The sequence below is a fragment of the Hylobates moloch genome, unplaced genomic scaffold (assembly GCF_009828535.3).
Source record: "Hylobates moloch isolate HMO894 unplaced genomic scaffold, HMol_V3 SCAFFOLD_16, whole genome shotgun sequence".
Lineage (NCBI taxonomy): Eukaryota > Metazoa > Chordata > Mammalia > Primates > Hylobatidae > Hylobates > Hylobates moloch.
Window position 1 is genome coordinate 13,617,730 of NW_026652291.1, and position 144,179 is coordinate 13,761,908.

The 144,179-nt window shown below is 38.7% G+C and overlaps 2 protein-coding genes across 7 annotated transcripts in view; both read left to right on the forward strand.

Annotated features, from left to right (window-relative positions):
* FBLN5 (fibulin 5) overlaps positions 1 to 8,026 on the forward strand; it is an 83,115-nt gene extending 75,089 nt beyond the window's left edge. For 3 of the 5 annotated variants that reach the window (XM_032179859.2, XM_058429569.1, XM_058429568.1), the window contains one exon: positions 7,052 to 8,014. In XM_032179859.2, coding sequence (XP_032035750.1) covers positions 7,052 to 7,213 — 162 coding nt within the window. In that variant the 3' untranslated portion in view covers positions 7,214 to 8,014. Of the gene's footprint in view, positions 1 to 7,051 lie in introns of all 5 variants that reach the window. The other 2 variants (XM_032179858.2, XM_032179857.2) reach the window with 1 other exon arrangement.
* Positions 8,027 to 9,896: 1,870 nt separating this feature from the next.
* TC2N (tandem C2 domains, nuclear) lies at positions 9,897 to 95,898 on the forward strand. 2 transcript variants are annotated; one of them, XM_032179855.2, is made up of 12 exons: positions 9,897 to 10,167; positions 61,795 to 61,917; positions 63,207 to 63,440; positions 73,318 to 73,485; positions 75,293 to 75,384; positions 76,608 to 76,683; positions 77,269 to 77,369; positions 77,766 to 77,882; positions 83,056 to 83,247; positions 87,987 to 88,101; positions 90,259 to 90,458; positions 92,429 to 95,898. In XM_032179855.2, the coding sequence occupies exons 2-12, from the start codon at positions 61,851 to 61,853 to the stop codon at positions 92,537 to 92,539; spliced, it is 1,473 nt and encodes a 490-aa protein (XP_032035746.1). In that variant the 5' UTR covers positions 9,897 to 10,167; positions 61,795 to 61,850; the 3' UTR covers positions 92,540 to 95,898. The 2 variants fall into 2 exon arrangements, with proteins under 2 accessions (XP_032035746.1, XP_032035745.1); XM_032179854.2 differs by lacking the exon at positions 9,897 to 10,167 and adding an exon at positions 38,868 to 38,966.
* The last annotated feature ends 48,281 nt before the right edge of the window (positions 95,899 to 144,179 follow it).

Here is a 144,179-nt window from a genome sequence, read left to right on the forward strand (position 1 = left end):
TGGGGACGCCATCTGTCACAGTGGCCTTGTGCTGTCTCTCCTAGGAACATGCTGTATGCAAGCAGGTAAGAGTGGAGCTAGGGGGACAGGTATGCAGAGAGAAGAGTGGAGGGTGTGGTTCAAGGTCCTGGTTTCCACCACTTTCTGTGTAGTCTTGCAGAAGATGCTTCTCCTCCTGGGCCTCAGGATCCTCATCTGTGAAATGGGAAGTGAGGCCAAGATGCAATCTTAGGTCTCTTTTCTCCTAATATTCTGTTGGAGAGGCATTCACGTCTCCATTTTTCCACCAACCCATGTGACAAGTATTTCTTAAGTACCTACTATGCAGGCCAGGCACGGTGGCTGATGCCTGTAATCCCAGCATTTTGGGAGGCCAAGGTGGACAGATTGTCTGAGCTCAGGAGCTCAAGACCAGCCTGGGCAACATGGCAAAACTCTGTCTCTACAAAAAAAAAGTTAGCCGGTCATGGTGGCAGGCACCTGTAGTCTCAGCTACCTGGGGCGGTGTGGCAGGGAGGTGGTGTGAGATGGGAGGATTGCTTGAGCCCAGGAGGTCGAAGCTGCAGTGAGCTGAGATCACGCCACTGTACTCCAATCTGGGCAACAGAGGGAGACCCCGTCTCTGAAAAACAATAAAAATAAAAACTTGGTGGCTTAAGGCAAGGGAAGTTTATTCTCTCATGGTTCTGGAAGCCAGGAGTCTGAAATCAGTTTCACTGAGCTGAAATCCAGGTGTCAGCAGGGCTGTGCTCCTTCTGGAAGCTCTAGAGGAGAATCCGTTCCATGTCTCTTCCGGCTTCCGGGGGCCACCAGCCCTTCTTGACTGTGGCTACATCACTCCAATATCTGCCTCTGTGGTCACGCTGCCTCCTCTTCCTCCTCTGTGTGTATCAAATCTCCCTTTGTCTCCTTCTTATATTGACACCTGTGAGTAGATTTAGGGCCCATTCAAACAATCCGGATAATCTCTCTGTCCAGATTCTTAATCGCATCTGCAAAAACCCTTTTCCTTATAATGGAACAGGTTCCAAGGATTAGGACTTGCATCTTTTGGAGGGCTATTATTCAGCATACCACACCCAGGAATCTGCATTTCTAACAGAGGCTGCTGTGATCTTCCAGGGTCACTGCGGGGAGCCATATTGAAAAGGACAGGTTCATGGGAGTTTATATGCTTTCATTAGAGACTGGGCCCTATGAAGTCATGGGCCACAAGGCAGGAAGACAGAAGTCTTCTGGATAAGGCTGGCTTTCTGAGGGTCCATGCTGTCTGAAGCTGCGGGACCATCCCCGGGAAACAACTCAGTCATTCTAATGTGAGCTCTGGAGCCATGTCTTCTACAGTTTAACAATTTAACAATTGTATGATGTGACCTAACCTCTCTGGACCTCTAGATGAGTGTTTACTTTAGGATTAGATGAGATCATCCACTTAGTGCCCTGTCTGGAATACTGTTTTTATCAAAGAAGCGGAGTTTGGTGGTGGGGGTGAAACAGTCAATGACTTTCTTTTTCTCATGCTGTTGGATCAAACCTGTGAGCACCTGGGTTACATCTCATGTCAATTCCCTAGGATTCACAGGCATGTTCCATTTCTATTGGATTGTCTCATTCTCTCACGTCAAAAGTCTGTGCTAGTTTAAATGGAAACTTCAACCTCTCTGTCTCTTACCCACTGTGAAGTTTCTCCCTGTCTCCTAGTTCAGAGCAGGCAAGGGGTGTGGTTGGCCTCTGCCCTGCCCTCTTCTCACCCTCCCAGTAACAGTAGTGCTGGCCCTGGCTCCTCCAGGGCTGGTGGGAGAGGAGCAGGTGGTAGAAAAGGTAAGGCTGGAAGAGTGAGGCTCCTCCCCGATTGTAGCCATTGTAACCAGGCATTGGTGCTCCCTCAGGAGCAGAGACCCCAAAGCTGTTGCTCTCACAGGATGCTTTTGTGTGTCTTTTGGAGATTTGCCTGAGGACTTCACACTGACCAGTCCCTGATATGGGCAGTAGGGCCTGTGGTTGGTCACCTGCTACTCCAAACCTCTCAGCCCCTAATTCTGGGGCTATGTCTCATACAGATTTTCCATGGTGGTAGTGAGGTGGAGGGTGTCACTGCATCCTGGCAGCAGACCTTACACAAGGGCCTTTCAGGATGTCAACATCAGCTCCTTGCATTCCCCGTTCCTCACTATGGTGTGGGGCAGCTCAGGGCTCACATCTCCAGACTTCTCCTGGAGAGAGTCTGGTACCACTTTCTGCATCCTTGAACTTCAGGGTCCTGCATCTCTGAACAGTTTTTTTTTTTTTTTTTTTGAAACCCCTCTTGATTGAGATGGAGGCTGGTAAGTGTGTTTAATAAAATATATGTAGAGTTGGGCACGGGGGCTCATGCCTGTAATCCCAGCTACTCTGGAGGCTGAAGTGGGAGGATCGCTGCAGCCCGGGAGTTCAAGTCCAGCCTGGGCAACATAGTGAGACCCTGTCTCTACAAAAAAAGATTAAAAAATTAGCCAGGTATGGTGTCATGACCTGTAACCACAGCTACTCTGGAGGCTGAGATGAGAAGATAACTTGAGTCCAGGAGTTCAAGGCTGCAGTGAGCTATGATTGCACCACTGTACTCCATCCTGGGTGGCAGAGCGAGACCATGTCTCTAAAAACAAAAACAAACAAACAGAAAAGTATGTATGTAGGCTGGAGAGGGTGACGGAATGAGGGAAACATCTGGCTTTGGATCACAGCTTTGTAAGTCCTGTATAACCCCAATAACTCCACACATAACATCAGCAGCAAGACATGTATAGTGCCTGTATGTGCCAGACACTATTCTAAGTGCTTTCTATACAGTAACCCTTTAATCTTCACAAGAATCCTATGATATAGGATGGTTTTATCATCTAGATTTTACAGATGAGAGCACTGAGGCACAGAGCTAAGCACCAGGGCAGGATTTGAACCTAAGCAGCCTGGCACCAAAAATCTGTGCTGTTATACTTTTCTTTAGAATGGGGAGGTATGCTTTACCTACTCTTCCAGCTTTGGGGTCTCAGATGAAATGGAGATCACAAGAAAAGCATAACATCCAGTTACAATAGAAAGTATTCAATAAATAGCAGTTATGATTGTATAGATACTATTGTGGCCACTGCTACTGTTGCTGCTACTGTTGCAAGGAGGCTGTGAGCTGCTGAGCCCTGGAGAGCTTGGGAATGCTACCCAGGGGACTGGAGCATTGTGTGGGAGGTGGGGCTGGATGGCCATCCAGGCTCTCACACCCTTAGATTCATTGATTTGATTATAACCACATGGGAGGAGCTTCATCTCACCCCGAAGGCAAACCACACACACTCGTATGCACACACACACACACTTATGCCCACATGCGTACATGTACACACACACACAAGCCCATTCATAAGCCTTATTGGCTGTCTGTCTCTCACTGAGCCCTAGAAAGAGGACTGATAATTGGCTTTGGCCAGGTGGCTTGGGCGTCATAATTAGGGCCAGAAGAAGGAGCAAGGTCATGGGGTTCAGACTGTGCCAAAATGCACTTACTCCACGACACACGTGGATCAAGTGGCAGGGCCCATGGAAGCTGGCCTGCTACAGCGTGGCTGCTTGCCACAGGTCAGACCATGCCATCCCACAAGTTGATTAGAATACACCTGAGTGTGTGTGGGATCAGGGCCAAGAAGACATATGGCTGGTGGGCTGTTGGCAGCCGACTCCCAGTGTGGCCAAGTCCACTGGCATTCAGTCATTCGTGTGCATTCTTCCGTCACCAGTGTGCATTCAGCACCACTGCATATGAGGCTTCAGGTCAGGCACTGAGCGTGGAGAAACAAACAGGATGTGGTCTCTGCCCTGGAGGAACCCACACACACCTTAGCAGAGAGGGGGAAACAACCTAGCAAACACGACACAAAGTAGCGATTCTCAAGTCAAGTCAAGACCCATGGGATGGTGAGTAAACGGAGAGGTACAGAGACCTTATCAGAGAGTGTAGTGGTTAGAAGCATGATTTTTGGAGCCATAAAGTCTAGTAGCATGCAGTAGTTTTGTGGCCTTATGTAGTATCCCTAACCTACTTACAGCATAGGATTATGAAGATTAATTAAGAGGGGTAGGAAAGGTTGTAGCCAGATGCTTGGCATCATAACCACCACCATCATCACTGTCATCACCATCCTTTTCGCACCACCAAGGCTACTAATGCCCACAGGCTCTCAGGGGTTTATTTCGTTAATGTCCTGGCTCTGCCCTAAAAGCCGAATGTGGAGGTGGCTGGCCTCAGCTCTTGTGGCAGGTACTTGAGCTCTTCCAGGTGCTTGTGAGTAGGGTGGACCCAGGTGGAGGCTGGACTCACCAGCTTCTACAGTTACTTCCAAATGGGAGAGTCTAGGATTTCAAATGGGATAGTTGAGGATTCTTTCATACTCAGGAGACATTTACCAGGAGAGCCCAAAGGAACAACTTGGAAGTTTGCACTTGCCCGCTTCTCCCTTCCAGACCTTGGCCTCTGCAGATGTCCCTCCGGAGGGCTGCCTCCAGCTTGGGGTTCTCAACCCTTGGTCTTTGTTCACACAGTGAAAGCTGGTGAGATATTTGTATATGTAAAGGCTGCAGGCATTTCCTTGTGTGGCTTTACCCTCTGAAGTCCTGGCCCAGGGCTCAGGTTTCGTAAGGGCTGACGAGGAAGTCCAAGAGGTCTTCTGCATGAGGAGGTGCCAATAACGTGGATGCTGACGGGAACAGGAGAAACCAGTGCCAAGAGGAAATTGTGTGGCTGTCAGGCTGCCGATAGCCTCATGGATAGGGGAGGTCCCGGCGCCTGGCCTGCACCTGTCTGCCATCCCCACCCTTGTCTTACCTGTGGTGGCTCTTGGGGATGTTCAGAGCTTTATGGGGCGCCCTCACTTTATGGAGACAGATAAAACATCTAGTGTAGCTTTAAACCAGCTAGATTCCTTTATTTCACAGAGACTGTTGCTTTCAGCTTCTAGGCACAGGGCTGGGCTCTGCAGTGTATGGGAAGTGATTGTCCAGCCCATCCCTTTTCTTCCTCACGCTCTTTCCTCTACCAGTGCCAATCTCTGTCCCTTGCACTGACCGCGAGCATCTCTCATTAGGTCGGTGCTAGGAAGAAGTGAAACACACATCAGCCTTTTCTGATATCTGCTGTGCAGTGAAAAAAGCCTGGGGCTTGGGGTCAGAAATACCCGAATGGAAGCCCTTGGCCCTGCCCAAGACTAGCTGGGTAACCCTAAGCAATTATTTAACCTCATGGGACCTCAGTTTGCTTACTTATAAAATGGGGGAGTAATGAGTCATACCTTTCATACAGCACTTAGACAAGGACAGCCAGGCCCCCCCCCCCCCGCCGCCAACCTGTGTCCTGTGCTTTTAGATCAATATTTCTCAATAATTAATGTGCACACAAAGCCCTGGGGATTGTGTTAAAGCTACAGATTCTGGCTCAGTAGATCCTAGCCTTGAGATTCTGCATTTATAAGAAGCTCCCTGGTGATGCCCGTGCTGCTGGTCCAGGGACCACACTTTGAGTGGCAAGGCCTTTCAGGGTTTTACGAGAATTTTTTTTTTTTAGTCGGAGTCTCGCTGTCGTCCAGGGTAGAGTATAGTGGTGCGATCTCTACTCACTGCAACCTCTGCCCCCCAGGTTCAAGCAATTCTTGTGCCTCAGCCTCCCAAGTAGCTGGGATTACAGGCACCTGCAAACACACCTCGTTAATTTTTCTAGTTTTAGTAGAGACGGGGTTTCACCATATTGGCCAGGCTGGTCTCAAACTCCTGGCTTCAAGTGATCCGCCCACCTCGGCCTCCCAACTGCTGGGATTACAATTGTGAGCCATGTGCCTGGCCATTTTTTGAGGATTAAATAAGCAGATGTACATAAACATGGTTAGAAGAGTGCCTCACACATGATGGGTGCTCAGTAGATGTCATTCCTCTCTGCCTTCCTCCTTGAAAGTTTTAGAAAAAGACTCAGTGGAGGAGAGAGGTCACGTGAAATTATTAGGACCACAGTGATCAGGTTACAGAATGGTGAAGCTGGTGATGACTCTAGGGTGTCTAGAGGGGGGCTCTTAAATTCCACCTTGCCCAGGCACCACCTAAAAATATACTGACATAGAAAATCTTGGAATGGGCCCCTAGAATTGTTAGTTTTAAAAAAAAGTTCCAGTAGCTTTTGATGCCATTTTTTTTTTTTTAATTACTGATCTGGTCCAAACCCTCATTTTATTTTTCCTCAGAAACATTTTTTAAAACTTTTATTCCACTTTCAAGGGTACATGTGCATGTTGGTTGTATAGATAAATTACTGTGTCATAGGAGTTTGGTGTACATATTATGTCATCACCCAGGTAATAAGCATAGTACCCAGTAGGTAGTTTTTCTAGCCCCTCCCTCCTCCTGCCTCCCACCGTGAAGCAGGCCCTGGTGCCTGTTGTTCCCTTCTTTGTGTCCATGTGTACTCAATGCCAAACCCTCATTTTAGAGATGAGCCCCAGAGAGGTGAAGTGACAGCCCTAAGCCATGTAGAAGTTTCAATCAATGATTCGTTCATCATTCAATATATATTTTCTGAACACCTTCTGTGTTCAAGGCACCACGCTGGCTTCTAGGGGGACTCAGTGGTGAAAAGCCTGACCCCAGTACCGTACCTGTTCTTACAGAACTCATAGCCTAGTGGGGGCCTAGATATCAGGCACGGATCAGGTAGACAGTGCGGACAATCATGCATGCTCATAAATGCTATCCATCCTGTATAAAGTAGAGGCTGCAGCGGCAGAGGTCGCAGGGGGACCTGACTTAGATTGGGGAATCAGAGAAGGCTCCTCTTAGGAAGTGACCTTTCAGATAAGACCTGAAGGGTTTGCAGAAAAGAGCCAGGTGGAGAGTGGGCAAAGCCAGGGAAAGAGCATGGCACAGTTGAGGCACTGAGGGGGTGCCAGTTTGACTGACGGAGGCAAGAGAGCGCCCAGGTGGGGCTGCAGGGCCACCATGGAGGCCTTTTCTCACTGGTGTCCCCTGGTTCTGTCCATAGCAAACGGGCCCCATCAGTGCCACCCTGGTGATGACACGCCCCATCAAAGGGCCCCGGGAAATCCAGCTGGACTTGGAAATGATCACTGTCAACACTGTCATCAACTTCAGAGGCAGCTCCGTGATCCGACTGCGGATATATGTGTCGCAGTACCCATTCTGAGCCTCGGGCTGGAGCCTCCGACGCTGCCTCTCACTGGCACCAAGGGACAGGAGAAGAGAGGAAATAACAGAGAGAATGAGAGCGACACAGACGTTAGGCATTTCCTGCTGAACGTTTCCCCGAAGAGTCGGCCCCGACTTCCTGACTCTCACCTGTACTATTGCAGACCTGTCACCCTGCAGGACATGCCACCCCCAGTTCCTATGACGCAGTTATCAAAAAGTATTATCATTGCTCCCCTGATATAAGATTGTTGGTGAATTTTCAAGGCCTTCAGTTTATTTCCACTATTTTCAAAGAAAATAGATTAGGTTTGCGGGGGTCTGAGTCTATGTTCAAAGACTGTGAACAGCTTGCTGTCACCTCTTCACCTCTTCCACTCCTTCTCTCACTGTGTTACTGCTTTGCAAAGACCCGGGAGCTGGCGGGGAACGCTGGGAGTAGCTAGTTTGCTTTTTGCGTACACAGAGAAGGCTATGTAAACAAACCACAGCAGGATCGAAGGGTTTTTAGAGACTGTGTTTCAAAACCACGCCTGGTATTTTCAACCATAAAAGAAGTTTCAGTTGTCCTTAAATTTGTATAACGGTTTAATCCTGTCTTGTTCATTTTGAGTATTTTTAAAAAATATGTCGTAGAATTCCTTCAAAAGGCCTTCAGACACATGCTATGTTCTGTCTTCCCAAACCCAGTCTCCTCTCCATTTTAGCCCAATGTTTTCTTTGAGGACCCCTTAATCTTGCTTTCTTTAGAATTTTTACCCAATTGGATTGGAAGGCAGAGGTCTCCAAACTGATTAAATATTTGAAGAGAGCTTGTGTTTGGTTCATTTTGACATCATAGATGAGTCAGCCTTTGGGGTTCTAGTTCTGTTTAAACCTGTTTATTGTGCGCTGGCTTAGAAAGCTCTCCAGAGAGCTAGGGCATTATCTGTGACTCTGGCAAATTGATGGGAGGGGGGCGGTGGGGCAGAGAAATAGGGGTGGTGGGGAAGTTAGGGGGAGGCATCATCCCTGAGTCCTGTTTCATCTGATTAGAAAACAACCAATAAGCCTTCTCTTATGTAGATTATTTCCGGTGCTCCTGCAGAACAGGAATGTATTCAAGTTACTTTAAACCAGTGGCCCTCAACCCTGGCTGCATAGAAGGATAACCAGTAGAACTTTGGAGGAAAGACTGATTCCCCGGGACATGCCCCCAGACACTCTGATGTCATTGGGCTTAGGTAGGGCCCGGCCATCAGGATTTTTGAAAACTTGACTACGTAGCCAGTGTTGAGAATGTATTGTTATAAACCCTAGAAAGAGAGGTGGACAGATGGGGCTGGAGCCCTAGCTGCCTTGCCCTCAATGTCTTTTCTGCTCATTGTAGGATTCATTATTCTTTTCCTGATCAGGGCCTCTGGATATCCTTCAAGTCTTAGAACCCTGCGCAGGGGCCAAGACAGTCAACATTGCAAGTCACAGGAGAACAGTTTGGGATGGCTGCCTTTATGTCCCATCCCAGGAATCAACCCAAGGCTTCAGGAAAAAAGTGCACTCCCTGATAGCCGAGGTGGAGTCTAAAGATCCATCTGAGAGTGCTCCCGTCCTACCTGTTGGTGAGGTATTCATTAAGGACCCACACAGTGCCTATCAGAAGTTGTGCCCTGGACCCCTAGTCCTAGTAGGCATTCCACAGATCCTTATGATATGGACAGGAGACAGGGAAATGCTGGGTAGAAGAGGGTGGTTCCCTGGCAAAGGCCCCACCCTCTAGCCTGGATACCCATGGCCCTAAATGAGGACGGGCATTCCTGTTTTCATCCCTAAAAAGTTGCCTTTTGGCCTGCCATGTCCCCTATCCTGTACCCATATAAACCCTGAACCCCAGGCTCCAGGCTCCAGAAGCAGACAGGGAGACAAGAAGATGAGCAGACACGAATGGCAGAACAGCATGGTAAAGAAGGAGAGAAGAGAAGGAACATTGGGAGGAATTCGACTGGAGACGATCTGAAAACTGGCCCCTGAATGGCCAAACTCCAGGGGAAGATCATCTTCCCACTCCATCCCCTGTCCAGCTCCCCAGCCATCCTACTTAGAGCCACCTCCACCACTCAATAAAACCCCTGCATTCATCCTGCAAATCCATGTGTGACCTGATTCTTCCGGGATGCTGGACAAGAGCTCAGGATACAGGAAACTGTCACACTGGCCCTCTGCCCTGGCAAAAAGGGAGAGGGTCCACTAAGCTGGTTAACGCTTAAGCTGTCCACAGATGGCAAGGCTGAAAGACTGCACTGTTTCAGTGCCTACTTGGGCTTTGGAAGTCACAGACACCGACTCCTATATGCCGTCATGGGGCTGGGGCCCAAAAGTGCTCACCCTGGTTCCTGCACCTGCCTGTCTGTGTGCTCTCCTTCCCATAAGGGGTTTCAGCTTGGGGCAGCTGAACAGAGAGCCACACCCCGTTGTACATCCTGTAAGGGGGCTAGGGAATTCTGTTCCACTTAGTAGTATCTTAGGCCTTCAGTGGAAGGAAACAGCATGTTCCACTCCCTGTAGCATCCAAGAAGCTGCAAGTCCTCCCTCCTCACCCCAAGAGCATTTCTCACACCCACAGCACACACCTCACTTTGCTGTTGGCTGTGGTTATTTTTTGCTCTAACTAAGCACATCTAAACCATGCCTAGTTGTGGTTCTTCAGTCTGGGTCAAGCGGTGTTAGCAATCACATCAGCAACAAATGGCTCAGGATGCTCTGGTTTCAAAGCTCAGAAAACAGAGGGTGATTCTCTTCAGACTCAGATCAGCTCTGAGGAGCAAAGGCCAGAAGGCAGCAGTGAGCCTGGGTCCCTGCTGTGTGGGGAGACTCAGGTGCTGGGAAGAAGTGTGGAATCAGAAACGCTGAAGGTTTATGTGAGCTTTGCACCGAGCACCTCCGAACCACTGCCTCTGGGCTCAACAGAACACAGGGGTAAGTTTCCATGAACTTCTCAAAAAGAAGGCTGGGAAGCTTTCTGTCTTGATGATTTGAGGACCCACTGGTTTCAGAGGTGCCACATTTGGAACCAGATCCGAGTCTCTAAGGTTTGTGTTTTATTCGTTCATGTCAAAATGTGGCTTCCTGCTTCTAAGAAAAGAAACACAGAGAGGCTCATAAAAGCAGCCTCCAAGGGCTTCTTGGACCTCAGATTGCTCTTTCAAAACATGGTCTGATGAGTTCAGTGTAAATGCATCAGAGGCATGTGGGATCCATTTACCTTAAAATACACTTGGGCCTAAAAATTAAGAGAAAAACAGTCCAGGGCAAAGTGTATACTGCAAAGTCAAGCTCCAAACATTTGGGAAACAGTTCTAGAGGCTGCTGGAACCCCAAATGCTACTTGCTTTACCTACCCCTTGGGAATCATCAAATGTTATTTTTTGTACAAGATTGGGGGTGAGCCTGCTCTCTGATCCCAGTGCTGTGCTCTGCTGTGCAGTTCCAATGGGGCAGGCTGTTTCCTGGACCCTGAGATCTCCAGGCTCCCCGTGCCTATTCCTTGTCAGCTTTGCCCCATCCAGGAGCTGGGCTGAGAGCTTGTCAAGTGACCCCTGCTTTGTACCACTCCATCAGGTCCTGAAGAATGAAGGGTACCAAGGTGGAAGGGGCGCAGGATTAAGAACAGGGACGCCTGCAAAAGCTCTCGTGTTACCACCTCATCTTCCAACTTTCATATGGGTGAAAACGTTCATTCAATTGCTTCTAATTCTGAAGTTTTGTGATTCCTTGAAATGTACTTTGGGGATGACAGCCAGCATTTCCATTTCGCTGCAATTTCAGAGTTTGGCAGTGGTTTGCCAATCATAACACTTTCTAATTGGCACAAAATCCACCTACCTGTTGCCTCTCAGGCTTGGGTAACATACTTCAAACACTATCTTAGGTAAGTCTTGGCCCTTGGGGTGTTATTTGCCCAGATGGTAAAAACATTTAAGTAGGTCTGATTATTTCATTTTCAGTGGTTTCAACGCATTTTTGTGGCCTGGGTGTTTACCGTAATATGCCCAAGTTGTTCATTCTGAGCCAACGGGGTCACCCACAGAGAGAAGACTTGACAAAGGAGCTCTTCTCTACTCTCCTCTTGCCAGATGAAATATTGTTTGTAAAAGGTCTTTGTCTTGAGAGGATCACATACTTTGGTTAAGAATCCACTTCGGTTAAGCCGGTTGCTGGATTCAGAGGCATGAACAGGACAGACAGTCCACCGATAACTTTATAATAACACCTTTTTAATAACACCTTTAATAACTTTTTAATAACTTTAAAAAGTTGTTAAAACTTTATAAAAAGTTAATTTAAAACTTTAATAACTTTTTAATAACACCTTTATCCAAGGGTTTATGCAGCATACACGACAAAACTGGAATATAATGTGGTAGGTGCAGTAGCAGGGTCAACAAAATTATTTTAGTTAGATTTTAAAAATTATTAAGACATCTATTTTATACAAGAAAAATTCTTATGAAAATTTATAGACATGTGTTTGAAATTTAGAATAAGTTGCCTCTGCTTAGAATTATTAAATATTTTGAAAGGAAACACTACTAAATGCTAGATAAACTTTTTCTTTCTTTTTGGTACAATTTGTGTTTACTTTAGATGCAATATTTTCTTATCTGAAAAAAAAAAAGTGAGCACTTAGCAAATCTCTTCATTATTTTGGAATTGGCCAATGCTCATAAACTACAAACAAATATACAGATTGTTCCTTGTGGTGATATTTTTGTTTTCAAATTTCTTAGTCCTGTTACTTAACAAATGGCTGATATCTTTGTTGGAATCCCTGAACATAGCTAAAAGATGTTTGTTTTTTTTAAAAATAATCAAGAGGCCTCAAGACAAAGGAGTGCACAGAGGCAAAATTTATCACTTTGGTAGCTTTTGCTGGGATGAAAGCCTCCAGTTAGAATGTTTGACTTACTAATGGTTCTTAATAATGAATCTTAGCCAGCAGCCATCAGAGAAATAAATCATTAAAGTGAGAAAATGAGTGTCAACACAGGAATGATCTACTGAATTGCCATTATTGGTGTTCTTTTGGAGGGGAACTGCATGTTGAAAGGCAGTGACTTTTTCAGGAATTTGGAATATTCTGGAGCAATAATGTAAAGATGAAGGCAGGGAGGCTGGGCACAGGGGCTCATGCCTGTAATTTGGGAGGCCGAAGTGGGCAGATCACTTGAGGCCAGGAGTTCAAGGCCAGCCTGGTCAACATGGTGAAACTCGTCTCTACTAAAAATACAAAAATTAGGTGGGAGTGGTGGCACACACCTATAATCCCAGCTACTCAGAGACTGAGGCAGGAGAATTGCTTGAACCCAGGAGGCAGAGGTTGCAGTGAGCTGAGATTGCACCACTGCGTTTCAGCCCAGGCGACAGAGCGAGAGTCTGTCTCGAAAAAAAAAAAAAAGATGAAGGCAGGGTAAATTGTACACACATACAAATACAGTGTCATTATGATACCTATTTATTAGGATTTGAGAAATTAATTAATATTGATTTAAGGCCACAGAGTCATTGGATCACTTGATTCTGTTTAAAAGAAGTTTTCATTTGGATAGGATTGTTTTGGTTTCAACCTGTTCCTGTTTTCTAAGTCTTCCTTTCCAGCCTTCTACTCAGAATGAATTTGACATTTCAAAACTGGCTTGTATGACGATAGTTACTATGCTTTAAAATAGGGTAGGTGCTTTGGGATCTTTGGAGTTTTAATGTACGAACCATTCCTAATTTATCCCTAAAGCGAGTATGGATTGTTTTATTTGTGAATGTTCTACATCCCCTGATCTGAAAACTTACCAAAAAAGCCAACATTGAGATGAAGCAGGGACCCCTTTTAGGGGCCTCCTTTCCCCCACTCCCCAACAAGCATGGAAATAAAGCGAAATCTTGAGTTCCTGCAAGGGAAATTCCAGGCACCCAGCTAGCTCGGAGAAGTAAGGAGCAACTTGGTAAGCAAGAAGGTAATAGTAGCTTAAAACAATAGCCAGGGAAGTTAGAGTTGCGAGATGTTTGGTTCCCTACAGAAACTAAAGGTAACATCTTAACATATATCCCTGAGTTGTTTTTCAGAAACCCAGACCCCCACCAAATGGATCCCCTGGCATGCAGACCTCAGATAAAGGAGAACTGAGGACTGAATTCTGACCTCTGTTCTTTATTCTGTTTTTTTTTTCTTTCTGTCAGGATCTGGCTGTGTTGCCCAGGTTGGAGTGTAGTGGTGTAATCATAGCTTACTGCAGCCTCGACCCCCTGTTCTGCGATCCTCCCATCTCAGCCTTTCGAGTAGCTGGGACTACAGCCATGTGCCACCATGTCAGGCTTTTTTTTTTTTTAGAGATGGAGTCTGGGGTCTCGCTTTTTTGCCCAGGCTGACCTTGAGCTCCTGACGTCAAGTGATCCTTTCACCTTGGCCTCCTAAAGTGCTAGGATTACAGCTGTGATCCACCATGCCCGGCCTCCATTCTTTGTTCTAAACTTTTTCCTGAAGGGCCTGGAGGAAGTCATACCCACGGGCCAGACCCCACATTCTTTTCTGCTGAACCCAAGTCTTTTGACAAAGATTCCCTTCTTTAACCAATTCCAAATCAAAAAATATTTGAATCTACCTATGCCCTCGTAAGCCCCCCACTTCAAGCTATCTCACCTTTTCAGGCCAAACCAGTATATAACCTCCATGTATCGATTTACAATTTTGCTTGTAACTTCCACTTTCCTGAAGTTTACCCCTGCCTTTAGAAACCCTTGCTTGTAAGCCATAGGGGAGGTCAGGTCTTAGGCGTGAGCTGCCCAATTCTCCTTGCTTGGTGTCTTGCAAATCAATCCCCTTCCTTCTCCCACTATAAAACTTTGGTGTGAAGGTTTGGCCTTACTGCGCTGGGCAAGCCAACTCCAGTTTGGTGTGGTAATATCATTGAAACCAAGCTATGATATTTGTAGATACCTTAGATCTTTATGGTGATGCTGTAACCTCGTAGTTTTGTTTTGTCTTATTTTGTTTTGTTCTAGTTCCACATTTAAAAAGATCTCATGGAGTTTCCTGCCCCAAGGCTGGCATTTCCACACAGCCAGTCTTTCCACACCAGTCTTTCTAAGAAGCAGCCCTATGGACCAGTAACAGCTACATTTTTGTTGAGCAAAGGCACTATTAAAATCATCATCTACATCTTTCAGTAAAACCATAGTTAGTCAGGGAGATCCTTTCAACTCAGAAGTCATACAGAGAGGTAGAGTCCTTTGGAAGGACTCTGGCTTTTTTTGTTGTTGTTGTTCTGTTGGAACTTTGGAATGTGTTATCTTGTTAGGGCCTTCAATGCGATTAAAGAAAAGAATCTAGGACATCATTTTTCACCATAAAAGCTGGGACTTTTCATCAGTAGGTGGTGAAGAGTTCCCAGGTGTACTCCAAGAAGTTTTGGAACAATAAGGCACACCAAAAAGAAGCAGGCTGCCTCATTTGGAGTGACTGCAGGGATGGGGCAGGCCGCAGGGAGGAGAGGAAGTGGCTCCTTCCAGCAAATGCTGAGCCAAGGTGCCCTGTGCTCCTCACACTTGATCTGCAGCAGCAGGAGGCTTCCATCCTAGGAAAATGCCTCAAGGCTGCTCTTGATCTTAATTTTCACCAGATTTCCCTCAGCCCCACTCCGCTCCTTTGCTGGTTCAACAAAGACCAACAAACCTGTTGACGGCTGAGGTGAAAACCAAGAGGAAGGCAGATATGGGGCTGGTTCTCTTTCTCTTCCTCTTCCTCCCCGGCTCAAACTCTGAATCCATGCTTCACTTCTTTTTCTTTTTTTTCTTTTTTCTTTTTTTTTTTGAGACAGAGTCTTACTCTGTCACCCAGGCTGGAGTGCAGTGGTGTGATCTCAGCTCACTGCAGCCTCTATCTCCTGGGCTTAAGCAATCCTACCATCTCAGCATCCCAAGTAGCTGGGACCGCAGGTGCCTGCCACCATGCCTGGCTGATTTTTTTGTATTTTTGTTAGAGATGGGGTTTTGCCATGTTGCCCAGGCTGGTCTCAATCTCCTGAGCTCAAGTGATCTGCCTGCCTCAGCATCCCAAATTGCTGGGATTACAGGCGTGAGCCACCATGCCCAGCCTATAATTTAAATTAAGACCAATTGATTAAATTAGTTAAAATTACAAAATTGAGTTGCTGAGTCAGATGCAAGGCATATGTATACACACACACACATATATATACATATATGCATATATGCATATATACATATACATGTATACATATGCATATATACACACATATATATATATACATATATATATATATATTTTCCAATGACATGGTTTCACTCTGTCACCCAGGCTGCAGTGCAATGGCAGGATATTGGCTCACTGCAACTTCCACCTTCCAGGCTCAAGCGATCCTTCTGCCTCCGCTTCCCAAGTAGCTGGGATTACAGATACCCGCCATTAGGCCTGGCTAGTAAAAATAGGATTTCACCATGTTGGTCAGTCTGGTCTCGAACTCCTGACCTCAAGTGATCCACCCACCTTGGCCTCCCAAAGTGCTGGGATTACAGGCATCAACCATCATGTCCAGCTCCTGTTTACTTCTGCATAAGAGCTGGTGACCCCTTTACTTCCCTCCACTTCCTCCTTTTGTTTCTTCCCCTGCCTCTCTTCTCTCTCTTCTTTCTCTGCACTGGCCCACCTTCCCCTCCGTCTGTTCTCCATCCCAAAGTTGGAAGGCAGTAGTCAGGGTTAGGTCCTGTCCAATGAAAGCAAAGCTGGGTCCAAGGGACAAAGCACAAAGCTTTTTATGCATTATTACTTCTTCTCCCTTAAATTCCTCTTTTCTTCTCTCCTTAGCACACAGAAGCAGTCTCTAGAACAACTCTTCCTGAGCAAAGCCATAGCTTTTTGTTGTTGTTGTTACTTGCCCTCTTCCTGTTCCTGCTTTAAAAAAGAAACTATCTGTATCAACTTATGTGAACATGGTACAATTTTTTACTGTGGTCCCTGGCCAAACAGCTGTTACTCCCAGTTCAATGCATGGCTGTGTTCTTTGGGTGAAGGTATTGTGAAGATGGCCAGCAGTGTGTATCAAAGCACAGAGTCTGGTGCTAGAGACCAAGCTCTGGGGTCCTTGTGTGAAGTGACACTGGGTGCAGATAAGGTGACCCCCTGCAGTGAGAAGCTCCAAATATCCCAGTATCCCGAGATGGCTCCAGATACTGGGATATCTGGATCTCTTTCACTAATCACTAGGATGTTTTCATCTTCCTTTGGCTGTTTTCTGCTTTTGTTTTGGCTGGGCTGGGCTTCCCTCTTGTTGTTTGGGCTATTAAAGGATTAGAAACTACGCTGGAGAGTAGAAGGGATGTGGAATGGGATGGCCACAGTTAATTGGGAACATGTGTAGAGGACCCACTCTTTGATCTGCATAACCACGCTTATGAAAGCAGTTTCTTCATCCACTCAGAGGGGGTCAGTCCATCACTTCCTGAGTGAGTGACAAAGCTCCTATCCCTGGTGACTAGGGCAACCACACACAACAGATGAGGAAAGAAATTCTAAGATAAACAAAAATGACTCATAGCATAATATGAAAACTGAAACGTGCATTAACCAAGCTATCTCTGCATCCTGAAGCAGCAGAGTCATTTGCTAATTAACTCATTAGGCAAATAAATGTTCTCAGTTGGAGGTTAGCATTCATTTACCCCAAAGTATACTGCATTTAATTAAATGTACAAGAAACATTCTCCTGGCCAGAGGAGTTATGGTGATGTGACAGGAAGATCCTTGACTGAAAGTCTAGACATCTTTGGTTCTTTGTCCGATTCTCTCTGCTGTGTGACCTAGGGCAAGTCATCTGGGTTCTCTGAGCCTCAGATCCTTCTTTTGTAACCTGCAGAAGATGTTGATGTCAACCCTGAATCCTGTATTTACTCAACTTCTCAACAAATATTCTTGGCTGGCAGTGATGGCTCGTGCCTGTAATCTCAGCACTTTGGGAGGCTGAGGCAGGTAATTGCTTGAGGCCAGGGGTTTGAGAGCAGCCTAGGAAATATAGTGAAACCCCATCTTTACCAAAAAAAAAGAAGAAGAAGAAGAAGAAAGAAAGAATCAGCCAAGCATAGTAGTTCATGCCTGTGGTCCCAGCTACTCAAGAGGTTGAAGTGGGAGGATTGCTTAAGCCCAGGAAGTTGAGGCTGCAGTGAGCCATGATGGCACCGATGCGTTCCAGCCTGGGCAACAGAGCAATACCCTATCTCAAAAAACAAACAAACAACAACAACAACAACAAAAACCCAAATATTCTTCAAGCTTCTACTCTGTTCTCGGCACTGAGCTGGTTAAAATATCCCTGCATGAACAATTTTTTGCTGTGGTCCCTGGCCAAACAGCTGTTACTCCCAATTCAATGCATAGCTCTGTTCTTTATGCCAAACTTGGAAAAGTGGGCTGGGTACCACTCTGGTTCTTTATAGGAATTTTGTTGTGGTTCAGGCGACTATACATCATAGTGCTAATCTGTTGCCAATAGTGGAAGGAATACTGAGATTGGAGTTGAATAGACCTGGATTTGGGTCTCAACCCTGCCACTTACTAGTTTGTGACCTGGACTAATTTACTGAGGTTCTTTGAGCTTCACTTTTCTCATCTGTTAAATGGGGATAATAATACCTCCTCCAGTTGTTTGGAGAAATAAGATGGTGTGTGTGGAGGTGCTTGGCGTTTTCCTTCCCTATTGTCTGAGCAAGCAGCAGGTGCCCCTACATCTTTCTTCACGTTCCAAATACCCAAGCCATTCACCCAAGCCACGACTCAGTTTATAGACAGTTCCTGGGACTTGGGAGACTAAAGTTGCCCCACTTCGGCATTCCCTCACTGCTTTCCTCTCATTGCATTTCAGAGAGATTTGAAATCAGACCCATTTCCTGGCCACTTTCTACAAACTGGGAATGGAGTTTCTAGCAACATTTTCCCTCTGGAAATACACTATGGATGTACCAGGGAGGTAATTTTAATTATATTTTGTTGAGAATGCTTCCAGAAAAGTATAGAATATAGTCCACGACAACTGAAAGGATCAAGAAATTCTGTCATGAGGGCCAACTGCCTTTACAACGAGGACTCTGAGGTCGGAGTGGGGGATTGACTAGCTCCACGGAACGCTAGGAGTGAGTGGCAGATTGGCAGATGGGTCTCTTCCTTGATCTACCTCTTGGTCTAGCGCTCTTTCTCATAAACCACAGGATCTTTCCAATCCTAAGCTGTTGTAACTACTTGTATCTCAAGTGATCTGAAAACAGCTGGCTTAATCCACACGGCTCTCCTTGCCTTTTAGTGTTGAAGGATATTTCCTAATTTAGACCACTTCTGTGACCTTTCAAGGTAAGGTCAACTCTGGTGGCACCAGGGACAGCAAAAACCACCAAGAAGCCAGGGTATATGGCCACTCAAATGAGAGTTTAGATAGAATAAGCATCACTGGAAAAGGATGGAGAGGATCCAGAGGCCTTGGTGGAAGATGGACTGCTGCCTCTTCAGTCTAAAGGCCTGTGGTGCAGAGAGGGCTCCCATATGGCACTCTGAGTTTTGACATTAATTAGGGTCATGAACAAACAGCCACAGTATAGACAGCTCTGGGGACAGGGGAGGAAATTATTAGTGATACCACATGAGGCCTCCCAGGCACAGCTCTCCCTCCTCTCTATCTTCCTTTTTTCTTCCCTAAACTTATCTTTTTTTTTTTTTTTTTTTTTTTTGAGACAAGATCTCACTTTGTCACCCAGGCTGGAGTGCAATGGCATGATCTCAGCTCACAGCAACTACTTCTGCTTCCCGGGTTCAAGCGATTCTTGTGCCTTGGCCTCCTGAGTAGCTGGGACTACAGGTGTGCACCACCACGCCCAGCTAATTTCTGTGTTTTTTAGTAAAGACAGGGTTTCACCATGTTGGCCAGGCTGGTCTCAAACTCCTGACCTCAAGTGATCCGCCCGCCTTGGCCTCCCGAAATGCTGGGATTATAGGTGTGAGCCAGCATGCCCTGCCCCTAAACGTATCTTGAATACCTTTTATATGGCAGATTCTGTGTTAGAGCCTTAACCCTGACCCCAAAGAGCTGGTGCTTCTTTCTTTCCTTGTCTCTCTTCAAAAACTCATCTGTCTTTCATGCTCATCTCTCCACCTTTTGTCCTTCCTTCTGCTTCATCTTTTTTTTCTCCTTTCTCATATGTCTTTGTTTTGTTTGTAACCTAGAAGTCAGCTGTGGTTTCCTGGCCTTTGAGATCTAGATGATATTGCTTTGAACTTACTCCGTGCCCTGTGGAATTCCAAAGTCTTCCCACACTTCTAAAAACTCCCATAGGAAGTGGAGGGAGCTTTTATTTTCATGGTCACTTCTGACTCCAACCTCGGCACTTCCCTTGGATTCGTTTGGTTCACAGGCCATTTTTACCACTGCCACAACTCCCCTCGCCCCACACCATCCAATCGTCCCTTGCCAGTTGGCCCTGACATGAGATTCTACCTGTTACTTGATTTCCATAAAAACAAAAATAAACAACACTGTAGTGAGTCGAATAGTGTCCTCCTGAAAATATACGTCCACGTGGAACATCAGAACGTCACCTCATTTGGAAACAGGATCTTTGCACATGTAATTAGTCAAGTTAAGATGAGGTCATGCTGGAATAGGGTGAGCTCTAAATCCAATGACTGATGTCCTTACAAGAGAACACATAAAGATACACAGAGAAGAGGGCGGCCACGCAAAGACGGAAGCAGAGTTGGAGTTTTGAGGCTATAAGCCGAGGAACTTCAAGGATTTACATGACCAACAGAAGCTAGGAAGAGGCAGGGCAGGATTCTCCCCTAGAGCCTCCAGAGGGAGCATGGCCCTGCTGACTCCTTCATTTTGCACTTCTGGCCTCCAGAACTGTAAGAGAATAAACGTCTGTTGTTTTAAGCCACTTAGTTTGTGGTACATTGTACAGCAGCCCTAGAAATTAATACATTCCATTTGCATTTGGGTGTGTAGGATTTGGGAGTGGAGGGTGGGACAGAAGTGAACCTGCTTTTCAGCTCTCCATCCGTGCCGTTCCACTGGTTCCCACTTCAACCACCCATCCTTCCTTTCCCCTGCTCAACTTGTTTCTTCATCTCCTCTTTCTACATAGTCCCCAAACTCCAAATTCATCCTACTCTATTATGCAGAACTTGAGCTCCCAAACTCAGCTCCCAGCCCACTGTTCAGGTCAGAACCCCTCCAGATCCTCAGCTGCACAAAAATACATTGCAAAGAATAGCAGCCTCCTCTCAGAAGGGAGAGGTGAGTTTAAAAAGCTATCCCTGTCCCTCTTTGGGGAGGACTGGCTCCTCCTCTATTTCCTGTCCTTCAGTCTAGCAGAGGCAATGGGGTGGGCTGAGCCACGCTTTGCTCTCCCCTACTCCTCAGAATGTTCAGGGTATGGATTGTGGAAGTCGAGAGGGACCTGTCCGTCTGTCAGTTAGTCTAGACTGGTAAGACTGTCCCCTGTGTCTGGATGCTCCCCTGGGTGCTTCAAGGAGATACTAAAGGAATACAAGAGGTTGTCCCTCCCTAGAGGAACACTCCAAAGACAACCCTTAGTCTTTCTTCTTTAAAAAGCTTTGTTCAGTTTGTTTGGTCTTTTGCATCTTCAAATAGGAATCTCTTATGTTTGACCTCCTCCTCCTCCTCCTCCTCCTCCACCTCCTTCTCCTCCTCCTCCACCTCCTCTATCTCCTCCTCCTCCTTCCCCTCCCCCTCCTCCTCCTCCTCATCTTATGTGTAGAGCTTTTAAAAGTCCTGTCACTTATTATTTTATTTTATTTCTTATCCTCATACATTTCTAAGACACATGGGTAAGTATTTTTCCTTCCAGTTTCTATAGGAAATAAGAAAAATCAAGCCCAGGGTAAAGTAAGTTGCCCAAGATTATCTGTTTAAGCCACAGAACTTGCCCTAAACTCTAGGCCAGTGCCGTTCCTGCAAACCCTATGGCTTTCTTAGAGAGGTCAGAAGCCGTGCCTTTAGCCTGGAAAAACCTGTTTAACTTAGATCAGCCATCTCCTGTTAGAGCTAGAGCTGAAGTTTGTTCCACTTCAAAACCATGCTTTATTTTAAGAGCAGACTTCTAACCTAATTTTAAATTTAAGTTTCTAAATCAGTTTTTAAAACTCTGTATTTTGACTCTGGATTCAGGAAATATTCTTACTAGGTTACACGAATATTTTGAAACTCAGTACTTACTTATTTTTTTTAATTCAATAAAAGTTTGCACAAACAATGCATCCCACAGGAGAAGCTTATGCCAGATCCCAGATGTTTAACACGTTTGCTTCAGATATTAAGAGTTCATGGCCTCTTGTGCTTGTTAAACCAAAAAATGTAAGCCCATAGAAATGATTTTTAATAACTAGGAGTGCTGCAAGGTCAGGCTGAATTCTGGGCAACCGCAGCACTTCAATAACTTTTTTGATTACCGATTTTGTGTGTGTGTGTGTGTGTGTGTGTGTGTGTAGTTTTTGTTTTTTGTTTTTTTTTAAAAAAAAAAAAACAATCCAAGCAGAAAATTCAGTGAAGGGCAGCATGAACTCTTACTTTTGACTCAATTTCACTTCAATTGAGACATGCAGAAATGTTCAAAAAGTTCCTTTTCTAATTCTGACATCAACTATCTAGTTTGTAATCACTTACCTGGGTCTGCCATGCAATGGACCAACCATCTACTATTGAGTCTTGGGGTTCAGAATGCCATTATCACAGTGAACATCTACTGGGGACTGACTGTGCCAATTATTATGCTGTGCATATGTTATATCATTTAACCCTCATACCTGGCACCTTCACTCCTACACCCTGAGTCCCAGTCACCTTCCTCTCTCACCTTGATTATAGGCAGAATCAGTTACCTGGTCCCTCTGCCTTCGCCTCTGCCCCTGTCCCACTCTATTCTCAACCCAGCAGTCGGAGTGATCTGTACTAAGGTGAAATCAGTTCATGTCATTTCTCAACTCCAAACTCTCCAATGGCTTCTCAGCCTATTTAGAGTAGCAGCAAATGTTTAATAACAGCCATGCCATCTCCTTTACTCTACCCCATGTTCTGTTTTTGTTGTTGTTGTTGTTTGTTTGTTTTTTAGATGGAGTCTCTCTCTGTTGCCCAGGCTGGAGTGCAGTGGTGGGATCTCAGCTCACTGCAAGCTCCGCCTCCTGGGTTCATGCCATTCTCCTGCCTCAGCCTCCTGAGTAGTTGGGATTACAGGCGCCCGCCACCACGCCTGGCTAATTTTTTGTATTTTTAGTAGAGACGGGATTTCACCGTGTTAGTCAGGATTATCTCGATCTCCTGACCTCATGATCTGCCCCCTCTGCCTCCCAAAGTGCTGGGATTACAGGCGTGAGCCACTACGCCCAGCCAACTCTACCCCATGTTCTTCTGCCCTCTCTTCCCACCCTCCTCTCTCTCTTTCTCTTGCTCCAGTGGCTCTGGCCCTCTCACTGTTCCTCAAACATGTCATGCAAATTTCTTGACATGGTATGGTTCACTGGTCAAGCTAAGATTAAAGCACACACATTATATTACATCTATTAAAGTAGGAAAGTGGGAGATCATTTGTTTTAAACAACCAGTTAGTGATCTATTGGTGGGGGTAACAAAATTCAAAAATTCTTGATAATCTATTCTTTCACAACAATCTTTGCTTTAGGAAATGTGATCAAAGACAGGTTTCCCAATTGAAAAAGTTAAGGCTAGTGAGGCAGAGCATTTTTTTTTTTTTAGACAGAGTTTCACTGTTGTTGCCCAGGCTAGAGTGAAATGGCATGATCTCTGCTCACCAGAACCTCCATCTCCTGGGTTCAAGCAATTCTCCTACCTCAGCCTCCGAAGTAGCTGGGACTACGGGCATGCACCACCACGCCCGGCTAAGTTTTTTTGTAATTTTAGTAGAGACGGGGTTTCTTCATGTTGTTCAGGCTGGTCTCGAACTCCCGACCTCAGGTGATCTGCCCGCCTCAGCCTCCCAAAGTGCTGGGATTACAGGCGTGAGCCACTATTGCTGGGAGACTGTCTGTTTTCACTTACTGTACAATGTTAAGGATTGTGAAATTTACATTATGGGAATCTAGTACCTGTGATTAACTTATTGAACCATTGAATGAGCAATGGTACATGAAAACTAAGGCTATCTTGAAGAGTTAGAAAATGAATCATTTTGGGAAATGTACTTCAGATAATTCAGAAAATACTTTTTGAAGCACTAAACCTTTAAATAACTTTAGTCATTTTGATGGATGCTAAAAATAAAGTGTGGACCACTTTTTATCTTGGTAGCTAGACTCTACCACATACAGAGTTTTACTTCATGATGATCCAGGATAAACATTGTGGAGGTCTGTTTGCCCATATGCTGAATGGCACCAGGCTAGTGTGCTTCTTGGATCTGCATGTCTTCTTTGAATAATTTTACATAAGCATTTGGGAAAAGAAAAAGAAGTTATAAATAAGCAATTTTCAGCCTGAGAATTTTGTGGGATCCTCAGCCATTGTGATGCTTCAAAGGTAAGGTTATGTGCTAATTATAAGTGAAAGAGCCTTAGGCGATTTTTAAAACTTCCTTCTTCATTCTGATGCTACGGCAACAGCATCAAACAGCTCTAGAGCACTGGCCACTTACAGAACTTGGGACCAGACACACCTTAACACACTATTTAGACCAAATAGAGGGAGAACAACCAAAGAAAGGTTGGAGAGGTACTGTCCACAAATTCCACTCACCTTACAGCTTGTTTATAGGAAGCTCTGTTCATGACACTGAAATTGTCATTCAGCCCAAGACCAATGTAAGTTGCCAATGTTAATATTTATACACACCCTGTATTATTGTAAAGTGGTCTTCATTATATAATTCGCATTTAAATAGTCCTCTAGAACGGTGGTCCCCAATCTTTTTGCAGCAGGACCAGTTTCGTGGAAGACAATTTTTCCATGGACTAGGGGTGAGGGGATGGTTTTGGGATGATTCAAGCACATTACATTTATTGTGCACTTTATTTCTGTTATTGTTACATTATAATATATAATGAAATAATTATACATCTCACCATAATGTAGAATCAGTGGGAGCCCTGAGCTTGTTTTCCTGCAACTAGATGGTCCCACCTGAGAGTAATGAGATACGGTGATAGATCATCAGGCATTAGATACTTTTTTCTTCCAAGATGGAGTCTCGCTCTGTCACCCAGGCTGGAGTGCAGTGGTGCAATATCGGCTCACTGCAGCCTCTGCCTCCCGAATTCAAGCAATTCTCCTGCCTCAGACTCCTCCTGAGTAGCTGGAATTACAGGCACCCACCACCATGCCTGGCTAATTTTTGTATTTTTAGTAGAGAAGGGGTTTCACAGTGTTGGCCAGGCTGGTCTCGAACTCCTGACCTCATGATCTGCCCGCCTTGGCCTCCCAAAGTGGTGGGATTACAGGCGTGAGCCACTGTGCCTGGGCAGGCATTAGATTCTCATAAGGAGCATGAAACCTAGATCCCTCACATGCACAGTTCACAGTAAGTTTGTGCTCCTATGAGAATCTAATGCTGCCACTGATCTCACAGGAGGCGGAGCTCAGGTGGTAATATGAGTGATGGGGAGAGGCTGTAAATACAGATGAAGCTTCACTCGCTCACCTGCTGTTCAATTCCTGTTGTGTGGCCTGGTTCCTAATAGGCCACAGGCTGGTACCGGTCCGTGGCCTGGGGTTTGGGGAACCCTGCTTTATAGTGTATAAAATGCTTTTGTGTTTTTTCTTTCATTCACCAAATATTTGTTCAATATGTACTATACTGTCCTAGGCTTTAAGGTAGACATTAGAAATGCAAAAATGAATATGGCCCCATCCCTCCCCATTTTCTTATTTTAATTATCATCATGACTCTGAGAGGTTGCTAGGGCAACAATTATAATTATCCCTTTTGTCTTTAGAAAAGAGATTGAGGCTCAGGGAGGCTCTTGCAATGTCACCATGTTTTAAAAGTATTAATGCCAGAACTTCAACTCGGGTTTTCTGCCTCTAAATCCCATTTTTTAAACCCAATCTTTTTTTTTTTTTTTTTTTTTGAGACGGAGTTTCACTCTTGTTGCCCAGGCTGGCATGCAATGGCGCGATCTGGGCTCACTGCAACCTCCACCTCCCAGGTTCAAGTGATTCTCCTGCCTCAGCCTCCCGAGTAGCTGGGATTACAGTCGCGTGCCACCACGCCCAGTTAATTTTTTGTACTTTTAGTAGAGACAGGGTTTCACCATGTTGGCCAGGCTGGTCTCAAACTCCTGACCTCAGGTGATCCACCCACCTTGGCCTCCCAAAGTGCTGGGATTACAGGCATGAGCCACTGTGCCTGGCCTCTAAACCCCATCTTTAATGCCATAAACAAATACTCAGAGGCAAGCAATTAAAGAAAATAAAAATTTATGCAAATCACAGTCGAATAAAAATGCTAAAGACTCAGTTCCAAAGAATCTTAGAGGGACACAGTTTTCTCAGTACTCATATTAAATCTCTTGTGTTTAAGTGACAAGAACTAAGCATGTATTAACTTAGGCAAAATATATTATTTATGGGCTTATACCTGGTGTGGTTTGTGTACTAGTACTAGGGGAAAAGTAGAGGTGAATTCAACCAAGAATGCAACCAAGAAATCTAATGCCTTTGGAATCCTTCACCATCTCTTATCTTTACTTCTCTCAGCACATCAACTTCATTGTCTTTTATTATGGATTGACCTGTTCTACCTGGGAAACATGGCCACCAAAGTGTCTTGTGTCACTACAAAGAAGACTGACTGTTTTTCTAGTTATAGTTTTAAAACAAATTCTAGGGAAGGATTTTGATTGACTGCCTTGGGTTAGATACCATCTCATGAACCAATCAACTCTTACTGGGGAAGTGAAATAGTGGGAAATCACAGTGGCCATGCAACTTTGGAAGGGAGGAAGAGTGGTCCTCATGATGAGACTAAAAACAGATGTCGACTCTGCGTCTCCTACATTTAATTCACACAAATGTTTTTTTCATGAAATATCCTATTAAATTTCTGGAAATGAAATGTTTGCTGAACTCCATTACACTGTTGTGCTGTGTTTAAAGGGGGCAGCACAAGGTCAAAGGTAGAAACAGGAAAAAGCCATATAGTAAAACTAAGGAATCCTCATTACTTTTAGTGACAGCCTGTCCAGAAAGTGAAAAAGGAAAGCAGGATTTGCAGATGGCCCAAAGCAGTGAAAGCAAAATAGTGAATGTTGGGGAGATGATGACTATGAAGAGCTAGGCATATAGCATTGCAGCAACAAATGACACGAATTTTCAGGCATGGCTGTAGTCATCTTGGAAAAGATAGGAGGAAGAGTACAGAAACTCCTGGAGCTCAAGAGGTTATTAATCTTCTGGCCTACTCCCTTCATTTTTCATGTGAGTGGACAGATCCAGGGAGAAGTAATCTTCCCAAGGCTATCATAAAGCCTTAGCTATCTCATTGGCAAAAATGGGAAAAATAATGACACCAACCCTTACATATGTCAGAAGATTTTTCTTCAGAGAGAAATTGAAATAAAGTTACCAGAAGTCGAATAGTGCATTTTCCTCCCACTAGGCTGACACTTGCAAGGGAGCTGGAATAAATATGCAGATGGCTGATGAAGGTAAGACAGGTAACAAAAATGGGAGATGCCAGAAAAGGGGATAAAGGGAAGGTCTGCAGTCACGTGGATCTTGAAAGTAGACAATCTGTATCATGCTAGACCCTCGACTGGCTTATCCAGGATACTCCTAATCCCATGGGTTTTCTCTTAGTTATGTGCCCGGGCTGGCCACCACCTGAGGGTTTTCTCATTTACCTGTCCCTTCTTTCAGATATCTTAACTTGGTGAAGCTACTTTCCCAACAGCCATTCTATCCCATAAGCAGCAGCCATGTGGTTTGAGAAATTGGTCTCAATTTAAGGGATAGGCCTGATTAGTCAAAATGGTATCTTATCCTCTTTGCCAGTATTGGTTCAAAAATAAGCATGTGACCTAACTCTGGCCAAAGGAATAAGAGGTTTGCTGGCTTCTTGGAAAGTTACTTTCTCTTAAGAGCATTCCGGGGGAATTCATTCTATTCTCTTCACCTGAATTGAAGGAGGAGGGTCTTCCCCTGGTAGCCATTCTACAACCACAAATAGAATTTGATTTAGGATGAAACTTACACAATGCAGAACAGAGAAAAGGGAAGGAAAACACTCAATGCTAAATGGTTGAATGGCAAATAAATGACTCTGAAGGCTGATCTATCTTTGGATTTCCTCGTAGGTTAACCATATTAGTTATCTATTGTTGTGCAACAAACCTTTCCCAAACAGTGGCTCAAAACAACAGCATTTTATCGTTATTTAGTTTATGAATCTGCAATGTGGGCAGGGCTGAGTGGGAAAGGCTTATATCTGCTCCACAAGGGGTCAGGTGGGGCAGCTTAGCCAGGACCAGGGGGATCCACTTCCAAGACGGCTCCCTCACAAACTGGAAAGTCAATGCTGGCTCAGTCAGATGTGAAGGTCATGGGCCTTATTCCTTTCTACGTGGCCCTCTTCATTTGGGTCTCCACAAACTGCGTGGGCTTCCTTAGAGCATGGTAGCTGGATTCCAAGAGTAAGCACACAAAGATAACTATGTAGAAACTGCATCACGTTTTATGACCTAGCATTGGCCATCATAAAGCATCACTTCCACTGTACTTTGCTGGTTGACCAGTCACTATGGTTAGCCTAGATGCAGTTCAGAGGACACAGGTTCCAGCTTTTGTTGAAAGGAGTTTCAAAGAATTGCGGACGATTTAAACCATTGCAGAAACGAAAACATTTCCTTTTCTTTTTTTTTTTTGAGATGGAGTCTTGCTCTGTCGCCTAGGCTGGAGTGCAGTGGCGTGATCTCGGCTCACTGCAACCTCCGCCTCCCGGGTTCAAGCAATTCTCCTGCCTCAGCCTCCCGAGTAGCTGGGATTACAGGCGCCCACCACCACACCTGGCTAATTTTTGTATTTTTTAGTAGAGTGGTGTTTCACCATGTTGGCCAGGCTGGTCTTGAACCCCTGACCTCAGGTGATCTGCCTGCCTCGGCCTCCCAAAGAGTTGGGATTATAGGTGTGAGCCACCGCACCTGGCCTCCTTGTTTTATGACCATTTGAATTGGGTTTTCTGTTATTTATTTGGGGCTGAAAGCATCCTTTTTAGTGGGTTTTCTGTTTATTTGGGGCTGAAAACATCCTTGTTGATACAGTTAGTGTCACCTCAGCCATGGGCAGCAGAATGTCCTTAACTAACAGCCCTCAGTCACAATGCCAATTGTAACAAAGTTACCGGTAATTTGTTACCAGTAATTTAATACAAAGGTTTTGCAATTATTTATTTTTTGTTCTTTTCAAATCACAGCAGAATCAAGCTTACCACAATAATAGTAGAAGAGTCATTTATTTAAATTCAAATAGAATTCTCTGAATGGGAGTAAAGGGATGGAATCAAAGCAAGGACGCTCCACAGGTCATGTGACAGCTTTACTCCAGGTTGAGAGTTGTTGGGCTGGATGCCTCTTTTGGTAAGAGAGTTGGAAACAACTTTGGTGTTTCATTGCTCTGGCTCAAATTCTTTTTCTTCTCCACATAAGCTCCTGTGAAGCCAGTGCAGCTGAAGACTTGTCACCAGGCATTTGATAGTCTCTCTCTAGTTTTGATGATCTTTCGGTGGACAAGGGAAGAGATTAAAAAAAAAAAATTCTTCTTGATCTTCTGTCTTGGTCCTCTCCATGATGAACTCTACCTAAATACAACAAATCATTTTTTAGTGTCCACTGTGTTTTTAGCACTCTGATAAGGCCATTGCAGATAGAACCCCAATAAGATGTTACTGTAAGAATCTAGAAAATAAATAGAGGGCAGTTGGAGAGCAATGGGAGGCTACTTAAAATTCAATCCTAATGCAGGTGTGACAGTCTTATGAAAGAAAGGACAGAAAAAGCTGAGCATCTATCTGCTGGATTTCAGGGTACTTCCCTGCCCAGAGGTGCAGCAGCAGATCCCTTGACCCTCTCCTCCCCAGCTACCTCTGAAGTGGACCAGGGCAAACATCTGATCAATGGGTGCCCAACCATAGACTAGCCAGCAATTTGTACCTTGTGTGTGGCCCGACTGGAAAATATGAGCTGAGCCAATCAGATTCCTCTCCCAGAAAACTGGGAAGGGAGAAGCCCTTACTTCTCAGGTGGTGGGTCCTGAGCCCAAAGGCTGGATAGATATACCATTGAGGAAGTAATTAGAGACTCAGGTGTAGACTGCAGCTTTGAGAGACTGGTGACTCAAATAAGCTGATTGGGATGTGCAGGTGTGCAAAAAGGAGCAGTCTTCAGGAAATGCGAGGCTGAGGGGTGTCTGGGCTACCTTAGGTCCTGCACTTTCTGATGCCTGCTTGTTCAGTTCTCTGAATATGTTCCCATATATGTTCCCTTACCCAAAGTAAGGGTAGGAATAGAATACCATTCCCTGCCTTTTACTTGAGCTAATTGGAGAGGTTTTCTGTTACTTGTAACCATCAGAATTCTGTCCAGAACAAGTCAAGGACCCACAGAAGAGATGACAATTCCAATGGGCTTTGAGTAAGGAAACAACCCTAAGTCTAGGCTTTACAATTTACCAACTAAATCTGTGACTTAACAAAAGGAGCTTGAGCTTTAGAGTCACACATAGCTTTGGGTTCAAATCCAATCTGTACCATTACTTCTTTGTGATCTTGGAAAAGTTACTTATCTGTAATGCCTAGATAATGCCTACTAATTCTTAAATGGTTGTTGCAAGAATTAAACTAGACGTATAAACATATTTATTTATTTATTTATTTATTTATTTAGAGATGGAGTTTCACTCACTCTGCTGCCCAAGCTGGAGTGCACTGGCACCATCTCTGCTTACTGCAACCTCCACCTCCTGGGTTCAAGTGATTCTCCTGCTTCAGCCTCCCGAGTACCTGGGATTACAGGTGTGTGCCACGTCACCCAGCTAATTTTTGTGGAGACGGGGTTTCACCATGTTGGCCAGGCTGGTCTCAAACTCCTGACTTCAAGTGATCCACCCCCTTCTCAGCCTCCCGAAGTGCTGGGATTACAGGCGTGAGCCACCGCACCCAGCCAATGTATAAACACTTACTTATATGGACCATTAACACAGTGTTTGGTACGTAATAGGTCCATGAAGAATGACAGCTATTATCATCCCCAAGTATGTTGATGTACTATTTGGATGGGAGAAAGGAAGTAATCTTCGACCCTGGTCCCTCCCAGTAACATAAGATGGCTTTTTTTTTCTTTTCTTTTTTTTTTTTTTTTGAGACAGAGTCTCGCTCTGTCACCCAGGCTGGAGTGCAGTGGTGCAATATCGGCTCACTGCAACCTCTGCCTCCTGGGTTCAAGCGATTCTCCTGCCTCACCCTCCTGAGTAGCTGAGACTAAGGCATGTGCCACCACGCCCGGCTAATTTTTATATTTTTAGTAGAGATGGGGTTTCACCATGTCCGCCAGGATGGTCTTGATCTCTTGACCTCATGATCTGCCCGCCTCGGCCTCCCACAGTGCTGAGATGACAGGCGTGAGCCACCACATTGGGCCCATAAGATGGTTTTGATGGACACATTTTTATATTTCCCAACATTTTAAGAGTGGCTTTATATATTGGGGTGTGTGAGTCTGTGGGCATGTGAACATGCGTGTTTGTTTGGCAAGGGTGTTTGGCTCTTCCTCCCCCGTTTCCTATTGAAGTTGTACTCACTATGTTATTGTTATTAATCAGGCATGTAATATGAGATGAACAGGGGTGATGAGTTGGTCAGGCTGCCAAACAAGTTCATGTTTTGTAGGAAACGCCAAATTGTTTCCTGAGGGGATGTTTCTTAGGAATGGAAGGGTATGCCTCTCTGGCCCTCACAGACCCTGTCCCCTCCCTGAGGTGCTGTCAACTCGCAGGGCAATGGGATAGCTCTTTAAAAGCCACTTTATGGAGCTGCCGCCCAACTGTGCTGGAAATATATTTGCATTGTTTTTTTTTTTTTTTCTTTCTTCTGGTAAAAATGTAACCCACGTCAAGTAGGAAATGGATTACAGACCTCCCACATTTCCTCAAAAACTATCCCAACATCATTAGTCCCTTCGTAAGTTAGAAGGGTGGAGGAAGATAGTGAAAGGCTGGGAGTGGTGGAGAAAGAAGGAATGTCTGAAAAAAATAGGATTATAAAGCATTTTGAGCCCCTCCCTCCACTTCTAATTCACAGAGAGACTAACGTGTAAACTAACAAACCAGAGGTCTTAACTAAAGGCTTAAAAACCCTTGAATATTGGGTTCATCTGCCAACCACATTTATTCATGAATTATCTTTATGGATGTGGAGTGGGTTTAAAAACAGATGAAGAAAGCTTTGGCATCCTAAAACTGCCTGGGGATTTTGCTGGGCGTAGGTGTTTTCCTAAAACACTGATGAAAGCAGAAGTTACAAATGATAGGCTTCGAATGTTATTTCACACAGTGATTTTGAGTGGCATGTACAATCACTAATATTCAGAAGTAACTTTCTGAAAAGTTGTTAAATCTTTCTCATCTCTGCTATTAACAAATATTTAGATTTTATATCTAACCCAAAGGACAGAAAATTTCAAGTGAATTGTAATGAGGGTGAGAAACTGAATCCTCTAACTTACTATTGGCTAAACTGGTGCTGCCTAGTGACTTGAGAGGGGACTCCTGGGCACACTGGTCTGGAACTCTGGGGCCACGATGGGGTTAGGCATTCTCCATTCCAGAAAATCATGGTGGGAGGACATGTCAGGTAACTATTTCTGTGTAACAAATATTCACAAAATGCCAGGGTACAAAAAAAAATCATCTTTTATTTCTCATGCTTCCTGGGCAGCTGGGGATTAGCTGTTCTAAGCTGGGTTTACCTGGCATGACTCTGCTTTAGAGTGTCTTACCCACCTTGGAGCAGCTGGCTGGCCCAGGGAAGTCTTCTAGCATTGGCAGAAGTACAAGAAGGCAAGCAGAAACACATCAAGTCTCTTAAGGCCTAAGCGCAGAACTGAGCACGATTACTTCCATTTCATTGTGTTGACCAAAGCAAGTCACGTGGCTGAACCCAAAATCAACGGGTAGGGAAATATACTCCACTCCTTCAGTGGAAGGAACTTCAAAGTCGTAGCAAAGGGCATGGATACAGTGCACAGTGAAGTCCTGGGGCCAATACTGTAACATACTAAAAAGAAGGAATATGACTAGGACTGTGGCTCCAGTAAGTGGAACCACATAGCTTATCTGCAACCGTGACAGGTTAGTCCCTTCTGTGGTATTGATGGTAGCTATCATAACTCAATGCTAATGCTCAATATTCCTCCCAGCTCTCCTAATTTTCATTCCATTTCCCTGGTCAGGCAACCGTTTGGTTATCATTTAGCTTCCTGGATAGCTATTTCTTCAGGGCAGTGTTTTGGCAGTAAGATATACATTTGGGCCTTGCAACAATCCTATTTCTCATTCTGTATTAATAGACAGACATACTATTGTCTACTTCTGGTGAGCCTGACCAAACTTCCTTCTTCAAGAGAGATTTACTCAGTATGCTAAAAGAGAAAAGGAGCAAGTTTCTAAGCTCAAAAAGCTGAAAGTCAGTTCTTCTATTATGTAAATTCAGTGTGAAGGCAGTGGGCAACCAGTCACCCTCTCATGGGGAGACCACTACCAGGGCATAATTTTTACCCAAATTTCTGTAGTTCCTAAATATAAATAACTTCAGCACTTGGCCTTTAATAGTGTAGGGGAAGGAGGTCGGGCGTGGAGGCTCATGCCTGTAATCTCAGCATTTTGAGAGGCCGAGGTGGGCAGATGGCTTGAACCCAGGAGTTTGAGACCAGCCTGGGCAACATGGTGAAACCTTGTCTTTGGGCAACATGGTAAAACCCTGTCTCTACAAAAAAATACAAAAAATTAGCTGGGTGTATTGGCATGCCTATATTCCCAGCTACTCAGGAGGCTGGGATGGGAGGACCAGCTGAGCCTGGGAGGTGGAGGCTGGAGTGAGCCATGATCGTGCCACTGCACTCCAGACCCTGTCTCAAAAAAAAAAAAAAAAAAAAGGTGGAAGGGAAGGGTGGTACAATCCACATATTCTTATTGCTAGGTAGCCAAGAAGATGAATGATGGGGTTTAATCAGGGAAGCAGAACCACTAGAGTCTTACCGATAATGGGACTAATCTCTTGCAGAATTATGTGAGAAACTGGTGAAGTAAAGGTCTGAAAGTGGAATTTAAGGTTTAGAGAAAAGTCACTAGCCAGCCATCCTGAAGCCCTGTACAGGTGGACTTGTAAGGCCAGAACTTGCAATGATTCTAGGAAGCCGCACATGTCTAACTGCTGGAGTGGTACCCAGGAGGGGGGCTGTGGAAAAGTCCATACATAGCTGCCACTTCTGGAGGTCTCCCACCAAGCTCTGGAGTCATCTTGGGTCCTCTGGCCAGCAGGGACTAGAGTTGGGAAGAAGAGCTAGACATGAGGAGGAGGATGAGCCAGAACCTGCCAGAATCTCTGTGTGTGTCTGCCACCACGTGTAGTCATGAGGATCTTCAGAGGGAGTGGCTCTGCTCCACTTTCACCTTCCAAATCTTGCTTCAATTCTTCTTTTTGGCCAACCAAACTTGGAACCATATAGGGAAATAAATTTGGGGAAATGGAGTTCCAACTTAAGCAAGCTGATGTGGTTCCAGAAGAATGCAGGGTCATTTGCTTCAGGTTTGAGTCATTTCTTCCAGTCCATACAGAGGTCACAGAAGTAGGGGTTTAGATGTTTCTCTGTGAGTCTGGGAGCCTTTGTTCTTGAATCCTGAGCAGTTTCATGTGCTCTCATCCTCTTTGGACCAGCTACTCAGCCTGGGTGAGTTGATCATGTGGTCGGTGGAAAACCTTCTTTTGTTTTTGGATTCTCTCTGTTTCCTCCTTCACAGATTTCCTTTGACCCCACTGGTGCTATTGCCTCCTGCTCTAGGTGCTGAATATTTTTCATTTATGCCTCTAATACAACTGTGTCAGCCTTTTAGTGCTATGAAGTGTCATTGATTAGTGGGGTTTGGAGGAGGCAGATGGGTGTTTTGAGGAAGGGCTTTGTGGGAGGGCACTGAGAAATTAGACTCTCATGATTAGTTATCTTGGTGGAGCATCTGTGACCAGCCATTATCCCATTGTTACCTTAGTTTTGTGGATAGCAGTTATCCAGGTAAGAAGATGATGAGGGAGGGAAATAAAAAAGAAAAAAGCAACTCATCTCACTACAAATAGTTCCTAGCTTATTCAACTATGTATCCTGTGGATTAATGGGCAAATTCCTTAGTAAGATATTCAAGACCCTTTGGAGCCTAGCCTTTTTATTTCTCTCTTCTCCTGAATATATACTAGACTTTGAGTAACACTGGATCTCCTGAAGCCCACTCAGGGAAACCCTTCAAAGTGCATGAAAGAGACAGAGAAGTGCAGATAAAGATGATGAAGAAGGCATGATGGTGACTCTGTGCTTGTTTTCAGGTCAAGATGTCAGCATTCTGATAAGGTAGCCATCTGAGAGACAGAAAGCTATGTATCCATAAAGATTTTTCTTTATCTACTTGGGATAAACTTAAATTTTCTATGACCTTAATATGCTCTTTGATAAATTTTCATGTTCTATGTCTCCCATAGAATGCCTACAGCATGAGAAACATTTTTTTGGTATGTTTAATGTAATCTATATGTCATCATTCATGATGGTGCCTATCAGAGTAAGTAAACCTAGGTGTTAGAAAAAAAACCCAAATATTAGTGGTTTAACACAATAAAGTATATTTTTCACTCACATCACCATCCAATCAAAGTTAGTGGGCAGTGGGGAGAGCTTTGTTCCATGAAGCCAATCAAGGACACAGACATTTCTCCCATCTTGTCATATGGTGAGCTTTAGCAATGGTTAGCATGGTTTAGTCCAAGGTTGTCATGGAATGGAAAGAGGGAGAGAGTGGGGTGAAGGCTCACCTGTTCTTAGTTGCCTAGATGCAGAAGTGAAACTCTATTTCTGCTCAAATTCCATTGGTCAGAACTGGCCACATGACCTTACCTAGATACAAGGGGAGTGGCTAGGCAAAGCAGTTTAGCTTCATGCCCAGGGAGAGGAATTGAGGTTTGGTGAGCATCCATGACACTTTTGAAATGTCACTTTCTCTCTGAAGCAAGTGCCTAGGACTGCACCTGTTATATGGTAGGCACTCAGAAATGTTTTTTGAACAAATACATGAAATGAATGAATATGTATAGGCTTCTGCAGTTACGTTCTAAGGCAGAAAATGGGAAGGAAATAATTTTGAGAGAAGCAAAAATCTGTCTGGTACCCCCAAAGTATTCATGACCGTTTTGTAAAATTATTTCACAAGCACTCTAGGAATTTATACTCTTTGAAAGCTACGTTTTCATTTTTTAACAAACTGTTGAGTGCCTTCTATGTCAAGTGCAATGCTGTGTGCTCAGGAAATAGAGGTGGAAGTCATCATTCCTGCCCATTGGTAACTCACTTGGAATGCATCTAGAGGGAAGTGGGAAAAGAAGCCAGTAATCACAGCTATGATGTAGGCACCATGATAGAGATATAGATGGATTGTGGTGGTTATGCTGGGAAATGGCACCTAATTGAGTCAGGAATGGGTGTTGTGGGGTTTCATTGCCTAGAAGAGGTAGTATTTGGGTTGGATGAACATGAGTTTGCTAGTTGATACCTGTAAGAAAGGTAGAGGGAATGGTGTGTGCAAATTCGACAGTTTATGGAACTGCAATTCCTTCAGTAGGTCAAAAAGTTGTGATGGAAACACTGGGAGATAAGGCTGGAGAGGTAGGCTTGGGCTGAGACACAAAGCACTTCTAAACTGCATTAAATAAACAATGAATAGGGGTTTAGAGTAGGAATTATGTGGTTTGTCTCTATCAAATGAAAGAATTGATACCCACAGTAATATCTAAGCAGCCACGTTATCCATATCGACCAGTCTATTTTTCTCCTCAGATCGGCCTCAAATAATATAAAATTGCTAAATTAAAAAACAAACAAAAACCCGTTCATAGTATTTTGAGGACGATCCTTTTGTGGGAAGAGATTAGAAATAAGAGTACGAAGAAAGGTGTACAATATCCTCCATTCATGTAGCCTTGCCTCAGATAGAACAGGAAGGAGGCCCATTTCAAGGAAAACAAAGGAATTGGCTTCATGATTTTACAAGACTGTATCTGTCAATAGAGAGGATTCTTCTAGGAAAATGTTTTAAGATGGACTAGGGAAGAAAACTAGGAACAATTAGGGGAGCTCCTGCTCTTGGTACTTCTGCATCAGCGAAGAGTTTGTTAAAGTTGTTCATTTAAGGAACCAAGCATCAGCTCACTTCAATTAGTAGTTATTGAGCATTCATTCCTCCTTCATTTATTCAGCACATTTCAATGACACTTTTGTGCCCTGCACTAAGTCAGGTGCTGCAAGGAAATAAAATATAGGTAAAGTTATGGTCTTGCCCTTGAGAAGATTCAACTAACACATGAATCTAGTGATTTCTAACCAAGGATGTGCTCTCCTTAGGTATCAAGCGAAGCTGGGCACCATGGCTCATGCCTGTAATTCCAGCACTTTGGGAGGCTAAGGCGTGAGGATTGCTTGAAGCCAGGAGTTTCAGACCAGCCTGGACAGCAAAGCATGACCCTATCTCTATAAAAAAATTTAAAAATTTAGCCAGGCATGGTGGCATGTGCCTGTAGTCCCAGCACACTCGGGAAGCTGAGGTGGGAGGATGGCTGGAGCCCAGGAGTTTGAGACAGCAGTGAGCTATCATTGTGCCACTGCAATCCACCCTGGGCAACAATGAGAGCCTGTCCAAAAAAAAAAAAAAAAAAGGAACAAATGAGGGAGAGACAGAATGAATATTAGTCTAAAACGCCTTGGAGTTCAAAGTTCAGATTCAAATCTTGACTGTATGTTTGGGCAACCACTAACTGGTTGTCTGACCTTTAAATATTTTCAACTGCAAAATGAAGATAATAACAGCTACATTGCAATTTCCAGGATTAAATGAGATGACTCATGAAAGTTTTGTGTGAACAGTGCAGAACTTTGCAAACATTGGTGATACATTATTAAATGTGAATGTACTAGGACTTGAAAGCAGTGGGTTCCAAAGTGTTTGTTGAAACACTAATGCCCAAGATTGGAAATAGGCATTTCTCAAGAAAAGAGTTCTATGGTCAAACACATTTGGGAGATGCAGGATCAAAGAAAGTAAAACATGGTTCTTACGCCTGTAAAATGCTAGTATGCATTGTGAATCTCAAGGAAAACAAGTATTTTGTGTCTCTCTCCCCCAGATTAATGTGATCTGGTATCTACCCCTACTCCCACTCCAGCATCTCTAGGACCTTGAGATGGACAGAACTCACTCTGGGAAAGACTGCTCTCCAGGAAGGAAACTATGAACCTTTCTTTCAATTTTACAGTCCCACCACCCAGGCCGGCACCGTGGCTCAATGCTTGTAATCCCAGCACTTTGGGAGGTGGAGCACTTTGGGAGGCAGAGGTGGGAGGATCACGTGAGTCCAGGAGTTCAAGACTAGCCTAGGCCACATAATAAGACCTCATCTCTACAAAAAATTAAAAAATTAGCCTGGCATGCTGGCTTGCGCCTGTATTCCCAGCTACTTGGGGGAGGGGCTGAGGTGGGAGGATCACTTCAGCCCTGAAGGTCGAGGCTGCACTGAGCCATGAGCGCGCCACTGCACTCCAGCCTGGGCGACAGACCCTCTGTCAAAACAAAACAAACAAAAAATGCTAAGCCATTCTTCATCAGACAGTCTAGGAAACTCATTTCCAAGCAGTGTTGAGTTTTCCACCAAGGAAGCCCAGAGAAAAGGGCCAGGCCCCCGCTTTGCCAGGGTTTAGAGGGGATCCCTCATAGAATCGGGGGTGTGAGGTGCTGTGGTGGATACATTTAATATTCTTTCCGAGACACCCATTGATGGCAAGGCAGTAGCAGATAGAAAGCAACAAAAGCGAAGAGAGCAGGGCTGATCCCCCAAAACTTTATAAATTAGACTTTTTATAAAAACTCTAAAAGTCCAGTAACATGACTACTCCGCTTCTAAGTAAAGTGTGCATAAACATCTCCCGCCAGCAAGTGCTCCTGCCTCCCCAAGTCAGAGAAGTTTCCTCAGGCCAATAGCTTCCCCTCTATCCCCCTCCTACCGCTTGTCTCCCTTCTTCTCCCACAACACACCCCACACCTGGCGGCATTTTACACCTTTCCAGGAAGGGGCTGCCAAGCGCGGAGTCGCGGAGGACGCAGGCGCAGCGCGGCTCAGGTACGCGGGAGGCCCCGCCCCTCGGCGCCCAGCCCCTCTGCGCCACTCCACTCCCCGCTCTGCCCCGCCCTGCCTCGCCCCTTAGCGCTCGTCCTGAGGGGCGGGGCGGCCCTGGTGGGTGGTGTGGGAGTGGGTATGGGGAGGGAAGTGGAGGGGAGGGGGTAAGTGACAGGGTAGGGGAGGCCCTGGGAAGGGCGGGACCTCGAGGCGCGGTCGCGCGAGGTGACAGGAGTCACAGTTCCCGCGGGCGGCGACAGCAGAGCGCCCACTGCCTCCAGCAGGTAACCGGCCGCGGCCGCGCGGCGCCGCCTCAGCGCGGGCGTGGGACGTGGAGACCCCGAGGAGGGCGGCGGGACCCGGGCGGGGAAAGGCGCGGCGTGGCTCAGGTGCGCTTCTCCCAGCTGGCAGCTCGCTCAGGGCTGTGGGGGGCGCCTGTCGGGGCGGCCCCGCCTTGCGGGCTGGCGGTGAGCGTCCGTTCTGTCTCTTTTGTCTTTAACTTTCTCTAAAATGGGGCCGTGGTGGGGCCCAGGGGCTGTTCCCACGTCTCCTCAGCGACGCCTGTGTCGCGGAGGCCTGAGGGAGCTTTAGGCCCCGCGACAGCTGCAAGCGCGGTGGTCTGGAGGGCACCCGTGTGGGCGACGGGGCGAGGCTGGGTCCTCGCTGTCCAAGTGGGCGGCTCTGCCTAGGGGGACCCGTGACCGGGGACGGTGGAGACCCCAGCCCAGGCGGGGATGGCCGCGCGCCCGGCTCCCTGCTCCGTGCTCGGGCTTTCGACGGCGCGTCCACGTGGGCTCTGGGCTTTGGGGAAAGAGAAGCGAATTAACTTTCCCTGGCGGGGTCTGATGAGAAGAGCTTCGCAGAGGGTTTTTACCTGTGATGTTTCTGAAACTTTGTGAAGTGGCGAAAGGGTGTTAAAAGTGTCACTTTACTGTGGTGTTTGCAAACCACAATCTACCCAGCTAGGTTTTAGATTTGACTTCTATTTCTTCCAGGTTTTCCTTCGCTATGGTTTTCTTTAGAGGAAGATAGTGTGGATGAACTGTGGGCTATAGTGCACACCGATAGACGCCTGGGTATAGACAAGATAGATGCCAAGCCAAAAGCATTGATTTCTTTAGAACACTTAAAATACAGCATATAAAAGGATTGCCTTTGTAATTAAAATATTATTCTAGTTCTCCCTTTAGGTAGGCAGTTAATAGAAATTTGTTTTCCCTGATTAATATTGTAAAACATAGCCTGGAAAATATTGAGAATTAGCAACAACAACAAAATCCTATTTACCAGTTTCATATTTTGACGTGTAACTTCAGCATGGTTAAAAATTGCTTTTTCTGGAAGGAGGGGATAATGTTGCTTGCCTTTGAGAGCTGGGATATTTGCTTTTTATCATCTCTTTTGTATTTTGTAGTTTTTGCTAATGAATATGAGTTACCTTCATAACTGAGGAAGAGACCATAATACAAATTTATTCTTTAACCCTTCATGAAAAATTTAAGTATATCTTGTATTTTATTGACTTCATTTGAATTATAATTGTGCATTCACGAATAAAACTAATATTGAGAAATTAATTCAGGTGGAGAGAAAATGAGTTTGAGATTCTGGCGGGACATCTGGCATAGCTATCTAGTGGATATATACCAATAGATATATTGGTATCAGGTTTTCTGAAGTCAAGATCAGACTTACAAATGTTGGAAGCACAGTGGATTTGTGGTAGTTAATCCTGTAAGGGTGTAAGAAATCATTCAAGTAAGTATAGTGTAAGAAGAGGGCAAGACCAAGGATGGGGAACACCAGCATTAAGCGATGGGTAGAGACAGCCAAGGAGTCTGAGGAAGAGCATCAGGAAAGGAGGAAATCTAGGAGGCAGTGGTCTCATAGAAGCCAGGAGAGGAGAGTTTTAAGAAGGAGAGAAGTCTATCTGGGGGTCAAGAACTGATTACGTGCCTATTGGCTTTGGAAGTTAGGAGGGGTGCTTTAACCTCAGCAGACACAATTTAAGTACAGTATAAGGGTAGAAGCCAACTTTGAATGAATCTGAGGAGAGAATAGTGATTCTGCACTCACAAGTAAATGTGAGTTTAGAATCCGTATTTTGAGAAACAAAGGTTAGAAGGAGAGGCGATCCATTGATTAGGGAGATGATTAAAAAAAGAAAAGAAAAGAAAAAAGAGACAAATAAGGATGATAGACTACCTTTGTGTTATCCATAATAATTACAAATTTTAAAAATGAAGTGCATCATTTCATAACATTGTTCCTCTCTCATGGTTAAGTAGCAGAAGCTGAGAGCAAGAAGCTGAGCATATTGAAAAGAACTATGCGTGGTAAAGTAGTTATGCCCCGCCCCATCCAAATTATGAACACAATTTTAGTGGTATTTTGTTTGGTGTATTGGGTTCAGGTGTTATAGGTGTTTAAGTCACGCATATAAACTGTGTGGACTCTATTTTACCTTAGTTCCAGTATGTTGATGTTCCCAACTTGCTTTTAAGTTATGCGGTTCTTTTATGTATGTCCCAATGGTTCTTCTAAAAAATCTTATGTAGAAATCAAGTGTTGGGACTAAATCAGAATCTGGAGGCATACATCATTTAGGGCCTTTGCTTCAATTATTATTATACATTCAGGGGAAAAAGCTCTTAGATTAAACTTTCTGTATAATGAGTTTCACTTCAGTCTTCATTGAAAGTTTGATTTTTTTTGTTGCTCAAGAGTTCAGACAAATCATGAGTATTTTCCTTAGGAATATGAAAAGAATAGTTAAAATGGAAAAGGCTGGCAACCAAGTGTTGATTAGGATGTGGAGCAACTGGAAGTCTCATAATCTGCTGGTGGAAGTGTAAATTGGTGTAGTCATTTTGGAAAACTTTTTGGCATTGTCTGCGAAAGTAAAACATATGCATAAGCTATGCCCAAACATATATCCAATAAAATTCTAGAAAATGCAAACTAATGTGATGGAAAAACACATCAGTGGTTACTTGGGGGTAGGGGAAAGAGAAAGTAAGGAGGGATGGATCCAGAAGGGGTATGAGGAAACTTTAGGGGATGATGGATATATTCATTTTCTTCATGAGATGATGCTTCCACCAATGTGTGTGTATGTATTTATATGTATATATGTCACTCATTTAATTATACATTTTAAATATGTGAAATTTATTGTGGGTAAATTATACCTCAATAAAGCTTTAAAACAGATTAAATAAAAATAAAGAGTAGAAGAAAGGCACATCATTTAAGTATATTTACCTCCTTCAAATACTATAGTTATTTCAGGGTAATATAATTATGGATAATTTTTATTTTATTCATATAGTTTTCTGAATTTTTAATGTTTTGTACCACAACCATGTATTTATTTACTTCTTAAATAAGACATTATTTCATATGTGCAAAATAGTACTTTTGACACATCTGCAGATTCAGAGAACACAAATAAAATAAATACCCCCATGCCTATGTATTGCTTAAGAAATGATACATAACCAACATTTTTTGAAGCCAACCTGTGTATTCTCCCTGATTATATCTTTTTCTTTCCACTCTCCTTGATTCTCTATATGGTTTTACCACATGTCTATGCATTCCAAACACTGTGTTGTTTAGTCTACTTTGGAACTCTGTATAAATGATATTCTACTATGTGATTCCTATGGCTTTGCTTTTGCACATTCTGTGAGATTCCTTCATGCTGATGTGTTATAGTTTGTTCACTTTTTAATGCCGCGCATAATTTCATTGTGTGACTTTACCATTCTTTATCCGTTATCCTGTGGGTGGATATTTAGGATGTTTTCAGTCTTTTTTTTATTTTTTTGCTTTTACATTTAATTTTTACTTTTTTCTATTAAAATCTGTTTTTAAGTGACCCTTCAAACTCATGTCTCTTTGTGTTCATGATTTTAAAAACCTTCAGTTTTGCTGGAAAACACCGGATTGTTTTATAAAGTGGCTGTACCAGTTGATAGCCTCACAAGCGGGATGTAAGTGTTCACTTTGTTCCCTTTTTCAGCAACATGTAAGACATTTCTACATTCGTAATTACCTGAATTTTTTTTCTTTTTGACAATCGGGTGAGTGAGAAATGGTATCGCATTGGGGGTTTAATTTAAATTTCCTTAATTACTGATGATGTTGAACCTTTCATTGTTTATGTTCTGTGGGTGTTTATGACTTTTGCCATTTTTTTTTTTTTTTTTTTTTTTTGAGACGGAGTCTCGCTCTGTCGCCCAGGCTGGAGTGCAGTGGCGCAATCTCGGCTCACTGCAAGCTCCGCCTCCCGGGTTCACGCCATTCTCCTGCCTCAGCCTCTCCGAGTAGCTGGGACTACAGGCGCCCGCCACCACGCCCGGCTAATTTTTTTGTATTTTTAGTAGAGACGGGGTTTCACCGTGGTCTCGATCTCCTGACCTCGTGATCCGCCCGCCTCGGCCTCCCAAAGTGCTGGGATTACAAGCGTGAGCCACCACGCCCGGCCGACTTTTGCCATTTTTTTTGTTGTAGTTGTTGTTTTACTTTAAAACATGGATTTCTTTTTTTTTCTTTTTTTTTTTTGAGACGGAGTTTTGCTCTTATTGCCCAGGCTGGAGTGCAATGGCATGATCTTGGCTCACTGCAACTTCTGCCTCCCGGGTTCAAGCGATTCTCCTGTCTCAGCCTCCTGAGTAGCTGGGATTATAGGCACGTGCTGCCATGCCTGGCTAATTTTTTGTATTTTTAGTAGAGACAGGTTTTTACCATGTTGGCCAGACTGGTCTCGAACTCCTGACCTCAGGTGATCCACCTGCCTCAGTCTCCCAAAGTGCTGGGATTACAGGCATGAGCCATTCATTCAGTCTAAAAAATGGATTTCAGTAATAGAAGCTCTTTATGTATTCTGGATGTGAACCCCTTGTCAGTTATGCACGTGACACATTTCTTTTTCTCCAAGTGAGCAGCCTGTATTTTACTTTCTTTATAGTGTCTTTTGATTAACACATTTTATAGTTGACTCTGTCAACTTTTTCTTTTATGGTTTGTGCTTTTGGCATCTTGTTTAACAAATCTTTACCTTCCCTGAGATTATAAAAATACAGTCTGTTATTTTCTACTAAAAGCAGGGGGGGTATATGGGAAATCTCTGTACCTTCTCAATTTTACTGTGATTCTAAAACTACTCTAAAAAAGAAAATCTATTAAGAAAGTTGCCTTTCATATTTGTGTCCTTAATCCGTGTATAACTGATTTTTGTGTGGTGTGAAGTGGGGGTCCAGTTTCTTTTTTTCCCGTATGGCTAATCAGTTTTTCCCAGCATTATAGAACTGAATATTATGTTTTTCATTTCAGTGAGCTACAAGTATCATACATCAAGTTTCCATATATGTGTGGTCGTTTCCAAGCTACTCTTTCTAAAACAGATCTGTTTGTGTATCCTTACCACAGTCTTATTTACTTTAGCTGTTTAAAGAACCTTGATACTTGAGAGAACAAGTTATCCACCCATGCTTCTTTTAAATTAGGCTGCTCCTCAAATTGTTTAATTTTTCCTTTTTAAAAAGTAATAAAATGTGTTATTTAATTCTTAAATATCTACTGTAATCACCTGAAGTCATAAATAATACTGAAGCTACTCTAATGTAGACTATATCAGGCTGCAAATCCTTTCCTAACTCACTAGAATTAATTTTAACTTGAAAAGTAAATATAGGATTTGCATTTTGGGAACAGTGTCAGTTGAGGTATTGGACAACCTTAGCTGAAAACAGCTAAGAATGCTGTATTTAAAAAAACAATTCAAAAGATAGGAATTAACATGCCAAAATCTAAGAGAAAGCTGAACGTATGAGAGACTAAAGGAGCCTTTAAGTCTTATTTGCCCTGAGGGCATTTGTTAAACCGGGGAAACTTGATGCATTTGAATAGGAACTTGGTAGATTTGCATGTCACCAAGGATAGTTGGAAGTCAGCCCAGGGGCTCATTCAACGTAGGCTAAGAGACTAATTCTGGGACCACAAAGGGCTGTGATGTCACGAAAAGGGCGAAAACCTCACTCTACCTCCTTGAAGGGAGTGCAAGGAAAGTTGTCTTGATGCCAGCTAAAACAAGAAAGGAAAAAAAGCCTGTCCTTGGGAAGTTGTGACCACCAAACAGACCATGGGGGGAAGTTTTATATTACCTTGGTGGTCTAAAAATATTTCAAGATGTAAATTTTAAAAATCATTTCTTTTTTGAGATACTAACATACCATAAAATTCACCCCTTTAAAGTGTACAATTCAGTGTGTTTTTTTTGTACATTCATGAAGCTGTGCAACTATCACTATATAATTCTAGAACACTCTTGTCACCCTCCCAAAAAAACCTTGTACCCATTAGCAGCCATTCCTCATTTGCCTTTTCCTTCTCAGTCACTGGCAACCACTAATCTGTTTTCCATTTCTATGGATTTGCCTATTCTGGACATTTCATGTGAATGGAATCACACAATATGTGGTCTTTTATGTCTCACTTCTTTCTTAGCATAATGTTTTCAAGCTTTATCTGTGTTGTAGTGTGAATCAGTACTTCATTTGTTTTTATGGTTGAATAGTATTCCATCATATGGCTGTATACCACATTTTGTTTTCTCATTCATCAATTGATGGACATTTGGATTGTTTCTACTTTTTGGCTGTCATGAATACTGCTGCTGTGAACATCTGTGTAAAACTTTTTTGTGTGGAAATATGTTTTCTATGCTCATAGGTATATTTACCTGGGATTGGAATTCCTGGGTCGTATGGTAACTCTGTGTGGAGTGTTTGAGGAATTGCCAAAGTGTTTTCCAAAACAGCTGCACCATTTTATATTCTCATAAGCAATTTATGAGGGTTCCAGTTTCTCTACAGCCACACCAACACTTATTTTTTGTCTGTCTTTTTGATTAGTGTGTGTGAAGTGGTATCTCATTATGGTTTTGATTTGCATTTTCCTAATGATCAGTGGCATTGAGCGCTTCCTAATGTGTTTATTGGCGATTTGTCTGTCTTCTTTGCAGGAATGTCTTAATTTCTTTGTCCATTTTAGAATTGGGTTATTTGTCAACGCATGAATTGAAAATGGTCTGGTAAACAAATGCAGATATTCTCTGGAGTATGCTTTCATTTTTAGCTTAAAAAGTTCTACCAGTAAAGTTTCGTGGTCAATGAATAATTCATTGTCAAAGATAACCAACTGTACAAAGAAGTAGGACATCCTGAGCAAGAATTGGCAGAATGATAGGAACTCGAAATAAACCTACAAAAGCTTGAAAAAACAGTCATAGATCATTAAGATAACTATACTGGGCTGAGTTTAAGTAAATAAAAGACAGATTTAAAGATATGTTCAGGAATCAGGAGTCTAAAAAGTGACAGAGCTACACAGCAGGTTGAAAAAAGAACTAAATGTAATTTCTACTAAGGAAAAATGCAGTAATAAAAACTCAAAACTCGTCTTTCAGCTTAACTACTAATTAGGAAATTAGATGTACTCCACAAAGAGATTGAATGAACTGGAAGATAGAATAAATCATTCAGAATATAGCTCAAAGAGACAGAAATGGAAAATATAAAAGAGGTGAAGAGACATGGAAATTAGAGTGATCAGAGTGAGGAATTACAGTGAGAAAGTCTAATAAATTAGAATTTCTGCAAGAAAAGAAAAAGAAATGGGCAAAAAGTTAATGAATGAGAATTTTTCAGTACTGAGGAAAGACACCAATCCATATATTCAAGAATCTCAATGAATTTCAAGCAAGAAAAAGTACATACTTAGAAACATCACAGTGAAATGAAGAAAACCAAAGGCAAAGAGAAAAATCTTAACATTACTTTAGGGCCTAGACAAAAGTTTTGGGTTTTTTTGTTTTTGTTTTTGTTTTTTTTCAAAAGAACAGTGGTTATGCTGGCAGCTGACTTCTTTATACCAATGGTGGGACAGAAGACAATGGAATAAGATATTTTTGTCCTGAAGAAAATAGCTTATAATTTAGAATTCATAACCAGAGGAAATATCTTTAAGAATGAGAGTAATACAGGGTGATGATCAATGGTTGCTAACACTGTTAAAAAATAAAAGCTGAACATTATGTACCTATAACCTATGGAGTAGTCTTGCTAAAAATAAAAAGTCAAACCTAAAAATCTGTATTAAGTTATAGATTGAACTGTAATTTTACAGAAAAATAGGCAGAGATTTGCTGAATGACACCATGGGAATGCAATCAGCAAAATCCTATCATGATAAGTTCTGTTGGGTAAGAGACCTGGTTTCAGCATCAGAATACTTACAAGGAAACTTGTAGATTAAAGGAGATTTAAGAAACATTTAAACCTATTTCACTCAAATAAGCTATAAAAAATTATAGGAAAATTGGGGAAATGTGAGTACTAATATGAGGAAATTATAGATTTTTCTGAAAGTGTGATGGTACTGTAGTTGCATTAAAAAAGAGATACAATATAAATATAAACATAAATTTAAAGTTACATTTGGTATTAGATGTTCTTCAATATTGTCTTTTAGAGATACATACTGAAATATTAGAGATACATACTGAAATATTTACAGATAAAATTATATCTTGATTTTTTTTTCAAAATTTCTGGAAGTAGGATATTGTGGAAAAAAGTTTGACTATGAGTTGATAATAATTAAAGCTAGATAATATGTCCATGTGGATTTATTTTATAGTTGCTATATTTTTGTATATTATTGATATTTTTCACAAAAAAATATAAAAATCAGGGACATTTTCAGATCAGCAACAACAGAGGGTTTTCTACCAACATACCTTCACTAAAGTAAATCATAAAGGATATTAGCAAAAAGAATGTGATTGTACATGAAAAGTTGGCGATGCAAGAAAGAATGAAATGGAAGGAATGTAAGAAGGAATGAAGTGGAAAGTAATTGGTGAAATATGTAAATACAAATGAACACTAACTTTACAAAAGAATAATAATGTTTTGTGGGGTTTTAACAAGATAGAATCAAAATATGTGCAATGATGACATCATGCCTAAGTCACACATGGGTTGGCATGTAAAGGAGCTAAAAGTCTTTAATAGTCCTTTTACTATGCAACAGGAGAATATAAAAGGACTAACTTTAGACTTTGACATGTTAAGTGTGCGTATTAAAACAACCAGAGTGACTAAAGAAAAGGAAATTGAGTGTATAAAATTTATAGTATACAGAATAATGGCCTCACAAAGATTACCATGTCCTAATTCCCAGAACCTGTGAATGTTACCTCGCGTGGAAAAAGTGACTTTGCAGATGTGATTTAGGATTTTGAGATGGAGAGATTATCTTGGATTCTGGAGTATCCAGGTTGGCCTAATGTAATTACAAGAGTCTTTATAAATGAAAGAGAGATTGTAGGAGATTCAGAGTTAGAGAAGATGTGACAATGGTAGCAGGGGTCAGAGAGACTGGAAGTTGCTGTCCTGTTGGCTTTGAAGTGGAGGAAGGGGCCATGAGCCAAGGAATGCAGGTTTCTTCTAGAAACTGGAAAAGGCAAAGGAATGGAATTTCCCATAGAGCCTCCAGAAGTAATGCAGCCCTGCCAACACCTTGATTTTAGCTCAGTGAAACCCATTTCAGACTTCAGACTTCCAGAACTGTAAGATTGTAAGTTTATTTAAAGCCATTAAGTTTGTGGTAATTTGTTACAACAGCAATAGGAAAGTAATACAATATCCAAGCTATTGGAGGGAAAAAAATGAAGATCGTAAACACTCAGTCAATGAAAGGAAAAAAAAAAGAAACAGAGAACAAGTAGGACAAATAGAAAGCCCAGGATAAAATATAGGTTTAAATTCAAATATATATCAGCCAGTTATCTTAAATATAAATGGAATAAATATTACAGTCAAAAGACAAAGATTGTTTATCTGGACTAAAACACTTCAACTAAATGCTATTTATAAGAGGCATATCTAAAACATGAGGAGACAGGTTGGTAAACAAATGGAAACAGTAAACAGAAAAAGATATTCCATACAAATGCTTTCTAAAAGAAAGCTGCATAGCTACATTACTATCAGACAAAATTGTTTTCAGGGTAAAAGCATTTCTAGAAATTAATAAGTTACCATAATGATAAGAGATTTAAATCACCAATATGTTAAAACAGTTTTAAATCTTTATGACTGGACTAAATACAGTTAAATACAAATAAATACAAAGATTGTCAGAGTGGATAATAGAACACAATCTAACTACATACGACTTATAAAAGACACCTTGAGCATAACACAGAAAGGTTGAAAAGAAAATGATGGAAAGAAGATATAACATGCAAATATTAACTGAAAGAAATTCTAGTTATATCAGACAAAGCCAACATTAAGGCTTCTAGAAGTATTACTAAAGATCGAAAGGGAGATTAATAAACTTAAGTTTATGTGCATCTCATAAATTAGAATCAAAATATGTGAAACAAATCTGATAGAACTAAAAGGAGAAATAGACATATCCACAGTCATGGTTGGAGTTTTCCTTTTAGATTCATCTCTTTTAGTACCATATAAAACAAGCAGAAAAAAAATCAATAGAAATACATATTTTTTCTGTGGTTTTTTTTTGTTTGTTTGTTTGTTTTTTCAGACAGGGTCTCACCCTGTCACCCAGGCTGTAGTGCAGTGATGTGATCACAGCTTCCCGCAGCCTCCACTTCTTGAGCTTAAGTGATCCTCCCAACTCAGCTTCCCGCAGCCTCCACTTCTTGAGCTTAAGTGATCCTCCCACCTCAGCTTCCCGTGTAACTGGGACTACAGGTACGCACTACTACGCCTGGCTAATATTTTAATTTTTTATAGCGATGGGGGTCTCCCTATATTGTCCAGGCTGGTCTTGAACTCCTGGACTCAAATGATCCTCCTGCCTCGGTCCCCACAAAATACTGGGATTTATAGGCATGAGGCACTATGCCCTGCCAAGATACAGAAGGTTTTAACATGACCAACAAATTTGATTTAGTGATGTACATGGAACATTGCACCTCAAAGTTACAAATGTACATGGAACATTTATTAAAATTGATGATATACTATGCATATCATTGATCGTATACAATTTCTCTGATCACAGTGGAATTCAGCTACAAATCAATATCAATAAGATAGCCAGGAAATCTAAATTAAAGAAAAAAGAATAAGGCAGATGGAGAACTGAAATAGGGCTTTGTTATTAATAAAGCTAATATAGAAGAATATGGCATGTATCTGCAGGCAAGTAGGTTTTCTAATACAGACAAATCTTTCTCAAAGAAACTAGAGACAGCAGGAAGAAGCATTCCTACCCTAACGTAGTTCAAAGGTGCAGAAGTAAAAAAGAGAATGGTGTGTTTCTAGCACATCAGGTAGTTATATTTTGAAGCTTGGTATTTGCAGAAGGAAGTAGTGGAAGATGAGCAAGAGAAGGGTCACATATTGTATTTAGCAGAATAAATTTTATCCTGAAAGTGATAGAGAGATACAGCATTACTTAAAGCAGATGAAGGACCTTAGCAGCACAGTGGGGGGATAAAAAGAATTTGAAAGGCAAACCTATTAGCTGGCTCTCTGTAATTTGGGGTATCATAACATCTGAATCAAAATAGTCAAATTGAGAATGGAAAGGAAGGTGTGAAAATTACAAGGATGGCCAGGCACGGTGGCTCACACCTGTAATCCCAGCACTTTGGGAGGCCGAGGTGGGTGGATCACGAGGTTAGGAGTTCAAGACCAACCTGGCCAAGATGGTGAAACCCCGTCTCTACTAAAAATACAAAAATTAGCCGGGCATGGTGGTGGGTGCCTGTAATCCCAGCTACTCGGAGAGGCTGAGGCAGGGAATTGCTTGAATCCGGGAGGTGGAGACTGCAGTGAACCAAGATCGCACCAGTGCACTCCAGCCTGGGTGACAGAGCAAGACTCCGTCTCAAAAAAAAAAAAAAAAAAGAAAAGAAAAAAGAAAAAGAAAATTACAAGGATTAAGGGGCTCTACTCAACAGAATTCTAGCCCTTGCCTATTTCACAGTTCACCTGCTAACTACTCTTTCTGTTGCTTAGTACCTTGCAAAATAATGCAAAGTGGGTACAACTCAAGATTTTTGCAATTTCTGCTCCACCATCAAGAACTTTGCTAGCTGATCCTTTCTTGTGTTTATGTTCCAGCTGGATTGTTACCTCCCCAGGGAAGTCTTTTCTGATTATACAAAGTTAACATTAGTTCCTCTTGAATCCTGGTTAATTTTCCTCATTGTGTTTGTTTATTTTTCTGTTTATCCCCCTCCTCTGTTGTAAGCTCTCCAAAAGCTTGTCTGTCTTGTTCACTATTTTGTTTTCAGTGCCTAGCAAATTGCCTAGTACATAGTAGATGCTCAATAAATGCTTGTAAGTGAATGGATGAATTGGATGTGTGGATTTTGGGAGCAGAAGGACTCAAGAATGGCACTCTTATTTCTGGCCTAGTTAATTAGCCAGATAGTGACACTGTAGTAGGAAATACCAGAGGAAAAGCAGGTTTGCAGGGGAAAGTCGTGATGATGTACTGTCCTTTATTTGTGAGAATACCATAGGCGGGCTGTTCCTAGACTATGTCAGGCCAGCAGAGGCAAATAAGCCCTTTGGGAACCTCAAACAGGGAGTGATATTAAAAGTATTTTAACAATTTGTCGTGCATGAGCACTGACCATAGTATTGGAGCAGAGTCATGGAGGCCCCTGCCTTCTCAGACATTTACCTCAGGGGTGCCTAGAGAGGAGTTAAAGTGACTAGGGTGTTTATAGCTTTTATCCATTGATATGGAAGTATTTAAGTCTTTTTACAATCTGTCCTCATACTAGAATGTTCTAGCTAAATGTCCCCATATCATTCCTGGCATTGGATAAAGTGACTAGCATGAATCAGATCGGTTGTAAGTGAGATCTGATGATAATAAATATAATAATGATGCGCTGATGACAGCATTTATTCTTAAAACAGCCCTACCACTAGTTTTATACTTAATGTGCATTACTTTGGTTGATCATCACAATAGCCCTAAGAAGTGTTTTTTGTTGTTGTTGTTGTTTTTGTTTTTGTTTTTTAATTGATGAAGAAGTTGAAGTTTAAAGAGGTTAAGTAACAGATTTAAGGTAATATAGCTAATAAGTGAAAGTTACAGGATTGGAACCTAGGCAGTATACTTTTAACCATTTCTATTTGCTTCTCCTTGCTGCTAAAAAAGCAAACATGTGGCTATATAGACAGCCAGCACATAGTCTGTTAACCTGACTGGTCCTGCCCTTTACCCATACCCTACCTAAAGCAATGTGGTGTGTTAGAAAAAGTTGCAAAGCTTAGGGTTTGGTTCTAAACCTAACGTTATCTAGTTGCTTGACTCATTATTTTCTTTGGGTAAAATTAGAAGGACTTTGATAAAATGATTTCTTTTTTTTTGAGATGGAATTTTGCTCTTGTTGCCCAGTCTGGAGTGCAATGGCGTGATCTCGGCTCACTGCAAGCTCCGCCTCCCGGGTTCAAATGGTTTTCCTGCCTCAGCCTCCCGAGTAGCTGGGATTACAGGCATGCGCCACCATGCCCAACTAATTTTTTGTTTTTAGTAGAGATGGGGTTTCTCCATGTTGGTCAGGCTGGTCTCGAACTCCTGACCTTAGGTGATCCACCTGCCTTGGCCTCCCAAAGTGCTGGGACTACAGGCATGAGCCACCATCCTGGCCCCTGATAAAATGATTTCTAAGCCTTCTGCTCTGCTAATATTTTTGAGGCCTCTTTTTCTGTTAATGTTCCATAATTCTATTTATGAATTATTTTTTCAGGTTTATTGAGGTATAATTGATATGTAGTAAGTTACATATACTTGAAATCTTAGTTTGATGTTTTCATGTATGTATGTACCTATGAAACCATCACCACAATCAAGATAATGAGTATAGGCTTGGCGCAGTGGCTCACGCCTGTAATCCCAGCACTTTGGGAGGCCGAAGCAGGTGGATCATGAGGTCAGGAGATCGAGACCATCCTGGTTAACATGGTGAAACCCCATCTCTACTAAAAAATACAAAAAATTAGCCATGCGTGGTGGTGGGCACCTGTAGTCCCAGCTACTTGGGAGGCTGAGGCAGGAGAATGGCATGAACCCAGAAGGCGGAGCTTGCAGTGAGCAGAGATCGCGCCACTGCACTACAGCCTGGGTGACAGAGCGAGACACTGTCTCAAAAAAAAAAAAAAAAAGATAATGAATATATCAACCCCCACCAAAGTTTCCTCCTGCCCAATCAAGTCCTTCCTTTCTGTCCCTCTCTGCCCTTCATCTCCCTGCTCCTCACTGTTGCGAGGCAGCCTCTGATCTACTTTTTGTTACTATTGATTAATTTCCATTTTCTTCAATTTTATATGAATTGAATCACGCAGTGGAGTTCAGCTACAAATCAGTATTAATAAGATAGCTAGAAAAGCCGAATTAAAGAAAAAATAATAAGAACTGAAATATGGCTTTGTTATTAATAAAGCAAATGCAAGAGAATATGGCACATATCTGTATGGCACATACTCTTTTTGTTGGCATTCTTTTGCCCAGCATAATTATTTTGAGATTCATCCATGTTGTTGCATGTTTAACCAGTTTACTTCTTTATTTCTGAGTAGTGTTCCATTGAGCCACAGTTTGTTTTCTAAATGGATTAATCTGTTGATAGATATTTGATAGTTTTCCGTTTTTGGCTATTTTGAATAGAGCTGCTATGAACACCAGTATACAAGTCTTTGTGTAAACATGTGATTGCTTTTTTCTTAAGTAAATATGTAGTAATGGCATGTCTGGATCATGTAGCAGGTATATGTTCAACTTTAGAAACTGTCAAACTGTTTTCTAAAGTGGTTATGCCATTTTACAGTCCCACCAGTAGAATGGGAGAGTACTACTTGTCACATACTCATGAACATTTGGAATGGTCAATCTTTGTAATTTTATCCTTTTTAATCAATGTGTATTGTTGTCTTTTTATAGTTTTAATTTGCATTTTCCTAATCACTAACAGTGTTGAGCATGTTTTCATGTGCTTTTTGGCCACTTGTAGATTTTTTTGGAGAAGTGTCTGTTCAAATATTTTGCCTATTTTTTAATTGGGTTATTTTTCTTTTATTATTAAGTTGTAATAGTTTTTTATATATGCTGGATATAATCCATATTTTATTGGATGTGTGATATGCAAATATCTTCTCTCAGTCTCCGAGTGGTCTTTTCACTTTGGTAATGGTGTCTTTTAAAGCACGAAGTTTTTAATTTCAATTAAATCTAGTACATCAAATTTTTCTTTGATCATGTGTGCTTTTGGTGTTGTGTCTAAGAAATTACTGCCTAACCCAAGTTTACAAAGATTTACTCCTATGTTTTCTTCTAAGAGTTTTGAAGTTTTAACTCTTACATATAGGTGCGTGATCAGTTTTGAGTTAGTTTTTGTATATGGTGGGAGGCAGGGATCCAATTTTTTTTTTTGGTGGGAAGGGCATGTGGATATAATGTGGATATAAATATGGATATTCAGTGTCCTAGCACCATTTGTTGAAAACACTATTTCTTTCCCTTTAAAATTTCTTGGCACCTTTGTTAAACATCAATTGACTATAAACGTAAGGGTGTATTTCTGGGCTCTGAATTTAATTCTATTGATTTATTTGTCTGTCCTTATACTAATATTACATTGTCCTGATGACTAGTTTTGTAGTGAATTTTGAAGTTAGTCTTTCCACTTTGTTCTTTTTTTTTTCCAAGATTGTTTTGGCTATTCTGCACCCTTTACATTCCCATATGAGTTTTAGGATCAGCTTGTCAATTTCTGTAAAGAAGCTGGAAGGGATTTTGGTAGAGATTGTGTTGAATCTGTAGACCAATTTGGGGAGTATTGCCACCTTAGCAATATTAATAATATTAACATTTTACTGATATTACATCTTCCAATCCATGAACATGGGATATCGTCACAAGTATTAAGCTCTTCTTTGATATCTTTTGGTAATGTCTTGTGGTTTGCAGTGTATAAGTCTTGTACTTCATTTCTTAAAGTATTTGTATTTTAAGTTTTTAAAAATGTTAGTATGAATGGAATTGTTTTCTTAATTTCATTTTTGGAGTGTTCATGGTTAGTATATAGAAATGCAAGTAATTTTTGTATATTTCTCTTATATCTTGCAACCTTAGTGAACTTCTGGTAAGTTTGTTAGTGAATTTCTTAGAATTTTTTTTTTTAATTTACAAGATCTTGTTGTCAGTGAATGAAGAGTGTTTTACTTCTTGATTTCCAAGATGAATGCCGTTTACAAAATATTTTTAGCCTAATTGCCCTAGCTAGAATCTCAAATATAGTGTTGAATAAAGGTAGAGAGAGTAGAAATCATTTTTTTTTTTCCTGGCTTTAGAGGGAGACTTTCAATCTTTCAGCAGTTCCTGTAATGTTAACTATAGATTTTTTCATAGATGCTGTTTATTATGTTGAAAGATTCTCTTCTATTCTCAGTATTTTTATCATGAATATTGGATTTTGTCAAATTTTTGTATCTATTGAGATTATCCTATAGTTTTTGTCCTTTATTCTGTTAATATGATGTATTATATGAATTGATTATCAGATGTTAAACTAATCTTGCAATCCTGGGATAAATCTTGCTTGGTTATGATACATAAATCTTTTTATATGTTTCTGGATTTGGGTTGCCAGTATTTCATTGAGGATTTTGTGTGTATATTTTTAAGGGGTATCCATCCTTTTATTTTTAATTTATTTGTATTTAAAGCGTTTCTTGTAGGCAGCATATACTTGGATCATACTTTTTTATCCAGTCTGGCAATCTCTGCCTTTTAATTGGCATATTTTAGAGTATTCACACTTGTGATTCTTGATATAATTAAGTTCAAATCTATCATCTTGCTATTTGTTTTCTACTCATCCTATCTGTTCTTTTTTCCCCCTTCTTTTTCTGCTTTCTTTTATTGAGTATTTTAAAATTATTCCATTTTATCTCCTTTGTTGGCTTCTAAGCTGTAACTCTGTTTTCTTATTTTAGTGGTTGCATTAGGGTTTATAGTATGTGTCCTTAACTTTCTACAGTCAGTCCTCAAATGATATGACACCACATCACATACACTGTAATTATTTACTTTTTTACTTTTATTTCTCCTCCTGGCCTTTGTGCTATTGATGTAATACATTTTAGTTTTACATATGTTACAAACCCTTTGTCTCGGTATTATTTTTTGTCTAAGCTTTAATAAACTTGTAAAGAAATCCAAATAATAATAAATCATATATTTATACTTGTGGTGCACTTTATTCCTTTGTGTAGATTCATATTTCTGTCAGATATTATCCTTTGGCCTGAGGACATCATTTAACACTTCTTGTGGTGTAGATCTGTTGGTAATATGTTCTTTCGACTTTTGTATGTCTGAAGAAGTCTTCATGTCACCTCCATTTTTGAAAGATTTTCTCTGAGTGTCAAATTCTAGGTTGATGGGTTTTTTTCTTTCAGTACATTAAAGAGCTAGCTCTACTGTTTTTGTTTTGTTTCCATTGGGAACTGTGCTACTATCCTTTTTAATTAATTAATTAATTAATTAATTTTTTGAGACAGAGTCTTTGTCACCCAGCCTGGAGTGCAGTGGCGTGATCTCAGCTTATTGCAACCTCTGCCTTCCAGATTCAAGTGATTCTTATGCCTCAGCCTCCTGAGTAGCTGGGATTACAAACACACACCACCATGCTCAGCTATATGCTGCTATTCTTAATCTTTGCTTTGATGTACATAACATGTCTTTTTTCTCTGGGTGCTTTTAAGATTTTCTCATCACTGTTTTTGAATGATGTTATTATGGTGTGGTGTGCGTTGGTGTAGTTTTCTTCATGTTTCCTGACCTTAGTGTTCGTGGAGGTTCTTAGATCTGTGGTTTGTAGTTACCAAGTTTGGAAAATTTTGGCTATTATTTCTTCAAATATGCCCTCCCCCCTATCCCCAGTCTCCTTCGTGGACTCCAAATACATGTATTTTGGGTCACTTGAAATTGTCCCATGAGTCACAGATGCTTTTTATCATTTTGATGTTAGTCTTTTCTCTGTGTCTCAGTTAGTTTATCTTACTATGCCTTCAAGTTCATTAATATTTTCTTTTGCAATATCCAATCTGGTATTAATCCCATTCAGTATATTTTCCATCAAAGACATTATAGTTTTCATCTCTAGAAATTGGATTTGGGTCTTTTTAATAACATCCATATCTCTACTTAACCTTTTGAACATATTGAGTCCAGCTATAACTATTTTAGTGTCCTCAACTGCCTTGTCTCAATTTTAGGTTGTTTCTAATTGATTTTTTTTTCCTCTTCATTATGGGTTCTATATATTTTTTGCTTCCTTGTATACCTGGTACTTTTTTTTACTGGATACTAGACATTGCGAGTTTCACCTTGTATGCTGGATATTTTTGGATTTCTGTAAATTTGCTTTGGGACACAGTTAAGTTTTGTGTAAACAATTTGATCCCTTTTCCAGTCTGATTTGTGGGGACAAGCATCACTCCTGACCTTGGTGAATACCGGTTATGTATAGTTTTTGTAAATTTTTCTGGTATTTTTTTCCCACAGTCTTGTGTAGCTTCTTTTTTTTTGTGCGCTGATCAGTACTCTGTTGAATACTTGAGTGGGACCCTCTGCTGATCTCCATTGTTCTCTGTATGTACCTCTTTATTCTACAGTAGTCTGTTATGCAAACTCTCGCTTCCTTATTCTTCACATACTTTCAGCTTTGTCTCTTCATTTCAGAAAGTCTACTCGGCTTTGCCTGGGTAAGTTCCCATGGCCTGGAAACTACCTCAAGGGAGTAAGGTAGAAAGCTTACCTCATTTAGTTCCTATTTCTCAGTTCTTTGCTGTCTGATAGCCAATATCTTGAAAATTGCTGTTCCATATATTTTATTTGCTTTTCAGGTGGTAGGGTAAATCTGTCTCTGTTACTCTATTTTGTACAAAAGTAAAATATCCATGTGTTTTTTAACTGTCTTTTCTGTAGTGTATTACTGGGTGTTCATTTTAATCAGATTTCACATTTCATTCATATAAACTTTTCTCTCTTTCTACTACCTTCCTCCAACTCATTTTGGATGACTCAAGGCCATCAACGTTGAGGACTTTTCCCCTTGAAGTAGCAGTCATTTTTAACCAATTCTTCCACATTCCTCTCATGATTAACGTTAAGTATTTGCAAGCTGATTTTGCAAGCTGATTGCAAGAGATGTGGTTTGATGAATATATTGTGAGTTTTTGTGGGAGATAGTTGTTGTACTTTGTTTCCTTATCTATCAGCTAGCTATTTGCTGAGTTCCAACAATATTCCCAGCATCATATAGTGTGCTGAGTGCTAAGCAGAAAGTGAGTACAATATTGTTTTTGAACAGTTTCTGTTCTAACAGGGGAGATAGAACAAGATCTCATAAAATGTTAAGACAAATGTTAAACTTTTTTTTTTTTTTAAAGACACTAGACATTTAGAGATGAGAGACTATTCATTTGATTTGGGTGGTTACGGAGTATTTAATATGCTGGAGCTGAACAGGGCCTTTGAAAACGCATACATTTAAAAAATTGAAAAAGTCACAAGATGTAATGGAAGAGAAGATAACATTTATGATAGCCAAGCAAATTATGCAGGCATACACTTAATGAGAAATCTTCAGAATTTTTATGAGAACTTTAAAAACTCCCAAAGGCATAAGCATAAACTTGAACAAATATAAAGATATACTATGTTCTGTGTAGGAAGACTCAATATTCTTAGAGATGTCAGTTTTAAAAAAATAATTTAGAAGTTTAATATGATCCTGATGAAAGTACCATCAGATTTTTCCTCCTAGGGCTAGACAGATTATAAAGCTCATTTTCGAGAACAGACAAGCAAGAATAGCTAAGAAAATGCAGAAAGTGAAGAGGGGTAAAGATGACTTGTCTTGCTACATGTTATAACATAATATAAGAATTTAAGATTAAAATGATATACTGTTGGTACAGGAATAGACAGAACAATTGAAGAGAATAGAAAATACACAATAAACCCAATTGCATATGGAAATTTAATGTGTACTAAAGGGAGCATCCTGTAAGTGGAGAAAATATGGAATTTTTAATATGTGGTGTTTGTGCTAATGAGATAGTGAATTGGGAAGAGGTGAGTTTGAATCCATTTCTCATACTGTATAACAGGATGTCAGTATAGAAAATAATACTGTACTAAGTACTGGAAGAAAACATGGGTAAATTATTTTATGATTTTATAATACACACACTTTTGCATAGCAGAAACACCATAATCAAAGTAAAAAGACAAATGACAAACCAGAAGGATGTTTGCCACTTGTATAATGGACAAAGTGTTAATCTCTCAAATATCTGAAGAGCTTCAAAAACTGGAGAAGAAAAAGACCAACAGCTTTATGAAAATATCGGCAGGAGACAATTAATAGAATTCATATAAACAATTACAGATCAATCTTATATCACAAGAAGCTCAACATCACTTATAATAAGAGAGATGTAAATTAAAACAACACGGTATATCATTTCTTTCCTATCACACTGGCAAAAGTCCATGGTATTAAGCATCAGTTTGACAATGTATTTTGTTGGTAACAGAAAAAAGTTACTCTTATATATTGCTATTGGGAATGCAAAATGGTGTGCTTCAGAGAGAATTTTGGCAATACAAGCAAAATTACATATATACACCTTTTGGCCCCATAGTCTTATCTCTAGGAATCTATCTTGCAGATATATACTGAGAAATATCTGAGAAATAATGTGCACAAAGCTACTATGGCACTACTTTTAATAACAAAAGATGAAATAATTTAAAATTTGATCTTAATTTCAACAAAACAACTATACAAATTGAGACCATAGGGGAAATTTGAACAGTGAACAAGTAGTTGATGACATTAATTATTTTACACATGATAATGCTATTATGGTTATGTTTAAAAAGAGCAATGTTTTAGAAATATTTGATATGTTACCATTCATTACAGATACTGTTTGTATCAATACTTGAAATGATTCACCTTTAGCCAGTGAGAGCCCCTTGAAGTTAACTCCTAAGTCCTTTGCCACATCTTTTGGAGATCATTATTTATGTATTTATGGATGAAATTATATGATTAGAATTTATTTCAAAATAATCCAAAGGACAGGGCAAATGGGGAGGCAGAGATGAAATAAGATTTGCCATGAGCTGATAATTATTTTAATCTGAGTGATTAGGGTTTTGCTATACTTCTTCACATATGTTTAAAACCTCCTGTGAAAAACGTATGGAGTTTAAGTAGGCATAAATGAAGACAGTGCATTTAGAACAAAGGCACTGAGACCAAGGACAATAGGAAATTGGACATGAAGTTCTTATACAATTTAATTTCCTGGTAAATGTAAAATAGACTTCCTTTATTTGCTCTATATCTTATTTGTGGTGTCTTTTTGTGTGTATGTGATGTAGTGCTTAAGGTGTACTTTTCTGTTAGTATAACTCTAAAGATTAAAATAATTCATGAAGTATGCAGTTTATTTGTTTATTGGTGCCCGTTATAGGGCCTTTGAATTACCAGAATAATTGATCTGGAGGAAGTGAATGTTTTCTCACACTTTTTATGGAGTGCCATGTTTTCTTTTAACTTTTGCTTGGACATAGATTTAGATCGATCAGGTGAAAGAGAAAAATTGTTTTAGTTATACTATATGTGTATTTATTAGAATATAATAATGAATAAACTTTCCTTTAAGATACTTAGTTTCTTTCTCTGTCAGCTTTTTAATTTCATCTCCATTTCTCCTAGTCTGTTTTTATTTATCCCCGTGTTCTCCTACCTCTCTAACCCTATCTCCTTTACCACTCTTTACTTTTTTTATATGCTTTTTCTTTACTTTTCAAATTGACCAAATTGTATGTATTTATTGTATACAATGTGATGTTTTGAAGTGCCTATACATTGTGAAATGATTAAATCTAGCTAACATCTGCATTACCTGACGTAGTTATTTTTGTGGAGAGAACAGTAAACATCCAGCCTTAGCATCTCTCAAGAGTACCGCAGATCTTCATTAGCTGTATTCACGTGGAGTACAATAGAGCTATGCAACCTATTTCTCCTATCAAAACTAATTTTGTATTCTTTGACCAATGTTCCTAAATTCACTGCTTCTTTATCTCAATCTTTTACCCCTTTTCTCATCTTTCATCCTTTTTTCAGTTTCTAACTTTCACTGTTTCTTTGAATGTTTTTTCTTTTCATCTCTTTTCTTTTACATTTTGTGTTTTCCCCTCTCCTTTTCTTACCTCTTTCTCCATCCTTCTTTTTCTTCTTTGATTTGTCTGCCCTTTTATACCTCTCATCTTGCTCTCATCTTCATTTCTCCTTCCCTCTCTCTCCGCTTCATTCTACTCTTCCCCTCTTTATTTCTTATCTCTCTCTGTGCCTCAGCTCACTCTGTCTCTCCTGCTGTGTAGTCTCCACTCTCTATTTCTAGGTTTGCCCTCGACTTTTTTTTTTTTTTTTGACCTTTCCCTTTTCATCTCCCTTCCCAAACATTTCTTCCTAATTTTATGTGCTCTTGTCTTAGGTTTCTTGCTGTTTTATCAGCACATGTCCTAGTTTACCTCTTTCTTTTTTCTTCTTTCTTTGTTTTTCTGTATTTCTTCTATGTTGCTCTTCTTTTTCCACACTGTCCCTTCTCTCTCTCTCTCTCTCATAAACACACCCCTCTTGTTACTCTATATCTCTTCATTCAATCTTCCATCTTATTTTTCGTGAAAGAAAATTAAGAACGGAATTTTTCTTTTTTTTTCAGATTTTAACATTGAGATTGTTCATTTAGTAATTTTTAAATGTAATTTTAATAACTTATAAATAAGTTAAACAGAATTTCATATGGTTACAAAAATCTATCTTCCTCTTAAGTATTTTTGCTTCAGAATCCTCATTATTTCTTAGAAAGACAGATAATGTGGTTTATTTAGTAATATCTAATGGCATTAAGCATGACAAGCAGGTTAACTTGTTTTCAATTCTACCAACAGATTAATATTAAGATTGGAAGTTTGTGTCTTTTGCTGGATATTCGAAATTGAATGTAATGGCAACAGAATTTATAAAGAGTTGCTGTAGAGGATGTTTCTATGGTGAAACAGAAAAGCACAACTGTGAGTTTTGTTTTGACTTCAGTAACATTTATGTAGCACCTTCTTCTTTGTGGCATTTTGTAATATAAAGAATTAGGCATGTTTTCCAACTTCTTGGGGGAGGCAGAAACATAAGGCACACGAAGTAAATATTCCATAACTTCAAGTAGTCTGGAGCATAGGAGAAAGAGAGATTAATTCAACCCAGGGGATATATAAGATATTACCATAAAGAAAATTGCTTTTGCCATAGACATCTGAATAGGATTTTAGCAAGCTGGGTGGGAAGAAGGAAGAGAAGCTGAAAATTGGACGTCGGCATTACAGGTGGATGAAATAGTACAGGCAAAGACAGGGAGGGAAAAGAAGTATGTTTGGGAGACAACATATTCTGACCAATGTTTTGATTTAAATAAAGACAATTTACAATATGTGTATAACATTAAAAATGCCTTGAATGAATGAATGGCCAATGGGGAAGAGACCCATAACTATGAAGACTCACATTTATTAAGGACCCCTGGAGAGTTCTTTTTCTATTGCATGGCTTCCTTATCCCTTCTCTGGCACTTTTATTTCCTAATCTGCAGCAGAGCTTCGTAGTATATTTGAGTATGAAGGCTTCCTCTTTACATTAAAACATTTCATAAATTTCTACAGAATAGTACTTGTACTTTCAGCCTACAGATAGCATTATATATATATAAAGAATAACTTACCTCCCATCTTAAGTCATGTAGCTTAGGAATCACATATGATTCTAAAGAATGAATAAAATGGGTCTTAGAAGCTACAACTGGGGTAGCTGCCATTATGAAGTACATCTAGGGTCAGAGTGCATTTTATTTTGTTATTTGGTTGTGATTTTTATAGACTTGGAGACCTTTAGCTTCCTTGTAGTGTTGCTCTATGTAATTAAGACTAATGTTAACCATTAGTACTGATAAGAATTGCTTTTGTTGACAGTTTTAAATGACTGGATTTTTACTTGAAAGCACTGTATAACTGACTACAAAATAAAATTGTTTTCCATCTATGAATTCTTGTGGGAATAAGACTCTTTAAAGCTGCTTTTACCATTATGATAAGTTAATGCACTTTAACAATAGTGTATTAATTGCTCAAACATTGTCTGGACAAAATTACTGTAGATTCCAGAAGTGTTTGGTAAGACCCAAGAGTAGTTTATGTGTTAGGAATTTCTTCTAAAATGGTTAAATAAGTATCAAAATATGCTAGGTTTAGATTATTATATGTAACCTATATTCATATTTGTGACTTTTTTCTTTTCTTTTTTCTTTTATGTGCAGTTTCTGTGGAAAGAGATTTTAAAGCAACAGTCCCAGATAGTCAAAATGCTACTATCTCTGTACCTCCATTGACTTCTGTTTCTATAAAGCCTCAGGTTGGCTGTACTGAGGATTATTTGCTTTCCAAATTACCATCTGATGGCAAAGAAGTACCATTTGTGGTGCCCAAGTTTAAATTATCTTATATTCAACCCAGGACACAAGAAACTCCTTCACATCTGGAAGAACTTGAAGGTAAACAATAAAATAGCAGGATTTAAAAATCAATATGTAGCATTTAAGCGCTGTTATTTTACTTTTATATTTTTAAAACAAAATTCATATAAAAATTTTTTATTTTACTTTTTATATTTTGCTCTTTCTGTAGAAAAACTTAATGTACAGTAGTTTTGAAAGGTCCCATTTTGAAATCTGATCATAATACAATAATTTGTATGTAGAATTGGCCTTTTTTCAAGAAGTAATATATAATTGGCCCTCCATATCTGTGGGTTCCACATCTATGGATTTAACCAACTGCAGATCAAAAATATTCATAAAAAAAGAATGATTGCATCTGTACTGAACATGTGCAGACTTTTTTCTTGTCATTTTTTCCCTGAACAATATAGTATGACAACTATCTCAATAGCATTTGCATTGCGTTAGGTATTATAAGTAATCAAGAGATGATTTAAAGCATATGGGAGGATATACATAGGTTATGTGCAAATACTGCACCATTTATATAAGGGACTTGAGCATCCATGGATTTTGGTATCCGTGGAGGGCTGAAACCAATTCCTCACATATACTGAGGGATAACTGTAATTAGAATACCTCAGTTATCTGTCACATGTCTAGAATGAAAAAGTAAAGGAGTTAGTAGACATAGAAAACATGTTTCTTATTTATTATTTTCTAATATTTGGTTAATAGTCACTTTTCCTCTCTTCTTTCTTCTACCAGTCTATACTTCCCAATCTAAATAGTTACTTGAATGAGGTAGATCCATTGGCGGAATTTGGCTGATGTAGAAGCCATATAATTAGAGAGAAGATGAAACAACATGTAGCTCTTGTCTTGTTTTTTTAAAAAACAATTTGTGTTAGTCCATTGAAACACTATAAGTCACAATAGCTTTTTTACCCTCAAAATTTTATTAGAAAAATTTCAAACATACAGGAAAATAAAAAAAAAAACTTAATAGTGAATACCTGTATGTCCACCACATAAATTCTGCCATTAACATTACTTACTATACTTGCTTTATCAAATATCTGTCTACCTATCCATTCTTCTATCCATTATTAATCCACTTTTTGGAGAGGAATGAATTTCAGAGTAAACTGAAGACACCAATATATTTCCTTGCAAACACTTAAACATATATATCATTTACTGGGTTCAATGATCTCTTTACAGTTTTCTTCTTTTGGCATAAATTTTATACACAATGAGCTGCCCAAGTGAATATTTGTAGAATTTTGTGTGTATTTGTTGAATTTTAAGTGTATATTTGTTGAATATTGACAAAAGTATATGTCAGTGTAATCCAAATCTCTATCAAGATCTACAATATTTGTCCAAATATTTTTTGTCTTATCCCCTCTCTTTTCTTCTTCTGGGATTCCAATTATACCTATGCTGAACCTTTTGATATTGTTCTATGGGTCTCTGAGACTTTTTTTTTCGAGTATCTTTTTTTCTCTGTTCTTTAGATTCAATAATATTGATCTTTTTTTTCAAGTTCACTGTCTCTTCTGTTATCTTTAGCCTGCTTTTAAGCCTATTCATGAACTTTTTATTTTAGACATTGCATTTTTTAGTTCTAGAGTTTACATTTGATTCTTTGTTATAGTTTTCCTCTACTGCAATTTCTTGTTTTTATAGTATTGCAAACCTATTTTCTTTTATGTTTTTAAGCTTTAAAATCTTTATCTGCTGATTTCAGCATCTTGATCATCTAGGTTTGGATTCTGTGGATTGTCTTTTTTCTTGAAAATAGATCACATTTTCCTGTTTCTTTGTATATGGAGTAATTTGGGGTTGTATTCTTGATAGCAATATCAAAAATATTGAATGTTGTGTTGTGGAGACTCTAGATTCAGTTACATTCCTCTGAAAAGCTTCCTTCTTTCCTCCCTTTCTCCCATCCTCCCTTCCTACTTCTCTTCTTTCATCCTTCCCTTCCTCCTTCCCTTTCTCTTTCTCTCCTGATATGGTTTGGATGTTTGGCCCTGCTAAATTCATGTGATTCCTAGTGTTGGAGGTGGGGCCTGGTAGGAGGTGTTTGGATCATGGGGGCAGATCCCTCATGTATGGCTTAGCACCATCCTTTTGGTGATAAGTGAGTTCTAGCTCTGAGTTCCTGTGAGATCTGGTTGTTTAAAAGAGCCTGGCACCTCCACTGCCCATCTCGTGCTCCTGCTGTTGCCGTGTGATGTGCCTGTTCTCTTTTTGCCTTCTGCCATGATTGTAAGCTTCCTGAGGCCCTGATTAGAAGCAGATGCTGGCACCATGCTTCCTGTACACACTGCAAAACAGCAAGCAAATGAAACTGCTTTTCTTTATAAATTACCCAGCCTCAGATATTCCTTTATAGTGGCACAAACAGACTAACACACCTTCCTTCCCTTCCTTCCTTTTTTCTTCCTCCCTTCTACTAGACAAGTAAACTGGTTGGACTTAAACTACAAATTTTGTCTTGGGTGGCAGCTCTTCAGTGGTAGTTCAGAGATGAGACAGATATTTGAAAAGGCTTTATTTACAGAATTTGGGAATCTCTCCTTTCCAGGATTCCCACCTTGCTTTCCTGCAGCTCTTATTTCCTTGAACTGTACCCTGTGGTTCTTCAGGCTAGAAAGACTGAGTTTTCTATTGGAGTTTTATATACCCTGCATGGTGCCAACTTTGATGTGTGCTCAGGCTAAAAGTCATTAAAAACAGATAACTCACTTTGTGCCATTACCTTTTTCCCCAGAGTCAACTCCTGTCCAGATCTGTATTACTTTTCTTTACTCTTCATTGCCTTCAGGGTTTTTATTTTCTTGCTTTGTTTTAGTTTTGGTCTAGAGTTTATTGTTACCTACAAGAGAGTTGGGTCTGGTAGGAGTGATTTTTTAAATTTTAAATTAAAATTTGTTTTTTTGAGACAGAGTCTCACTCTGTTGCCCAGGCTGGAGTGCAGTGGCATGGTTTTGGCTTACTGCAACCTCCACCTCCTGTGTTCAAACAATTCTCATGCCTCAGCCTCCTGAGTAACTAGGACTACAGGTGCACGCCACCACACCCACCTAATTTTTGTATTTATAGAGATGGGGTTTTGTCATGTTGGCCAAGCTGGTCTCGAACTCCTATTCTCAAGCATTCCACCCACCTTGGGCTCCCAAATTGCTGGGATTACAGACGTGAGCCACCATGCCTGGCCCAATTTTAATTTTTTAGAGAAAAGAAAAGATGAACCTAGTGCCTGGCCTATCATCTTACTTTGCGCATATCAATAGTGTTTCTCAAAAATAGTTTTAAAAAGTTCTGGCTTACAGAATACCCAATCAATTGATCTTTCTCTCTTTTTTTCATACTTGTTAACAACATTGGGATAAAACCACGCAGTCTTGTAAGTTGTTTCATCCACATGATATATTGTGAACATTTCATATTTGTTGCTTTTTGATGAATACATAGTATTTCTTCATATAGACATACTGTAATTTGTTTAATGAATTTTCTATTCTTAAATAATTTTGAGTTTTTACTCTTATTATTTTCATAATCAGAAAAAAGGTAAGAAATATCCACCTGGCAATATGTGATAGTTTTTCTTATGTTCTTGACATTGTGCTCACTAGAAAACATTGCTTTTTGAGTTGAATGAGGAAGAAATTGGTTAACTTCTAAATTATAGGTTCACTGAAGAAGTGGTAAAACCATCTGATTTTTATATATTAAAGAGAAAATTACTTTTACTAGAGTCAAGAAAGTGAGGTGGTACCTAATTATAGAAGTTAAATATGTGTATGTATGTATGCATATGTGAATGATGGGTTGAGAAAAGAGAAGATTTTGAGTGAATAGGGCAGACTGCTATCAATAATGACTAAAATTGTGTTGCAAGCACAGTCATGAATCATTTAACAATGGGGATATGTTCTGAGAAATGTTGTTGTTAAACTATCTTAACAACAACATTTGTTGTTAAGCTATCTTATAATTGCATGGACAATGTAGAGGCACTTACACAAACCTAGATGGTGTAGCCTACTAAACACTTAGACTATATAGATACCTTATTTCTCCTAGGCTACAAACCTATACAATATGTTACTATGCTGTATACTATACTGAATACAGTATTCAGTACAGTAAAAATATAGTATAAAAGTTAAAAGATGATGCACCTTGTATTAGTCTGTTTTCATGCTGCTGATGAATACATACCTGAGACTGGGTAATTTATGATGAAAAAGAGGTTTAATGGACTCACAGTTCCACGTGGCTGGGAAGGCCTGACAATCATGGCAGAAGGTGAAAGGCATGTCTTACATGGCAGCAGGTAAGAGAGAATGAGAGCCAAGCGAAAGGGGAAACCCCTTATAAAACCATCAGATCTGAGACTTATTCACTACCAGGAGAACAGTATGGGAGAAACCGGCCCTATGATTCAATTATCTCCACCAGGCATCTCCCACAACATGTGGGAATTAGGGGAGCTACAATTCCAGATGAGATTTGGGTGGGGACACAGCCAAACCATACCATTCTGCCCCAGCCCCTCCCAAGTCTCACATCCTCACATTTCAAAACCAATTATGCCTTCCCAACAGTCCCCCAAAGTCTTAACTCATTTCAGCATGAACTCAAAAGTCCACAGTTCAAAGTCTCATCTGAGACAAAGCAAGTCCCTTCTGCCTATCAGCCTGAAAAATCAAAAGTTAGTTACTTCCTAGATACAATAGGAGTATAGACATTGGATAAATACACCCATTCCAAATGGGAGAAATTGGCTGAAATGAAGGGGCTAAGGGCCCTATGCAAGTCCGCAATCCAGTGAGGCAGTCAAATCTTAAAGCTCCAGAATGATCACCTTTGTCTCCGTGTCTCGCATCCAGGTCATGCTAATGCAAGAGGTGGGTTACCATGGTCTTGGGCAGCTCCACCCCTGTGGCTTTGCAAGGTACAGCCTCCCTTCCAGCTGCTTTCACAGGCTGTCATTGAGTGTCTGTGGCTTTTCCAGTTGCACAATGCAAGCTGTTGGTGGATCTACCATTCTGGGGTCTGGAGGATGGTGACCCTCTTCTCACAGCTGTACTAGGCAGTGCCCCATTGGGGACTCTGTGTGGGGGCTTCAACTGCACATTTCCCTTCCATACTGCCCTAGCAGATGTTCTCCATGAGGGCCCCACCCCTGCAGCAAACATCTGCCTGGACATCCAGGCATTTCCTTACATCCTCTGAAATCTAGGCGGAGGTTCCCAAACCTCAATTCTTGACTTCTGTGCACCTGCAGGCTCAACCATGTGGAAGCTGTCAAGACTTGGGGCTTCCACCCTCTGAAGCCATGGGCTGAGCTGTACCTTGGCCCCTTTAGCCATTGCTAGAGGGGCCTGTGATGGGAGGGGTGTGCAGACACAGGCTGCACACAGCAGGGGGGCCCTGGGCCTGGCCCATGAAACCACTTTTTCCTCCTGGGCCTCTGGGCCTGTGATGGGAGGGGCTGCTGCAAAGGTCTGACATAGCCTGAAGACATTTTCCCCATTGTCTTGATGATTAACATTTGGCTTGTTGTCACCTATGCAAATTTCTGCAGGTGGCTTGAATTTCTCCTCAGAAAAATGTGTTTTTTTCTATTGCATTGACAGTCTGCAAATATTTTGAACTTTTATGCTGTCTTTTAAAACTGAATGCTTTTAACAGCAGCCAGGTCACCTCTTGAATGCTTTGCTGCTTAGAAATTTCTTCTACCAGATACCCTAAATCATCTCCCTCAAGTTCAAAGTTTTGCAAATCTCTACAGCAGGGGCAAAATGACACCAGTGTCTTTGCTAAAACATAGCAAGAGCCACTTTTTCTGCAGGTCCCAACAAGTTCCTCATCTCCATCTGAGACCACCTTGGCCTGGATTTCATTGTCTATATCATTATCAGCATTTTGGTCAAAGCCATTCAACAAGTCTCTAGGCAGTTCCTAACTTTCCCACATCTTCCTGTCTTCTTCTGAGCCCTCTAGACAGTTCCAACCTCTGCCTGTTACTCAGTTCCAAAGTTGCTTCCACATTTTTGGGTATCTTTACAGCAGCACCCCACTCCTGGTACCAGTTTACTATGTTAGTCCATCTTCGTGCTGCTGATAAAGACATACCCGAGATTAGGTAATTTATAAAGAAAAAGAGGTTTAATGGACTCACAGTTCCATGTGGCTGGGGAGGCCTCACAATCATGGTGGAAGGAGAAAGACACATCTTACATGGTAGCAGGCAAGAGAGAATGAGAGCCAAGCAAAAGGGGAAACCCCTTTAAAAAAAAATCAGATCTCTTGAGACTTATTCACTACCACAAGTACAGTCTGGGGGAACTGTCCCCATGATTCAGTTATCTCCCACCAGGTCTCTCTCACAACACATGAGAATTATAGGAGCTACAAGTAAAGATGAGAGTTGAATGGGGACACAACCAAGCCATAACACACCTGTATAGGGCATTTACCATGAATGGAGCTTGCAGGGCTATAAGTTGTTTTGGGTGAGTCAGTGAGTGAGTAGTGAGTGAATGTGAAGACTAGGACATTACTGTATACTTCTGTGGATTTTATAAATGCTGTACACTTAAGATATACTAAATTTATTAAATATATTTTTGTTTCTTCAATATAAATCACCCTTAGCTTACTGTAACTTTTTTACTGTATAAACTTTTTTTTTTTTTTAAACAGAGTCTCAGTCTGTCACCAGGTTGGAGTGCAGTGGCACGATCCTGGCTCACTGCAACCTCTGCCTCCCAGGTTCAAGTGATTCTTCTGCCTTAGCCTCCCGAGTAGCTGGGACTACAGGTGCGGGCCACCATGCACAGCTAATCTGTATTTTTAGTAAAGACTGGATTTCACTATGTTGGCCAGAATGGTCTCAATCTCTTAACCTTGTGATCTGCCCACCTTGCCGTCCCAAAGTGCTGGGATTACAGGTGTAAGCCGCCGTGCCTGGACTAAACTTTTAAATATTTTAAAACTTTTGACTTTTTTGTAATAACACTTGGCTTAAATACAAACACAGTGTGCAGCTATACAAAAATATTTATATCCTTACTCTATAAGCTTTTTTCTATTAAAAACTTTTTTTTTTACTTCTTAAACTTTTTTGTTAAAAACTTAGACACAAGTATCCACATTAGCCTAGGCCTGCACATCTTGATGACAATCATTGCCATGTCACTAGACCATAGGAACTTTTCGGCTTCATTATAATCTTATGGAACCACTGTCGTATATGTGGTCCATAGTTGACCACAATGTTGTTATATGGAGAATTACTATAATTTAAACCTTTGAAGAATTTAGCTTTATGTCTACATATTATTCCCAACATGGTTATTAACCTTGAAAGGAATTTGACCTATATTTTATCTTTTTTAAATTATGAAATATTATTCACATAGAAAAATGCACAAAACAGAAACATACAGCTCAGTGATTTATTACAAAGCAGAATACCCATGTAGGTACCACCTAGGTGAAGAAATAGAGTAGTACTAGTAACCCCAAAGCTTCTCTCCATTTTTTTGCCTTTCAGTCACCCTAGAGTGTTCAGTATCACCATTGTTACAATCATGACTCTCTTTCCTTTCTTCTTACCACCTAAGCTCATATCCCTGAATATTGTAGTTTAATTTTTTCTGTTTTCTGAACTTAATATAAAATAAACAATTTATTCAGTCTGTATTCTTTTGTTTATGGTTTTCTCATTCAACATTATGTTTTTTAGATTAATTCAAGTAATTGTCAGTAGTTTTAGTTTGTTTTTATATCTGTACAGTAAGTGTACATTGTAATTCGTTGTGTATTCTAAATGGCATAGTGTACAGTAGTGTTTCTGTGTAGCGTACTGTAAGGAATTTTTATGTAGTAAGTGTATACTATATCTATTTTACTGTTGATGGGATTTTGAGTTTTCCAATTTTTTGGCTATTATGGGTAGTAATACTTATGAACATTCTTATACCTATCTCTTGGTGCACATGTACAAGCATTTCAGTTGTGTATATGTTCAGAATGGCTTGTTGGGTCATAGAATATAAATATCTTCAGCTTTAGTAGAAATTGCCAAACTCTTTTTCCATAGTAATTATATCAATTTACATTTTCACTAGCAGAGTATGATTGTTTACATTCCTCTACTTTCTTGCCAACACGTGCTATTGTCAGTCTTTTCACTTTTAACCATTCTGGTGAGTGTGTAGTGGTATTTCCTTGAGTTTTCAACTTATTTTTTCCTCATGACTAATGAGATTGATTGTCTTCTGAAGTGCCTATTAACATCTTAAGCCAATTTATATATGGTCTCGTCTGTCTTTTTCTTATTGATTTGTAGGCATTCCCCATGTATTCTGGATATGAGCCCTTTATGGCCATACCACCCTGAATGCTCCTGATCTCATCTGATCTCAGAAGCTAAGCAGGGTCGGGCCTGGTTAGTACTTGGATGCATATGAGCCCTTTGTCAGTTATACTTGTTGCACGTGTCTTCTTTCACTCTGTGGGTTACCTTAAATAGTCTTTGACAAACGGGAATTTTAAATTTTAATGTAGTTTAGTTTATTAAAATATGTCTATGATTAGGTTGGGCACGGTGGTTCATGCCTGTAATCCCAGCACTTTGGGAGGCTGAGGCAGTGGATCACTTGAACCCAGGAGTTCAAGACCAGCTTGGCCAACATGGTGAAACCCCATCTCTACTAAAAATACAAAAAATTAGCTGGCGTGGTGGCATGTGCCTGTAATCCCACCTACTTGGGAGGCTGAGGCAGGAGAATAGCTTGAACCCAGAAGGTGGAGGTTTCAGTGAGCCGAGATCATGCCACTGCATTCCAGCCTGGGCAGCAGAGTAAGAATCAACTTCAAAAATAATAAATAAATAAATAAAATTATATATATATATATATGTATGTATGTGTGTATATATATATATATGTATGTATATGATTAATGCTCTTTATGTTCCATTTAAGAAGTGCTTCCCTGTCCTAAGGTCATGAAAACTTTCTTATCAGTTAACCTGAATATAGAAGCTTTATTGGTTTGCCTGTAATATTTAATTTAGATCTATAATCCCCATGGAACTAATTTTTTGTGAATATGTTTAGTTGAATGCAGGCTTATTTCTTCCCTGTTGATATCCAGTTGTCTTATCACCTTTTAGTGGAAAGATCATTCTTTCTTGTGCATTGCCACCTTAATTATAAAGTAAGTGTTCATGAAATGGGTATCTATTTCTAGGCTTTCTTTTCTTTGCTATTGTTCTCTTTTTCTATCACTTACCAATATTATATTCCTAATTCCCAGTAGAGCGAATCTTTCAGTCTTGTTTTTCTTCTTAAAGATTAAGTTTTTGGTTATTCTTAGTATTTAGTGTTTCCATATAAATATTTTTTATTTTTATTTTTGCTATTTGATTTCCAACTTAATTGCATTGCAGTAAGAAAACATGCTTTGTATGGTTTCAATCCTTCCAAATTTGAGAGTTTCTCGGTGTATCTCAGCATGTGGTCAATTTTAATAAATGTTCTACGTCTTCTTGAAAAGGATATATCTCTCCCCCAAATCTTGTAATTTAAAAGATGTTCTATATATAAGTAGAAAAATAAGAGGAAACTCAGATCACACAATACAGAATTGTCTATGGGGCAAAGAAAAATGCCGGAAATATACCAGACTGTCTTAAGTGCAGGCTTAATGGCTGATCCTTGGCATAACACTTCACACAGAACTCCCTAAATATGTGCTGATAATTTTAGCTATCAAAGACATGTGATTTAGTATTACTTGAGACAAAATATTTTTTCTTTTACTCTGGGTGTACCAGCTGTTGGCTAATAACTCCAAGAAAAGGATGTTACAAACTTTTAGAAACATTTGCTTTCAGGATCTGCCAGAGCATCTTTTGGAGATCGAAAGGTAGAACTTTCCAGTTCATCCCAGCATGGACCTAGCTATGATGTGTATAACCCATTCTATATGTATCAGCACATTTCGCCTGATTTGAGTAGACGCTTTCCTCCCTGTTCAGAAGTGACGAGACTGTATGGATCGGGTATGAAAATTTTTTGTGCTTTTCCTCTTTGTGTTTCTCTTTAAGAAATTTAGAAATCAAATCTAAGATATGGGAATAAATGATTCTTACTATTAAAAGCAATTTAAAAATAAGAAAACAACCTTCATAAATGTGATAAACATTATGACATCTCTGTAGTATTATATCTAATATAAAAATTGAAAGATTAATGAGTTATATCTGTTGGTAGTTCTAAATTCCATTTAATTTCCCTTTTTTGAAAGAAGCTTTTGTTCAAGAGATCTTTTATACAACATGGAGACTATAGTTAATTATGATATATTCTTGAAAAGTGCTAAGAGAGTGGATATTAGGTGTTCTCAAAACACTTTTTGTTATCATTCAAAAGTGATAACTGTGGGGTAATACATTTGTAAATTAGCTAGATTTAATCATTCTGCAACGTATATATACTTTAAAACATTATGTTGTTCATGATAAATACATACAACAAAAGAGAAAGAAGTTAGCTGCATACCAGGTAAAAGGGAAAAAACATAAAGAAGAAAGAAGTTTTGTTTTCAGATTATTTTGTCTTTTTGTTGTTGTTGTTTTGAGACAGAGTCTTACTTTGTTGCCCAGGCCGGAGTGCAGTGGTGCAATCTCAGCTCACTGCAGCATCAACCTCCCAGGCTCAAGTGATTCTCACACCACAGCTCCCCATCACCCCTGCTCCACCACAGAAGCTGGGACTACAGACACGTGCCACCACACCTGACTAATTTTTTTTGTATTTTTTGTAGAGATGGGGTTTTGCCATCTTGCTCAGGTTGGGCTCGAACTCCTGGGCTGAAGCAATCCTCCTGCCTTGGCCTCCCAAATTGCTGTTATTACAAGCGTGAGCCACTACACCAGCCCAGATTATTTTGTATGCATTTCACTTGTCACCTGTAAATTCATAAACTCTCCAATAGCTATTTGTACATAGATATGTTGTACTAAATACAGTAATATTTTTTCATTTTTTTCTGTATTCAGTGAAAATGATGAATTTAGAAACTCATGGTGTGATGGGAAATATAAACAAACTGCTTAAGTGATTATAGAGCTTTTGTAGTTTCATATTTGAGACTGTGTGAATTATTGTCTACCGTGTTCATCTGTGATTCACAAAATTCTCAGTTTTTCAGGATATATATATATATATACACACATATATGTATGTGTATATATATGTATACATATGTGTGTGTGTGTATATATATATATATGTGTGTATGTATATATCTCAACCAGTGAATTTAGGGTGAGGTACTGAAAATAAAGAAGAAATACTTTTAAGGGCCTGCCTTGCATTCACTACTGCGCTAGAATATACAATTGGCATACAAAGTTCCTTTCTTCACAGATCTTACAGTGTAGGGGGGAAACTAAAAATACAGACTAGAAATATAGAAACACATGGGATTGGGTATTGATTTTTAAAAGTAATACATGCTTATTAATAATAAATAGTTGCATTACACTTAATACAGAGTATTTACTCTTAGATTATATTTATTGGATCAAGGAATGGGGAATGTAAAGAAAAAAGTAATTTTCCCTGTTTGATAATTGATGTAGATATGAAAATGTGTTGTTTGATTTATGTTGATTTCTGTTTCAAACAAAAAATAATTGAAAAAAAATTTTTTAAGTTAAAAAAATTTTTATTAGAAGGCTTTATCTCTTCTGTAGATTTACACAAAATATTCATGATGTATTGCTACAGAGATTTAGTTCATGGTAATTAAGTAGAATTCCAGTGTTTCTTAAAAATATATACTTTTCTCATATCCCTTTGTAGTTTGTGATTTAAGGACCAACAAACTTCCCGGTTCCCCTGGGCTAAGCAAATCTATGTTTGATCTTACAAGCTCATCTCAACGATTCATCCAGGTGAATTATCTACATAAATTTAATTATATGTGATAATTTCCTTTCAAATTAAAAATTCAGAAATGTATGAATTACATTAGGAATATGTTGTATATTTTTTGTAGATGTATCCGTTCTGATATCTGAAGAATAAATAATTGATATTTCCCATGTATATTATTTTAGAAAGCTGTTATTTGATTGCTAAAAGGCAGTAGTTTTTCTTTTTTCAATAAATTTTATATCTCAGTTGGTATGCTCTCAGGGAACCTTGAAACAGTTGGTATTTAAAATGATGTAATTAAAAATGCTTATTAATTTAGCTTTTCTTACTGAATATAACCAGCTAGTTTTAAAAATTATATTTCTTTTGAGATGTAGGACTTTATTCACTAATATTAACACTGCATCCTCCTGGTTTTGAAAAGGAATTGAGAATTATTTTGATGTTTTAAAAAATGTTTCTTTTTTATTACAAGTAAACTGTAATTATTTAAAATTAGGAAATAGAAGTAAGCAAAATAGAAAGACAAATTCCTGTATTTCCTATAACTCAGAGTAAGTGCAATGTGAAAATGTTTTTATATGTACTCATGGTCTTGTTTTCATGTGAATATATATACATATATTTTATAAAGTGGAAATACATTCTAGATAATCCTTAATCCTCAACTGAGTTAACTTTTTATAGATTTAATTTTTTATAGCAGCAGTTGTTTAACACGTATCAGAATTGTTTGGAGAGCTTGTTAAAACACAGGATGACAGGCTTCATCCTCAGAGTTCTTAATTCAGTAGCTCTGCAGTAGGGCCTGAGTTTGTATTCCTACCAAGTTCCAAATGATACTGTTGCTGCAAGTCCAGATTGACTATGCTTTGATAATTGCTGCTTTACAAGTTTTTCCATAGCAGGCTATTTCTAAATAAATTCTCATTTTCATTAATACTCTCAGGTATGAAACTTAAGCAGTAATATCTTTCTCCTTATTACAAAATCAAACCAAAAACAGCAAAGGCTTTCCAGTATATTATCTTGTAAGATATTTAAGATATTCCTAACAAATGCCAAAAGCTTTTTTTTTTTTTTTTTTTTTTTTACTACCTGTAAGTGGGAAATTCTGACCTGTAACACTGTCAAAATAGTTAGCATACAGTTTGTTACTTGGATGGATATTGAGGCATATGTATTAGAATCCTTAAGGTTTCATATGCAATTTCTGATTAAAGAATAATTTTATTTATAGAGACATGATTCATTGTCCAGTGTACCCAGTAGTTCTTCTTCAAGGAAAAATTCTCAGGGGAGTAACAGAAGCCTGGGTAAGGAATAAAGTATCCTACTTTTATACTCTTAAGATAATTATTTCTACTCAATAGTAACTTGAAAGTGTATATAAGGTGAAAAACCCTAGATGATTATATCTACTATGTTGATATAATAAATTAAGTCTAAATAAAACTATGTTGGTAGTGTTATCAGCATATGGATACTCAGATCACATGGTCCATTTCTCAGTGTTCAGGTAGAAGTGTGGCTTTTTAAAAAGTGAAGCAGTTGAATATCTTTTGCTTGTATTAAAGTGTACTAGTGAAGGAGCCTCCAGAAGAATACAGTATTAAGGCCATATAAATGTTATTTGGAAAGATTTCTCTTAGTTTTAATTTAAATCCCTCACTCCAATTGGGTTAAGTTTTTAAAACCATGAGACCTTTTTATAGTATATATCTTCCCTCTAGTGCTTCAATAAATACATTAAAGTGTGATTTTTGTCTTCTTAGATTGTGAACTTTAAAAAATAATTGTAGCATTTTAAAATTGTGCTCTTAAATTGGATTGTATCAAAGCTTAATTGGGTTAGAAGGATTGCATGGCATTTGAAACATCTTTGTCCTTTTATAATCCAGATACAATTACTCTATCAGGAGATGAAAGGGACTTTGGGAGACTGAATGTGAAATTGTTTTATAATTCTTCAGTAGAACAGATCTGGATCACAGTTTTACAGGTAAATTAGTATAGTTAATACCAGCTTTTATTACAAAATTGAATATTTAGACATTGTAAACATTTACTGTTGCCCTTTTCTGGGGAATGGGCCAATGCCACCTTTGAAATTTGGAATTCTTTAATATTTTTACAGAAAATAGTATTTAATAAAGCATCTAAGAAAAAAATCTATAGTATGATGGTAGTATGTGTGTTTTTAAGCTCAAGAGGGAAATTGACATGACATCTAGAATATTATATGTCAAAATTTGCTTAATGTGGATGCAACATGAGGTCTCAGTAGACAAGTTTATTTTTATAGTTTTTATCTAAAGTCAGTACCTCAAGAAATACATCAAATGTTTGTATTGTTGGATCCTTTGTAAAATTCAAACTGTATTTTTAATTTTTTTAGTGCAGAGATTTAAGTTGGCCCTCTAGTTATGGAGATACTCCTACTGTTTCTATAAAAGGAACACTTACATTGCCCAAACCAGTGCATTTCAAATCTTCAGCCAAGGAAGGTTCCAACGTAAGTGGCTGTTTGTGTTTGAATTTCTTTTCTGTTTTTTTTTTTCATATTTGTCACTTTTACCCATGTAAACAAATCAGAATAAGAAAGTCTTTTATCTTAGGGAAACTACAACTATGTGTTGTTGCTTTTTCAAGGCAACTTTGAGTCTGAAAAATATTTGATATTTCATTGTCTAGTATTAAGATGCATTTAAAAAGAATATCTTATTCACTAGAATATATAGAAGATGAACAATATCTAAGAAACCTGTTTACTTTTCTTGTGTGAAAGGAAATAAATCTTGGCTTCTCTTTCCCCCAACCCACTTTGGCTTTGAAAAATAAATTCATGATTGCAATGAATTTCTTTTAAATATTTCCAATTAGTATAACAGAAGGACTTATGATCCTGAGTTTGGTTTTGTAGATCCTAGATTTTACATTAATTTAAATACATATTCATTTCTGTCATTTGTTATAGGTTAAAAGATTATTGTTTTTCTATGCAAATGAAAAGATATCTTCTAAAAGACATCATTTTAAAATAATATCATTCAAATGACTAATAAACATATAAAAAGTTTCTTCTCACTATTAATCATAGAAATACAGATTTAAATTGCATATTGCTTTCTGTTTCTTCTTCTTTCTTTCTTTCCTTTCTTCTTAGAATTAGGAAAAATTTTACAGGTATTCTAGAACATACAACTTCTTAGAAATTATCTTGACACTACATGTCAAAACCTTAAAATATCTATACTTTTAAACAGTAATTCTACTTTGAAACTGGAAATTATTTCTGTGGAAATAAAATACAAACAAAAATATATAAAATATTCTTGGAAGTTTTGTTTGAAGAAAAATTGAAAAAACTCCAAATGTGTCATACAGAGGAATGGTTGAAAAACCTAATGGTGTACCTATGTGTATTAGTTTCCTAGGGCTACCATAACACAGTACTGTACCACAAAGTTGGTGATTTACAGCAACAGAATTTTCTCTCTTGCAGCTTTGGAGAAAGTCCAAAATTAAAATGTCAGCAGTGTTGATTCCTTCTCTGAGGGTGAATCTGTTCCATGCCTCTCTTCCAGCTATTGTGTTGCCAGCAATCCTTGACATTCCCTGGCTTGTAGATCACTCCAGTCTCTGCTTCTGTCTTCACATGGCATTATACCTGTGTTCTGTGTATTCACATGGCCATCTTCTTAAAAGGATACTAGTCATTAGGGGTCCACCTTACATCAGAATTACCTCTTCCTAACTTCACTGATCACATCTACAGTGACCCTGTTTCCAAATGAGTTCACATTATTAGATGCTGGGGCTCAGGACTTCAACATATCTTTTTTAGGGGGGTGTAATTCATCCCATAACACCATGTGATAGAAAACTAGGTAACTATGAAAACTAATGTTTAGGAAGAGTTTTTAAGGAACTGGAAAAATATTTTTAATAAATGAAAAAGGCAATGATCAAAATTGGGGTGTGTGTGTATGTGTATATATGTATGAATGTGTATATATGTATGTATGTGTATATGTATATATATATATTAGGATCTCACTTTATGAAAATATGTATCATTGAAAGTCTAGCTAGAAATAAACCGTAACTCATTATAACCTTGACACTCATAGATGAATACTTCCTGAATTAAACAATTTTACTTTTTGATTTTCAAATAAAGCCAATTTAACTTAGGAAAAGTTAGGAAAAATGTTCCCATATTAAAACTTGTATGGAATCTTTCATTTTACAATTTTATTGTTATATATAAAGTTGTTTGGGAGACTCCTATTTGGCAAAATATGGAAAGCGTGAAATGAAGCATCACACTTGCTTAATTTGTAAGCTCATTAAACATTTTGCATGTAATATATAATTGGTGTGATTCTATGACTTGAGACTGTAAAAGAAAAAGATAGCTCAGTAGTTGTGAGACCCTCAGAAAGACAATTCTGACTGTACAGACAGACATAAGCTATTACAACAAGAGTAACATTTTGGGCACAGTATAGGCATGCTTCAGAGATACTGTAGGTTCAGTTCCAGACCGCCACACTAAAACGAACATTGCAATAAAGCAGGTCACATGAGTTTTTTGGTTTCCCAGTGCATACAAAAGTTATCTTTATACTGTAGTCCATTAAGTGTGTGATAGCATTATGTCTAAAAAAGTAATTTACATACTTTAATTTAAAATACTTTATTTCTAAAAAATGTTAGAATTAGTCTTCAGCAAGTTGTAATTTTTTTGCTGGTGGAAGGTTTTGCCTTGATGTTGATGGTTGCTGAACGATCAGGGTGGTGTTTAGTGAAGGTTGAAGTGGCTGTGGCAGTTTCTTAAAATAAGACAACAGTGAAGTTGGCCACATCTATTGACTCTTCCTTTCATAAAAAAGTTCCCCGTAGTATATGATGCTGTTTGATAGCATTTTATCCACAGTAGAACTTCTTTCAAAATTGGATTCCATCCTCTCAAACCCTGCTATTGCTTTTCAGCTAAGTTTATGTAATATTCTGAATCCTCTGAATTCATTTCAGCAATGTTCACAGCATCTTCACCAGGAGTAGATTCCATCTCCAGAAACTACTTTCTTTGCCCATGTGTAAGAAGCAACTCCTTATCTGTTCATATTTTATCGTGAGATGGCAGCCATTCAATTGCATCTTCAGGATCCACTTCTAATTCTAGTTCTCTTGCTGTTTACACCACATCTGCAATTACTTCCTCTGCCGAAATCTTGAATCCCTCAAAGTCACCATGAGGGTTAGAATAAACTTCTTCCAGATTCCTGCTAATGTCCTTTTTTTGACCTCTTTCATGCATCATGAATTTTAATTGCATCTAAAATCCTCAATCCTTTCTAAAAAGTTTTCAATTGCTTTTGCCCAGGTCCATCAGAGGAATCACTACCTATGGCAGCGATAGCCTTACAAAATTTATTTTTTAAGTAATAACACTTGAAAGTTGAAATTACTCCCTGATCCATGGGATGCAGAATGGATGTGTTTGCAGACATGAAAATAACATTCATCTCTGTATACATCTCTGTCAGGGCTCTTGGGTGACGAAGTGCATTGTCAATGAGAAATAATGTTTTGAAAGGAATCTTTTTTTTTTTTTTTTGAGCAGTAGATCTCAATGGTAGACTTAAAATATTTAGTAAACCATTCTGTAAACAGATATGCTGTTATCCAGGCTTTGTGGTTCCATTTATAGAGCACAGGCATAGTTAATTTAGTATAATACTTAAGGGCCCTAGGATTTTCAAAACGGTAAGTGAGTGTTGGCTTCAACTCAAAGTGACTGATTGCATTAGCCCCTAACAGGAGAGTCAGCTTAGTCCTTTGAGGCCTTGAAGTCAGGCATTGATTTCTCTGTAACTGTGAAAGTCCTAGATGGCATCGTCTTCCAACAGAAGACTCTTTTGTCTACATTGAAAATCGGTTGTTGAATGTAGCCACCTTCTTAGCTAGATCTTCTGGGTAACTTGCTGCAACTACTGCATTAGCACTTGCTACTTCACCTTGCACTTTTATGTTTTGGAGACTGTTTCTTTCCTTAAACCTCGTGAACCAACCTCTACTAGCTTTTAGTTTTTCTTCTTCAGCTTCTTCACCTCTCTCAGCCTTCATAGAATTGAAGAAAGTTAGGACCTTGCTCTGGATTAGGTTTTGGCTTAAGGGAATGTTGTGGCTGATTTGATTTTCTCTCCAGACAAATAAAACTCTCTCCACATCAGCAATAAGGCTGTTTCACTTTCTTATTTGTATGTTCACTGGAGTAGCACGTTTAATTTCCTTCAATAATTTTTCCTTTGCATTCACAACTTGACTAAGTGGTATAAAAGGCCCAGCTTTTCGTCTTTCTCGGCTTTCAACATAGCTTCCTCACTAAGCTTAGTCATTTCTAGCTTTTGATTTAAAGTCAGAGATGTATGTTTGTTCCTTTCCCTTGAACACTTAGAGGGCATTTTAAGGTTATTAATTGGCCTAATTTCAATATTGTTGTGTCTTAGGAAACAGGGAGGCCTGAGGACAGGGAGAGAGATGGAACAGCTGGTTGCCGGAGCCATCAGAACACACACATTTATCGATTAAGTTGCCCATCTTATATAGGTGTGGTTCGTGGCACTCCAAAACAATTACAATAGTAATATCAAAGATTACTGATCACAGGTCACCATAACAGATATAATAATAATGAAAAAGTTTGAACTATTATGAGAATTACCAAAATGTGACAGAGACATGAAGTGAGCACATGCTGTTGGAAAAATGACACTGATAGACTTACTCAACACTGTTGCCATGAACCTTCAATTTGTAAAAAATGTAATGTCTATGAAGCACATTAAAGCAAAGTACAGTAAAATAAGGTATGCCTGTATTCAAAATGTTTATGCTAGTTGCCCAGATATCTTGCCTTTTCAAAAGGAATAAAAGCTCCTTTCTCAGTGGATGCATTAAAGATGGAAAGAAGGAAGGGTATGGCAAAGAACAGTCTAGTGTCAAGAACATGTTAGCCCATAGTAAGCCAAGGATTTAAAAATACTAAAAGTAACAAGAGCATTTAAAAATGTTCTGAGGCTAGAAAACACTGACTTGCTGACTGAGATGGGTGCTTAGGAGAGAAGGTATAATTTTAAACTCATAGTTAGATTTTCAGATCGGAAAGGGTGGAATAAATGTCACCAAAAGAGAAATTGAAGCCTGAGATAGATGGGAAGATTCCTTAGACAAAAAATAACTCCTTTAAGGAAACAATTCAAATCTCTTTATGTGAACAAGTTAGATACTGTGAACAAGAGAGTGCTTGCATATGAGATTCTTGCACCACTCTCCTGAACTGTTGAAGAATGGTATCGATGACAGGAAAGATGCCAGAACCAAAGATGGAAAAACAATTAATTTTCAAAAAGGGAAAAAGCTGTATTGTGGTGAGCATGGTGTTGATATGACCTGAATTCCTAAATAATTTAAAGGATGATTTGTGAAATTAAGAAAGGTAGTATCCAGGATAAACTCTAGAAAAACAAATCATTGCCATTCTTATTTTCATTCACATTAAAAAGATGTTTTGTTGTAAAAAGAATTAAATATACCTTTCCTAAATATAAAATATTATTTTGTATTGGCATATAAGCCTTTTATTTATATATTTTATGTTTTCTTGTTTTTTTTTTAAGGCTATTGAATTTATGGAAACGTTTGTATTTGCTATTAAACTTCAAAGTCTACAAACTGTAAGGCTTGTATTTAAGATTCAAACTCAGACTCCCAAGAAGAAAACCATTGGAGAATGCTCACTGTCACTCAGAACCCTTAGCACACAGGAAATGGATTACTCTTTGGATATATCAGCACCTTCAAAAATTTCTGTAAGTGATAATAGTATGTTAAGAGTATTTCATACTTTTAGAATTATTTGGTGGATGGGTTTTTGTTTGTTAGAGGATAACCTGAATAGAATATTAGAGGATCTGGAAGGCTCTCAAGTAGCAATAATATTATTTTCAAATAATATTTTAGAAATTATTGATAAAATATTAACAGAACTGTTTTCTTTCTCCATTGGAAAATAACCTCAGGGTTACCTTCTTCTAGCACATTTCTTTCTTTTTTTGAGATGCACTCTCGCTCTGTTGCCCAGGCTGGAGTGCAGTGGTGCGATCTTGGCTCACTGCAAGCTCCGCCTCCTGGGTTCACACCATTCTCCTGCCTCAGCCTTCCGAGTAGCTGGGACTACAGGCGCCCGTCACCATGCCTGGCTAATTTTTTTGTATTTTTAGTAGAGACGGGGTTTCACTGTGTTAGCCAGGATGGTCTCGATCTCCTGACCTCGTGATCTGCCTACCTCGGCCTCCCAAAGTGCTGGGATTACAGGTGTGAGCCACCGCACCCGGCCTCTCCTAGCACATTTCTTATTAATGTTTTATACTTCAGGGGAAGTAACTCTGAAGTATGAATAACCTTTTTTTTTTTTAAGTTTTTTTAGGTAGCTGATAACTTAGGAAAAACAAGAAAGAATCATAAATTCCAAACTTAATCAGAGATTGCCCTGAAATAGATTAGGAAAGTTGTTTTAACCATGAGTAAGCTATACAGCAGCTCATAAATTGGTTAGAAGTTTTTATAGCTGATTTTGTTTTTTTTCTGTAAAAAGCTTTATTACCTAATGGTGCTGATTGGGACCTGCTATTTGCTTCTCTCAGCTAACTGAACACTGTTTTTAAATTGTTTAGGAATTTCTAATTAAATTGCATAGATTGAATGTTAGGATAATATTTATAAAAATCAGTCTTAAGCTTTTATAAGGTCAAACCTATATGCGGTTTTAAATTTGTATGGGATTTATATTTTACCTGTTTCCAAAAATATTTAAGGTGACTGGAAGTGCTTCTTACCTCTGGGTATACGTTAGAATCATCTGGGAGCTTTAAAAAAATGCTCATACATAAACTAAAAAAAATGAGAATTTTTGGGGATATGGGGCAGAAACATGTATCTATCCTTCCTTTTGTTTCCTTTCCTTCCTTCCTTCCTTTTCCTTCTCTTTCCTTTCCTTTTCTTCCCTTTCCTTTTTTTCGAGGAAGAAAGAAAGCTCTGTAGCCCAGCATGGAGTGTGGTGCGCAATCACAGCTCACTGCCTCCTCCATCTCCCAGCCCAAGCAATCCTCCCACCTCAGCCTCCTGAGTAGCTAAGACTACAGGCACACCACCATGCCCAGCTAATTTTTTTAACTTTTAGTAGAGATGAGGGGTCTTACTATATTGCCCTTTCTGGTATCAAACTCATGAGTTCAAACAATCATCCTGCCTCGGCCTCCCGAATTTGCTGGGATTGCAGGCATGTGCCACTGCGCCCAGCCTTGCCTATTATTCTTTATTCCAACCCCCAGTGTGCTGTTCTGTAACCATGACAGGAGTTTGTCACTGGCATTTTTGACACTAGCTTAGTAGGTAGTAATCTGCAGCCATAGTTTACAGAAGGCACAAATACACTATTCAAATAGATAATTCGTATATTAAAACTTTAAAAACAGAGTATATAAGAAGAGAACTCAGGGATTTTCTGGGAAATTGAGATATTATTATCTGCATTGGAAAATATGAATGAATAATTATGGCTAAATTTCTACTAAACCATATTTCATGTATCAGAGATTTTATAAATATTTGTGTATTTTCTGAATGCCAGGTGCTAGGGTTATAGATTGATATCCTGAAAGAACTGTGTTTGGGCTATGCTGGACCAGTGAGTTTATGTTAATAAGTGTGAATGTTTCACATTATTGGCTAAAGCAATAATAGTATGCTTTGTTTTAATGTGTTGAAGAGGAAAATAAATATTCTAACTGTGACGTTTAAAGAGCCGTAATTTCCCATCCACACTGACAACTGTTTCACCATGAACAGCACAACTTTCGGATTTTTACTCAATAAAGAGTTCTTGACCTTGACAAATAGTAATGTAAATAATTACTTCAGATCTCAAATTTTGATATTGAATAATGTGGAAGAAATACATTTTCCTGAAGAAATAGCTAGCATTTACAGAGATTTATCTTATGGCTGCCTCAATGCTACGTGATCTAATGATCACATCAAAATTATAACCTTGGTGCTCTTTATCCCTTTTGTGGAGATCGGGGAACACTTGCCTGAGGTCATACAGCCAGTAGTTGGGGAGTCAGGATTTGAATGGAGGCAGTCTGATTCCAAAGCCAGCTCTTTTAACTCTGCCATGTATTACCCGCCTAAGAAGATATGCTCGAACATCACCAGATCGTGATGTTCTCTAATGATGCTCAGCATTTCATTTCACCCCTTCCAGGAAGGCTAACGATGTTTTCTTTTCTGAATAAAAGGATACATTACTCAGGAGCAGTTTTGTGCTTATTAAATGCAGTCAGTACATACCTGCTAATTGATTGGAATTTTAATTTTTTGGTTATTATGAGATTTAAATAGTTTAAATCTTTGAATAGTTTTTCATGATCTGAATTAATGTCCTGGAACATGAATTGAATTTGTGAAATAACCTTGGCAAGTGGGAAATGGTAGGCATATTGCCAAATGCTGCCCTGTTTTTTTTGTTTGTTTTTTGTTTTTTGTTTTTTTTGAGATGGAGTCTCTCTCTGTCGCCTAGGCTGGAGTACAGTGGTGCGATCTCGGCTCACTGCAAGCTCCGCCTCCTGGCTTCACTACATTCTGCTGCCTCAGCCTCCTAAGTAGCTGGGACTACAGGCACCCGCCACCACGCCTGGCTAATTTTTTCTATTTTTTTGTTTTTTTTAGTAGAAACGGGGTTTCACCGTGTTAGCCAGGGTGGTCTCGATCTCCTGACCTCGTGATCCGCCCGCCTCGGCCTCCCAAAGTGCTGGGATTACATGCGTGAGCCACTGCACCTGGCCGATAGTTTAAATCTTTGAATAGTTTTTCATGATCTGAATTAATGTCCTGGAACATGAATTGAATTTGTGAAATAACCTTGGCAAGTGTTTGGAAATGGTAAGCCTATTGCCAAATGCCGCTCTGTTTTATGAGAGTGAACTCTACAATTGTGTAACAATAAGAGAAGTTTTGCCACCTTCACGTGTTTTCGTAAGTGTTATTACACTGTGGGTACAAAACCGTAATAAAAAATAATAAAAAAATTTAACCATGATTTCCCTTGTGTTTTATAAACAGTGTGACTCTATCTTTTAAAATATATTTTTTAAATGCCAAGGACAGCAATTTTTTTTCAATCAGCAAAGGTTTTTTTTTTTTTTTTTTATGGCTACCAAGTTAGTTCATGTGAAAAGTTTAGTTCATTCTCATTCTGATTACAATCAAAAGCAATAAATTAACTTATTTATTAGAAGTCAGCATTTGTTGCCAAATAACAAGTTTTATCATCAATTTAGACCTTTTCAAGGGGAAATTAAATTCCAGCAGTTGAGTTTGTACTTGTTAAGCAATTCATTTTTCATTTTCTATCTCTTCATTTCTTATGGCATGACTGGTTTGAAATACAGAATCATATTTTAAGAAAACACCAAGCTTCTGTCAATGTTATGTATATGGAAAGGTTGGGTTTTGTTTGTTTGTTTGTTTGTTGTTGTTGTTTTTCCCCCAATAAGCCATGAGCCAGTTATTGGGGAATACTGAGCAATATCAAATATAAATGTCTTCATCAAGTGTCATTCAGTTGTTCTGTAACTTTATTGGAATCAGTACTAACGAAGACTTTTGTGTCTGTCTGTGCTGAGCCCTAGTATGATCTGTGAACATTATGTTCCTACTTTATTCCTATTCTCACTCTTTTCAACATGTAAACAATAGTGTTTTTGTGTTTGGACAACCGTTCTCCCTTTTATTTTTCAGTCCAAGGACCTTGGAATCCGCCTAAGTAGTCTGGCTTGTGTTGTATTTCACAGACAAATTACCAACTTTCTTCTGCTGTTGGTCAGCAGTACCGAAGAACACATTTTAATTTTTCCTCTTCTCTAAGTCTCCTTCATTTTGCTGTTTGCCTCAGGTTTTCTTTGACCTTTTCCTTATTATTTACTGCCTCATCACTTTGACTAGCTTCCTTCTTGCCAGCTTTCTTTAGCTTGCTTCCATTCAGCATAGTAATTCAACTCTGAATCCACAGATCTGTTTATTGCTGTCTTCTGATTTTGGTAGCACCTACTCTGATCTCCATAGTTAGAAAAAAATGATGATTTTCATATGTAACTTTTTAATCATATTTCATGTGTTCTCTAAAAATAATTTGACTACATTTAGTTGTTTTGAAAGTGTATTCCTTTTGTGTTAATTTCACTGGCATTTTCTCCAGTGATACTGCTTATTAATTTAATTTGCTTTTAATTTGAATTGGCTCTAGGTGTCACTGATTTTGAAGTTTCAGTACGTAGATATAACCTGTATTTTCAGAATCCATGCAAATGAGTACTTTAAAGAATTCATGATATTTATCTTCTTAACTTTCTCTTGTAACTTATAGTTTTGAATATTATTAGAAAGGAATACTTTCAAAATTTCTAACCTTAGCTTTTTAGCTTTTAATTTTTGAATTATCCCAAAAACTTTATTCTTAACTACCAAATGACACTTTTTTGATATGCAGGTTTGCCATGCAGAACTTGAATTGGGGACTTGTTTTCAAGCAGTAAATAGCAGAATTCAGTTACAAATTCTTGAGGCACAATACCTTCCAATCTCATCAACACCTCTGACTTTGAGTAAGTATATCAGTGGTTCAAAGTAGAATCTTCAGAAAGTATTAGTAATAGAAAGTATTTTTTCTATGTTTCTTACAATGGAGATTAAAATCTTAGTAACTTTTATTATTTAACTTATTTACTTTAAATTTAAAATTATAAGATTTCAAATTTTAGCCATTGTGTCTACCTTAATACAGTGGTCTCTTGAGTGTTATCCAGTGATGACCTGTCTGCCTTTGATACTGTTTTTTATTTAGCTCATCAGTTCATACAGGTTGAATGTCTAGAGGATTTTCAGTTATATTTTACCACCTGAAATGATTTATCCTCTCTCTAGGTCTGTGCCCTTTGTGGAATGCCCTGCTAACTAGAAACTTAATTGTAAAAATATATATATATCAAAAACAAACCTAGAAACACTTTTCTCTTCCTGTGTTTTGTGTACAACCAGGGGTTGTGATACTTTGGTTGTCTAGTCCTAGAGATTTGAGTGGGCAGAAGTGCCCCTTTTCCCTACTAAAAGAAAGGAACTGTCTAGGGGCAGGCAAAAGCAATGCATGTTCACCGTAACTAGAAAGACTAAAAATAAATGAAACTGAGCATTCAATTCAAGAAGCTAGAAAAACAACAAACCCAAAGAAATTAGAGTAAGGTATTAAAGCTAAAGTTGAAGGTGACAGATATGGAGACAACCACAAAAGGCATAATCAATAAAACTAAAAGCTGTTTCTTTGAAAGAATCATTAAAATAGACAAATCTATAGAAGGTGACATCAAGTGAAAAAAATAGAGAAAACATGAATGATATTCTGAGCAATGAAGAGGATATAATTTCAAATTCGGAAGAGATTCTATCATATATAAAGCAATACCATATGTAGCTATACCAATTTATTTGAGTATCTATGTAAAATAAATGACTTTCTGAGAAATTCAGCGGTTGAAAGTAGAATCTTAAGAAGAGGAAGAAAATCTGAATAAAAGAATAAGCATGAAAAGGTAGTTAAAAGAACTGCCTCTAATAAAAGCACTAGGCCAAGGTAATTGTACTGGAACGTTCTACCAAATTTTCAAGGAACATGTAATTTCTGTTGTATATAAGCTGTTCCAAAGCATGAAAAGAAGATGGAAAAAGTAATTTTGTGAGGTCAGCATATTCTTGATACTAAAACAGAATGGATAGCACACACAAACAGTAATTATAGACTAATGTCACCTATGTAGATAGATGGAAAATCCTAAAATAAAAATAAGCAAATAAAACCTAACTTGGAATAAATCATCAAGACTATATATAATTAATTCTAGGAAACAAGGACAACAGATGCTGTTTATAACGGGCTTCCCTTAAAACAGCTCATCAGGATGACCACAACTCTTCATTCTATCAATCCAATGGTCGGATCTCAGCTCTCACTTTGTGGCTCCCACCTTTCTGGGAGTTCTCAGTTTCTTGCTTCCCTGGCAGCCCAGCTCTGTCGCCTCCAATTGGTCAGACTGTACTTTATGCTTGACCTGTAGGCACTGTGTGTCAGTCGGATAGGGGAGTATGCTTAGGTAAAAACTATATCAACCTGAATTTTACCCAGTGAAGTTCCCATCTTTTACCAGTTGACTTCCCTCCATTTTCTTTCTGCTTTTAGTGTTTTAAAATTTTTTCCCGAAGTTTATCATAGTTGTTTATGGGAAGGTTAGTTTATACAAGCTATTCTGCCATTACTGGAAGCTCTATATGTCTCAAATTTATTTAAAGTACAGATTTTATCTAGTGGGCATATACTTAACTCCTGGAGTCTTTTATATTTTACCTATATAATTGTGAAATAAATACCTCCAGCTGTCCAAAAATTGGCACCTCTCTTTAGTGTGATCCTTTTCAGTGTGCACTCTTTTACTGTGATTGTTGTTTATGCCTCCATTTCCAGTCTTTAATGGCATTCAGCCACAGAAAGATTAAGTTCATTTAAAGTTACAGTAGTAAAGTATGGCCAAAGTTATAAAGTTGACTAGAGCTGTTTTCTGTTATGGTTGTAGCTCATCAGACATTTAAAAGTGACTTATCTATATTTTTACAATAAATGTTATATATATGAATTCCAACTTGGATGTGTATATACACATCTTTATATGGTATTTTGAATAACATTTTATAAACCAATATTTCTAATTTTTTAGGTTTTTTTGTGAAGGTGGGAATGTTTAGCTCGGGAGAGTTGATTTATAAGAAAAAGACACGCTTACTGAAGGCCTCCAATGGAAGAGTCAAGTGGGGAGAGACTATGATTTTTCCACTTATACAGAGTGAAAAAGAAATTGTTTTTCTCATTAAGCTTTACAGTCGAAGCTCTGTAAGAAGAAAACACTTTGTGGGCCAGGTTAGTAGGAGTTTTTATCCTTCCTTGTATTTTTCTATGCATTTAAACAGTCAGTTAACAAAGGGAATGCAGGATAATATTAAAGTTGAATAGAGTACAGTTCTTCAGCATCATAAAATTCAATGTTGCTACAAAAATAAAAACTTGTCAGACTTTTTGCTTTAATACAAATAGTTGGAATTTCTGAGCAATCAGGTTTATCTTTAAATATTTTTTTTCTGAGCTTTTTTACTTTAAAAACAATAAGAATTATCAATTTTTCAGTACTACTGACTTGTTCCTTGTGGAAAGAGGGAACATTAAGGATTTAAATCAATTTCTTAAGGCTTTGAGTATCAAATTTGCTTTATTTTGTTTAATCTTTGATTTAATGTTTAACATGGGCACTTTTTATATGCTCTTACCTGAGTTATGTTAGTTTTGAATTCCTAGAACATGTCTGTTTTAACAGTGGTTGTGATATTATTTAGTTAATACTGCTGTCTGAATTATTTTAAAATCTTGGTACAATTTGTATAAGACAACATAACACTTGCTAACTTGCCAGTCCTCTAGGAACTTGTTTCCTTTCCTTACTCTGAATAGACTAGTGGTAGCTGTCCATTATCTTTTACCTTAATTGCAATTGTTTGAACCACATTTAAATTCCAAAATCTGTATTATTGGTTTAAAAGCTTCAACTTGACAAGATATTATTAAGTCTACATGAAATCCTCAAATTATATATGAATTTTCAAAGATTGATATCAGCTCCTTGATTTACTTTTTAATACATGTTTTTACATAAAATATTAATTAAAATGTTTTGTTTATCATTTATTATTTGGAAAAGAGCTTGAATTCAAGAATTCATATATCCAGCATACTTTTGAAAGCCCTTAAGCCTTTATGAAGCCAATTCAGTTAAAGTTTTCGTTTATCATCAAGCCTCAACTTAATGGTATGAATGGAATAGGAAATTTACTTGAGATGATTTTCATGATAACATTTGTGGTGATTCCATTCTCTTGGTTAAGATTCTAGTTAGAACAATAATTCTGGAAAGGTTCTTGCTGGTCATCTGCTCCCTATGACTTATCTGGTATAGCCTTAGGAGGAACTATGATGGGGTCGCCAAAAGTGAACTCAAGATCTTCCACCCCTGTATCAACCAAAGTACTCTAATGTCTGTTTTACATACTGGGATTATTTGTAAGATTTCATTTGAAAGGAAGGTTCTTTAGACCAAGAAAGAAAAGGAAAAAGGTTTAAACCAATGACCTGCTCCAATCTCTTAGAAACTGAATCTCAGAGAAGTTAACTCCAAGGTAAAAGCATTTGTTAGTGCTAGAGGTAAGGTGAAAATTCAAGTTTTTTTATTCCTTGTCTTCCTTATCTTCATAGTAATATAATTATTGTGGTGTCTTTTTTACAATTTGCATAATACTATGTATACATTCACATGTAGTATTTAAGTTACATAAGCAGTGCGTACTATGAAATTACTATTGATCAAGAATGACTATTTATTAGATTTTAATTAAGATTACACTTTATTTCATGTAAAACGTGATTTAAAATGCACATTCCTTACTAATCTAATTTGAATCATGATTAGCCTCAGTTTAATTATCTTTACAAAAATGTTTTTGAGTGGTTGGGATCAGTTTTAAGTTGAGCTTCTAGATTTGTTGAATAGGAAAGGATACTAATAACTGTTCTGGGGAAATGATTTTATAATATTTCACCTTGAATTTTTGAATTGAATTGAACCTTATAAACTAGTCTTCAGAATGACTGAACAGGTTAAATGTTTTAGCATTTAAATGTCAAATAGAGAAATCAATCTGACTTTTGGAAAAAAGAAAGATGTTTAATTTAAAATATGTAAAGCAAACTTCCAAATTTCTTCCATCGATAAGAGTAACTAACTGTCTGAACTTGGTTATTATTGTGTCAAGTTAAATGATTGTACGTACTTTCCTTTACAGATTTGGATAAGTGAAGACAGTAATAACATTGAAGCAGTGAACCAGTGGAAAGAGACAGTAATAAATCCAGAAAAGGTTGTTATCAGGTGGCACAAATTAAAGCCATCTTGAAGACTTCACACATTAATTTGGTGAAGAACTTGACATTCTTTTAGAAGACTTACGATTTCAATTTGCTACCAATGCGAAGAGGCAAATCAATAAATTTGTCAATTTATGGGGGCTATAATTACAGTATATAATGTATCTGATAGAAAATTTGATAAGAAAATGTAATGAATTTTATCAGATATCTAAAGTAAAGGAAATATTTTAAAACTGTGCAACAAGAGACACAGACAGTAAAATCAAAGTATTATTAGGATGATTACATAAATTATAAAGTCTGTGAGAATATCAACTGTAGATAGTTCTTTCTATATTATGTTTGTGCTTTTGTATTTTAAGCTTTACTTAGATATTCAAAACCTAGTATATCAAGTCTCTGTTAGTACTATTGACATTTAGAAGACTTTACTATTATTTCAGTGCTAGGCATTATTGATTAGGTCTTGGCTCCACTGTTTACCTCTTGCTGTGTATTTTATCTTGGTAAAAATGAATTGAACCATTTCAACTATTTTCTATATTTGGGGAAAGTTTGTGCCCTGTGTTTTGTAATGTTTTTACCCATAAGACATCACATTATCACTTTGTAAGCTACTTATCTCCAAAAAACTTCAGAAATAGAAAACTACATTTTGGCAGGAATAATTGAAAACACCAGAAGGTTGAAGTTTAATTGGAAACCCAGAATATACATACTTTGCTGTTTTCTTCCCTCAAATATTTTACTATTTGTTTTATTTGGAGTTAAAATAAGAGTATCATCCATATGGTCCATCTTAATTCACAGAATTAAATGAGCTTAAATAGCAAATTCAGTATTTTATGATAATCACTTCATTTTTAGTTTTTAAAATTTAGATTATAATTTACAGTGTTTGAGTATTTTCCCATTTTTTTATAACCATACCTGATTATACTGTGTAACAAATAAATATTTTCTATTGCAGTTTTCTTTCCAGTACTTATTAGAACTCAGTATATGGAAATAATTTCAGCTTAATTGACCATAAGAACTGTGGCCAAAAAGAACAGCTTTGTGGAGAGGCAGATGACATTATACCTGATTTTAGAAAATCTCACTTTATTTTTGCTAATAAGTAGACTAAGTGCTCCGTGTTCTCAGTCTTCCCTTTTTTTCTGCCCCCATTCTTACTTTGTCCCATGCATGCAGAGAAAGATGGTGATATTTTAGGCCAGGAGTATACCTTGCTTTAACCTAAGCATGCCTTCTTTATTCCAGCTTCTATGTTCTATGTATATCATTAACATTTTCCCAAATAAACACTTAATTCTCTTTTCCGTAGGTGCCATCTCCTCAAGCTACAAAATGTCCACATCTTATATCCCCTTTGCTTCTACTGCCCTGATTTTGTGGTACCAGTACTCTCTGCCACTGAACATTTTGAAATATTTTTGTTTTAGATTTGCAAAAAATGACAGATAGGTCAATACTCACATGGACTTTTAAGATAAATCACCTGTGTGATAATATTTTGAATCTGAGTCAAATACGACTTTTAAAAATTGTTTTTAAAAATAGACTTTTTTTTTTTTTTTTTAGAGCAGTTGTAGGTAAACAGAAAAATTGAGAGGAAGATAGAGATTTCCTTTCTCCCCCAGTAAAGCCCTCAACAGCCTCCCAGGCTATCAGTATCCTGCACCACAATGGTACATTTGTTACAATCAATGAACCTACTCTGAAACATCATTATCATCCAAAGTTCATGGTTTACATTAGGGTTCCCTCTTGGTGTTATACATTCTATAGGTTTTGACAAATGTATGATGATATGTATGCATCATTATAATATAGTATAGTTTCGCTGCCCTAAACATCCTCTGCAAATGCAACATTTTAATGGGTACCAAAGAAGTAAATGTATGTACTGGCTTTTAGATAATAAATAACAGGCTTTATTGTTTATTTTAAAAGCTACAATTTGTTTTAGCTGGTTTCTCTGTTCTATTAATGCTTTGAATTTCCAAATTTAATATATGTAGTCATGCATTTAACTCAATATTTAATTATTTGATTTATTTAATTTTCTATGTTCTTACAATAGGTGTATGATGTATAATTTAAGGGAAAGCTATGACTTCTCAGTTTCTTAGAATCCTAGGTACATAAAACAATAAAAAGAAAATCTTTTCATTTAAAAGATCTTTCAGGTACAGAAGTATTGATACAACTAAGATCCTAAATGTTTTAATTAGTGTTTACTTAAGCCTTTTTCAGGTGAGGAGGTGCTGGTTATTTCCTTGAAGCTTTATGTGGAGCTATAAATAGAAATCCAATCTCCTGCTAATAGGTGCGCATATTGTGAGAAGAACGTTAGGAGCTGGTAGTAAAAAATGAGATTCTATGCCAAAATAACTTCTCTTCGTATTTGCCTAGGCATTTCTTGACCTTTACCCACTTACGCAAGGAGAAGGAAATCATAATGATGCCACGTGACCAAAGGAAACCATGGAAGGGTTCACGCTGATAGCTGATAGCTTGCACAGTGCTCATTCCTAACAGTGGATTTACTTGTAAGCTTTCAGATCAACACAAATAGCTGCAGCCTGGGTTAAAATATAACATCACTATTTGGCTTTTGTTTTGCATGATTTCTAAAAGCAGTACTCCTAGGGAAATGGCCTCTGAAGTATATCAGTTTCATCTCTTACCAAGACTGTTGAGAAGAAACTAGTGGGATTTTGAACAAGTTATGTAATTGTGGTCTGAAAAGAACCTAAACTGAAGTTCTGTTTAAATATAGTTACATGAATTTCTCTGATACTAATGTACTCAACAGTCAGGTGGAAACTATATCTCCTACTAACATTTTCCATTTTTGTTTAATCAAATATTTGCTTATGAAGGATTTCAGAAATTTGAAATAAATGTCAGCTTTTGATAGCATGGCAGTAATTGACATTTCAAAAATATATATTTCTTTCTGTGTTTGGTTGGGTGTAATGAGGAAAGTACCTGACAAAATGTCTGAAGACATTTTCTAATGTTGTCTTAGTGCATAAGCTATAATTTTTATTCAAAATTAAATTTCAAATGTTTGCAGTTTTGGCTAAAACATTGAGTTGAAAGAATTATGAAAAGTAGGCCCATATGAAGTACCATGTTCATTTTGAAATATAGATTTAAGATTTAGAAATATATTAAAAGAGTTAATGGAGCCTCCTAAATTGGATTTTATTTTGTGGGTGAAGAATTGTAGGAAGATGAATGTGGCCTACATTTTTAGTAATCTCCTAGTGGAGTTTTTTTTAACTTAGTACTTTTTTATTTTTAAGTTTTTTAATCTATAAAAAATGTGATTTCTATTAACAATGATTATAATAAATAATTATATTAAACTGTAGGACTCTGATAATGGCAGTAGATGTCTAGAAAGAAAGTTCTGGGCTGGGTGCGGTGCTCATGCCTGTAATCCCAGCACTTTGGGAGGCCAAGGCAGGCGGATCACAAGGTCAGGAGATGGAGACCATCCTGGCTAACACGGTGTGAAACCCCGTTCTCCACTAAAAATACAAAAAATTAGCCAGGCGTGGTGGTGGGCACCTGTAGTCCCAGCTACTCGGGAGGCTGATGCAGGAGAATGGTATAAACCCAGGAGGAGGAGCTTGCAGTGAGCCGAGATCGCGCCACTGCACTCCAGCCTGGGTGACAAAGCGAGACTCTTGTCTCAAAAAAAAAAAAAAAAAAAGGTTTTGTCTGTCTTCTGAAAGAATAGAAAGCTATCTGATTCTATGCTAAGCTAAATCACCAAATGAGAATGTGACTTTTAAATGGTGATGATGTTTATTCGGTATTGATCTTCATATTCTATGCCGTGGGATTTGTTTCTGGGTCTTTTTTTTTTTTTTTTTTTTGAGATGGAGTCTCACTCTGTCGCCCAGGCTGGAGTGCAGTGGCACGATCTTGTCTCACTGCAACCTCCGCCTCCCAGGTTAAAGCGATTCTCATGCCTCAGCCTCCTGAGTAGCTGGGATTACAGGCACCCACCACCATGCTCGGCTAATTTTTTTGTATTTTTTTTAAGTAGAGACAGGATTTTGCCATGTTTGCCAGGCTGGCCTTGAACTCCTGACCTCAGGTGATCCACCTGCCTCGGCCTCCCAAAGTGCTTGGATTACAGGTGCAAGCCACTGCGCTGCCTTTAGTTTCTGAGACAGTAGGATGATAAAAATGTCTGCCCTTCAGGATAGGATACTTATTTTAGCAGAAATAAATTTAGTTGACTGTGGTTTAAAATTGTCTTTTGATTTCTGAGTCTTTCATCTTTCTTGATTATATAGTGTATGAAGTCAATCTTGAAACCACATTTTTAAATGAGCCATTTTATATGATATATTTAATAACTAAATGCAAAAAAATCCAGTACTTCACACAAAGAACCATGCTTAGTGCTTTCAGGGATACAAGAATGAATAAGCCATTGTTTACACTGAGATTTTATATTTAGGTAGGTAAATGAAACAATATAAAGCAAGATTCTAGTAGAAAGCAGGATTTAAGGTATGAACAAAATGCTTTAGAGGCTCAAATAAAGAAAGAATTTAATGCAGCGGAAGGAATTAGGAAAGGTTTGGTAGGTCCCTGACCTGAAACACACAAAACCAAGCACTGCTGTTCATGATCGCTGACTCTGCCTCCCTAGCCATCCTACTTCATTTGTGTTGTCAACTGACTCACTGTGAAAAACAGTTTATACATTCTTTCACTCTTTTCTAACCTTTAGCCTGCCTGCTGCTTTCTTTGCTGTTAGTAGAAGATCTTATGTCATGATTCGCAAAGAAAATAATGTCAGGTTTTCCTCCAACTTCCTACCACCATATCCGCAAACTTGTTTTTACCCATATACCTCCTTTCTCCCATTATGTTAGAAAGCCAGTCCTTCCTCATGACTTCTGAATCCGGTCCTCTGTGCTTTCTCTGGGATTTCGTTCCATTTATTATGCCCATTCTCTCCTATTTTTGAGCCATTCCCACTCTACTGGATTCTTTTTCATCTTTGAAACCTCTGGTGTGTGGCTGTATGAAAATTGGTTGGTGATGTGTTTGATGAAAGAACCCTACAGATACAGTTTTGGGGGTTAGGTTTTTGTATTGATGAAGGAACCTGTGTAAACGCCAATGGACTGAATGTTTATGTCCCCCCAAAATTCGTATGTTGAAATGCTAACCCCAAAGATGATAGTATTAGGAAGTGGGACCTTTGGGAAAAGATTAGGTCGTTAAGGCATTGGTAATTAGGCTGTTAAGGGATTAGTGCCCTTATAAAAAAGACCCAAAGAAATCCCTTGCCCCTTCTACCAGCTAAGGTTACAATGAACAGATGACTTTCTATGAGGAAGCAAGCCTTTACCCAAAACCAAATCTGCCGGCATCTTGATATTAGACTTCCCAACCTCCAGAACTGTGAGGAATAAATGTTCATTGTAAGCTACCCAGTTTATGGTATTTTGTTATATCAGCCTGAATGGACTAAGAAACATTACATAAAGCAGGAGCCAATGCAGCATGCTCCCCATAGAGGTGTCTTCCGAGGTCCCCAAAGCTTTCCCTGGGTTGGACTGCTACAGGTGAGTCTACGCATAGCCAGTGAAGATTCTTGGCACCAGAAGCTCTTTTTCATTCTCACAGGAGTTTCTTTCCTCATTTTCCTTCTTCCACCCGACTGTCCCCAAGCATAGCCTTCATGTCTGCTTGCTCAACAAGTGTTAGTAATTGGTAGTCTATAATCCCAACAAATTCTTGAGTAATTATTAGAATTTAAGTGTAACTAACTCAATGAATAGGAAGGTTGGTTTCTCAGCATAGCATCCATCAGGTCACCTTTCTCTGTGGTTTCTTTCTTAAAAAATATTCCTAGACCTCCTCTCCTGTTCTAGATTCTGCCTTATCTGTTCTCCTCTTTATAGATAACTTCTAACCACTCTGTCCTTAGTCCATTCTCTTCAATCTTCCATCCTCACCACTCCACCAAAGTTCATGTTAAAGTCTTAATAAATGCTTTTTAGCTATTTTTTTCTTTATTCTCATCAGCTTTCTTAACAATAGCTTTCTCTCTCTCTCTCTCTCTCCCTGCCTCTCTCCTTGAAACCATCTCTTCCTCTGGCTTTCATGTCATTATGCTCTGCTTATTTTTTTAACCACCTTCCTAGTCTGTTCTTTTCTTCTCTGTTTGGCTCATCTTCATGCACCTGACTTTAAAAAGTAGAAGTTCTTTAGGACTCAGTCCTAGGCCATTTTTTCTTGTCATTCCACACTGTTTTCCTGGGCAACCTCATCTATTTCCATGGCTTGAAATGCTATCTACTGTCTAATTTACATCTCTACCCAAATCTTGCTATGAGTTCCACTGTCATATAGCTAATGTGGACATCTTTTCTTAAACGTGTTCTAAATCAAACTTTTGATTTCCCATTCCTACCACAAGTGTGATCTTCACTTTTCCCCATCTGAGTAAAAGGCACTGTCGTCCACCTAGTTGGTCATCCCAGAAACCTATTCATTGAGTTAATTACACTTAAATTCTAATAATTATTTAGAAATTTATTGGAATCATTTTCTACCAGTTACTAACACATGTAAACGGAAAAACTATTTCTCTTTCTGTATTCTGGATGTGCTGGGGGGAAAAATTAAAAGAAGAAAAGCTGTTTCTCTATTCTTAAAATACTTCTGACACCAAATGTGTGGGCTTTTCCCACCAAGCAATTCTTTAATTCCCTATGGACACCGACTGGGTGTTGTATAATTTACCTTAATTCCAACACTACCCAGAGTTAGCACAGACCCCACAAATTAAGGGCTCAGTTCCACAGACTGCCCCCCACTTCCTATACCAATCATAAGTGGCAGGTCTCCAGGCTGCCCACAACTTTGGTCTGACTTGATTACAAATTGGAGCTTCTCATGACACCTCAGGTTTGATAATTTGCTAAAATTGCTCACAGAACTCAGGGAAACAGTTTATGTACATATGTCAGTTTTTTATGAAAGATTCAAATCAGGAACAGCCAAATGGAAGAGATGCACGGGGCAAGCCAGCGGGGAGGGATGTGGAACTTCCCTGCCCACTTGGGGAGTGCCACCTTGCAGGCTCTTCGATGTGCTTACCAACAATAAGCCCTCTGGACTTCAGTTAGGATTTTTATGAAGATGTCATTACATAGGCATGGTTGATTAAGTCATTAGCCATTGGTGGTTGATCTCAATCTCTACCCACTCTCTCCTCCCCAGAGGTTGAGGGGGCTTGGGAGATGGACCTGAAAATTCCAACCCTCTTAACTGTATTTTTGTTTTCCTGGCAACAAGACCCTCATTCTTAGCGGCTTTCCAAAAGTCACCTCATTGACATTAACTGGGGTGTGGTTGAAAGGGGCTTGTTAGGAATGACACAAGATGCTACTTTCACCTTCATCGCTCTGGAGCTATTTCAGGAGCCAGGGACAAAAACCAAATATAAGAAAAGATGCCTCATCACACTTATTGCTTAGGAAATTCCAAGGGTCTTAGGTGTGTTGATGGTACAGTGGTGAGCATAGCTGCCTTCTAAGGGTTTTAGGAGCTCTGTGCCAGGAGTCAATGACAAAGACCAAATCTATATTATATCAGTATCACACCTTGGAACTCTTATCTCCCATACTCAGTCACCCTGTTCAGAAATATATATATCCTAAATAGATCTTGAATGCACCCACTTCTCCATCTCCACTGCAACTTCTCTAATCAAAGGCAATATCATCTCCCACCTGTAGTATTGTACTTTCCTTATAATCTGACTGTCACACCTTGGTTCTCGGTGCTCTTAGTATGAAGTCTAAAATCCTTAACACAGCCTACAAGGCCCTTGCTGGGGATGACCCGCTTTTCCTCTACCCTCTTATATTCAATGAGTGGGGGCCTGTGAATCAAACTAACAAATGACAGATTAACAGGAGAAAAGACACCATTTTTATTAATGTTTACATGTATAAGTATTCACAGAAAAGTGAAACTCAAAGGGGTAATTAGACTAGGAGTTTATATACCCTTTTAATAAAGGAAAGGAGGTTTGGACTTTAAGAGATAAATTGTGGGAAGTGACTAGGAAATACATGGGGGGAACTAATGGAGGATAAGGGTTATTTTAGTTAGGTCTGTTTGTGCAAACTCACCTCAGTGTTGACTCTCCATCTCCGGTGATAAGTCACTCCTCTTCCTGGTTCACAGAGTACGGTGAACACCTTCACATAGCATAATTTATGCCCTGCTTTTAGGCAGTTAAGGGGACGGCAAAGAACTCTTCTTACATCTATTGATTCTCAGTTGCTTTCAGCTCAAAATCTTTATGCCAAAGTGGCATACTTTGAGGTGACATATCCTGATCCCCTTTCTCCTGTTGTGTTGTAAGGAATAATTATGTTACTTAAAATGGGTTGGGTTTTGTTTGTTTGTTTGTTGTTTGTTTTTTTGATGATCGGTCAGATGTGGACATGTAATAATAACATCATGGAGAGGCATATGAAAATGAAGGAGATTTATTATACTGACAGGTCCTGGAAGAGGGAGGCATGGCATGCCATGCAGGGGGCATGTGCGAGGAACTCCCAGGGAGTGAGCTCAACCAAGCAGGTGGGGAGCAGAGAGAGAGAGGGTCAGGGGAAGGACCTGTGGACAAGGGCCTTTGTTGGTGGTCAAGGTACAGTATATAAGCAAAAAGCATGAGAGTGTTTCATTGGAGTGTTTGAATGTCACTAGATCACAGTCAGAATAACAAAAAGGGGAACTTGTGGCAGAAACCAGCCTTCTCACACTGGTGCACCTGATTCCCCAGACATAGTGTTCATAGCCTGTTTGTGGGAATGTTGAGGCATCAAGAAAATAGGAAGTTTTAAAAATTTACAATATCCCTGTATAATCTGAGCTCTGCCTTCCACTCCAGCCTTATTTTTAACAATTCTCCTCTTTAATCTCACTGATCTGTTTTCAATTCTTGGAAGACAAGACAATACACACCTAGCTTCCTCTGGATCTTCACACATCCTGTTTCACCTATGTGGAATAGTTTCTCTCTTTACTCTTCCCTTTACTAAATCCTATTCTTTTTTTGAAGGTGCCAGCTTAAATATCTGTTCCTCGGAAAAGTCTCTTTTGATTTTTCAAGCAATATTAGGTCTTATTTTCATATACTTTATATTTTTTCTTTATAGCTTTTATCAGAATTATGGTTAAATAGTTACTTACGTAGTTGTCTCTCCTAGACTGTAATTTTCATGAAAGCAGGGTCTTGTTTATTGCTGCATTCCTGAACCTAGTACAGTATCTGGCCTATAAGAGGTACATAGTCAATATTTGTTCATTTACGCATTTAACTGATAGGCAATGTTTTGAGTGTTAGGGATTTAACAGTGAACAAACAAAAAAATGAATGAACACATAGAGTTAGGTTTTATGGCTCAGTAAAGTGGTAGTTAAGGCCAATATCTTCTTATTGAAAGAGATAATGCTGTATAATACATTATTACCATATTTACTTTAAAATTCATTAGTACATTTCTTAATCAGAGAGAAGAGAAATATAATAGCTTCATATCTAACTCATACTATCAAGCTTACAAAAAACTTCTGAAATTCTAAAGTGTTTATAACACATAATGCTAAATTTAGTAGATTTCTGAGATCTTTATCAGATTTTGCCTTATCATTACATGTTAGCAGCTTAATGTGTATCATTACCAAGAACAAAAATTATATTAATTTATTTAAAACATTTATTTTTTGCAGGGAATGAGTTAAATTTGATTTCTATATAAAGTAGGAACAATACTTAGATTGTGTCCAGCTTTGAAATTTTCTTATAAGATGTAACTAATATATTTAAGTGACCCTACATAAACAAGTACTGTAGTTATTATCTCCTGGCCTAAGCAGGATTTATAAGACTTCTGTAGGAAAGAAGACAAGCGTGGAAAATTGATTAGATGATAGTTCTACTCCTGGAGGGAGAGAATGAGAATTTTGGAGACCCTTCCTGATATAATTTAGGAAATGGATTCAGGGAAGAGGCTGTAAGAGAAGCAGGCCTCATCCCATGTACATCTCAACACTAGGGACAGTTTCCTCTACCTCTCCTCATCCAGGAAGGACAGATAATAGGTCTGCAGATAAAGAAGGTGAAAAGGATTGCTGAGTAATGTTTTCTTAAGTCATAATGAAAAAGAACCCTGGGAAGGACAGATGGACAACCAGATAGAGGCCTTTAAGAGTAAGGGAAGTTTATGGAGAATAGTTAAGGATGGAAAAGTAAGAAGGTAAGGGTGCAGTTGTATAGTGACCATATATGCTTCCTAATACTATATGCATTTTCGTTTTACATAAGTTGTCTTGTCGTAATTCAGATTTCCTTCAGAGGAATATATACGAAATTCTTATATTGCCCCTTCCTTTTCTCCTTTCCTGCATCCTTTCCTCCTGCCCTCCTTCCTCCCTCTCTCCAATCCCTGCCATTTGCCAAAACTCCTGCTCTATGTTTTGCTTTCCTGATTGAAAATCTGAAAACTAGTTTGGTCTCTGGTAATAAAAATCACTGGCTCTCGTGCCTAGAAAAGACCCTAAGAGTTCTCTACTGTAAATGCTCAGCTAACTAGAACATAGCAATATTTATTTTCAACAAATATTTATTGGGCAGCTACTTTGTGCTGCTCATTTCAGGTGCTAGGAATACAACACTAAGCAAAATAGACCAAAAAACACTGCCCTCATAGAGCTTATATTTTAGTGAATACATCAGAATATACAGAATATTTTCAACTAAAATTTGATGGGTTTCATGCAATGAATGAACAAATAGAAAGTCAGAAAGTCTGTTCCTGGTCTTTCCTTCTATATGACTGTTCTGTATGCCACTCTTCATCACTGAATCTCTTTCTGTCTTCAAATGCTCATGTTAATAATGTACTAATGCATTATTATCCAGGTTTTTTCCCCAAAAAAAGATACATTTATTTTTTTAAAAACTTTTAGTTTCAGGGGCACATGTGCAGTTTTTTTATATAGCAAATTATGTGTTGCAGGGTTTGATGTACAGATTACTTCCTCACTCAGGTAATAAGCATGGTATCTGATAGGTAGTTTTTTGATCCTTGCCCTGCTCCCACCCTCCACCTTCAAGTAGGCTCTGGTTTCTGTTGTTCTCTTCTTTGTGGCCATGTGTGCTCGATGTTTAGCTCCTACTTACACGTGAGAACATATGGTATTTGGTTTTCTGTTCCTTCGTTAGTTTGCCTAGGATAATGGCCTCCAGCTCCATCTGTGTTGCTGCAAAAGACATGATCTTGTTCTTTGTTATGGCTGTATTGTATTCTATGGTGTGTATGTACCACATGTTCTTTATCCAATCTGCCGTTGATGGGAATCTAGGTTGATTCCATGCCTTTGCTATTGTGAATAGTGCTGTGATGAACATTAAGTGTGCACGTGTCTTTATGGTAGAACAGTTTATGTTCCTTTGGGTATAGACCCAATAATGGGATTGCTGACTTGAATGGTAGTTCTGTTTTAAGTTCTTTGAGAAATAACCAAACTGCTTTCCACAGTGGCTGAACTAATTTACGTTCCCACCAGAAGTATATAATCATTCCTTTTTCTCTACAACCTTGCCAGCATCTGTTGTTTTTTGACTTTTTAATACTAGCCATTCTGACTGGTGTGAAATGGTATATTATTGTGGTTTTGATTTGTATTTCTCTAATGATTACTGATGTTCAGCATTTTTTCATAGGCTTGTTGGTCAAATGTATGTCTTCTTTTGAATAGTGTCTGTTCATGTCCTTTGCCCCTGTTAAAGAGGAATATTTAAAGATATTATTTTCCTTGAGCTACTTTTTTTCTCTTGAGACAGGGTCTCACTCTGTCACTCAGTCTGGAGTGCAGTGGTGTGATCATAGCTCACATGCAGCCTTAATCTCCTGAGTTCAAGCAATCCTCCTACCTCAGCCGCCCAAGTAGCTGGAACTACAGGCACGTGCCACCATGCCTGGCTCTTTTTTTTTTTTTTTTTTTTGAGACAGAGTCTCGCTCTGTCCCCCAGGCTGGAGTGCAGTGGCACCATCTTGGCTCACTGCAACCTCCGCCTCCCAGGTTCACACCATTCTCCTGCCTTAGCCTCCAGAGTAGCTGGGACTACAGGCGCCCGCCACCACGCCTGGCTAATTTTTTTGTATTTTTAGTAGAGACGGGGTTTCACTGTGTTAGCCAGGATGGTCTCAATATCCTGACCTTGTGATCTGCCCGCCTCGGCCTCCCAAAGTGCTGGGGTTACAGGCGTGAGCCACCACGCCCGGCCCCAAGATACTGGGCTTTTACAGGGGAATGGCCACATCGAGGGTCAAGAAAATTACTGTAAGTGGTAGGATTTGGCTTATGATAATGTGTGTGTATGTGCATATACCCGAGCTCACAATACACATGCCATTTATCTTGTAGAATTAGAAAAATGACATATTTTCCTGAAAATGAGGGAAATAAATGATCAACGGGGTAGGAAGAGTGGTGGAAATATTGTAACAGATTTGATCACAGTCAAGTGTGTTTCTTTTCCCAGTCCAGAAAAAAACTAAGCTTGACAAATAAGGAAGTTTTCCCTTTCCTAGTCCACAAGAAACTAAGTTGTAGACACAACAAACAGTAAAGTGTTTGGGATAATGCCATGGATTCTTTGGCTTAGGTTATATATGGTTGTACAGAGCCGGATCTGCTCATTGTGTCTCACATTCTGTCTCAGCTATGTGATAATAAATGATGAATTCTCAAGGAGTTTCTATCCCTGCTTCCTTCTTGAAAGCTGATAAAGTTAAAAAAATTTTTTCCCTTATGGTTTACCTGGGTATATGAAAGAAAATAGTTCTTGACCTTTTTTCTTCCCCAGCATATCTGAAGGGTATGACACATTTCCATCACTAATAGTGAGTCACACTAGCAATAATTTGCACCTAGCTTGTGAATCTTGAAAAAAGCCCCCAATTATTGAAGGTGGTAGAACATAGTGAAGTGCAAATACATACCTAGTCTATGTAGTTTTATCTTCAGGCAGTTCACAAATGAAAATGTAATCTGTTCTTTTGAATTTCTTAATCACTTTTTCCATATTAATCTTATTGCCTAGATAATTTCTGTGCCCCAGGAATAAGGAAAATGAGCAAGATATACTTATTTTATTTTTTTAAATCAGGATGTTGGAAGATACTAATCTTTTGGTTTTGGCCACATTTAGAAAACTTTGGTTTAACCACTCAAAATATTAATTTGTAAAGCAGAAATAATAATTCTTTTCAGGACCCTGTGTGATTGTGATTGGTTGCTATAAGAGAGGTACATAAATTTGGTTGTTGTTTGAGAAGGGAGGTGAGAATAACTTGGGGGACCAAAACAACTCAGGATGGCTTCACATTCCTTAAGTCTACGCCCTCAGTTTTACAAGGCTTGAATTTTAATTTCATCAGGATGCTAATGAATTAGGGGAATTAGTTCAGTTAATAAAACTTTCCAAAGTCTGATGTGCAAACTGTAATACCAGTTTACTAATTTATAAATGGGAGATAGTCCCTTCCAATGATATAAATATTTATGTCTGCCTTTACAGCATCTCTGCATTGTGTCAGGGCATGCGTGAAGTTGAATTTTAGAAGCCAGGTAATTGTTTGGGGAGCATGCAATCAAAGCAAAGGGAAGTGGATTGTAGACAGAGGTATTATCCAGGCCACGGTGCAGTGTAACATCCTGCCTCAAGTGGGAGTCTGCTGAAGATCCTCACCGTCAGATGCCCAGATTTAGTGTCTTTCTTCTGGAGAGCACAGGACTTACACTGTTTATACTGTTTCTTTGACCGTCGCATTTGCTATATTTCATTCTAACCATCACCACCTGTTTACAGAATCTTTGGCCAGACAAGTTATCATTTAATTTATGAGATTTCAGCTTGCTAAGTTAAAATCCCATTTTATGATGTCTCCCAGACATTATACTTGGGTCATCTGAAGTGCAGTTTTAGGAACTTTCTCCACTCTTTGGTAATAAATGTATGTCTGAAGCCTCTAGGTTTGCAAAATTTCATCTATCAATAACATTTGAAGTATTTGACATACTTGATTATTCCTTCCTTAACACATTTCTTCACTTTTGAGAAACTGTTTTTGGGGTGTGGGGGTTCCTTTATTACTGTATTAGCTGGCATGGCAAATATGGCATTATCATTCAAAAGGTAAGGAAGCTAAACAGGGTTTATATTGTAGTTGGTTGGTAAGCTTCGTACCACAAGGAAAGTAAGAGAAAATTATTAGCGTAGAATACCTCTCTGGCTTGTCAAAGACTATTTCAGGTCATCATCATAGTTATGTGAATCTGCATCCCAGGAGTATGTCAGTTTGGAATTTGGATGCCTGGAACTGAGAGATTCTAACCAGTGATGTGTTTTCTAAAGACGGGAGGAAATTGTTGTTATAAAATAACTGTTTTTTTCTTTCCTTTTTTTTTTGGTAGAGATGGAGCCTTGTTATGTGGCCCAGGCTGGTCTCAAACTCCGGGCCTCAGGTGATCCTCCCACCTCAGCCTCTTAAAGTTTTGGGATTACAAGGATTACATCTGTCAAAATGCCTGTTTCTGTCTTTATGTGCTCCTCACATTCTTTAGCAAGTTTTCCATTTTTATTGCAGGGTCACAGGAAAGTGTTATAAATATACTTTTGATACTATTATGTCTGACATCGCTGTATTTATCCAAAAGTGGCACTGTTTTCTCTTTTTTTTTTTTTTTTTGCCTTAGGAAGAAAATGGTAAGAAGTAGATTTTTCATGTCAAGTGTGGTGTACCGCTATTTGAAAGAAATACAATCTTATAACACTATTATATTTTAAAGACTTGCTGATATTCTCTGTAAGGTCACAATATGTTTTGCAAGTTTCAGAAGTAGGGTTTCTTCATTATGAGATTCATAATGTTCACAATGTAATCTAAAATTTAAGATTCTTTCATTCAGTCATGTCTTTCCCCTTTTTGTAGGGGGTTGGTGGTGCTAACAAGTCATGTAAAAGTAACTTATTTGCATTTTTAACCAAGTGGCAGAATGGTTGCCATCAATTTAGCATATTACAGTAGTATTTGCTAGAGAAAGTTACAAGTTCTTAGAGCTAAAGCTACTCAGAATTTACTTAATCTGAGTTTATCTTTTCTTCTTACTATATCTAGGATATAGTCACAATTATAGAAACCTTCCAGAATGTTTTTTTGGAGGGGAGTTTACCAAAGTATACCTATAAAAAACATCTGAAAATTTACACTCATGGAAAAGGCTTTATCTGTTAAGATTCCAAATAACTTTGTCACGGCAGTAATAATGAGAAAACAAATATAGACAAAGTTCAAGTTTTTAGGAATAGAGAAAAATAAGAGTAAAACATCAGGTACCATTATGAAGCCAATTGGTCATAAGTAAAATCATGTCCATTTGAAGAGGTTAATTTAACGTCCATACCCAAAGAAAATAATAAGCACATGAGAAATAGTTTATATTTTTTGTATAAATGTAAGCGGTACAAGTGCAGTTTTGTTACATGGATATATTATGCAGTTGTGAAGTTGGGCTTTGAGCATAATCATCACTCAAATAATGAGTATTGTATTTGTTAATTTCTCATCTTTCACCTCTTCTCACCTTCCCACCCTTCTGAGTTTCGAATGTTTATTATTCCACACTCTATGCCCATGTGTACACATTATTTAGCTCCCACTTATAAGTGAGAATATGTGGTATTTGATTTTCTAAGTTATTTCTCATAAGATGATGGCCTCCAGTCCCACCCATGTTGCTGAAAAAGATATGATAATACTTTTTGTGGCTGAGTAGTTTTCCATTATATATCTTATATATATATGTATATATACATATGTGGTGTGTGTATGTGTGTGTGTGTGTGTGTGTGTGTGTGTGTGTATAATATACCCCAGGTATTTTATTTTATTTTGAGACAGAGTTTTGCTGTGTTACCCAGGCTGGAGTGCAGCGGTGCAGTCTCGGCTCACTGCAGCCTCCACCTCCTAGGTTCAAGCAATTCTCCTACCTCAGCCTCCCAAGTGGCTGGGACTACAGGCATGTTCCACCATGCCAAGATAATTTTAGTATTTTTAGTAGAGACAGGGTTTTACCATGTTGGCCAGGCTTGTCTCAAACACTGGCCTCAAGTTATCTGCCCACCTCAGCCTCCCAAAGTGCTGGGATTACAGGTGTTAGCCACCATGCCCGGCTGTCCACAGGTATTTTATAACAACAATTTATATGTGTACATATACATTTTTATATATATTATATATTTATATGTATTTATAATAATATGTAATATACAATATAATATATAACATATATTTATAATATATAACATATATTTATAATATATACATATGTATATATAAATTGTCACTTTTGGATAAATACAGTGATGCCAGATAGTATCAAAAGTGCATTTATGACACTTTCCAGTGATCCTGCAATAAAAATGGAAAACTTCCTAGAGAATGTGAGGAGCATATAAAGACTGAACAGGTATTTTGACAGATGTGGTGTAATCCCAACACTTTAAGAGACTGAGGTGGGAGGATCACTTGAGGCCAGGAGTTTGAGACCAGCCTGGGCCATATAGTGAAGCTCCATCCCTACCAACAAAAATTTAAAAAAAAAGGAAAGAAAGAAACAGGTATTTTACTATAACAATTTCCTTGTGTCTTTTTATATATATAATTACATACACAGATATATGTGTCTTTAAATATGTAATTATATATGTAAGTATATTAATATGTGTATATATGGACACATTTCAGCACATTAATATATATAATTATATGTATAATTATATATATGTATATAGATGTGGTATATATATATACCATATTTCCTTTATCAAATCATCTGCTGATGGACACCACTTAGGTTGAGTCTATATCTTTGCTATTGTGAATAGCATAAACCATAAACTTATGATTACAGGTATCTTTTTTATATGACTTTTTAATATGACTTCCTTTGGGTAAATTAAACAGTAGTGAGATTGCTAGATTGAGTAGTAGTTCTATTTTTAGTTTTTTGAGGAATCTCTGTACTGTTTTTCATAGAGGTTATACTAATTTATATTCCCACTGATAGTATATAAGCATTCCCTTTTTTTCCATATTCTCATCAACATCCATTTTTTTTTTTTTTTTTTACTTTTTTTTTTTTGAGATGGAGTCTCACACTGTTGCCTGGGGTTGGAGTGCAATGGTGTGATCTCCGCGTCCCGGATTCACGTGATTCTTCTGCCTCAGCCTCCCAAGTAGCTGGGATTACAGGCGCACACCCCTACACCTGGCTAATTTTTGTATCTTTAGTAGAGACAGGATTTCAATATGTTGGCCAGGTTGGTCTCGAACTCCTGATCTGGTGATCCACCTGCCGCAGCCTCCCAAAGTACTGGGATTACAGGTGTGAGCCACCCGCACCGGGCCTTTTTTTTGACTTTTTAATAGTAGCCTTTTAAACTGGTGTGAGATGATATCTCATGGTGCTTTTAATTTGCCATTTCTCCTATGATTATGTTAATCATTTTTTCATATGCTTGCTGGCCATTTGCATGTCTTATTTGGAAAAATGTCTTTTCACATCCTTTGCCCACTATTAAATGGAGTTATTTGTATTTTTGGTGTTGACTTATTTGAGTTCCTTGTAGATTCTGGATAGTAATCCTTTGTCAGATGCATAGTTTGCAGATATTTTATCTGATTTTTCAGGTAATTACTCCATTGATTATTTCTTTTGCTGTGGAGAAACTTTTTAGTTTATTGAAGTCCCATTTTTCTATTTTTTGTTTTTTTTGCAATTGTGTTTGAGGTCTTAGTCATGAATTCTTTTCCTAGGTCAATGTCTGGAAGAGTTTTCCCTAATAGGTTTTCTTCTAGTTTGAAGTTGGTAATGTGATGCCTCTAGCTTTGTCCTTTTTGCTTAGGATTGCTTTGGTAATTTGGACTCCTTTTTGGTTCCATATGGATTTTAGGACTGATTTTTCTAATTCTGTGAAATATGATATTGATATTTTGATAGGAATTGCATTGAATCTGTAGATTTCTTTGAGCAGCATGATCATTTTAATGATATTGTTTCTTCCAATCCATGAGCCTGGAATACTTTTCCATTTGTTTATGTCATCTATTAATACTTTTTAAAAATTAGTGTTTTATAGTGTTTCTTATAGAGATCTTCACCTCTTTCATTAAATAATATATTCCTAGATATATGTTTTAATCTAGTGTAAATGGGATTGAGTTCTTGATTTGGTTCTCAGCTTGATCATTCTTGATATATAGAAATGCAACTGATTTTTATACATTGGTTTTGTATTCTGAAACTTTACCAAATCCATCTATCAAATCTAGGAGCCTTTTAGAGGCATCTTTAGGGCTTTTCTAGGTATAAGCTCATATTGTCAGCAAACAGATAATTTAACTTTCTTGTTTCCAATTTGGATGCCTTTTATTTCTTTCTCTTGCCTGAGTGCTCTGGCTAGGACTTCCAGTACTATGTTGAATAGGAGTGGGGAAAGTGCGTATCCTTGTCTTGTACCAGTTTTTAAGGGGAATACTTTTAACTTTTCCTCGTTCTGTATGATGTTGGCTGTGGGTTTGTCATATATGGTTTTTATTATTTTGTGTAATGATCTTTTATGCCTAGTTTTTTTAGGACTTTTATCATGAAAGGATGCTGAATTTCATCAAATGCTTTTTCTGCATCTATTGAGATGATCATATGGTTTTTGTTTTAATTCTGTTGATGTGGTGAATCACATTTATTGATATGCGTTTGTTGAACTCTCCTTGCATCCCTGGAATAAAACCTACTTGATTGTGGTACATTATCTCTTTGATGTGCTGTTAGATTCAGTTTGCTAGTATTTTATTGAGGGTTTTTGCATCTGTGTTCATCAGGGATATTGATCTATAGTTTTTGTTGTTATTGTTGTTATGTCCTTGTCTGGCTTTGATATCAGGGTGATACAGGCTTTGCAGAATGAGTCAGGAAGGATTCCTCAATTTTGGGGAACATTTTGAGGAGGTTCAGTACCAGTTCTTCTTTGGTCTGTCTTGGAGAATGCTCCATTTGCTGATGAGAACAATATATATTCTGCTGTTTTGGGGTAGAATGTTCTGTAAATGTCTGTCAAGTTCATTTGGTCTAAAGTCCAATTTAAGTCCAGTGTTTCTTTGTTAATTTTCTGTCTTGATGATCTGTCTAGTGCTGAGTTAGGTGTTGAAGTTCCCTACTATTATTGTATTGCTGTCTATTACCCTCTTTAGGTCTAATAATATTTGTTTTTATGAATCTGGGTGCTACAGCATTGGGTACATATATATTTAGGATTGTTATATCCTCTTGTTGAATTGATCCCTTTAGCATTGTATAATAACTTTTTTTGGTTTTTTTTTTTTTTTTTACTGTTGTTGATTTAAAGTCTGTTTTATCTGATATAAGTATAGCTATTCCTGCTCACTTTTGGTTTCCATTTGCATGGAATATCTTTTTCTACCACTTTACCTCCTTACTGTAAGTGTCTTTATCAGTAAGGTGAGTTTCTTTTAAGCAGCATATAGTTCATGTTTTTTTTTTTAATCCATTCCATGAATCTGTATATTTTAAGTGTAGTGTTTAATACATTTACATTCAAGGTTAATATTGATATGTGAGGTTTTGTTTCTATTTTGTTATTAATTGTTATCTAGTTTCTTTGTAGATTCTTTGTTTTTTTTTCTGTCCATCTGTCTTTGTGGTTTGGTCATTTGTTATTTTGTCATTTGATTTCTTCCTCTGTCCTCTTTGTGTGATTGTTTTATAAGACCTGTGAGTTTTATACTGTAAACCAAAAATAAAATACTAAGCCCCCCCTCAACCATCTGAATGGACTTCCTCCTCAACCAGGGCTCTTTTAATATTTAACCTGAGAGACTGTTTCAGGCCATGATGGGAAATGGGGGTTGGTTATGCCTCATTATACCTCTCTGGCATTAACATCAACACAAATTTTAAGTCTGATAAGAAACATTTTACAACCTATGATCTCTGAAGCCTAGTACCTGAAGACTTCCTTTGCAAATAAGAACTGGGGTCTCCACAGTCCTAATTCTTTTTTTTTTTTTTTTTTTTTGAGACGGAGTCTCGCTCTGTCGCCCAGGCTGGAGTGCAGTGGCGCGATCTCGGCTCACTGCAAGCTCCACCTCCCGGGTTCAGGCCATTCTCCTGCCTCAGCCTCTCCGAGTAGCTGGGACTACAGGCGCCTGCCACCATGCCCGGCTAATTTTTTGTATTTTTAGTAGAGGCGGGGTTTCACCGTGGTCTCGATCTCCTGACCTCGTGATCCACCCGCCTCGGCCTCCCAAAGTGCTGGGATTACAAGCGTGAGCCACCGCGCCCGGCCCCACAGTCCTAATTCTTAACCCGGACATTCCTTTCTATTGATCCCAGGTCTTTAGATAAACCCAACCAATTGTCAACCAGAAAGTTTTTAAATCTACCTATAAGCAGGAAGCCCCCACTTCAAGTTGTCCTACATTTCTAGACCAAACCAATGCATTTCTTAAATTTTTTTTATTGAAGTCTCATGTCTCCCTAAAATATATAAAACCAAGCTGCATCCTGACCACCTTGGGCACATGTCAGGACCTCCTGAGGGCTGTGTCATGGGCCATGGTCACTCATATTTGGCTCAGAATAAGTTTCTTCAAATATTTTACAGAGTTTAACTCTTTTCATTGATAATACTTTCATATGTTTTTATGATGGCAAATATTGATCTTTTATTTCCATATTTAAAACTCCTTTAACATTTATGGTAGGACTGGTCTAGTGGTAACAAATTCCCTGGGTATTTGCTTGTCTGGGAAAGACTTCATTTCTCCTTCATTTATAAAGCTTATTCCAGCAGGATACAAGATTAGTGGTTGGCAGTTTTTTCTTTAAGCACTTTGAAAATAGAATCCCAACCTCTTCTGGCTTCTAATGTTTCTGCTGAGAAGTCTGCTGTTTAGTATGATGGAGTTTCCTCAATAGGTGATGTGTTAGGCCATTTTTGCATTGCTATAAGTAAATACCCAAGGCTGAGTATTTTATAAAGTATTTAGCTCATGGTTCAGCAGGCTGTATAAGCATGTCACCAGAATCTGCTTGGCTTCTGGTAAGACCTTGGGAAACTTATAGTCGTGTTGGAAGGTGTATGAGAATTGTTGTGTCACATGGCAAGAGCAGGAGCAAGAAAGAGATGGGGGAGGTGCTACACTCTTTTAAACAACCGAATCTCATGTTAATCCATTACCACTAATTATCTCAGGGAGGGCACAAAGCTATTCATGGGGAATCTGCCCCCATGAGCCAAACACCTCCCACCAGGCTCCACCTCCAACAATGAGAATTATATTTCAACATGAGATTTGGAGTGAGAAAACATCCAAACTGTATCAGGCGACTAGCTGCTTTTCTCTTGCAGAATTTAGGATTTTTTTCCTTCATGTTGACTTTAGATGATCTGATGACTATATATTGTCTTAAGGCAACATGTTTTCCTAGAGTTCACTGGGCCTCTTATATCTGAATGTCTAAATCTCTTGGTAGACTAGAGAAGTTTTCCTCAATTATTTTCTCAATTACTTTTTTTTTTTTTGAGACAGAGTCTCGCTCAGTCGCCTAGGCTGGAGTGCAGTGGTGTGATCTCGGCTCACTGCAAGCTCCGCCTCCTGGGTTCACGCCATTCTCCTGCCTCAGCCTCCTGAGTAGCTGGGACTATAGGTGCCCGCCACCACACCCGGCTAATTTTTTGTACTTTTTTTTTTTTTCGAGACAGAGTCTCGCTCTGTCACCCAGGCTGGAGTGCAGTGGTGCGATCTCGGCTCACTGCAAGCTCCGCCTCCTGGCTTCACGCCATTCTCCTGCCTCAGCCTCTCCAAGTAGCTGGGACTACAGGCGCTTGCCACTACACCCAGCTAATTTTTTTGTATTTTTAGTAGAGACGGGGTTTTACCATGGTCTCGATCTCCTGACCTTGTGATCTGCCTGCCTCGGCCTCCCAAAGTGCTGGGATTGCAAGCATGAGCCACTGCGCCTGGCCAATTTTTTGTACTTTTTTTAGTAGAGACGGGGTTTCACCATGTTAACCAGGATGGTCTCCATCTCCTCACCTCGTGATCCGCCAGCCGACCTCAGCCTCCCTCAGCTGGGATTACAGGCGTGAGTCAAATAGTGTTTCTAAACTTTTTGCTTTTTCTTCTCCCTTGGGAACGCCTGTGATTTATCAGTTTGCTTGTTTTATGTAGTCCCATACTTCTTGAAGGCTTTGCTTATTCTTTTAATTTTTTTTTCTTTATTTTCTTCTCACTGGATTAATTCAGTGAGAAAAAAAGACCAGTCATTGCATTCTAAGATTCTTTCTTCTGTTTGGTCTAGTCTATTATTGAAGATTTCAACTGTATTTTGTAATTCTTTCATGAATTTTTCATTTCCAGAATTTTTTTTTTTTTTTTTTTTTGAGACAGAGTCTTGCTCTGTTGCCCAGGCTGCAGTGCAGTGGCACAATCTTGGCTCACTGCAACCTCTACCTCCCAGGTTCAAATGATTCTTGTGCCTCAGCCTCCTGAGTAGCTGAGATTACAGGTGTGTGCCACCATGCCTAATTTTTTAATATTTTTAGTAGAGATGGGGTTTTACCATGTTGGCCAGGCTGGTCTCAAACTCCTGGCCTCAAGCAGTCTTCCCACTTTGGTCTCCCAAAGTGCTGGGATTACAGGTGTGAGCCACTGTGCTCAGCTCAGTTGCTGCTTCTTATTTTTAATTTTACCTTCATTAGGGTGGAACTTTTTTTTTCTTGAGGATGCGACTATGGTGTTTGTTAAGTAGAGTCATTTGGCTTTGCTTCTGGGTACATTCAGTGGCATAGATTCTGTATGATTTCCTTGGTTATAAGTAACCTGTGTGGTAGCTTTCTCAAATGCCAAGTGTAGTACTGATGTACTGGGTGGGTGAGTGGGCTCAAGGCCTCCTGAGTAGCCTGGGTGGCGTGGGCAATGGTGGTAACAGAGGCAATGCAAAGCTTGTCTCCTTCTTGAGCTCTGTGCTCTTGAGTCAGCAGATGTTGTAAGGGACTGTGTAGATCAACCTTTAGGACAGGAGGTAGCACCTGAAAGTGAGAGCCAGCTGTGATGGTGGCAATAGAGTTTATGCTTGACCTTTGTTAATCAGGAGAAGTTCTTGGGCATTTCAGATGATGGGTAGGGCCATGGAACTCTCAGTAGTCCTGGTCCCATGATCTGCCTCTGAAACAGGAGGGGTGGGATATGGTAGTGGGACCCACTTTGTTCTCATGCTCCTGACCCGGCGAGGCTCTCCTGCAGTCCGACGACACCAGCAGCAAGTCACAAGAAGTTTGTCTTCAGACCACGAAACTGCCTCAAGCCGTAAAACTTCCTGCCCAGGTCAAAACTGTGGCTATCAGACTAAAACCCTCCCAGTTCAGTACCACAAAGGGAGGGTATTGTGTTAGTCTGTTCTCACATTGCTATAAAGAAATACCTGAGACTCGTAATTTATAAAGAAAAAAGGTTTAATTGGCTCATGGTTCTGCAGGCTATACAGGAAGCATGATGATGGCATCTGCCCAGCTTCCGGGAGCCCTCAGAAAGCTTACAATTATGGCAGAAGGCAAAACAGAAGCAGTCATGTCTGGAGCAAGAGAGATCCAGTGGGGAGGTGCTACACACTTTTAAACAACCAGATCTCATGAGAACTCACTCACTATCACAAGAATAGCACCAAAGGGATGGTGCTAAACTGTTCATGAGAAACACCTCCATGATCCAATCACCTCCTACCAGGCCCCACCTCCAACATTAGAGATTACAATTCGACATGAGATTTGGGTGGGGACACAGATCTAATCCATATCAGGCATCTAACTCCCACACCTGTGGCTGGAGCCCATGCCACTCACCTCTCCTACTCAAAACTAGATTGCAAATTCCCATCCAGAGACTCTCCAAATCAGTGACTGCAACCCATGCTTGTTGGCAGGTTCTTACACAACCCACTATGAGTTAGCATCAAAAATGGCTTTCTCCTATCAGCACCCATGTCTGGGAGTTCATGTGGGGTACTTCCCAGTGCTGTTCCTTCTCACAGTCTCCTGACTGCTCCCTGAGTCAGATCAGGGCTTGGTAAAGTCAAGAAGCTCCTCCATGGCCTGGATTGCCTGGCTGTCCAGTGGGAATGTGTATCACAAAGACAGTTTCTCCCCATCTCACACCCTGGGGATTCACTCACAGTTTTCCACCAGATCCACCCCGCAGGCTGCTGCTTGCCTTATTTTTCAGAGTATCCAAAGTTTCTTTCACTTTTATGTTGAACTCCCATGTTCTTTCTTGGATAACATTTCACGATATGAATCTCTACACATTATTTTGCCTTTTCCAAATGCATGAGGCAAGCTGGCAAAGCCACTATTCTGCTATGTTGGGGAAAAAAACAGAAATGGTTGTCTTAATAGACACATGCTTTAAAATTAATCTAAGCTAGGTGTAGTTTTCAATGAACTAATGTATATTGAGTGTCTATTATATATGGAATCCAGAGAAGACTGTTTCTTTGTATTTTTTTTGTTTTATAGTACTATGATTCATTTGAAACCTATTATCAGCCTTATGACCATACCAAGTTTTGCCAGTCATTTAAAATTTTTAGTTTTTCATTATTCAACATATATTGATATACAGCCTTACATGCATGTCTATGAGAAAGTGGTAGGAGAAAGCTCTCAGCTGATTTTTGTGCAACTGAATGACCATTAATGCTTGGCAATCTTCCCAACTGAATCTGACTCAAGTAGAAATAGTTAACATTAATCAAAAGAGATTAATTATCTGCCACAAGTCTTTTGAAATAGTCTGTCCTGAGAAAAAGAGAATTTGATGATATGTAAATCCATGTTCTTTGGGAATGCTTATTTCTCCTTTTCTTGGGATACAGAAGAAGAGACAGACTCAGATACAAACCTCAATACCTGAAATCATTAGCTTTGGTCTTGGTGGGACCAAAACCAAAAAATAAAAGCTATTAATATGTGATTGAATACACACACACACACACACACACACACACACACACATTTATTATAAGGAATTGGCACATGTGATTATGGCAACTGGGAAGTCTAAGAATCTGCAGTGTGGTCTGGCAGGCTCAAGACCCAAGAGAGCTGATGGTGCAGTTCCAGTCTCACAGAAGTCTGCTGGAGAATTTCCTCTGGCTTGGAGAAGGTGGTCTTTTCATTCTACTCGGGTCTTCTATTGATTGGATAAAGTGCACATACATCATGGAGGGCAATCTTCTTTACTCAGAGGACATCAATGTCAATGTTAATCCCATCCAGAAACACCTTCCAAGTTGACACATAGAATTAACAATACACTTTTCCTCATCTCACCCAAATTTAGGTTAAGAGTTCTGGATACGTGAATTAATATTGCCATTGGAATGCCACTTTTGCTTTTGGAGAAAAATTAGAAATAACTTATTTTATAAAATTAAACTGTAGGCTAGGCACATTGGTTTACACCTATAATCCCAGCACTTTTGGAGGCCAAGGCAGGAGGATCCCTTGAGCCCAGGAGTTCAAGTCTAGCCTGGGCAACATAAGGAGATCCTGTCTCTACGAAAGGAAAAAAAAAAAAAAAAAAACTGTAGCTAGGCATGGTGGAATGTGCTTGTAGTCTCAGATACTCAGAAGGCTGAGGTAGGAGGATTCCTTGAGCCCAGGAGTTCAAGGCTGCAGTGAGCTGTGATTGTACTATGGCACTCCAGCCTGGATGACAGAGCAAGACTTTTATCTCGAAAAGAAAAAAAAAAAATGCAGTGTTTCTGGTTTGCAATCATACTGAGTATTCCAGATATGACCTGACCAGCTCATAGCACTTGCAGCAAGATTATTCTCTTCTGTAGTCTGGTTGCTATATTTCTAATAATGTGACTCAAGATTTCATTCATTTTACCTCTAGACTTATCACTCTTTGAACTTTACAGTTTATTACTAGGCCTTTTTCTCTAAATGAGCTATTGTTAGGCCAGTTTTCTTTTTCCTCTTGCAATCCTGTTTTTCAGTAGTTGATGGCATTTAACCTAATGTGGATTTTCACATAACAATTGCTATTTTAAAATGTTATTACTTAACCCATATGATTTATCTTAGAACCACAGAACCTCAAAGCTAAAACGAACATTGTATAATAAAAAACCAGGTCCAAAATAAATGACTTACATAGATTTATAAGGTAATTAATGACAGAGCTGAGTCAAGGATTCATGTTTCTTGATGTCTAGTTTAGTAGTCTTTGACGCAACAGACATCAAGTACATATTATATCTAGAAGTAATGTATTCAACATAATCTTTTGGCTTAAATCATTTTAGAATGTATAACATTCTTGTAATACAAGTCATTGCCCATTTCAACTAGAGAAGAAGATATATAGAAATATCAAATGTTAACAAGGTAATAGGCCATTGCTTTTGTGTAATTCAAAATTTGATAATGATTTTGTTCTTTGCCCTGGTTATTGATAAAATTCTTAAAGTGAACATTGCCCTACTGCCTATTTCTAGGTGCTGTTCCCTTTAATAAGTATATTTTGAACATCATTTGTTTAACCCTGTTTTAACCAATTAGAAATCTATCTACTTGAATCATGTTCATTCTCTTCCCTATGTATTCTTTTTGAGTAACGAAATGAGATTATTTTAATATGACTAGAAAGGAAATATATCTTAATATGAGGGTGTACAAACTTTTGTTGTCTTAAAGAAAGATTGACATGTCAAATCTGTAAAGAATAAAAGTAGACCTCATTTTTAGGTTTATTATTTTTTAAATACCACAAATGACAGTAAAGCAGCCTTCATTTAAATTGGTACCTTCACTTGCCCACCACTCCCAACCACTTCAATAATTAAATGCATTTTACTTAAATGTATTGGAAAATTTGGAATAGAATCTCAATTAATGTTAATTTCATGTCTTTGATGATATACAATGTCCCTGCAAGATTAAAAACATGATAATAGGAGTAACAAAAAATCATTGTTATTTAGTTTTTTAAATTTTGCATTTAGTAACTTTGAACAGTACAAATCAACTTAAAATGTATGCTTTGCTACTGACTATAACACTGACAATTGTATCATCAAGAGCAAATACTCAGCTTTGAGACCTTGGATCTAAAAAGCTAAAACTTTGCATTTCTGTTAAACATGTATGATTTGGCAGTTGACAGCAGGTTGTCAAAGTGCCTTATGGTGGAAGTTGTAATAGATGATATCTACGTCCTCCTCTAATGAGTGAGTCTACCAAAGACCAGGGAGAGGAAAATGTGTCTCTCATTGCCTGACTCCCGATGAGTAAGACTTCAGTGAAGTGCAGGAAACAGGCCTCTGCTGGGTCTATCCGTGACAGGCAAGTTACCCAAATGAAAACCTTGGGCTCTGTCTCAGCTGTCACCCTAACTTTCAAGTGACAGCAGCTAGCCTTTCAAAGTTCTAAGCACCTTTCAAGAGTTTCTGATGCACATTTAAAAGTATTATCACAGATGAAAGAGAATTCATTATGTCAGACCTACCTCAAAAGTTTTAAGTTTGTTCTTAAGTCACTTTCAGAGAAATTAACAATCCAGGAATAAATCTTTTACTTTACCCTACCTATTGTGGTTACTAGAACAAGGCACCTTTCTGATAATGAAACAGAAATCCTTTCATTCCTGGAATTTCCTGTTGGGAGTGTAGAGTTTTCTGAGCAATATGTAACGTTGGTTAGTTACGCAATATGTTGGATTTTACTGCCAGCTTTGTTTAAAAAGGGTGTGAGAGGCTTTGACCAACAGGAATGTGAAGTCAAAGTTAAGTATGGCATCATCTTACCACCTGTCACATGAATAAACCCGGATTCATAAGCAAATATGTTGTACATTTAAGTGTTTTTATTAACTCAGATAAGCTAGCTATAAAATAGTTTTATCTTTACCTGTATATAATTTGGAGAAACTATCTTTTTCCCTCCAGGAAAATGTTAGTGGAGAAAAATTGGTCCCCAAAGTTGTATGCAAAAGTTAATAAACATGTGAGGGAGGTTGTCTTCAGTGATTGCAGGGGAGATGGATGGATCTGGAGATATGCTCATAATATATTTAAATCCCAGTACATGGGTGAGAGTCAAGTCTTCAGTACTATGGCAAACCTGCTAAGATTCGGGCCCCTGCTCTCTCCTATGTCTCTAGCGACTTGGATAGGTGCTTAGTTCTCCCACATAACATTTCAAGATCTGTTTAGAATAAGCCCCTCCCAATCTTATAAAGAAAAGCATCTATATGCTGTTTTTAAGGATATAGAGACTATGTTGTAGTCTCCTTCAATAATACATTACCTATTTTTAATAATTTTAAGCCTCAGAAATTTCTTAGGTTAATATCTAATTTTCTCTGTAAGGCAGTTCTCAACCTTAGCACTATTGACATTCTGGGCTGGATAATCCTTTGCTGGTGGGGAGCAGGGGGGACTTGCCTGTGCATTGTGAGATAGATGTTTGGCAGCATGCCTGGGCTCTACTCACTAGATGCCAGTAGCACCCTGCTCCCAGTTATGATTGCCAAAAATGTCTCCAAACATTGTCACATGTTCTGTAGGGGTCAAAATTGCTCCTCTTTGAGAACCACTGCTCTAAGACAGCATAGAATGTTAGATAACTGTCCAGTTTTTATTTTCTCATTTTCCACATGGCTGTGATTTACTTGAGATCTCACTTAAGAGGTGAGACTGGAACCTGGGTTTCCTAACTTCACTGTTAGTTTTTTTCCTAACACACCATGCTTTCTTGGTTTAAGATACTCTGATACCCTACTTACGGGCTTGTCCAGCTATGAATTCTGTTACAGTATAGCTAACCATTTAGTAACCTACTCCACATTGTGCACATAAAATCTGTAGTTCTCCTTAATATCCACTTGTACATATTGTTTTGGGTTGTTTCTCCCAGAAGCAATCCTGAAATGGGAATTTGTTTAAAAGCGGCTTATTAGGAGGTGTTCTCAGGAAAAATTGGTAGAGGAGTGGGGAAGTGGCCAGGGAAGAGAGGGAAACCAAACAATGGCACAGTGTCAGGCAAACTTCCAAGCAGGTAATTTTAGCTCAGTCCCGCAGGAGAGCCCTGGAGACAGTGTAGATCATATCTCAGAACTATGCCGATCAGGTACAAGAGAAAAAAACTACAGCGTGCATACTTCCCTGCCCATCAGTCATTGTTTGAGGTGGAGTTTCTTAGCCTTGATACTATTGACATTTTGGGGGGTAGTTCTTTGGTTGTTTTTTTTTTTTGTCTTGAGAGTCTGTCCTGCACATTGTAGGCTGTCTGGCTACAATCTCTGGCTTCTATGTGCAAGATGCCAGTAGCCTCCCAGCCACCTTTCCCAGCCCAGTTATGACAACCAAAAGTATCTCTAGACACTTTGACTCCTGGAGCTCAAAGTCATGTCCTCATTCAGAACCACTGGTTTAAGTGTTGTCCCTGGGGAGATGTAAATTTCCAGGAACTTTAGGTACTCAAGCAAAATGGTCTTTGGCAGCTTAAGAGCAGCCCTCTGACTGACACTGGCATTGGCTGTGGGGGTGAAAGCACACCAGGAGCCACGTGCATGAAAAGGTTAATGAATTCCAGTAGCTATGGTTGGAGTGCTGATATCATCTGCTACCTGTATATTGACTTATTAAATTTCTCCTTTTCAGCCATGTGAGCATATTTGATATAAAGGCACAGTTTTCTTTGAAGGGCTTTTGGTGGACTAACTCAACCCAGTGTGCCACATGTTATAGTCAGTGCCACTAGAGCAGTATCTGACTCATCCTACTGTTGCCATTGTACACCATAAATACCTTTCCACTGAGGCTAATTTTAAGCTCTGTGGAATTAGTTTGATCAGAAACCTGAATCAAGAAAGAATTTCATAAGTTGGAACCATTCCTGCTAGAGTAGACTTACTGGTTTTTGTTTCATTCTAATGACAGAAAATCACTGTGTTTTGGCTGTGTTTTTCTAATCTTGAATCTATTTTTGTTGTACCCCCTGCCCCCAATTTACCATTCATTCATTCAGAAAGTGTTTACTGCGTGCCTAATATGTGCCCAGCGCTTTGCTAGGTAGTAGGAATACAATAGGGGACAAAAGAGAGATAGTTGCTGTATTAATGGAGCTTCCAGTCTAGTAAAGGAGAAAGACAAGAAATTAGTTACAGTTCAAGGAGCAGGATTGTCTGAAAATAGCCATGAGTTCTCACTCTAGGTTTCCTGGACTGTGAGAATGGAGGAGTTCTCTTCTATGTAATGGGAGGGGCTGTGCTCAATTCTTATGAGATTGGTAGCTTTGTCTTCCCAGTAGAGGTGATTTCAACTTTGCAGGAAAGCTGGCATTCTTAAACAACTCCAGTAAGCAGCCTGCTTGGCTGTCAAAGTAAGATTGCCTGGCACCAAGTGTATTCCTCCAATGTTAAGGCTGTATAAACAGGGAGAATAGCAGAGAGGCCATTGTCTCTCCAACTAGAAGCAAATCCCCATAGTATTGGTTCTTGTAGGAGGAGAATGAGATATCCATATCTTTTATTCTCTCACTAACCGTGGCATTTTACTTGTAAGTTTTCTCTTTCCCCAATAAAGTATATCTTTAACCCATGCTGTGTAATGTGGAGTTTGTCTTTAAACCTACATAAGTGCTACAAAGAAAAAAGCAGATTTAAAGGATGTGCCATGTACTTCGGATTATTCAAGTGATCAAAAAAGCCTGTTTGAGAAAGTGACATTTGAGCTGAGACCTGAGCTCTGAGGAAGTAAATCACCTGAATATCTAGAACAAGAGCCTTCTAGGCAGAGGAAGAATATGGGAAATCCCTCAGGTACAGAACTTGATATGTTTAAGGAATTGAAAGAAGACTAGTTTGGGTGGCTGAAGCATAGAGATAGAGGGAAGGGAGAATGAAAGCAGCATGAGATGAAGTTGGAGAACTTCAAAATACAGTATGGAGCCAGATGATAATAAATGGGCTCACTGGCCATGATGAGGAGTTCTTATTTTATCCTAACCCTATCCAATGGGAAGCCATTGAAGCAAACTTCAAAATACTCGTTCTGATTTAGGTTTTTAAAAGATAATTGTCATTCCTATATGGAGAATGTTTAGAATGGGAGCAGAGAAATCAAGAAAGCAGTGTAGTAGTTTGATAGATGGTAATATGGTTTGGATGTTTGTCCCTTCCAAATCTCATGTTGAAATGTAATTCCACTGTTGGAGGCGGGGCCTGGTGGGAGGTGTTTGGATTATTGGAGTGGATCCCGTATGAGTGGCTTAGCGCCATCCTGTTGTTGATTAGTGAGTTCTTGCTCTGGTAGTTCATGTGAGATCTGGTCGTTTAAAAGTATGGCACCTCCCACCTCTCTTTTGCTCCCTCTCACCATGTGACGTGTCTGCTTCTGTGTCACCTTCTGCCGTAAGTAAAAGTGCCCTGAGGCCTCATCAGAAACTGAGCAGATGCCAGGACCATGCTTGTACAGTCTGCAAAATGGCAAGCCAATTAAACCTATTTTCTTTATAAGTTACTCAGCCTCAACTATTTGTTTATGGTGATGCAACAATGGACTAACACCAATGCTGATTTCTTTGGCTAGGGCGGTGGCATCATAAGTGGAAAGAAATGAAGAGAGGTGATATAAATTTTGGAAGCACAGGATGGAGGGATGAGAGAAAGAAAAGAATCAAGAATGACTCCCAAGTTTTTTTTACTTTTGCTCCTGGGTAGGTGATGAGATGAAGGAACTGTGGAGAAGGAGAAGGTTTATTGTGGTAGGAGGACAGGATGAAAACTTCCATTTTGATCATATTAAACTTTAAGTGTGAGACATCCAAAGATTCAAAAGGGCAACTGGATATATAGGATTTAGTTCAGAGACCAGATTTGGGCTGGAAATATAAATTTTGGAGCCATTTGTATACATATGATATTCAAAGCCAACAGCCTGAACAGACTTGCTTAGGGAGTGAGTCTAGATAGAGAGGAGTACCAAGGACTCAGCCCCAAGTTTCTCTAAAACAAAGAGGTTAAAGATATGAGGAGAAACCAGGAAAGCACATTCAGATGATGGGCTATTTCCCATGCTTTTAGCCAATGTAACAAAAGTCAAAATTGAGGGTTGGGAAGAGAAAGGAATACTGCGAATTGTTCTTTCTATTCAAGCTTGGAAAAACAAAGTTAAACACAAAAATTATGAACACATACTTGGGCAATAGAATTATATGGTAGTTCTTAGTTATATGGAATCATCCAAATGATGCAGAAAATGTTTCTGTTTTTAAAGATTTTCATAGAAATGAAGGCACAAACTTTAAGAATTCTAGGAAGCCTTCCTTATCCCAACAAGATCATTTTTATACTTTATGTACTCTCATTACACACATCCTTATCCTACCTTGAAATATTGAATCATATGATGAGGAAAAGTCATTAGAAGTTCATGTGCTGTTCTCTCTGCCCTCCACAACCACTCCCTCTAGTGCCACCCCTTAAGTACACAACTCTTCACCAGAAGGTCTCCTTCTCATCTTTTAGTTTAGGTGTCATCTCAAAAGAGGCATTCCCTCAATCATGCATACGTCTCAATGCTCAAATGCATTCCCCCAGTAGCACATACCTCTTACACCATTATTCTTGGTTATTGCACAATACTATTCATGATCTCTTATTAATTTACTCAAATTTTTACTAATTTTTGTCTTTTTCCCTCACTAGACTATAAATTCTATGAATGCAAGGACATGTCAGTGTTTTATTCCAAGACCCTAATGAGGTATGCACACATTTAATATTTTTGAAGGAATGAAGATTATTTTTAAAATTTAAAATTAAGCAGTGACATAGAGTTCTTTTTTCCCCTTTCTTATGCAAATGTTAATATCTTACCAATGTAATTTTTTAAATGATTTTTTAAAATTTAATTTAAGTTCTGGGATACATGTGCAGGACGTACAGATTTGTTACATAGGTAAATGTCTGCCATGGTTGTTTGCTGCACCTATCAACCATCACCTAGGTATTAAGCCCAACATGCATTAGCTATTTATCCTGATGCTCTCCCTTTCCCCAGCCCCCCAACCAGCCCAAGTGTATGTTGTCCCCCACCCCGTGTCCATGTGTTCTCATTGTTCAGCTCCCACTTATAAGTGAGAACATGCAGTGTTTGGTTTTCTGTTCTTGTGTTAGTCTGCTGAGGATAATGGCTTCCAGCTCCATCCATGTCCCTGCAAAGGACATGATCTTGTTCCTTTTCATGGCTGCACAGTATTTCATGGTGTATATGTACCACGTTTTTAAAATCCAGTCTATCATTGATGGGCATTTGGGTTAATTCCAAGTCTTTGCTATTGCGAATAGTTCTGCAGGGAACATATGCATACATGTATCTTTATAATAGATTGATTTATATTCCTTTGGGTGTATGCCCAGTAATGGGATTACTGGGTCAAATGGTATTGCTGGTTCTAGATCCTGGAGGAATCACTACACTGTCCTCCACAATGGTTGAACTAATTTACATCCCCACCAACAGTGTAAAAGCGCTCCTATTTCTGCACGGTCTTGCCAGCATCTGTTGTTTCTTAACTTTTTATTGATCACCATTCTGACTGGCCTGAGATGGTATCTCATTGTGGGTTTGATTTGCATTTCTCTAATGATCAGTGATGTTGAGCTTTTTTTCATATGTTTGTTGACTGCATAAATGTCTTCTTTTGAAAAGTATCTGTTCATATCCTTTGCCCACTTTTTGATGGAGTTTTTTCCTTGTAAATTTGTTTAAGTTTCTTGTAAATTCTGGATATTAGACCTTTGTCAGATGGGTATATTGCAAACATTTTCTCCCATTCTGTAGGTTGCTCATTTGCTGTGATGCTAGTTCTTTTGCTGTGCAGAAGGTCTTTAGTTAAATTAGACCCCAATTGTCAATTTTGGCTTTTGTTGCAATTGCTTTTGGTGATTTAATCATAAAATCTTTCCCCTTGTCTATGTCCTGAATGGTATTGCCTAGGTTTTCTTCTAGGGTTTTTATGGTTTTGGGTTTTACATTTAAGTCTTTAATCCATCTTGAGTTAATTTTTGTATAAGGTGTGAGGAAGGGTTCCAGTTTCAGCTATTTTAAAAAGAAGGAAATCCTATCATTTGTGACAATATGGATGAACCAGGAGGACATTACAGTAAGTGAAATAAGCCAGGCACAGAAAACAAATACTGCATGATCTCACTTACATGTGGAATCTAAATTAGTAGAACTTATAGAGGCAGAGAATGGTGATTACCACAGGCTGAGGCTTAGGGGATTGGCAATTTGTTAGTCAAAGGACACAAAGTTTCAGTTAGATAGACAGTAGGAATAAGTTCAAGAGATCTGTGGTACATCATCATGACAGTAGTTAATAACAATATGGAATTGTTTATACTTGAAAATTGCTAAGAGAGTAGATTTTAAGTGTTCTCACCACAAAAACATAAGTATGTGAGGTAATGCCTATCTTAGTTAGCTTGATTTAGTCATTCCACAATGTATATGTATACCAAAACAATCATGTTATGAACCATAGATATATGCAATTTTGTCAATTTAAAAAATAAAAAAATTTAAAAACTAAAATACAGATTTAGATAATAAAGGAAATCATACCAATATTTGCAGACCCCAGGAGTCAATTGAAAGGCCAACTAGTAGAATTATTCAGTAAGGTCACTGAGACAAAAAGCACAGAAATAGAAACCTCAGATAGTGAAAGAACAATAGTTAAAAGAAGTGATAGAGGAAATGATCTCATTCTATACTTTTAAAAAAAGATAAAGGAATAGCATGAAACATTTGAATGTCTCAAAACTAAACAAACAGAATCTATATGAAGAAATAAAACACCATGGAGAAAACATGCCACATTTGAATAGAAAAATGCAACATCATCATGATATGAATTCTCCTTAAGTTAACCTAACTGACCCCAACAGGCCACTTTTATTTTTGTTTTTGTTTAGAACTGGACAAGCTGACGAAAACAAAAACAAAAACAAAAACAAAAAACTTGTTCTACAATAATGAAGATGAGATACTGGCACATGAGTGGGTTAACAATTCAAAGAAATAGACTAGAAAACTCAGAAATAGATCCAAATATATGCTGCAATTAAATGAAGGGTTTATTTTAAGGAAGTGAAGAAAACATGGGTTATTCAGTAAATTATACTGGGACAAGCAAGTAGACATCTGAAAGAAAAAAAATTGAGTCTCTACTTCATAGGTCTCTACTTCATATACCAAAATGACTTCCAGATGAATGAAAGATACCACATGAAGAAAATAAAACCATAAATTACCAGAAGATAAAAGAGAAAATCCATTTATTTAACTACAAGAAAAATATCACATCACTATTTTAAAAATCAAAAGACAAAGGAGAGATGGAGGATTTTTTTTGTAATTCAACTTACAGAAAAGGGGCTAATTTTCTTAACATATAAAAACATTTACAAATCAATAAGAAAAAGATCAACAACCTACAAAAAATGGGCAAAACCTATGAGCAAACAGTTCAGAAGAAAGGAAGTGTATAATATGAGAAATGCAAAGTTAACGATGACATAATGTTTTCAAGATCTCATAGCACTTGGTGAGAGTATGGGGAAACACACTATTGCATACTGACTCCACGGCAGCAGTGTAGAACAGTTTGATATTATCAACATTTTAAAAGCATATTTCTTTTAACACAGCAATTTTATTCTTAGAAATCTATTTTATAGCTATATTATACACATGAAATGATAAGAGAGGAGAATATTTTTTGTAATAGCAAAAGATTGAAAATGACTGAAATGTCATCAATAGATGGCTGGTTGTATAAATTATAGAACATCTACACAGCTGATAAAAAGAATGGGGCAGCTATAAGAAAAATCTCCAACATATATTGTTAGGCTCAAAATAAAATAATAGGGTGTATAGTAAGCTACAATTTAAGTAAAGGAAAGTGAAAGTGTATATATGTGTGTACACCCACACATACATACACACACACGCTCATACACAATGTGAGGTAAGTAGCAGTATTATCCCCCAGATAAGGAAACTTGGAGTTAAAGAAGCTAAGTAACCTTTTCAATATAACACTGTTAATAAAGATCACAGGAATAAGAATCCAAGAAATCTAACTGCAGAATCCCTACTCTTTACTAATCTGTATTGCCCAGTGGCGAGGAAAGTATATATCTTTTTAAAGCTGTTTTCTTTTATTTGGAGATATACACATAGGAACAAACAAAGTAGGACGGAAAAACTAATGGTGAAAGCAATCGTTTCGAGATCCAATCAGCTCTTGCCTTAGTCTCACTTTGCAGAGGTATCCTCTTTTACCCGTTTCTATGTCCTAATGATTATAAAATATGCTAATTCCTCTATTTCTTGATTTGCCAACACATGCTTTGGTATTAAGTTTAGTTTAAATGTTGAAAATCAGTAAATGGTGTTTACATTATTATGGCTGTTCCAGAAGTCAACCAGAGAAGCAGAACCAGTAGGAGATCATATATACATACACACACACACACACACACACCCACACCCACATATACATATATATATGGTTCTGCTTCTCTAGTTGAACTCTGACAGTCACAATAATGTAAATGCTATTTATTACATATAGTATTATGTTATATAAATGTACAAAGTATATAATATCAATATATAAAATATACATACATATTTACATATATGTACATACATTCCAGTTTATTTGTTTATTATAAGGAATTAGCCTATACAATTGTAAGGACTAACTAAGCAAGCCTGAAGTCTGTAGGGTAGGCAGTCAGAAACGAAAGATCACACGTGGGCTGCAACCCATGAGCACAAGCTGAAGCTTGATGTCCCTGAACTGAGGGAAAGCCTAGGCTCTCTTTTAAAAGCCTTCCAGTTGACTAAGCTAGGCTCATCTACAATCTGATCCTTTGCTTTTTTTTATTAATTTAAAGCCAACTGATGAGGGTGATTGCACCTGCTAAATCCCTTCACAGCTGACCTAGATTAGTGTTTGAATAATAACCAGGAGAAGGTAAGTGATTTATACAAAATAGCTGCTCCCTCCCTTTTCGTCCTCCAATTTGCAAGAAAATATCCCTTGTAGTTCAGCCTAACTAGGAACATATTAGGAAGGAAATTCTGGGGAATGTAGTTCAGCCTAGCCAAGTTGGCACATCACAAAGCCATCACAGTGCACCCTTTGTCAACTTGGCACCCATATACATCTGCTTATATCATAATGTCCAAATAAAGACAAAAACAAAGTCATAATTCTGCCTAACATGATACAACTATCTATGCACAACTGTAACAGGCTAACTCTTTCCAAAGAAGAGGATACAAAATCCCTGGGTGATGTTGAGTCTTCTTCTTTGATATTTTGTAACATAAATACTGAGATATGAAATTAGTCATTATCACATGCTAGATCATAAGGGAATAAGAGAGGGAAAACCACAAAAATATTTGGTTACGATATACACAAACATAATCATGAAAATAAGGAGGAAATACTCATAACTATTAACATCCTCCACAACTGGCCATGTGGTCATTGCTGATATTTATAACTACCTTCTTCCACTATCCATTCCATATTTCCTTTGTCCTCAGCAAGCACCTCAGCTAGTTGTAGGTTTTTTGTATAATGATATGGCCTATACCTTCATTCTTGAAGCATCTGGGTTGTTAGCAGTCCTGCCTGAATTGGGTTGTTGTAGTTTTCCATTGACTTTAATCACAAGACCAAACAGTTCCCTGGGGGATTCTCCTGTATTCCATATTTACTCCCGTCTACCCCATTGTGTAGTACCAACCCACTTACCCGCTGCTAGTCAGAGTCAATCACTCGGCCTGGCACGGTGGCTCACGCCTGTAATCCCAACACTTTGGGAGGCTGAGGTGGGTGGATCATGAGGTCAGGAGATTGAGACCACCCTGGCCAACATGGTGAAACCCCGTCTCCACTAAAAAATACAAAAATTAGCCAGGTGTGGTGGTGGGCGCCTGTAGTCCCAGCTACTTGGGAGGCTGAGGCAAGAGAATGGGGTGAACCCGGGAGGTGGAGCTTGCAGTGAGCTGAGATCGTGCCACTGCACTCCAGCCTGGGCAACAAAACGAGACTTTGTCTCAAAAATAATAATAATAATCCATCACTCTAGCCAGTACAGTAACCTCTTTCTTTGTTTGTTGATTCAAAGATGTATGAGAGGCCAAAGTGGCCAGCTAGCAGTCTCAACTTGGAGTTCCAAAAAAGTGTTATAATCTATACTAGTTCTCTATTACTGCATAACAAGTTATCACACACAGTGATTTAAAACAGCGCAGATTTTTTATCTCACAGTTTCATAGGTCCAAACACAAGTTTAGCTGGTTCTCTGTTCAGAGTCTTACAGGGCTGCAGTCAAGGTGTTGGCTGGGTTGATTTTTCATGTGAAGGCTCAACTAGGGAAGAATTTGTTTATAAGCTCAGATCGTTAGCAGATTTTACTTCCTTGAGTCTGTATAATTGAGTCCTCAATTTTTACTAACTGGAGGCCACCCTTAGCTTCTAGAAGCTGCCTGCAATTCCCTGCCCTCTTCACAGGCAGCTCACAACATGGCTGTTTGCATCTTCAAAACCAGCAGGAGGCTCCCTGTAGTCTGATAAGAATTCTTAAGTAATGAAGCGTAATTACAGGAGTGACATTCCACACCTCTGTCATGTAATATAACCTAAGTGAATGAGTGACGTCTCATAATCTTTACCATATCCTATTGGTTAGAAGCGAGTCATGGGTCCCACTCACACTCAAGGGGTGGGGATTATACTAGGACATGAATCATTGTGGGTCACCTTGGGTTATGTTTGCCACAATGACTGTGTAAATACTGTTCATTTCCTCCTCTAGAAGAGGAAATATAATCCTGGCACACTATCTGGCCTGGATTTGATCTTCTTCCTTCCTGGGGGTCCAATGGAGGACCAGTGGGGGTCCTGGAGGTCCAATGGAGGAAATATATTTCTGCCTTCCTAGAGGTCCAATGTCATGACCTCTAGGCCATCAAAAAGAGAATGTTCCCAGTGTCAAAATCAAATTAATCTCTTTTTAATTATCCTGTCTTAGTCTGTTTGTGCTACTTTAACAAAATACATGAGACTAATTTATACAGAGCAGAAATTTATTTCTCATAGTTCTGGAGACTGGGTAGTTCTAGGTCAAGTCTCCCACTGGTTTGGTGCCTGGTGAGGGCTGCTCTCTGCTTCCAAGATGGCCCTGTGTTGTTGCATCCTCCAGAGGGGAAAAGTGCCGTGTCCTCCCATGCAGAAGGCAGAAGGGCAAGGAGCAGAACGCTGCATGAAGCCTCTTTTATAAGGGTCTTAATCACATTTTGAGGCAACGCCCTCATGGTCTAATGACCTCATAAAGGCACTACCTCTTAACATTATCACAATGGCATTAAGTTTCAACACCTGAATTTTGGAAGGGACACACTCAAACCATAGCCCTCTCCATCAATTGTTTAAATTCATGGCACATTTAGAATTTCTGTTTCTTGGTTTTGAACACACATATTCTCACTCCTGAACTACACACTAAAGGGATTTTTGAAGTGGCGTAAACACATAGGGACAGAGAGAACTGGAGAATTGACAGTAGGAACAAAATTTAGACAGCTAGAAAGCAAATGGATAGGTGTTAACTAAATTAGCAGATGTAGGAAAGCCAGAATCCTAAACTGGCTTTTGGAAAAGATTAAAAGCAATGTGATTTGTATTCTAGAACCCCCCCAAAGGGCTCAGAACTTCACAGCACTAAGTAGATTTTGAAGTGGAGATGAAAGTGGGGTCAAAAGTAGGATTGTTTGAATACTCATGTAAGAAGTATTTAGATTATCTCCCCAGTACTCTACAGTCTACCAGCTGCGCTTCCCCCTTTCAGGGAGAAGTTGGAAGTTTCTTCTTGGGAGAGGGTAAAACAGAGGGTCTCTGGCCTGGTAGATATCAAGAACATTTGAGAATGTGGGTGCCATATTGAAAACAGGAGAACAAGATGAAATACTGCATATTGACATCTCAGAATACTAGCAGCCAGGACTGTACTCTTTGGGAAGGAGGTGGAAGACCCAGGGAATTTGAGAAGCCAAAGAGAAGAGGCCTACTTGAGATTCTTCCCTAGTAAAACAACTTCTCCAGAATGTGCTACAGTGAAACTCACAGTAGATAGGCCTCTCTTGGATCCAGCGCCTCAAATTAGCTTCTTAGAACTTGCTTTCAAATCTGAATAGAAAACCAAGGATTATGATAAATGTTTAAGAAGCCTCAAAATTGAAAGATTGAAACCAGAAAAAATAAAAAGGAAAAATGACTTAAAGAATCGAACTATGCAAGGAGAGTAAAACAAAAACAAAAATGCTACCATTAAGTCTCAGAAAAGAATGTTATTACATACATGAAATAAAAATAGAATCTATAAAAAGGCACATTCTGAAAATAAAAGACATTGGGAAATAAAGACAAAAGAATATTGTGCCCTTATACCCTTTTATTAACATCTCTCCTTTCTCTGTCCATGCTGCCACCACCCCCTACAAGCCTCTGGTAACTGTCAATCTATGGTGTACTTATATGAGTTTGACTTTTTTAGATCCCACATGTAAGTGAGATCATGAGGTATTTGTCTTTCTGTGCCTGACTTATGTCACTTAGCATATTGTCCTTTGGATTCATCAATGTTGTTGCAAATGACAGAATTTCCTTCTTTTTTTTTTCCTCTGAGACAAAGTCTTGCTCTGTCTCCAGGCTGGAGTGCAGTGGTGCGATCATAGCTCACTGCAACCTCTTCTAATTCCCAGCTAATTTTTATATTTTAGTAGAGATGGGGTTTCACCATGTTAGCCAGGCTGGTCTTGAACACCTAATCTCTAGTGATATGCCTGCTTCGGCCTCCCAAAGTCCTCAGATTACGGGCATGAGCCACAACGCCCTGCCAGAATTTTCTTCTTTTTAAAGCTAAATAGTATATACACCACATTTTCTTTATCCATTCATCCATTGATGAACACTTAGGTTGTTTCCATATCTTGGTTATTGTGAATGGTGCTGCAGTGAACATGGGCATGCAGATATCACTTCTACATACTGATTTCATTTTGTTTGGATATATATATATATATATATATATATCCAAAAGCGGAATTGTTGGATTATATGGTAATTCTATTTTTAGTTTTTAAAGGAATCTTAATACCATTTTCCAAAGTGCATGCATACTAATACAAAATGTGTGTATCTGTACTAATTTACATTCCCACCAACAATAGCCATTCTAATAGGTATGAAGTGATATTTCATTGCAGTTTTAATTTGCATTTCTCTGATGATTAGTGATATTGGGCATTTTAAAATATACCTGTTGGCCATTTTGTATGTCTTCTTTTGAAAAATGTCTATTCAGGCCCTTTCCCCTTTAAAAAGAAATTTCTTTTTAACACGGAATATCACTATATTGCCCAGATTGAACTCAAACTCTGGGGCTCATGCAATCTTGCCTCATTCTCCTGAGTAACTGGGATGACAGGTTTGTACCACTGTACCCAGGACCATTTTTAAATCAGGTTATTTGTTTTCTTGTCATTGAGTTGTTTGACTGCCTTATATATTTTGGATATTAACCCCTTATCAGATGTATGGTTTGCAAATATTATTTTCCTATCTGTAGGTTTTCTCTTCACTCTTGTTAATTGTGTTTTTGCTGTGCAGAAGATTTTTAGTTACAATCCCATTTGTCTACTTTTGCTTTTTTGCCTGTGCTTGTGGGGTCATATCCAAGAAATCATTGCCCAGATAAATGTAGTGTTTTCCCCCATGTTTTCTTTTAGTAGTTTTACAGTTTCAGGTCTTATGTTTAATTCTTTAATCTTTTGAGGTGATTTTTATATATGGGATGAGATAAGGGTCTAATTCTATTCTTCTGCATATGGATAATCAGTTTCTCAAATAATATTTATTGAAGAAACTGTTCTTTCCCCATTGTGTATTTTTGGCATCTTTGTTGAAAATAAATTGACCATGAATGTGCAAGTTTATTTCTGGGATCTCTATCTTATTCCATTGGTCAATGTGTCTATTTTTATGCTGTACCATGCTGTTTTGATTACTATTAAATATATTTTGAAATCAGGTAATGTGATACCTCTAGCCTTGTTCTTTTTGTTCAACATTGCTTTGGCTATTGGGGATCTTTTGTGGTTCCATAGAAATTTTAGGATTTTTTTTCTATTTATGTAAAAATGTGATTGGAATTTTGACATTGATTGTACCAAATCTGTAGATCACTTTTGGTAGTATGGACATTTTAACAATATTAATTCTTTCAATCCATGAACATGGGATATCTTCACATTCATTTGTGTCTTCTTGAACTTCTTTCATCAATATTTTATACTTTTCAGTGTGCCAATCTTTCACCTCATTGGTTAAATTACTCCTAAGTATTTTTATGCTATTATAAATGGGATTTTCTTAATTTTTTGATACTTCTTTGTTACTGTATGATGCTACTGATTTTTGTTATTAATTTTTTATCCTACAACTTTATTTAATTTGTTCATTGGTTCTAACAGTTTTTTATGGAGTTTTTAAGGTTTTCAAATATAAGATTATGTCATCTGCAAACAAAGACATTTTAGCTTCTTCCTTTCCAATTTGGATGCCTTCTGTTTCTTTCTCTTGCCTGATTGCTCTAGCTAGGACTTTTAGTGCTATGTTGAATAAAAGTGATGAGAGTGGACATCCTTGTCTTCTTCTTGATCTTAGAGGAAAAACTTTCAACTTTTCACCATTGTGTATGATGTTAGCTGTGGGCTTGGCTTGTATTACCTTTACTGTATTGAGAAACATTCCTACCAACAGTGTAAAAGTGTTCCTATTTCTCCACAGCCTCTCCAGCACCTGTTGTTTCCTGACTTTTTAATGATCACCATTCTAACTGGTGTGAGATAGTATCTCATTGTGGTTTTGATTTGCATTTCTCTGATGGCCAGTGATGATGAGCATTTTTTCATGTGTCTTTTGGCTGCATAAATGTCTTCTTTTGAGAAGTGTCTGTTCATATCCTTCGCCCAGTTGTTGATGGGGTTGTTTGTTTTTTTCTTGTAAATTTGTTTGAGTTCATTGTAGATTCTGGATATTAGCCCTTTGTCAGATGAGTAGATTGCAAAAATTTTCTCCCATTCTGTAGGTTGCCTGTTCACTCTGATGGTAGTTCCTTTTGCTGTGCAGAAGCTCTTTAGTTTAATTAGATCCCATTTGTCAATTTTGGCTTTTGTTGCCATTGCTTTTGGTGTTTAGACATGAAGTCCTTGCCCATGCCTATGTCCTGAATGGTATTGCCTAGGTTTTCTTCTGGGGTTTTTATGGTTTTAGGTCTAACATTTAAGTCTTTAATCCATCTTGAATTAATTTTTGTATAAGGTGTAAGGAAGGGATCCAGTTTCAGCTTTCTACATATGGCTAGCCAGTTTTCCCAGCACCATTTATTAAATAGGAAATCTTTTCCCCATTTCTTGTTTTTGTCAGGTTTGTCAAAGATCAGATGGTTGTAAATATGCGGCATTATTTCTGAGGGCTCTGTTCTGTTCCATTGGTCTAGATCACTGTTTTGGTACCAATACTATGCAGAAACATTCCTTCTATACCTAATTTGTTGATAGTTATTTCTGATAATGAAGAAATGTTGAATTTTGTAAAAAATTATGTGTTTTTATATCTTCAAGTTTTTCTGTTTTTTTAATCATACTTTATACTGCATGTTTTTTTTTCTTTTTCTGTTTTTATTTTTTCAACAGGAGCTTTCTGTCATCCTGTTCCAATCTAGATTGGTTACTCTCTAGTTTTGCTACTCTGTTGTCTTCCCAGAATTTAACTATCTTCTGGGTTGTCTCCAATTCTTTCTGGGTTCCATGTCTTTGGTTTTGCTGGAATTCCTCAGATAACTTCCCAAGAATAATTCATTGGATATAAATTTCTAAGTCCTAGTAGTATCAATTAGAAAATGCAGTAAAAGTAGACTTTAAAAAGGAATTTATTTGGAAGATAATCGGGTGCTCACAGACTCAGAGATTATGGATGAACCCAGTTCAGAAAAGATAAAGGTTAGGCAGCTCCAGTGGGGGATATAGCAAAAAGTGCGTATTAATCTTGTTTGGAATCTGCCACAAGAATCAACTCTCACTATCATCAGTCTTTTGATCACCATGCTCAGGATTCCCACTCCAGGAGAGGGGACACTACTTGTTCTGGCTTGGATCATATGCTTGATACTTGGCTATGGAAAGGCAGGGTACCTTGATTAACAGTCCCACAAGACTACAAAGGGAGGGCAAGTCCTCCAAAATAAAAAACTTACTGTCGAAGACTGGTGGAATGGATGCTGATCAGCCAAAATACAACATATGGTCATTATACTTTGCATGAGTAAAATGTCTTTATTTTGTTCTCATACTTTCTTTGATTGATTATAGAATTATAGATTGAGATCATTTATTTTTCCTTTAGGACTCTGAAAGCATTGCTCCCATTTTCTTCCTTCATTCAATATTGCAGATAAGGACTCATGCCAGTCTGATTCTGTTCCTTTAGTAGGAACTTCTCTCTAGAAGTTTTTGAGAACCTTTATCCTTGTTCTGAAATTTCATAAGGTGTGACCCGGTATGAACTTTTTCTATTCTTCATATTGGTATTCTTTAAATATTTTCAGTCTGTATACTTGTGCTTTCTTTAGTTTGCGGAAGATGTTGGATTTTCTTTTCCTGTTGTCTGTACTTACTACTTTTTCTCTGATACTTTTATCTTTTTCCTTATTTAGTGGTGTTCTCTTGATGGTTTCCATTCTTCTCCTTCATGATCTTTATTATGTTTGTGGTCAAAACTATTTTCTTTTAGGCACCTTGATATTTAATCTTTATCTTACTTAATGAGATTATTTTGTCTTTTTCTTCCATTTCCTGAGTCTGGTCAACTCTCATTCCATATCTTCCTATTTGTTCTATGTTCTATTCTGAGTTATTTTGAACTAATTATTCAAGGTGATTTAAAAAATATGAATATTATTATTTTAACATAATTCAGATTGAAGTGTTGTGTCAGTTTTCTCTAGCTGGGTCTTGCTCTGTCACTCAGGCTGAAGTGCAGTGGTGTGATCATGACTCACTGCAGCTTCAAGCTCCTGGGCTCAAGCTATCTTCCTGCCTCAGCCTCCCAAGCAGCAAGCAGCCAGGACTATAGGCATGTATCACCATGCCTGGCTAAGTTTTTTTTTTTTTTAGACGGGGTCTTGCTCTATTGCCCAGGCTGGAGTGCAGTGGGGCGATCTAGGCTCACTGCAACCTCCACCACCTAAGTTCAAGTGATTCTTCTGCCTCAGCCTCCTGAGTAGCTGGGACTATAGGTGTGCACCACCATGCCTGGCTAATTATTTGTATTTTTAGTAGAGAAGGGGTTTCACCATGTTAGCCAGGATGGTCTCGATCTCCTGACCTTGTGATCCACCCACCTCGGCCTCCCAAAGTGCTGGGATTGCAGGCGTGAGCCACTGCACCTGGCTAGCTAAGTTTTTCAATTATTTTGTAGAGATGGACTCTCGCTGTGTTGCTGGGACTGATCTTGAACTCCTGGGCTTAAGTGATCCTCCCACCTGGACCTCCCAAAGTGCTGAGATTTGCAGGCATGAACCACTGTGCCCAGACTCATTTCTACTCTCTAATAGCTTTGTATGATACTGCCTGTCATTTTGTGTTCATTTTGGAATGCCACTCTTTTTTCTCTTGTTTTGGAGAAGCCTGAAGGTAAGGGGCAGAATTTGAGCGTGTACCTAGGCTTCCTAATTCAAAGGCATCCTTTTCTGTTGTTACAGTAAAGTTCAATTTTTATACATGGAAGTTTTGTGGGTTGAGTAGGTGTGTTTTCCCAGCTTCTGGTTCTCTTTTCTTTCTGTATGACCTTTAATTTTTATTGCTTGCTTGCTTTTTTCTTCACCATCAAACATCTAAAAATTTCTCCCTCTTCCAAAACATCTGCCTCTCCTTTAGATTGATGCTTTCCTAAACTGCATGAAGATTTTCAAGGCAGTGTTCTAGTCCACCAGTTCTCAACCCCATTGTCAGTATATTTCCTCTTTTAGGCAGAACTCTATTAGAGAAAATTTAATCCGGATTCCACTGCTGCTCCACTGCTGCTGTCCTCTGTTCTTTTCCACACAACCTCTACCCGACTTCACTTTGGTATGGACTCTGGAGTTGATCCCTCTGGTTTCATATGCTGCTTTTCCTACTTATATATAAGTTAAAGTTGTTAGTAATCTCTGCTTCCCAGTTGTGCTATGAGTTGTTTTATTAATTCTCCTCTTATTATAGGACTTTTAAAAGAATATATGGAGAAATTAAGTTTTAAGTGGCCACCATCTATGTTACATAAGGCTTCCTTCCTTCCTTCCTTCCTTCCTTCCTTCTTTCTTTCTTTCTTTTTTTTTCTTTCTTTCTTTCTTTTTGAGACAGATCTCGTTCTGTTGCCTAAGCTGGAGTGCAGTGACATGATCTCAGCTCACTGCAACCTCCGCCTACTGGGTTCAAGTGATTCTCCTGCCCTTAGCCTACTGAGTAGCTGGGACTACAGGCATGTGCCATCACGTCCAGCTAATTTTTGTATTTTTAGTAGAGAAGAGTTTCACCATGTTGGCCAGGCTGGTCTTGAACTCCTGGCCTCAAGTTACCTGCCTGTCTCGGCCTCCCAAAGTGCTGGGATTACAAGTGTGAGCCACCGCAACCGGCCAGGTTTTCTATATTTATTAAAGAAAAAAAAAGAAAGACTGGCCAAACTCCCAAAACTATGGCTTCTAAATACTATTTTCCAGTAAAAGGAATCAGAATTATATAGAGAAATGACTGAGTCCATGTCTTGGGCAGGAAATGTAGAAGGTGAGCCTAGAGTATCTTGTCTTATAAGGAAAGAAGGAAACTGTCAAAAATGACTAGAGGCATGTCAAAAAGACTCAGAAGCGAACTTCAGAAGGACCATACCTGTTAAAATTAGACACCTTGAGCATCGATAAGGATAATAACCATAATGATAGAAATGCATTAAATATATTTAAATGGAAACCTGTGAGTTCATAATGATAACAAAAATGAACTTTATTGGTTGCCTCTATGAGGACGCTAGGGAATCAATTCATTATTTTCAAAATGGTAAATGAAGGAAAAGAATGAAGCATTTGTCTTTTCTTAGGAATTGTACCTCTGAGTAACCAAATAGTGGATGCATGAAAAGTTATCTTTATAAAAGTATTCCAGCTAATAAGTGAAGAAGAACTGATAATACATCACCACTCTGCAGCCTCTAATGAATTTAACAGAGTTAGGTAATAAATGATGGATGCTACATCAGAAAAAGAGAGCTAACCACACCTTAGGTGCCTCCTGATGGAAGTACCCAACACCACCTATGAAATGTTATTGACAAAAAAAAATTAAACCTGCATCTGATCAAGCCTCTAAATCTACTTAACAATTTACAGAACAATATGATAAACTTATGATGTAAAAAGATACCATAATGATGCACTCAGCAAAATCCAAACTGTGAGAAACACATTACAACTAACTTCTTCTTTAATGAGTTTCAAGGAAAAAGTGAGAGAAAAAAATGATGGAGTGAAGGGAGAGGTGAAAAGAAAATTACTTGTAGATTTTGACAACTCAGAGATACATCAGCCAGTGGCAAAGTTTGAACCTTATTGAATCCTGATTCATACAACTATAAAAAATTTTGTGAATGAGGTAACTGAGGAAATATAAACAGGCACTGGGTAGATATCTGGGACTTACTATTATTTTTAGGTGTTAAATTGTATTGTGGTTTTCTTTTCTTTAAAAAAAGTGATTTTCACTTAGAAATACATACTGAAATATATACAGTTGTCCAGGATATCTTCAAAGTAATCCTGCAGGCTGGGTGCAGTGGCTCATGCCTATAATCCCAGCACTTTGATAGACCAAGGCAGACAGATCACTTGAGGCCAGGAGTTTGAGACCTTCCTGACCAACATGGAGAAACTCCATCTTTACTAAAAATTAGCTGGGCGTGGTGGCACACACCTGTAATCCCAGTTACTTGGGAGGCTGAGGCAAGAAACTCTCTTGAATTCAGGAGGTTGATGGTTTCAGTGAGCCGGGATCAGACCACTGCATTCCAGCCTGGGTGACAGAGTGAGACTGTGCCTCAGAAAAAACCACCACCACCACCAAAAAACAACAAAATAATACTAGAGGAGGAAGTGAGTGAAAGAGAGTATAGATGAAACAAGACTGAAGGTAGGCAATTGCACAAAATAGAATATATATGTTATAATATATATATTATATACATATATATAATGTATAGTTCTCTCTACTTTTCCCCCAATGTTTGGCACATCCCATAATAAAAAGTTATTAAAAACTGGGGGTGATTTTAATCTTGGATGACTGAAACATCCTCATTATCTTAGTCTTTGAACTTTTTGAGTCTTTAAAATTTCTCACATAAAAAGGATAAGAAGGCCATGCGCGGTGGCTCATGCCTATAATCTCAGTATTTTAGGAGGCCGAGGCAGGCAGATGACCTGAGGTCAGGAGTTCAAGACCAGCCTGGCCAACATGGTGAAACCCTGTCTCTACTGAAAATGCAAAAATTATCTGGGCGTGGTGGCGCACGCCTGTAATCCCAGCTACTCAGGAGGCTGAGGCATGAGAATCACTTGCACCTGGGAGGCAGAGGTTGCGGTGAGCCGAGATTGCACCACTGCACTCCAGCCTGGATGACAGAGATGAGACTCCATCTCAAAACAATAAATAAATAAATTAATTAATTAAATAAAGACAAGAAAAATTTATAAATAAAATTGTTAAATGACAAATTGAGTTAAATATTTACATTAAATATTGCAAGGGGTTATTTTACCATTTCACAGGTAAAACACTAAATTTCCAGTAGAAGATGGTTAACAACATGCCTAGATAATTTATAGAAGAAAAAAATGTCAAACAGGTGTATTTGTAAGTGTTCAGTTGCACCAATATTGAAAAAAGTAAAACAAGATTTTTTAATGTATCAAATTATTTCAGATTATATCTAATTTTCACTGCTGGATTTCTGGAAAGCAATTTGTCAATATACATCCAAGAGTCTTAAACATGTTCATATCCTAAGGAAATATTTTTAAATGTAGGAAAAATAATTTTGTTCAGGATTATTCATTACCACATTTTTCAAAAAGGAAAACACTGGAAATTTATGTTTAAGTAAACTAGGTACTGTTATTTTTAGATCTACAACTGCGAAGACTTAAATAAAACACTTGAGTTACACGAGAAAATGATCAGACTAACAATGACTGAAAGAAGGACGTATAAATGCAGAAGAAACAGACTCGAGAAATGTCATGATGTCCACAGTGGCTATATCTGATTGTTGATTTATGGGTAATTGATTTCTCTATACTTGTTTTTATTTTTCACATATAATAAGCCCTGTTATAGCCAGCAAAAAATTACAAAAAAAGTCAAAGTCATCTTTCTTTCAATCAGCCTGTTGCCTTGCCCCCTATCCTCCTGACTAGACAGAAGCCCAGTGCATAATTTATTTTTCAGGGAGAAGAACCCCTTTCATTCCACTGTTACAGATAAATCACCTACTGTGGGAGTAGTCTTGGTACTCACATCAAAGTGTAATTCATCAGTGACTGTGATTGAAAGCAGATCCTTTACTCTTTCGTAAGTTAGGAAACATCACGTGGGGGTAAATGAGGAAAAGAAAACTAAGGGGTTGCTGGGGAGAAAGAAGGCAAATATCACCTGCTTCATCATTCTTTTTACAGCTCTCAATGTGTACTTTCAGTATTGCTCAGACTTTTTTTTAATGTGTAGCAGTGTTGCTATGGTAACTGAAAGCTACATCTTCTTCCATAGAAGCTTTATTGCCTTCCCTAGTGGGAAACAGGCAACAAAAAAAGAGAGCTCCAAGTTTCTGGGAACTGAGGCTTTATAAGGAGATATGTTTTGTTGTGTTTTGCACACTGTTTCAGGTTCTTCTTTAGGTCAAGGTCACCAGAAAGGGTGAGAGAAATATATTTCTGATGCGGGCTCTTCCAGGAATAGATTAAACCCAGATACCAGACGTATTTCAGGATATGAGGGTAAAGCAGGTTTTACGTGGCCATGTGAAGGGACTTCTGAAGGACAACGTGAGTATAAAACATGATTATTATCATTATCAAAAAGTATGTGTCAGCCTCTGTGACCATTCATGACTAGTCAGGGCGCTGGGTAAGACAGAAAGGTTCAAGCTCAGCTCACTCGGTACTCAGTCAAAGGCAGCCTTAGTGAGCACATACAAGCACATCAAGGACAGTCACACAACATGAATACGGAGGACAAACTGGCATGCCGTTCGGTCTCACTGTTTACATGCGTCCACAGCTCATTCCTAACTTTGTGCTTTGTATATTTGCTTGTCTTGTTTACCTGTCAATAAGGCCTTCTCTATTTTTTTAAGTCCCACTCTTCATTCAAGACCCAGTTATGAAGCTCCTCCTCTTTGAGAGATTGCCTCCTTTTAAACCTCATTGTATGCAGTTAGCATGAGCTTTTAGCATTTATGTTTTTCCCCAGGCATTCAATGATCATATGATAATTGAAGTATTTTATAGATAATCATATGTAGGTTTCTGATCCTTCCTAGATGAATATGATATTAAAGGTGGAAGGTTTGGAGAAACTCCACCTTTCATCAGTTTTTAAAGAAAATGGCCTGTGGTGCTCTGAAAGAGGCAGTTGGTTGGAAATTCCAACTGCCTGTCCTTTAGCTTTTCTAAGCATGCTTCTGTACTTGGTAGCTGCTGATTGGCTGTTACCAAAGGTGACTAGAGTGCTAAGCCAGTCAACAGGGAAAACTCGGCTCCTGACTTTGGATCTTTCTTCTCAGTCTATATAGAAGAAAACTTAGAAAAAATATAAAAAAGAAAAACACAACTAGTTGGGCATCTCCTAAAGAGGTAATTACAGTAAAAAATATTAAAATAAGGACCCTGCTAGAGTATGAATTTATAGTGTGATCACTATTCCATAATTATGGAGTAACTATAAATGAACCAACTGGGGGAGGAGATAGCTTCCTTCAGTGGGGCAATTCCCAAGGTTTATTTGGTGCCAGAGAAGAGAAAATGCCCAGATACGTGACTTGTATCCAATAATTATGTAAAACTTACAATAATTACAAAGTAATGATAACTGCGGGTAATTTAACTGCTAAGAAGTTCAGTAGGGGAGTGTGATGAGGATAACGAAGTTGCTACAGTGTATAGAGATATGGAATTCAGAGGTAATACTTGTCAA

Excerpts from the sequence above, each read along its gene's own strand:
- TC2N (XM_032179855.2), top strand. The coding sequence starts at position 61,851 with ATGGCAACAGAATTTATAAAGAGTTGCTGTAGAGGATGTTTCTATGGT. Across the intron at positions 75,385-76,607 it reads CATCTCAACGATTCATCCAG|AGACATGATTCATTGTCCAG; the intron begins GTGAATTATCTA and ends TTTTATTTATAG. Across the intron at positions 77,370-77,765 it reads TCTGGATCACAGTTTTACAG|TGCAGAGATTTAAGTTGGCC; the intron begins GTAAATTAGTAT and ends TAATTTTTTTAG.